We start from the raw sequence: 144,179 nt of genomic DNA on the forward strand, positions 1-144,179 counted from the left end.
ATGTGCTCACACCGAACGCGGTGCTGCAGTTCCCGGTCCTGGTTTTAAAACTACTCCCCACACACCTCGTTTTCAAGAGTTAGAATTCAGTTTTGTGTCGGTTTTGCGTCCATTCTCCGCGGCTAACTTTGACTTGTTATTGGGAAATATTTTATCTGGGGTAATAGCTTGTGTAATAAGATCACTGGAGAGACTTGGACATTTTAAAATCGGCACTAAATAATCTCGAAGTTAACTGCAATCATCTTGGTTTCACCGCTCGGTGTTTTCAATGTTTTAGGCTCACTCTGAGCAAAGTTTCAGAAAACTTGTTCTTGCACCGACATTCTTGTAAGGACATTTCTCACCACCGCATCTTTGTAAAACAGAAATTTTTTGTTTTACCTTTTCGGCCAGAATGCCTTCCTCTGACAGGGGAAGCAGGGCCTCGCTTTTCCAGAACATGGGAGCGTCGAGTCTGCGAGGAACTGGTTCCGCAACACCCAGACAAGTCGGGGGAATTTGGACACAAGTCTTCGCTTCTGCCTCCCTTTGCAGTTCAAGGGATAGAGATCCACTTCGTGCACGACTGCTGTTACCAACTCCTGGGGTTGGGAGCTCTGCTCTGTCAGAGAACAACCGCATTCACCAGAGGAGCCTGACAAGGGTGAGGGGGGCCTCGGAATGATTTGACATGAACGCAGCGCCTGTGATCACTTGGTGGTGGAGGGGGTGGGAGAGAAAGAAGAGAGAGACAAAGAGAGGGAAGAAAGAAAGGGGGGGGGACAGTGAGAGGGAGACAGAGAGGGGACCGAGAGAGAGAAGGGGAGAGAAAAGAAATGAGGGAGAGCGAGCGAGAGAGAGAGAGGCTACAGGTTTCAGATCTCGACTCGTCGAATTGATCGCTTTCTGCGTGCTTTTCTCAAAGACGGAATGTTTACCGGACTTTGGTTTTTTTAAAAAAACCTTTCTTCCAACTCTTCCGCTTGGAGGTGAACTTGCTGGAAGCGAGGACGTGCAGTGAGTGCCTGGTGCAGGGCTGGTCTGTTCTGTCACCTTCTGGAGACCGTCCATGCCAGCGGTTTGGGGTCTGCTTAATTTAACCGTGTAATCGACATTGACTACAAGGGATCGGGAGAAAGTCGCTCCCTTTGACCGCGCCAGCAACAGGCCCAAAGCCCGCTCAGGCTCGGAACAGACGGGGAAGGGTTCTTCCCAATAGTTTCTTACAGGCGCTTATAACTATAGAGAAACCGTTGCAAACATGCCACGGGGTACTTGAAGCAGTGATATCCAATGCCTCGCCAAAATCGAGTTGTTGATCGGGTTATTTGTTTTTTTTTTCAAAACTGATCTGGAATTTGGCACACGCGAGGCAATTTAGGCAGGAGGGTGGGCGATTGCTCGCCGTGTACGTGAACCTAGGTGAGAACCGGGGCCCGCTGGCTGAGAAGTGTCCCCGCCTGCCGCTGCTCTCGGTCCCGCTGGGCCGGAGCGCACTGACCGCTCGCACTCCGGGGACGGAATGAAGTCAACGCCAAGGCTCCGCGCAAATTGGTATCGTTACTCAGAACCCGTATAATTTCTTAATCCGTCCTTAGCACATAACTCTCATGCTCCTAGACTATTCCTCGCGTTGATAAGAGAGAAGGAAGTTATCACCTGTGTCTGTGAGCAATCCTGTATGTTATGAGTGTGTGTGTGAGTAGAGTTTAACTCTGCGCAGCGTGTCAATGCGAGAGAGAGAGAGAGGGAGAGAGGGAGAGAGGGTGGGGGGGGGGGGGGCTCTGCATCTGTCGGCAGGTGAGCTCGAATCTGCAGCCACTGATGGTTCCAACCCCACCAACTGTTCAGTTCCAATGCTCGCCTCTCGTTGGGCTGGGGCTCGGGCAGAAAGGGTGCCTCGGGTCAGCTCCATGTCCTGCCTCCCTGCCCTCCAACACTTGGAGAAATAAAAAAGGCCTCATTTGGGAGCGAGGAGGAATCAGGCCGAAGAAAACCTCAGCTGCTGCTGAGCGGGTGAAGAGGGGAGGAGGAACCCCGACGACGAATGGGCCTCCAGCCGCATAGTTAGCCGCATGGCCAGCGGAGCATTTCCTGCACTTCTTGCTTTACTTCAGATTTCCGTCATCCTCAGGATTTTGAATCATGAAGCCCGGAACTCTGCCTCCCGCCCCCCACAAAGGACTGCGGGAGGCTGATCAATTAAATCCCAAAGTTGGCATGGTAGAACTTGGAAATGATCAGGAAATGGGCCAAGCCATGGTTTCATTCAGGAGACAGGAACGAGGGGCTGAACGGCCTACTTCTGTTCCCGTTCTGAAGAGAGGACGTGGCTATTTTGGACACAAAATTCAGCCCTTCGAGGGAACACTAGTCCTTACGGGGGAACAAGGAGACTATTGAGCCCATCCGGAGGTTGTTCCGATGGTGGGGTGGGGGAAGAGTGGCTGAAGCCACCGGGGTAACAATTTAGAAAATGGACCAAAAGCTGCAAAAGATAATGTGAAGGAAATATCTTTAGGCACAGAGGGGCTTGGTTGGGACTCAAAGGGCCGTCATTTCAGGAAAGAAGACAGAAAAAAACCTATCCTGAACTATGGGAAAGGAGAAAAGAATGGGTCTGACTGGAACCGGTATTAAGCCGACGGGCCGAATATCGCTGTGGCGCAACCGTTCTCTTAATCCCGTGACGCCCACCTTTCCCCACACAACTCGGGCAGATTTCTGAAACGGCCAACTTATTTCCGCCCCCGATAATTTCTCCCACACCTTCGGCATTTTACACGCCGACCCCAAGGTCATTGCCCCCTTGGTAAACTGTCCCTGCCGCTGTTTGACCTTCGCTGGGCGGCGACTCTGTTTAACCCAACCCTTCCTCACACCGAACTCCCACTGTGAGGTTGAATTTTTACCGCCAATGTATCTTAGATTCTGAACTTTAAATGGGTGGGTGGGAGGGAGGGGAGGGGAGGTAGGGAGGGGAGGGGAGGTAGGGAGGGGAGGGGAGGTAGGGAGGGGAGGGGAGGTAGGGAGGGTGGGATGGGAAGTGGGAGGGGAGGTAGGAAGGGTGGGAGGGGAAGTGGGAGGGGAGGTAGGAAGGGTGGGAGGGTGGGAGGGGAAGTGGGAGGGTGGGAGGGGAGAAAACGACACTATATATTTGAAAAGGAAAATGCATGTATCTTGATCAATGTGGTTTATAGTGTGAAAAATAAAAAAAACCAGGATGGACTTTTCCCCAATCATTCAAATCAATGGCTCGTGGAGACCAACCACCGTGTTCATGAAATTCCCATTGCTTTGGTGGACAGAGTATCCCTCGGCCGGGGAGATGGGGCTGACAGCAGAGAAAAATAGGACAGGTCCTTCCGCCCGCAAAGTCTGTGCCGACCATGTTGCCAATTTAAACTAACTCTAAATTCCTCCTTAAAATCCTGCCTATTCATGCGGCAGCATGTTCCAGGCACCTACCAACTCTGTAATTTAAACTTGTCCCTCGCACCTTAAATCTGTGCCTCTGGTATCTCCATATTTCCACCCTGGGGAAAAGAAATGGAATATCTATCCTATCTATATGGCTCTCATAATTTATGAACGTCTATGAGGTTTCCCATCAGCCGACAAAACACTAGTGAAAGCAATCCAAGTTGGTTTAGCCTCTCCTTATAGTTAATACTCTCTAATCATGGCAACATCCGAGTGAACCTTGTGTCCACCTTCTCTCTCCAAAGTATGCTTGTCCTTCCTGCTGTGATCACAACTGCACACATAGGTGTGACATGACTCCACAACCTTTACATTGAAAAACCCCACCCTACTAAGACAATACTGCTGTAGACCTTTCACCCTGCCCTAGAGAAGTTTGCCAACACTACTGCAAGAATGGAATACACAGACCCAGATTCGTGAACTCACTGTGGAGGTAGTGTCTATACGAACTGTGACTCTGCAGAATCAGATTGACCTTAACCTGCTGTAGGCAGGAAAAGATGGTACATGTACAGGAATGCTGCACCTACATCCCTGATGCTTCTGAAAATATCATTCATTTGGCGAACCGTATAAAGGAACAAATTCGCAATATGCAATGTCCAGAAAATTGGGGAACAGTTGCATAATTACAACCCCCCCCGACCATCTTGGTGACCTTTCAAAGGATGATGTTTATGGCTATTATATTAGTTGGTTTGATCCTGTGAATCTTTTGTATGATTCGAATATGTTTAAAGACCAAACTATTCTAATGATCAAATAAGTTATCATGGGATGATAAAAGAAGGGAAGTATAGATTATAGCAGAGATTGTATAGATTTGCTTTATTTGCTTCTTTTCTTTCTGCAAATTGCAGCAGCAAGAAGAGGCTTAAAAAGAATACTTTTAATAGAAAAACACTAGTCTGTTAAAGAAATTATTTTCATTTAGAAGTTCAGCTGCAAGGCCATGCTGTTCTTGAAACTCATGGTAGATGTTTCGCAGAAGTCTGTAGATGACAGGTCTTGTGAATAGTCAGAAACAGGCTGTAGAAAGGGAAGCAAAACCATAAAAAAAGGCTTGTGCCCATCTGTGTATGGGCTTTCTTCCAGAAAGACCCTGTTGTAGGTTACAACAGGCCTTCTCATATAACAGCGCACCCGCTTTGCAAAGCTAATGAAGTTGTGTTGTACTTGCATTATTTGTCATACACTTCTTTATATTTGATTAAAGTTAACATGCTATTTAAATCTGATCCTATGAACTGAGACAGATAAAATAATGTATGTAACATTCCAATGCTTATATCAGTACTTTGATTTATGGAAGTCAATATTCCAAAACCACTCATTACAATCCTATCCACCTCTGACACCACTTTCAGGGAATTATATATCTCTATTCCCAGAGCCTTCTGTTCTATCACACTCCTCGGTACTCTACCATTTTCTGTTTATTTCCTTTCTTGGTTTGTTGTTCCAAAATGCAACACCTCACATTTGTCTGCATAAAACTCCATCTGCCATTTTTCCAGCTGGTCCAGATCCCTCTGAAGCTTTGAAAGCCTTGCTCACTGTCAACACCTCCAATCTTAGTGTCATCTGCAAACTTGCTGATCCAATTTAACATGTTTCATCCAAATCATTAATATAGATGACAAACAGCAATGATCCCAGCACTGATCCCTGAAGCACACCACTAGTTGAAGGCCTCTAGTCTGAGAAGCAATCATTCACTACTACTCTCAGGTTTATCCTGTATAGCCAATGTCAAATCCAGTTTACTACCTCACCTAGAATACTGAGTGACTGAACCTTCCGAGCGACGCTCTCATATGGCCTTACTAAAGTCCATGTAGACAACATCCACAGCCTTTCCTTTATCAACTTTCCTGGTAATCTCCTTCAAAAACTCTATAAGATTGGTTTAACATGACTTACCATGCAAAAAGACACGTTGACTATCCCTGGCTATCCAAATACTTGTATATCTGATCTCTTAGAACATTTTCCAATACTTCACTTATTACTGATGTCAGATTCACTGATCTATAATTTCCAGGGTTACTTTTGGAGCTTTTTTTAAACAACGGAACAATGTGAGCAATCCACTGGCACCACACCCATGGCTAAGGAGATTTTAAATATACCTGCCAGAGCCCCTGCAATTTCTACACTAACCTCCCTCAAGGCCCAAGAGAATATCTTGTCAGGCTCTGGGGCCGTTTCCAGCCTTATTTGCTTTAAGACAGCAAGCACCTCCTTCTCTTTAATCTGTATAGAGTTCATGACCTCATAGCTTGTTTGCTTTAATACTCTAGACTCTGTGCCAGTTTCTTGAGTAAATACTGATGCAAAAAAACATTAAGATCCCTCTCTTCTGGCTCCATACATAGCTGACCATTCTGATCTTCAAGGGGACCAATTTTGTCCCTCATTATCCTTTTGTTTTTAATATACCCTTAGGATTTTCTTTCACATTGTCTTCCAAAACAACCTCATGTCTTATTTTAGCCTTCCAGATTTTTTCTTGAGATTTTTCTTGCATTTTTATACTCCTTAAGTACATCATTTGCACCATGTTGCCTATACCTAATAAATACCTCTTTCTTCTACTGAACCAGATCCTCAATATCCCTTGAAATCCAAGGTTCCCTATGCCTGTTAACTTTGCCTTTAATCCTGACAGGAAAATGCAGACTCTGTACTCTTAAAACGTCACCTTCGAAGATTCTTCACTTACCTCACATATCCTTGCCAGAAAACAACATCCTAATCCACGCTTTCTACGCAAGGTCCAGGCCTATCTTTATCCAAAATTAACTTGAAACTAATGGCATTATGATCACTGGACCTAAAACATTCCCTACACTACTTCTGTCACCTGCCCTGTCTTGTTCCCTAATAGGAGATCCAGTATTGCATTCTCTCGAGTTGGTACCTTTATATATTGATTTAGAAAACTTTCCTGAACATATTTGACAAACTCCAAGCTACCCAACCCATTTAGATTATGGGAGTCCAAGTCAATGTGTGGTAAATTAAAATCTCTTACTATCACAGTTCTATGTTTCCTGCAGCTGCCTGCTATCTCTCTATAGATAGGCTCCTCCAAATCTTGCTGAGTATTGGGCAGTCTGTAATACAACCTTTCCCATTCTTCAGCTCCACCTATATAGCCTCAGTCGACAAGCCATCTGGCCTGTCCTGCCTGAACACAGCTGTGATATTTTCCCTGATGAGCAATGCCACTCCTCCCCCTTTCATTCCCCCCACTCTATTGCATCTGAAACAACAGAAACCTGGAACATTGAGGAGTCAGTCCTGCCCCTCCTGCAACCAAGTTTCACTAATAGCCACATTGTCATAATTTCACGTGCCAATCCACACTCTAAGCTCGTCTGCCTTTCCTGTAATATTTTTTGCATTGAAGTAGATGTACCTGAGAAAATTTCCACCACGTACAACCCTTTGACCACTGACATTAAATGCAATCTTCACTTTATCTTTTTCCCCTCCACTCCCCTATCTACTCTAGCACTCTGGTTCCCATCCCCCTGGAAATCTAGTAATCTAATTTAAATGCTCCAGAGGAGCATTAACAAGCCTCTCTGCAAGGATTAAGTCAAGTTTATTGTCATCTGATAGTACAAGAACAACCTGACGAAACAGCATTCTCCGGTCCTCAGTGTACAACATTGAGACGCACAACTAGACATAACACACATACAGACAAACAATACATAAGCAGGACAAGTACAGTATTTCATCTGTACAAGTAAGTAAATAAATATATTATTTTACGTATGAGAGTCTCATATCGTTAGTGTGAGCTGTTCCTTTGATCATTCACCATTCTCACTGCCTGTGGGAAGAAGCTGTTCCTCAGCCTGGTGGCGCTGACTCTGATACTCCTGTATCTCTTCCCCAATGGGTGCAGCTGAAAGATGCTGTGTGTAGGGTGGGAAGGGGTCCTCAATGATTTTCGTGTGCCCTCTTCGGACAACGATCCTGATAGATCACATCGATGTGGGGGGTGGTCCTGTGGATTGACCTCTGATCCATTTCTCTGGAGCAACCATACCACACTATAATGCTGCTGGCCAGGACACTCTCGATAGAGGTCCTATAGGTTGACATAATGGTGGCTGGTAGCCCTTTCCACTTCAGTCTTCTCAAAAAGCACAGCCACTGTTGTGCCTTCCTGACAAGTGAGGAGATGTTGAGTGTCCATGATAGGTCACTAGTTAAGTGAACTCCAAGAAACATTCTGCTCTCCACTCTCCCACTTGAGAGTTGTTGATGTGTAGTGGAGGGTGGTCATTCCTGGTCCTCCTGAAATCCATGATCGCCTCCTTTTTCTCCTCCACATTGAGACTCAGGTTGTTACTCTCATACCATTTCACGAGATTTTTCACCCTTCCTCTGTAGTGCAACTCATGGTTGCTGATGAGGTCAACCACTGTTGTGTCTTCTGCAAACTTGATGGCACTATTGGAGCTGGATCTGGCAATGCAGTCATGCATCAGTAGTGCAAACAGGAGTGAGCTGAACATACAGTCTTGAGGCATGCCAGTGCTCAGTGTGACAGTGCTTGACGTTCTGTTACTGATCTGGACAAATTGTGGTCTTTCTGTTAGGAAGTCCAGGACCCAGTTACATGGAGGAGTGTTGAGTCCCAGTAAGGACAGCTTCTCCACCCGTCTCTGGGGAATGATCATATTAAATGCTGAGCTGAAGTTAACCAGCTTGGTGTATGAGACATCGTTTACCAGGTGGGTCAGGACAGAGCATTGTCTGTGGACTGGTTTCTTCTATAAGTGAATTGAAATTGGATCCTGTGTCTCTGGGGGGGTGTGCTTTGATACGTTCCATCACCAGACGTTCAAAACATTCCATAATGGTGGAGGTCAGTGCCACAGGGCAGTAGTCATTGTGGCCTGTTACTGTCACCCTCTTGAGTACCCTCTTGAATGTGGCTGTTTTGAACCCCATGGGAACTTTGAACTGCTGCAGTGATGGGTTGAAGATGTCTGTGAAGACCTCCATTAATTGGTCTGTGTTGGTCACTATCCTGGAGGTCTTGTCCTTCAACTTATCACCAAACTCCCTCAACTCTATTTGCAGGACTTCATCAACCTTCCTACCCACATCATTGGACTCTACATGGATGACATCTGGCTGCTCACCCTCCCTCCTGAGAATGCTGTGAACTCCATCTGCAATATCTCAGATCCTGGCATCAGGGAGGTGACATACCATTCAGGAATCTCGATCCCTTTCACGGAACCTTTTATCTGTTCCCCTATCTATGGAATTCCCTATCACTGCAGCTCACCTCTTTTCCTTCCTTCCCTTCTTAGCCACTAGACCATACTCCATGCCAGATACTTGATTGCCATGGCTTGTCCCTGATAGGTATACAACAGTATACAAAATAGTATACTTGCTATTGAGGGGTATGGCCACAGGGGTTCCCTTCCTCTCTCCTGACTGACACCCAGCTACCCTCCTCCTGCCTAATCAGTGTGATTGCATTCCTGTAACTTCTGTCTTTCACCACCTCAGCCTCCTGAATGATCTGTTCATCCAACTCCAGCTCCAATTCATTAACTCAGTTTGACAGAAGCTGCAGCCACATTCTGTAAGAGGAGTATTCCTGTTTTGACTGCCATTTCCACTATGACTAGATAGTCTAGCTTGTTGAGACTGCTTTGGAATTGGGGTGGGGGGGGGGGGAAAGAGTGTTGGCTAGTGTAGATTGGGAATGCAGGCTATATTTTGGGGCAGGTGAAGAATGGTGGGGCATTTTTAAAAAGATTTTTCATAAAAATGTTCAACAAAAGGATATTCTAGTTCAAAGCAAGGGCAGTGAGGATGAGGGGAACCAGCTTTGGATGCATCCACAAGAGGTGCATTCATCTGCAGCTCCTGGGAGACCAAGTTAGGGAACTGGAACGGAGCTGAATGAACTCAAGATCATTCGGGATGCAGAGGTTGTGATAGATAAGAGCTTCAGGGAGGCACCCCTAAGTGTAGGGAGGAAGACAGCTGGGTGACAGTCAGGAGAGGCAAGGGGAAGAGCCAGAGAAAGAGAAGGGTAGCCCTGTGGCCATTCCCATTAACAATAGGTACATCATTTTGGATTCTGTTGGTGGGGATGACCTACCAGGACCACGTTGTCAGATCTCTGGCACTGGGACTGGACCCCTCAACTCAGAAGAAAAGAGAAGAATGCAGTCATGACAGGGAATTCAATAGTAAGGGAGACAGGAAAGAGGTTCTGTGGGAGAGATTGATTATCCTGGATGGTTTGTTGCCTCCCTGGTGCCAGGGTCCATGATATCTCAGATCATGTGCTCCTGATTCTTGGAAGAGAGAGTGAGCAATTACATCATAGTCCACGTAGGGACTAATGAGATGGGCAGGAAGGGGGAGGAGGTCCTGATAGGAGAGTTCAGGAGTTAGGAGCAAAGTTGAAGAAGACCTCCAGAGTTGCAATCTTAGGATTGATTCGCATGCCATGTGCCACATGCTAATGAGGTGAGAAACACAAAGATAATTCAGCTTAACACGTGGCTGAAGACAAGGTGCAGGAGGGAGGGCTTCAGGTTACTGGATCATTGGGCTCTCTTCCAGGGAAGGTGGGTCCTGTTCTGATGGGGCTGTTTGCACCTGAACTGGAGGGGGACTAATATCCTTGTGGGTAGTTTTGCTAGTGTTGCTTTGGGAGGGGGGGGGGTGGTAAACTAGATTTGCAGGGGGAGGGGAACTGGAGTGCGACAGCAGATAGTAAGGTGGAGGATGATGAATCATGCAAGGACTGCATCTAATGACAGGGTTGTTCAGGAAACAAATGGGCTCACAAGCATCTATTTCAATGTGAAGAGTATTGTTGGTAAGGTGGATGTACTTAGAGTGAGCATTGCCACGTGGGATTATGACATTATTACTATCAATGACACTTGGTTGCAGGAGGAACAGGATTGCAGCTCAATGTTCCAAGGTTCTGTTGTTTCAGACAGGATAGAGGGCAAAGGAGGAAAGGAGGAGGTGTGGCATTGGTAGGGAAAATATCACAGCTGTGCATAGAAAGGACAGCACTGAGGACTCATCTATGGAGGTCATATAGGTGGAGCTGAGAAGGGCATGAGCACGCTAATAGGACTGTATAACAGACAACTCAATAGTTCGAGAGATTTGGAGCAGCAAATCCGTAGAGAGATAGTAGGCCGGTGTGAGAAACAAAGTTGTGATAGTAGGAGATTTTAACTTTCCACACAGACTGGTACTCTCATCTGGTAAAAGGACTGGAATGGGTTGGAGTTTGTGGAATGCATGCAGGATAGTGTTCTACCTCAATACGTAGAGTGACCAACAAGAGAAAAAGCAATATTTGATCTTCTTTCAGGGAACCAGGCAGGTCAGGTGGCAGACCTCTGTGTAGGTGAGCATTTTGGATCCAGTGACCATAATATGGTCAGTTTCAAGTGAATTATGGAGAAAGAACAGGTCTGGTCCTCGAGTTGAGCCTCTGAATTGGAGAAAGGCCAATTTTGAGGAAAAGAGGAAGGATCTCGTTAGAGTCCATTGGAATGTTTTTTTTTCGGGTAAAGGATGCATTCTGCAAGTGGAAGGGCTTCAAGGGTGAAGTTTTGAGAGTGTAGAGATTGTATGTTCCTACCAGGAATAAGGGCAAAGTTAACAGACATAGGGAACCTTGGTTTACAAGGGATATTGGAGGTTGGTTAAGAAAAGGAGGGGGCTATACATACAGTATAGACAACAAGGAGAAAATGAGCTACTTTCAGAATATAGAAAATGTAAGAGAAGGCTTAAGAAGGAAATTAGGAAAGCAAAAAGAATTCATGAAGGTGCTTTGGCAAATAATGTAAATGAAAATCCAAAGGGTTTCTACAAGCATATTAAAAGTAAAAGGATAAAATTGGACCCCTAGAAAATTAGAGTGGTCAACTATGAGTGAAGCCTCATGAATTGGGGGAGATCTTAAACAATTTTTAAAAAAATATCAGTATTTATGTAGGAAGCTGGCATAGTGAATAAGGGTGGAAGGGAAACCAGTGGAAGTATCATGGAGCATATGGAATTTAACAAGAAGGAGGTGCTTGCTGCTTTGCAACAAATAAAGGGAGACAATTCCCTGGACCAGATATATTTCCCCGCACCTTGAGGGAGACAAATGGTGAAATTGCAGCGCCCCTGAAGATTGGAGGCTGGCTCATGTTGTCCCACTGTTTAAGGGCTCCAAGAGTAAACCAGGCAATTATAGGCCAGTGAGCCTGATGTCAGTAGTATATAAATTATTTAAAGGATTTCTGAGAGATAGGATATGTAGTTATTTGGAGCATCATCAGCTGATTAAGGACAGTCAGCATGGATTTGTGCACAGTAGGCTGTGTTTAACAAATCTTGTAGAGTTTTTTGAGGAAGTTTGCCAAGAAGGTTGATGAATGAAAGGCTGTGGATGTTGTTTATATTTACTTTAGTAAGACCTTTGACAAGGTTCCACATGAGATGTTGGTTCAGAAAGTTAGGACATTAGGTATGCACAGTGAGGTTGGAAACTGGATTCGAAATTGGCTTGGTGGAAGAAAGCAGAGAGTGGTGGGGAATGGTTGCTTCTCAGACTGGAGGTCTGGGCCAAGTGGAGTGCCTCAGGGATCTGTGTTAGGACCATTATTGTTATCTATATAAATGACCTAGATGATAACGGATGGATTAAGAAAAGTGGCTACACAAGGGGGTGGCCCAACAGTCTCCATGGACACACAATAAAAGCACCAACAACACACCCAGCCTCTCATTTCTTTCCTTTTTCTCCTAACTTTCTTCATGTCATTTTTACCTTTCCCTTTTTCCCGGGGGGTGGGGGGAAGAAAGGGAGAGGCATCATATATAAGTAAACTACTTGATAAAAAAAAGACCTAGATTATAACATAGTGAATTGGATCAGCAAGTTTGCTGATGACACAAAGATAGGAAGTATTGTGGAGTGTGAGGAAGATTTTCACAATTTGCAGAGGGATTGGGACCAACTGGGAAATTGGGCCAGTAAATGACTGATGGAATTTAAGGCAGATAAGTGTGAGGTGTTGCACTTTGGAAGAGTGAATCAGGGTAGGATGTACACAATAAATGGTGGGCCATTAGGAGTGTGAGGAGCAGAGAGATCTGGGAACACAGAGACATTGTTCCCTGAAGGTGGCATTGCATGTGGACAGGGTTGTAAAGAAAGCATTTAGCCTTTATCAATCAAAGTTCTGAGTATAGAAGTTGGAATGTTATGTTGAAGTTATTCAAGTCATTGGTGAGGCCACACTTAGAATATTGTGTGCAGTTCTGGTCACGCAGCAGCAGGAAAGATATCAATAAAATTGAAAGAGTGCAGAGATGATTTTCTAGGATGTTGCCAGGTCTTCAGTTGAGTTACCAGGAAAGATTAAACAGGCTAGGGCAATACTCCTTGGAATGAAGAAGACTGAGGGGAGACTTGATAGAGGTTTATAAGATTATGAAGGGTACTCAATGGAGCTCAGAAGAGTAGAGTGAGAGGGGATCTTATAGAAATGTATAAAATTATAAAAGGGCTAGATTAGAAAGAAGCAGGAAAGTTGTTTCCACTGGTAGTGAAACTAGAACTAAAGGATAAAGCCTCAAGATTTAGGGAAATAGATTCAGGACCGAAATAAGGATAAACTGCTTTTCCCAGAACACGGTGAATGTTTTGAATTTTCTGCCCAAGGAAGCAGGAGAGGCTGCCTCACTAAATACATTTAGATTTTTGCATAGTCAATTAAAGGTTATGTGGAAAAGGAAGTTCAGTGGAGCTGAGTCCCCCACAGCCAATCAACCACGATGGTATTGAATGGGAGACCAGGCTTGATGGGCCAGATCACCAACTATTGCTCCCATTTCTTTTGTTTTTTTTTCATTTAACTGTTCATTGTTCAAATAGCCCGCCAACACTGTATTACATTTTAGGACTCAACACCTTCTTCATCAGCCCGTGCACTGGAGAAAGTCCTCAAACTTTCAGCTGGAAGGTTTGTTCATCAATCAGGATTCAGTGAGGAACTCCATTTTTTTTCCATTCATCTTTTTATTGTTTTACCATTTCTCTTTTATTAGACAAATTCTCATTTGAAAATTGTGTTAAATGAATTAAATTCCTAATTAGGCTAATTAGCAAATTAAACTCCAAGGTTAAAATCAGAGATGCATTATTGCCAACTGTCACTACAGGACTGGAAATATGCACACACCACTCAGCAGATTGGTTGGAATGTTTTCATTAAATGTCTGCGTGTACATTTTCAATGAAACATAAATAAATAAATAAATGGATTTAAACAATTAGAACAACCTATTAAAGGAATAATAAACTTGATCTAGTATACCAGAGGAAAACATGATTTATGATTTGCAATAACAGAACTAGTAATCTGTTGTAAGTTAACCTTGAAATATTTGGAATAGCAGTTCAATGCACCAACAATTTTTTTTCTGGTCGAGATGGATTCATATGCAGCCACACATGGCCACATTCTGTCAGAGACATCATGAGACACCACAGGTTCCTTGTTTAGTCATTTGCAATATTCATTAAAAGTGTTTTATGGAGAGAGGCATGCACCTCAGCATCACGCTGTGCCAGCAGTTAGGATATTGCAGGAAATCTCTAATTACAAGATGGTTGGAGCAGAATATTCACTCTGTCTTGACCAGCAAGAAGTCATGTCCTTTAAACACATTTGATCAGGTTGGAAAAGGTCAAATCCTTTAATCTTAAAATAATTGTTTGTTTATTTTGCACTTTGGTTATTCAATCCAAATGATATATTTAACATTTATGTCACTGTATTTGAATTTTACACTGCATTTCAGGTCTGTACTGTTCAGATTGGGAGGGGGTAGTGCAGTTTGTATTTATATTGTGATCATGAACTTCAGATGATTTATCTTCAGCTTGGGTCAGGAATTTGTTTTATTCAGGAAGCCCAGTTTTGTTGAAAGCATTGTGAACGATTTTTCTTTTCATTTGCCTCAGGCTCTGAGTCTGGTTGGAAAGGCTAACATTTATTATCCATCCTTAATCATGCTCCAGTGTTACTGCTGTACCACAAGCTTGGACCACTATCAGCCCACCCAAGCCCTGCATCTGCCATCACAAATCCACCCATGCCTCCTACATCCACCCATCTCTCTGCTTCTATCACCACAATCCCACTGCCCCACCTCCGCAAGTTGCTGCTTCTATCAGCACAAACCCACTCCCTCCACAAGCTCATTGCTTCATGCGCCCCCACTACTTAAAGCCTACTGCCTCTTTCCCCCCCACTACTCAAAGCTTAGTGCCCTCTGCTCCCACCTCCACAAGGACACCAGCCCTGCAGCCACCACAGCAAATCCACTGTCCCTTGCATCACAAGCCCCATCACCTCCTGCTCCTACAGCATCCTCCACCTCCAACCACAGCAAACCCACCAATGAAAGCCAACATTCAACTTATCTTCTAAATTGTGTGCTGTACCTCTGGATTTCTTTGTTCCTTGTTTGATGCCATGAGGGGCTTACAGCAACCTAACCCTTTGGTCCTACCCATCCATGCCAACAGGGCCATTCTGGGCTAGTCCCATTTGCCTGCATTTGGTCAATTTCTAAGCCCATATCTACAAATTTGTCCAAATGCTTAAACATCACAATTGCACCTGCTTCTATAGCTTCCTCAAGCAGCTCGTTCCAGATACGAGCCATCCTCTGGATGAATAACTTACCCCTTCTTAAATCCATCCCGTCACCTTAAATCTATGTTCGAGTCCTAGAATCATCTAGCCTGGGACAAGGAATGCAAGGCCATCCAGCTTTCTATGAGCACCAACATTCCAGTCTCAAGTGAAGAGAACAATTCATATTATATTTCCATCTGCCCACTCACTGGGTCCTTTGTGTTTTCAAAGATATTGTTAAAACCTTCTTAGGTTGTCAACCTAATTCTAAGTGTCGAGAACGTGAGGTTAAAAGCTGAAATCAAGAGCAATTCTTAATAGTTTCTAATCCACCTAACATTTTAATACTATCTGCTATAAAGAATTGTCTAGAAATATAATACATGCATGTGAAGCCCTAAGAATCATACTTGCGTTATAACCAGTCTGTAGGAAGCTCGGCAAGATGACAAACCAGGCTTTGATACACCATGTTTGCATCTTGAATAACAATCTCAGATCCTGTCACATTATTTCAGGGAGCAGGTCTGTGGAAAGTTTAGTTCTCTAGATTTCTCCACAGACTAAAAGGGTAATATCTTTCTCTATGGCTCAGATTTCAAGGTTGTATTTAGCTCCTCTGATACAATTCCCCCCAATTTCCTATTCCACACCCATTTTTATAGTCTTACTTAAATTATAATTCACTAAAAATTTAGGATCTGTGGGGAATGCAAATCTTACTTTATTAACAGAAATGTCAATAAATAGTTTTACTCTCCTTGCAGATTTTGCAGCCTTACAAACAAACCCATCCAATCTGGATTTACCTGCATCACCTCTCATGTAGTTGTCACCTAATTAGTCAGGTAATAGCCAGGAATATTAATCCATCTGGAAAGGACAGAACATAGTGTACAATTAAGCAGACCAATGGATTTGTATAACCTTATTCACCAACCCATCTATTTCCATATTCTAAAAGAATGATTTATCAATCCAGGTCATTACCATTGTTCTGTGGAGGTGATCAACTACTAAGGCTTTGAAATCAAAATCAAAAGGATAATTTGCAACTCAACTCTGAAAATAAGCATGCCTTTGCGGCTAATGCCTGCATTTAATACTTGCTAATTTTTTGGCAGACTGACCTTTTTATTCATGGCAGCTTAAAATCTGAATGAAATACACTGCTGTGCAATACAGGGAGATTTTCCGCTCCTGTTTTTGCTCACCTTGTTCATCAGCAATTCTAATTCTAATGGATCCTTTGATAGATAAAATACCTTGCAACATTTTGTTCAAGTCTAAAAACAGGATTAGACTGATGAAAAAGCTTTAACGTTTCAGGATGTATAGATTCGTGTTTAAATAACATTCACTTGTATTTCAGATTAATTCCTGGCTACATCACAAGTAGTGAAAATAAGTATACAATCTTTAAACAGCCTAAACTTGGGAGCTTCCAAATAAAGAGAAATCATCAACTTGACCCTGTTGGTGTTATACTGGTTTGACCAATCATTAATCTACATTTCAAAAGGCCTTTATTGGGTGAGGAGCTTTGACCCAGAGGATGTGATTTTCTTTTGTACAAATGCATTTTATTCTGAGAATGAAACTAAATATACATTTATCGATGTCAAAGAGGCAAGGCAGTAATACAACCGTTGGAAGCTAAATGGATAGATGGAGTTTGATCATCAACAAGTATACTTTGTTCAGGAGAATTTCTTTTTCACTGTATCTTGGTACCTGACAATAATAAATCTATAAAACCTAATTCAGAAAGAAATGTGGAAATTTAACTGCATTCTCTCTTTTTAAAAAAGTGGCAACCTGACTTATGAACAAGGATACTCTGACATCATAGTTTAATAACTACACAATTACAGCTGTAATTTGCTTCATAAAATAATTCCGACTGAATTGGAAAGAACTCTTGCTGCAATTGTTATGAATCAGATTTACACATTTGCTCAGGTATTTAAATACATTTTTAAAAGTTTCAAAAAGATTAAATGGGAAGTACAGAAAAAGGAAATTTGTTTTACTGGTCACAGTGGGGGAAAAAAAAAACAACCAAAACATTTTGTTTATTATCTGATTTTCACATTCTGGTGAAAGATATAAATAACAAATATTTCACAAGAAGTGACATTCATATTTTACAATTTTTATGATGAACTAAGTCCTAAAAAAAGGATTTACTCATAAAATATTCACAAAAAAATGTTTCCAATTGAAATCTTGATTTTTTTTTCCCAGGGATGAAACCATAACATATATACAAGTAGAAACCTAGAATTAGGCATGTACCCTTCTCCAGGTTTCACCACCAGTGACTGAAAATTATAGTTACTTTGGACCTGATTTGAGTTCCAAGTATTGGAAGGGGGGGGAAGGAAGCAATCTTGCCTCTCTGGGTGGTTTGTACTTTAAAAAGAAAGGATTAGTCAGTTCCTGAGACTGAATTAGTGGCTTGGCCAACATATGAAAGGCTGAGTCTTCAATAAGCTGTTCATCGAGCCCAAGACATCTGGCTGAGGCTACATTATAAAATCAGTACTTCAGCCCTGTAACATGAAACAAGTCAACTCTGAGGCTGTTTAGAGTGACAGTATCAATTTTTGTAAATATTTACAAATTTGTGTTCACACATTACAATATATGAGTGGTCTATGCTCATGTTACTGTATGCTAAATATTTTGTTACCAGCAGTTTAAACTGCTTTGCATCCTCTTTGCATGCAAGGAGGAAACCACATCAGATTAGTGGTGAGATTCATCTTTAACGTGCTGCAAGCAATGCAGTGTCCCACCATCCCTAATGAACAAGCTCCAGATATTAGTGAAGTTTTCATAGCAAGGGCACCAGCAGGGGACTTAACAAAATCATGGGCTCCAGAAGTAATAACTTTTAAAATATGTTCTCATCTTGATGAGTTTTTTTAAAAATATACCTGCCAATCTCAATGCAGGGGAAAAAAGGCTGACCCAGGATCAAGGAAACAAACCAATTCATTACCAATCACACAAGATCATGGACCCCGACTTTCCCAGAGAAACAGCCCACCTGATAATACAATGATAGAAGCTTTGCCATTTTTCACACCAACCTGGATTATCACTGACTTTGTGAAAAGCAAGTTATACATGAACTACATTGAAGTGGTGAAAGTCATCCCAGCACTCTGTGAATGGCGCAAGCCAAGAAGCATTTCCACATGCATATTATTTGCTGTATTGTGGAAAGAAACATACAACTCGAGCTCCATCTATTTCACTACACATCATTTTATGATTATTTCAAACAATCAAAATAAAAATTTTAAATTTACCATATTCTTTACTGCCAGATCAAGATCTGCCTTGTGATTCTAAATTCAAAACAATATAGAACAGTGAGGATACCTTCATATAATTCAAGGACATCTGTGTCAAACTTGCAACTTAAATAATAAGTGGCAAGATTCCAGATGCATCATAAATGATAAACTTCATAAAATCTCCACACCACAAACTGCCGGAGGCTGTTAAATGGTATCAGCAAAAATAATAGACACGGAGTTATAAAAAGCAAAAACAGACAAGGATCAGAGAACCAGCTCTCCAGAATGGAGACTTGATGTTAAATTGAATTCTTAATAAACACGCTGGAATAGTACCAACAATATGCTATAGAAACAAACAGATACATTTGTTTTCTTAGAAAAATAAATTATATATCAAGTCACTGTCCAGGAATTGGTATCTTTAATGGTGCCAGCAAAGCCTTTAAAAAGTCTGATGAGGAAGATTTGACAGATGACGCTGTCCATCTCAGTCACCGCTTGGATTTACGAGCAAATTTAGAATAGGGAGCAGTTCGTGATCGGTTACCCAACAGCTTTTCTGTTGGCTTATTATACGAGTAAGTTGGGGCTCCTTTATATTCCACATCTGGGTTTTCAGCCATCATTTTAAGCTTGGTTTCAATTGCTTTTATTTTTGCGCTAATGCTGCAAATGAAAGAGGAGGCTATTAGAACAAGATTAAAGCAATGCTTTGAAAGGTCGGTAGCAAAGTGACTTTCTAAATCAACAAGCAGTCTGTTAACCTAGTGGAGTATTATATTGACTGGCAGATTCAATAAAATGCACACGACTCATGTAAAAATTATCAAAATGAAAGCTTTTTAAAAATGTTTGAAGTTTTCATTCAATACAAAACAATAGAATTAACATTCTGTCAGGTAGTGATATATATTGGCAGAATATCTAGAATTTGCTTCAAGCATCTGTCCGGTAAGATCTTTTCGCAATTGTTTCACATCCTGAAATACAATGCATTAGAAATTATTATCAAACAACCAAACTTTAGCCAATAAATGTCACCCATGCTTTCTCTTGTGAAACACTCTTACATTGACCATTACTGCAGAAATAATTTTTTAAATATAATGTTTAAATTATATTGTGGTATGCACATTCAAACCACAAGAATATGCTTGCTGTATGCTCCCCACCTCATGGATCCCGGAATGCCGACTAACAAGGCAAGTACACGCATTTTGGCTCTTATGTGCCCTGTATCCCTGTTATAGCATGTCAAATACAACATAAACCACGCAAATTTTATATTTTTCTTATAAAAAAAACCCAGTCATACATGTGGTTGGATGCAAGTCAAGTTGGTCGTAAGTAGGAGAATCATGTCCTTCCTATAATTGGTGACTACAACTAACAAAAAAACAATAACAAAATAACACCATTATTCCCTCAGTGCTGATCAAGAAGCTCCAAATCCTGGGCCTCTGAACCTCCCTCTGCAAATGAATCCTTGACTTCCTCAGTGGAAGTCCACAGTAAATTCAAATTGGTAAAAACATCTCCTCCTTACTGACCATCCACACAGGTGCACCTCAAGGATGCGTACTTGCCCCACTGCTCTACTCACTCTACACCCATGACTGTGTGACCAGACACAACTCCAATGCTATCTACAAGTTTGCCAATGAGTCCATAGTTATCAGGAAAATTACAAATGGCAAGGAGGAAGAGTACAGGAGGGAGATAGATCAGCTTATTGAGTGGTTTAAACCAAAAACCTTGTGCTCCACATTAGCAAAACCAAGGAGATGGTTGTGGACTTCAGGAGGAAATCAGCGGAACACGACCCAGTCCTCATCGAGGGGTCAGTAGTGGAGAGGGACAAGAACTCCAAATTCCTGGCTGTCAACATCCCCATGGATCGGTCCTGGAGCTTCCATGCTGATGCAATCACAAAGAAAGCTACACATAAGCATGTATGATGTTGTGGCCATTACAGAGTTATGGCTCAAGGATCGATGTCATTGAGAGCTGAATGTCCAAGGATACACAGTGGACATTAAGGATAGGCAGGTAAGCAGACGGGGTGATGTGGTTCTGTTGGTAAGGAACAACATTAAATCACTAGAAAGAGGTGACATAGCATCATAAGATATAGAATCATTGTGGATTAAGAAATGGCAAGGGTAAAAAGACATTTTTGGCTGTTATATACAAAGAGTAGCCGCAATATAGAAAACAGATTGCAAAAGCAGATAGAAAAGGCATGCCAGAAGGGCAATGTTATGGTTGTTACGAGGGACTTTAACATGCAAGTAGATTGGGAAAACCAGTTGGGACTGGATCTAGAGAAATTTTGTAGAAAGCCTATGAGATAGTCTTTTAGAGCAGCTTGTGGATGAGCACACGAGAAGATTGAGTGTTGTGGAATCCACCCAATGTGATTAGAGAGTTTAAAGTAAATGAACATATGGGGCAGTGATCACAATACGACTATCACAATACGACTGAGTTCAATTTGAGATTTAACAAGGAGAAAGAAAAAAATTCAACGTGTTGGTATTTCAGTGGAGTACAAGGAATTACAGTGGCACAAGAGGGAAGCTGGCCAAAGTCGATTGGAAGGAGGCACTAGTCGAGAAGATGGCAGAGTAGAAATGGATGGAGTTTTTGCAAGAAATAGTGAAGGTGCAAGATAAACACATGCCAAAGAATAGGAAATCGTTGAATGGAAAAATATCACAACTGCGGCATACAAGGAAGCACAAATTAGTGGGAAGATAGAGGATTAGAAAGTTAATAAAAATTACAGAAGGTAATTTAAAAACTCACAAGGAGGAAAAGAAGTAGGCTGGCAAATAATATCAAAGAGCATACTAAAAGCTTCTTCAAATATATAAAGAATAAAAGAGGGGAGAGAATAGATATAGCACCACTAGAAAATGCTAGAAATTATGGAGACAAGGAGATGGCAGAGGAAATAAATGAGCATTTTGCAACATTCTTCACTGTAGAAGACACTAGCAGCGTGCCATATGTCGAAGGGTATCGGGAAAGGAAAGTGAGACCAGTTACTTTTTAAAAGGAGAAGATGCTCAGAAAGCTGAATGGTCTAAGGGTGGATAAGACTTCCAGACCAGATGGATTGGACCCTCGGGTCCTGAAAGAGGTAATGTTAGAGATTGTGGAGGCATTGGTAATGAACTTTCAGGAATCAATAGATTCTAGTATGGTCCTGGATGACTGGAAAAATAGCAAATGTCACCCCACTATTCAAGAAGGGAGGGAGGCAGCAGAAAGGAACAACAGCCCAGTACAGGCCCTTTAGCCCTCGATGTTGTGCTAACCCATATATTCCTTTAAAAAAAAGTACTAAACCCTCCCTACCCCATAACCCTCTATTTTTCTTTCATCCATGTGTCTAAGAGTCTCTTAAATAAAATTACAGGCCACTGTAATTAGCTAACTTAGCTCCCCACCATGACTACCAGCCCCCCCACATCTCCATCGGGCACACAAAACTCAAAACGGTCAACCAGTTTACCTATCTCGGCTGCACCATTTCATCAGATGCAAGGATCGACAATGAGATAGACAACAGACTCGCCAAGGCAAATAGCGCCTTTGGAAGACTACACAAAAGAGTCTGGAAAAACAACCAACTGAAAAACCTCACAAAGATAAGCGTATACAGAGCCGTTGTCATACCCACACTCCTGTTCGGCTCCGAATCAAGGGTCCTCTACCGGCACCACCTACGGCTCCTAGAACGCTTCCACCAGCGTTGTCTCCGCTCCATCCTCAACATCCATTGGAGCGCTCACACCCCTAACGTCGAGGTACTCGAGATGGCAGAGGTCGACAGCATCGAGTCCACGCTGCTGAAGATCCAGCTGCGCTGGATGGGTCACGTCTCCAGAATGGAGGACCATCGCCTTCCCAAGATCGTATTATATGGCGAGCTCTCCACTGGCCACCGTGACAGAGGTGCACCAAAGAAAAGGTACAAGGACTGCCTAAAGAAATCTCTTGGTGCCTGCCACATTGACCACCGCCAGTGGGCTGATAACGCCTCAAACCGTGCATCTTGGCGCCTCACAGTTTGGCGGGCAGCAGCCTCCTTTGAAGAAGACCGCAGAGCCCACCTCAATGACAATAGGCAAAGGAGGAAAAACCCAACACCCAACCCCAACCAACCAATTTTCCCTTGCAACCGCTGCAATCGTGTCTGCCTGTCCCGCATCGGACTGGCCAGCCACAAACGAGCCTGCAGCTGACGTGGACTTTTTACCCCCTCCATAAATCTTCGTCCGCGAAGTCAAGCCAAAGAAAAGTTAACACTAACTATAGCCTGAAATCAGTGGTTAGGAAGATGTTGGAATCAATTGTAAAGGATGAGGTTTCGGAGTACTCAGAGGGACATGACAGGATGGGCAAAAGCCTTAAGGGAAAATCTTGCTCGACAAACCGATTGGAATTCTTTGAGTAAGTGACAAGCAGGCTGGGTAAGAGAGATGCAGTGGATGTTGTGCAATTGAATTTTCAGAAGGCATTTGACTAAGTGTTGGAAATGAGGCTACTTAACAAGAGCCCATGGTATAATGGGAAACATACTAGTGTGGGTATAGATTGGCTAATTGGTAGGAAGCAGAGAGTCAGGATACAGGTATCATATTCTGATTGGCTGCCAGTTGCTACTGGTGTTCCACAGGGGTCGGTTTTGGGGCTGCTTCTTTTTATGTTGTATTTTAATGATTTGGATTATGGAATGAATGGATTTGAAGCCAAGTTTGAGGATGATATGAAGGTAGGTGGAGGAGCAGACAGTGTAGTGGAAATATGGAGGGTGCAGAAGGACTAAGACAGATTAGAGACAAATGAAATACACTGTCAGAAAGTGTACGGTCATGCATTTTGGTAGAAAAAAATAAATAGGAAGACTTTTTTTAAATGGGGTGAAAATTAGAAATACCTAGATGCAAATGGATCTGGGAGTCCTCAAGCAGGAGAGCCTGAAGGTAAACTTGAATATTGAGACTGCAGTGAAGAAGATGAATGCAATGCTGGCATTCATTTTGAGAGGAAGAGAATACAAGAGCAGGGATGTGATGTGGAGGCTTTAAAAGGTACAGATGGGACCTCACTTGGAGTATTGTGAGCAGTTCTGGACTCCTCATTTAAGAAAAGATATGCTGAAATTGGAGCGGGTTCAAAGGAGGTTCACTAGGATGATTCTGGGAAAGAAAGGGTTATCATACGAGGAGTGTTTGTCAACGGCCTGTATTCATTGGAATTTAGGAGAATGAGGGGTGATCTCATTGAAAAATTTCAAATGTTGAAAGGCATGGACAGAGTAGATGTAGAAAGGTTGTTTCCCATGGTGGGAGAGTCAAGAACAAGAGGGCAGAACTTCAGGGTTGAAGGCCATCTGCTTAGGACAGAAATGTGTAGGAATTTCTTTAGCCTGAAGGTGGTAAATCTGTGGAATTTGTTACCATAGGTGGTTTCAGAGGCCAGGTCATTAGGTGTATTTAAGACAGTGATTTATAGGTTCTTGATTAGCCAGCATATCACAGGTTATGGTAAAACAACCAGGCAATGGGGCTGTGGGAAAATGGAGCACATTATGATTAAATAGCAGGACAGATCCAATGGGCTGAATAGCCTATTTCTGCTCCTATTTCTTAAGGTCTCAATCACAGTTCATTTACTGATCTCCTAGTTAGTAAAGAAGATTCTTGTAGTGGAGGCTTGACTCATTCTGATTTGAAAGGAAAATGAGCAACTAGAAGTGATGTGTAACAAAAACAATTTAATTTTTGTTCTCATTTTAAATTACACCCTCGCAAATCAACTGACAGCTACAGTGGACATAAGCACCAGGGCTGAGAGGCAGAGCCCGCTTAGGCACAGATCAGCTCCAAGCCAAGGATCTAAATAACAAATGAACATAGAAAATGTATTTTCATAGCATTTTCTGCGTCTTTGGAACCTACCTGAACAATTGTGTATTTCTGAAGTGGTGTCACACATGATATGGGCCACAGCAGTAGCTGGTGAGCTCTGCAAGATCCTCAAACAGCAACGAGACACCTTGTCAGGCACTCTCCGTCAATGGCTTTTGCAGGGGTAAATATTCATGACAGAACTTTCAATGCCTTTAGTTAACTAGATAATTTTACCAACCTGGATCAAACTGAGACTCAGTTTAATATCTTTATCTAGGACCCTTCACCGAGGTGCTCAATGAGGCTTGAACAATCACCTTCCAGAATATCAAAACTCTAAAGTGAACACTAGAACTTTTCCCTCCTGCAGACTTCACCTCTTGTAACCAACTAGTTAACATAATATTTTCTGTTACCTTAAGGTGGATTGGACTGGTTCAGTGCTCGAAGATGGCTCCAGACTTATTGGAAGAATCTTATCATTTTTGTACTGATCGTATCTCTGCATTCAAAAAAAAATTTGAAGAAACAGATAATTATTCTATTGCTTTGCCAAATTTTTCTCCAACTCAGTGGACAAAATAGACCTGTTCTCCCATATTTCAATTTGGAACCAGCAAAGAACGGTTGTACTCCACAGTATTGAAACATATGGAAAGATCTTTGGCCAACTTGAGACTCTCAGAACCCAAGAAACATTGTTTTGTGTTTGTAGAGCTCGTTGAAAGAATCAAAGACTTGTTGATCCAAACCAAGGCTTTTATTAGCAAAAGACAGGAGCTCATCACAGGTGGCCGACCTGTGCGGAATGATCCGACCTGGCTAGGGACACAACCCTTTAAGGCCCAGACAGTAGGCGTGGCTTAGCTTAGCTCTCAGCCAATCGCTGTAAGCACAGTCTAGATACTGTAACTATATACACTATATACATTGGTGATAGATCTGTACAATCACAGTGTTCTTGTAGGAAAGACAAATAATGATGGATTGCAGTATTGGGGCCTCATACTGAACCTATACTGCCATGATTTTCAAAGTTTCTTGACAAAAACTGATCTGGAATGCCTGCACGCACTTAGCCACCTTCAGATGAATTTATGTAGGTGCATAGAATCTACAAGATAACTTTAATATTTTAAAGAATATGGATATATATGATTTACTGGGGGCTTTTTTGAAGTATGTTGCTCTTCAAATGTCAAATTGCTGTCCATTTCATCAGAACATTATTGCTTAATCTTGCCTCCCCTTCATTCCACCCCCCCCCACCCCCCTTCCATTTTGACATTCTTGTTGGAAAGTCAAAAGAACACCGGCTAGCTTTGTGATGCTTTCGGTATGGAGTTACACAAATTCTGTACGTTTCTCGATGGACGTACAATCTGGAGTCATGTATAAATTTTCAATTCTTTCATTATTTTGAATAATAAATAACCTTGCACAGCATAAAGACATTATTTTTACTAGAGGCAAAAGTAGAAGTGATAATCTGTCACTGTATACTGGTATGAGTTGTGCATACAGTTTCTGTGTCGATTCAGCACCAGGGAATCTCTCATGGCACACAATTGAAACATTTACCATTAAAAAATTCAATAAGACAACACTGTGTCTAATTAAAATCATCTCATGAAGATGTTTATTGGAAAGAAATGATTTGCTGGATACCCAATATGGAAGCTGTGATTTTCAATTAATTGTTAGTTTTCCGCTGTCAGTGAAAGTTAGGTCCTTGCTCCTAGCCATGGGCCTCCTACAGCAGCATCCTCACAAGTGTTTTATTTGGCTGTGGTTCAAGCTTATTTCCAGGTGGAACTTTTGAAATGTGCTGCAGCTGTTTGCAGTTCCTCAGCCATACAGTCTGCCTGAAAATAGCCAGGTTCCCCAAAACACATCCCAGGTAAAGGTCAAAATTAAGAGTGCAATACAACATTCCTTATTATTTACAACAGCACTCAAACACAGAAATTAGCATTGTTTGATAAATTAATCAGCCTAAATGACCACCTCAATCAACAATATTCAACGTGACAAAAACAATCTTTGGTTGGAGTACATTGAAAGAGCTGCAGACTTGCTTTCTCCATTTCAACTCAAAGTTAACCTTTTAAGAACCAAACTCATTTAGATCTCCCCCTTTCATCATTACTCCTCCCCACTCAAACATTTTCCTTACCATCTACATTTCACTGTGACACTTGCCTGTGTTGTTATCAGAAGACATTTAATTTGAAAATTGATTGTGATAGGTGTTCCAAGTGAACATACCCAAACACAATCTGCACATTAGTCAATATGATGCTCTGGCATAGCCTATAATGCTATGAAGGCCTTTAGCAATCCAGCACTGCACCACCATTCCATATCAAGGCCCACCTTTACTCTCCATAAGTTATATAGAGAACAAAAATCTATCAAAGTTAACTTCTGACTGAGCAGCATGTTTGTGCAAGGAACACCAACATTGGGACATCCCTCATATAACTACAAAAATTATCTGAGTTGGTTAAAGATACAAGTTGCTGTGTTTAACTGCTAACTATGCAGGGCTTCTGTTCATTCAGCAAGGCAAGGGTTAATATCACAATTGGATGTTATAAAATTATGCCCCAGTTTAAAAAAAAATGACAGGTTTCTAAATCTCAAGTTTGAAAGGATTTTAAACTGAAAAAACTTTGGTATCAGAGTTCACCTTTATTTGTGCATGTGCCCAACGCACTACCAGTTTCTTAGCGAGAGCAAGTTTTCCATTTAAGCACTGAATAGCTCGCTCAGCTTCCTGGAGAGATTTAAAAAGATTGCTGTTAAGTGTTTGAATAGGCAACATTTAGTTTCTTATAAATCATCAATTCAAAGTACAGTCATTTGGAGCAATGGTAAACAATGGTCTTGCATCAGACGGAGGAGGGATTAAAAACCCTATTCAGAATTGAAATCATAATCCATGCTGGTACCTTGGGTCATCATTGAGGGAAATGCTGAATTATCAGCTTCTTCTGCACTCTCAGGTGGATGGAAAAGACCTCTGCAGTTTCTGAACAGTTCTCCAATACCATGACCAATACTCAACTCTGATCAACCTCGAGGTGCCTTGCCATATCTGGACTCTGGTCCACACAAGATGCCTAATGCTCATTCCATATTACTCGTGCTTGCCTCCACAAGTCACAAATGAAATTTTAGGAATGAAAACACTGGCTAATGTTCAAAATGCATTAAAACTTTAGAATTTGAATTAAGCTCCAGTAAATATGCAGAATTTTAAAATCAGTCCCTTATGAGAAGGCATGTCAAATTCTACATGGGAAACATTTTGCAGAGGTGATTTTAGAACAAAAATGCAATAAGAGATAACTAGTTTATTATCATATACACATGGTGTAGATGTACCAAAATTATTACTTGCTGCAGGCAAAATGGTATGCAAGATGATACCAAAACAATACATTAAATTACTCCAATGTGTAAAGAAATAATAAATATAAATATGTAAATAAGTTTTCAGTTAGCAATAGGAAAAATAATATTGTGGTTCTCCAAGCTGAAAATTTACTAAATTTGAAACTGTTAACGTTCAGATAGCCATATAATTGTAATATCAGAAATTATTCCATGACAATTTTAATGATTATGACTTTGTAAAAAATATTCAACTGGAGATCAAACAATACAAACTAGAATAAACATTTAATATTATGCAAGGACAATTATTTAAGCAAACATCCTGTGCCTCTCCAATCATTTTCCATAAGTGGATGGATGGAATTGATCTGCAAACTTCCATTAACACTATTAACCCAATTTGGACAGAAGAAATTTAATAGACAATCACCTGCAGTGTACTTTTCACTGTAGGAATTGCATGTGTAGCAATGGTATGGTCATTCCATTATACAAGTCTCTTCAGTTAGGAGCTGCTCAGACAACACTTACAAGCCACTTGAGATTCAATCACTATTACGATGTCATCTTAACCCCTTAATTGTTACAGGCTGGATCCACTCTAGGCCAGATATGCAACACTCCATCTGAACAGTTGTTTTAAGTATATTACATCTAGATGGTGAACAATATTAAAACTAAGTTTGAAAAGGATCATAAATGCTGACTTCATGTTAAATTAATGGCATAAAAGTTAGATTCAAAGTCACAAAATTATCAGATTTCTTACAGTAAAATAGCAAGTCTTTGCATTGTAATTTTCAGAATGCATTATTTGGGTCATGAGTCCACAAGAAAGACACACAAAGGGTAGATAAAGGCCCAGAATCTAACTGATTCCAGTTTTCCTAACTAATTAGAAATGCCAAATAAGAAAGAGATAATCCGGGAAGCTATGGCCTAGTTAATCTTACTTCAATTGTTGGTAAAATATTCATATATTACTGTTATAAATCCATTGTGGCAGATGGGTTTCCTTGCAATATCCAACTGTCGCAAAGTGGAAATTATCAGTTTTATTGTAAATAACATTAGATTATTTCTGAATGCTGAAACATTTTGAAGTGTAAAGGATCTTAAAGTAATTAAAAAAAAAATTTAAAAAAGTAGGCTGAGCCTGTATGCCCAAAACACATCAGTGCTGCAGTTCATACAGAAAACATAATACATCAGCTAACTGGTTAGAAAATTATATAGAGTATAGATGGTCCCAACAATCACAAAGAACAATGAACCAATTTGTGTAATTCTAACAGAAGGAAATGGTGCTGGGCCCATTGGTGTTTGTCATAGGCATAATAACTTGGGTGAGAATGTAAGTGGACTGATTAACAAGTTTGCGGACGACATAATAATTGGTGCAGTAGTTGATTGCGAAGAAGTTTGTGAAAGGATATCAAGGGACACAGGTCAGTTGGAAAGTTGGGCAGAGTGCAGGCAGATGGAGTTTAATCAAGATAAGGCAACTTAGGATGTCAAATACAAACAGGATTATATTAAGTAAATGGCAGGGACCTCTGAAGTGTTGAGGTACAAAGAGATCTTGTGGTGCAAATTCAGAGCACCCTAAAAATGGTGACTTTGGTGGACAGGATAGTTGTGCTTCCTGCCTTCCTAAACTGAGGCATTGAGCATGAGAGTTGGAACTTCATGTTGCAGATGTACAAACGTCAGTCAAGATCGAGTATCCTCACCATGGAAAGGATGCAATAGCAATGGAGAGAGCAGATAAATTTACCGGGTTGGTGCTTGGAATGGAGTACTTTATTCTGAAGAAATAAAGTATTTTTCCTAGGGTGGAGTCTAAAATTAGAGGGCACAAGTTTAAGGAGAGCAAGTGAAACTTGAAGAGATCTGTGGGATAAGTTCAAGTGAACAAGATAATAAAGGAAGTGGTAAAGGGAGATATGACAGAATTTGGACAGCTATTTCAATAGAAATGGTATTGCTGGATATGAGGCTTGTGTGTGCAAATGGAATTAGCAGATAGGTATCACAGCTCGCATGGACAAAATGAGATCCACAACTCTAAATGGCAAACTCTAAGCTGAAACAGACTATAATTCTTATTTTCACTTAGGAAAATATCTTAAATATTTATAATCACTCATTTTCTACAAGTAGATTTGGGGTACAACAAGAGGAAGTACCCCCCCCATTTTCTTAAATCAAGATTCGTAGGGAACAGAATTCTAATTTTTAGGATTCTAAATGGAACCAAAAAACTGATCCACAGATTTCTTTATTACTGGAGAAACAGGTGGTTGTGAGAGAAGTGAGGTGGTGGGGATGGGATTCATGGAGAATGTTTACATACAAACTTTAGTTGGTTATAAACTAAAAATGTGTACATAAAAAAGTTAATCATAAACTGGCAACAAATCACCAGGGCAGACCAATGAGTCAAAAAAGTTAAGGGGCAAATGAAAGCTGGACAGATTTCTGTATAGGTAGACTGGCCTCAAAAAGTCAGATTTGATCTTGAGTAATGCCAAGAAGAAGAATGGTATTGTCTAGTTGTTGTGTGGGAGTTTGTCCCAGATACTTCATCTCACAGAATGCTGTGATCCACCTTGCAACATTAATAAATCTCTTATTTTTAATCAGGTGATGATTTTAAACACAGCAGGCTTTTGTGCCCAATCTTGCCAAAAAACAGGTTCAGAAAATATGTCAGTACACTTACAGCTAACAAGATCCATTTAAACAATATGGTCACATAAATCAACATTCAAGAGCTAGCTATCCTTCACAGCCAAAGCTGTTTTTGATTTTAAGGGTTCCCTTTCTTTGCAGGAAAATGTTAAGTGCACCTTATTAGCATGTGGGAGGAAGTGAAGTCAATAGAAAGAAAATACCTGAGGGGGAGCACCTCAGGTCATCAATTATTAAGGGTTGTACAGTTGACTGGTAAACAGAGTGGCTCAGGAGTTTTTCCTCATGTTCTTGGCAAAGGTCATCTGATCTTTATTTTCTTTTGGTGCTACTATGCTCTAATATTTGAAACTGCTTCTGGTCAATAGAGTTTTCAAACTTATACATGTTGTTTGTGAAAAAGGGAACAGCTCTCAGTGATTTTTTTAAAAATCCCCAAAGGCACTGAAAAATAAAACAACCTACTCTCTCTTTCAAACATGCGGGCCCTGAATTTTGTGTTACATCTTGTTTAACATTTTACGCAAGACAAAAATTAACATTTTACTACAACCACCTATTCAAAAAAAGTTGCACAAAAATCAGCAGGAAATTTGCTGAGTGTATTTTAAAATTGCATACATTTTGCAGAGACTAATAAATATAAAAGAAAGTCTAATCAATAGGGAATGTTATTTATAGAGGCAAGTTTAAAATACAACTTTACCAATACAAGCCTTTTCAGGAAAGTTGGGTATTTGGGCCACAACACACAACATGGACCTAGTTAATTATGTTTGAAGCTTTTTATATTTTCAAGATGAACTGACAAAGTTGATGCAGGCAAATTCTTGAAATTCTGGGAGATTAATGCAAATTGTAGGGAATGGCCAAGGTAATATAACCTGATAGGTTACACAGGAAGGTTGTCAATGTGAATAATGTGTGTGAAATGACAATTAGATTGATATGGTCATAGAATATCACACCATGGGAATAGCCCATAGGCCCAGCTTGTCCACACCAAACGACATGTCCTCCTGCTTTAGTCCCACTTGCCCACATTAGGCTCAGAACCCTTCAATTCTCTCCCATCTATGTAGTTATCAGTGTTTGTTAAAGGAAGCCAATATACTTGCCTCCATCAGTGTCTGGGAGCTCATTCCATCAGTTTCTGAGTGAAGACCTGTTCCCTCTTGTCCCTTATAAATCTCAGGCTCACCTTAGAGTTATGCCCTTGCAATCTTAGATTCCTCCATTCTAAGAAATAGTCTGTCATGCCCCACATGATTTTATAAGATCCCCTCTCAACCTCCTATACTCGAGGGAAAACCGATGTAATGTTTCCAACTTCTCACGATAACTCAACTTCTCTAATCCTGGTAACAACTTTGTAAATCTCTTTTGTATCCTTTTCAACTTTATATCCTTCCTATAACTCAGCATCCAAAACTGCACATAATGTTCCACGCATGGCCTCACCAATGCCTTGTTCAACTTCAATATGACAATCCAACACTTGTATTCAATGACTGATGAAGGGAAGCATTCCAAACACACACTTCACTATTCTGTCCACCTGTGCTGCCATTTTTAAAGAGCAATGCAGCTGCACCCCCAGGTGCCTCTACTCTTGCACTCCTCAGTATTCCAGTGTTATCAGAGCAAGTTCTTCCCTGGTTCAATTTACTCTAAATTGAACTGCATCTGCCATTCCTTAGCCCAGCTCCTCATCGGTCCAGATCCTGTTGCAAACTCAGGTAACATACACTGTCCACCATAGCACACATTTTATGTGATCAGCAGATGTAGTCACCTTGCCACATCATCCAAAAGACAGGATAAAGAAAAAATCCTGGAGAACTGTCATTAAAATCACACTGTAAAAAGTATGGATCAACAATTATTCCATAAGCCTTTGGTATTCACTTAAAGCAGGCACATGAGAGCACTGTTGATCCCTCATTATATTTAAGAGAAGCAATGCTTGGAGTCTTGGAAGGTGGGGTAGTTTCACAAAACATTAGTACAGCCAAGTTCTACATCCAGTTAAAATAGCATTATCAACAAGAAGTTAATTCTAAATACAAACAATTTGGGCAATGAATTTAAAACCATTCTCCAAAGTTTTAGCACTTCTAAACAATACCTCTGAAGACACCCACCTCCTTAGTCTCAAAATTGACGAAACAGTAGCCTCTAGGCTGTCCTTCAAGCGGACCCGATTTGTGAAATAGAAAGTCAAACTGCTTCACTTTTCCAAACTTCTGAAGCAGCTTTAGAAGATTATACCTGTAAAGATAGAGCTGTTCATTAATATACTGCTGGCTTGGAAAAAAATATTACCACAGCAGAGAAAAAAAAATATGTGCCTTCACATAATTTCTCTAAACTCGCATATTATTTCATCCAAACAGACAACTCTTGTGGCTTGACAATGTCGATGCAGGGATGATGTTTACCCCAGCTGGAGAACCATGATTTCAAAATAGGAACTCAAGCCATTTAGGAATGAGATGGGAGATTATTTTTCACCTGGAAGGCAACGCATTTTGAAATTTTCTACCAAGAGGGCTGTGGAAGCACAGTTACTGATGATATTCAAAATTGATCTTTGGACAATAATGCAATCAAGAGATAGTGAGGAAAATGACACAGAAGCAAGAGATTTGCCATGATCTTATGAATGAAAGATCAGGCAAAGGTGCTAAATTGCCCAGCCCTGCTTCAGTTCATTGCATTGTTTTCATACATTTTGGTCTGATTTGCAAATTAAAGGAGGCGATTTTATTTGTTTTTGGCCAAAGGATTTATTCAGGCTGGGTGAAGTTTTTTTAATCCCAACTGGATAGGAATGTGCACAGATGATAGCGAAGTAGGGAAGTAGATACATTTTGGACTTTGAAATTAATTTCCTGTTAGTGGATTGGGAGTAAAGTGATCAACAGATACTCTTACAGAACACCTTTCTGGATTTTGCCTCATTCTGAACCTAAATAGTGGGTTTTTCAATGAAAACACTCCATACTTTTTAGTAGAAGTTTAGAGTTCAGGATATTTCAATTTAAGACTAATCTGTTCATTTTTGTTGCTTCAACTATTTCTCAACTACCAGGGAAACATACCACTGTTTACAGAATTATGAAGATTTATAAAAGGATATATATTTATATATAGGAAGTCTCTCTATGCAAACTATCTGCATGGACCTGTCAAGTCTAAATCCACTTCTCAATCAGTGACTGATAAATTACAACATAAAACAAGATAATAAATTGGTAATAAATGGTGAAAAAGGTGTAATATTTGACCTTGGGAAATAGTATGGCAACCCCAGTTCCTAAAGACTGATGTTATCCTTTCCATTAATAGTTTGACAAAAAGAAACAAGACAATTATAATGTATGAACCAACCTAAGGCAGACTCTTACCAATATCTTTTAGAAAGAATGTTCAAAATATTTTTGATGCAGCTACTCACTTCAGGTCCATTCTTGTGTTTCCTGGACACAGTCAACAACAACAATGTATTCAACAGCTGCAAGGGCAGCCTGTCAATCACACAAGCCACTTCCATCTGATTCTCTGCCAGGTTTTAAAAGCATTTCTCAGCTTTGAACTGTAAAAAGCTATTGTGGTAAATGTTTGTTCAGCCTTAACATGGTAACTTTCTATCACTTTTATTGTCACAATGCAAAAACTTTAACTAGATACTGACTGTAGGTCAAAGAAGCCTTTCATTTAATTCACCCCTGATTTTATTCTGGCTGATGTGACTTTATTGATAGACCAATTACAAATAAAAATTTCAACCAAAATAATTTTACCCAAGTTTTCTCCTTCTGACACTCAAATAATATTCTTTTGATTAGAACTGATCCATGCTAACTAACCCAAATTAAAGAGTCTAATGTATCTGTTGCATGACATTGCTTTGGTGAATAGATTAACAGCTTCCCCCATTTTCCTCCTAGCAGTGACCTTCAAGAACAGAGGTCCTCACCTTTACAAACATCACCCACTGAGCCTGCAGTTTTCAGAGGGAGTCTGAGGCTTAAAAGGCTGCAAAATGCAGGCAAGGAGGTCAAGAATTCAACAGCAGACAATGATTAAGATCCACTGACTTATGATACATTTGAAATCTATAGAACAATTCTACCCATGAAATGGGAGATCAGAAAACAGAGGGAAAAATTAAAAAAGGATTGGGAAACTAACAGTAAGAGAGGAGGCAAAACAAACGTTTAACAATTAAATCAAAAGTTAGTTATCTATTTATATAGATATAGCTATTTTAACTAGATAATTATATAACACATATATATTACAAAATAATTATCAAAAATTGTTACTGTGAAGTATCCAAGACAAATGGAATTGGTAATATTGCAGTTCGTTCAAGTTATTACTGTTTCACAAACAAGGCAACCATTGAGTCATGCCCATTCAAAAAAATCTATTTAAATTCACACCTCAGCTACCCTGAATCACAGGTATAGCTCTCCATCAACTACAATCACAGGTTTTATACCCATTTTCTGATTATAGTTCTCAAACATCAGATTGTTTTCTATTAAAATATTCCACCTTGAAAAAGCTGGTGCTTGGAAACTCTTGGAATCATTTAAAAGAACTGAGCACAACATTGAAGGGCCTTCAGAAAATATTTAAATTAAGAATGATGTTTGTCATTGGTAACTCTCCCACGTTTAGAGAACATTCTTGCATTGCCCTGACTGAGGGTACCCACTGAACCACAACCAGCACCCTGAAACACATCGAAGTAAGCTTTGTAAAGCTCAGGACAGCAGTTGGCCATCTCGTCATAATGAATGCCCCCACCTCCTCTGGCTGCTCATCCCAGACACCAACTACTCCTTGTGTATAAACTTTACCCCTCAGATCCCCTTTAAATTTCAGAGCATCTAGTTTATGTAAAATGCTCCTTGGTTTGAAATGTTTTAGAACAACCGAAAGACATAAAAAGTATATTAGGATGTTAGAAGTTCTCTGGATTACAGATTATTTTGCAGAAATTTTCAATTAATCTAGTGTAAGAAATATTGTCATGTGCATGGATTCTTTGGCAAAAAAATGTCATTGGCATGCATAAAATGTAAAAAGGAAAGCAAATACAAAGATACCAAAGAATGGTATTCACTTGAATCAGGTTTAAAATCTGGATCTATTTACTTTGAAAGTTGATGAGAATGAGGTACAGTAAAATTCCAGTTATCCAGAATTCAAGCAACTGGCAATAAAAAAAATGGAAATAAATATTAAACATTTGTAAATAAATAAAAAATAAAAGTTTAAAATTGTAAAAGAAAATGTTCTCAGAAGCAACACACAAAGATGGGAGCAAACATTCAGCTAGCGGAGCGCCCCAGTTGTGGCCTCCTCGCAGCAGCTGTGTGAATAAAGTTGTATTTGAATAAAGTGGCATCGCCCAGGATGAAGAGCCAGCTGATGCTGCTCGCCGCTGGGCCAACTCAAAATGTCTCCCTATTCCTGCTTAGTAAGTGTTTATCTTTATTTGTATATTATTAAGCATATTAGCAAGGCTTTATCTGTAAACTTGGGGGTGGGAGCTAATTATGACAGCAGTATGTTTAGTGTAGTGGTAAGTGCAATGCTGTTACAGCACCAACAACTGGGGTTGTAATTTATATTTAAATTTTGTAAGGTACGGGAATTACCTGATTAAAGTAATTAGATTTAGATTTCAGATTTATTTTGAGTACATAAATGACATCACAAATAACTGTGATTTTTTTTCTTGTGGAAAAAGCTGATTTACCACATATTGGTAATGCAAAAAAAAACCTGTACACACATAAACAAATAAAGAATTGGAACAGGTAACAAAATGTAAACAATCTGACTGTGCAACACGGAGGGTATAAAATCATCAATAAAGTGCATAATTAAGAGTCCTTAAATGAGTCCCTGATTGAGTTGTTGAGGAGTCTGATGATGGAGGGGTAGCAGCTGTTCCTGAATCTGGTGGTGCGAGTCGTGTGGCACCTATATCTCTTGTAGCAGCGAGAACAGAGCGTGTGCTGGGAGGTGTGGATCCTCGATGATTGCTGCTGCTCTCCAACACCAAGAATTCCCTGTAGACATTCTCGATGTTGAGGAGGTTTTTGCTTGTGATGCCCTGGGCTGTATCCACTACCTTTTGGAGGGCTTTACACTCAGGGGTATTGGTGTCCCCACACCAGAATTTGATGCAGCCGGTTAGCACAGTTTCCACTGCACATCTGTAGAAATTTGTCAGGGTTTCTAATGTCATACCAAACTGCCGCAAACTCCTGAGGACTCCAATACTGATTTTTTTTTCAAATTACATTTTGCATTGTCTTTTAAACTGTTTATTCTTAATGCGGGTGTGTTAATTAGGCATTGTAAGAGTGATTCTCAGGCAACTGGAAAATTTGCGTATATGGCATCTGCAATCCCCATACTTGCAAGAGACTGGAGTTTTTACTGTATATAAATAACAGGTAGACTGATTTAATTATGTAAATACTTCAGTTCCTGACAAAAATTATTCATCTATTTGCTGATCAATGAAGTGCTGTATGAACTTCAGAGGACTCATTTTGACTGTTAATTACTCAAGAAACTACTGACCGATTCAGGCAATAAACTCGGAACTTTGCAAAATTGCAATTCTGGATTGGATGGAACAATAGATTTTGTTCATTGGTAAAGCATGCAGTGTGGATAGCATTCACAATTAATAAATTCTCAGCTACCCACAGAACAGTGGCCATGCACTTTACTGCCAGCCAAGTTTGTCTTCTACTTCCTGACAATTGATGTGAACGTGAGTCACAACAGCAGGCCTCCCCAATTCTCTTCTCTTTCCTCTTCCTCTGGCTTTCCGGCTGGCATTGCTACAACTATTCAAAAATCTTTGCCGTGAGAGTCAAGGCTTCTTTCAAAACAATAATATCCCAAACACCAAAAGCAATAAAACAGCAGTCAACCACATATGCTAAGTCAATCACCACCAGTGATTGTTCCCCAAGGAACAATGTTAGTTTATTCTGACGTCGCCCAGTTACATCTTACTGGAGTTTGATGTACATGATATCCAAAATATTTAACTGTAACTTTATTAGTTTCCATCAGTATTAATATTGATACAATTAAAAAAAAACAATTTATTTTGAAAATTACAATTCTGTTAAAAGTAAAGCAAGCACTTGCATTACTGGTTCATTAAGAGGGTAGATGGAGATACAAAATGTATAAAAATTAATTGCTCCTAGTTGGCTTTAACGAGATGTTTAACGTATTGATATCTCCACTCAATACATTACCAAGATCATAGCGGTATCAACATTTTAGGAACACACCTCAGATTTCCCAGACTGAGGAGTGCAGCACCAGTGGTGAAGACTGCAAGTATGGTCGAAGGAGGTGGAAGGACTGCTTTGAATGGGTGAACTGGAGCACATTCAAGGACTCCTCCTCAGACCTGAATGAACGTGAGGCTGTCACCGACTTCATCAAGACCTGCGTTGTTGAGTGTGTGCCCACGTACATATAATCGGGAGTTCCCTAACCTGAAGCTGTGGATGAATCAAGATTCGCAACCTACTGAGGGCGAGATCGAAGGCATTTAAGGCCAGTGATACAGATATCTAAAGGAAGTCCAGGTACGACCTATGGAAGGCTGCCCAGCAGCAGAGGCAAGTTTTTTTATTTTTTTTTTAATTTGAGTATTTTATTTCTGGTTTTCAAAGACTCATTCAGACAATACACATTCTTTCAACACTTATGTAAAGCAGAGTCTGCTTTCCCCCTCCCCTTCATGCTCCAATACAACCAAGAATCTTTGGCTTGGCTTCGCGGACGAAGATTTATGGAGGGGGTAAAAGTCCACATCAGCTGCAGGCTCGTTTGTGGCTGACAAGTCCGATGCGGGACAGGCAGACACGGTTGCAGCGGCTGCAGGGGAAAATTGGTTGGTTGGGGTTGGGTGTTGGGTTTTTCCTCCTTTGCCTTTTGTCAGTGAGGTGGGCTCTGCAGTCTTCTTCAAAGGAGGTTGCTGCCCGCCAAACTGTGAAGCGCCAAGATGCACGGTTTGAGGCGATATCAGCCCACTGGCGGTGGTCAATGTGGCAGGCACCAAGAGATTTCTTTAGGCAGTCCTTGTACCTTTTCTTTGGTGCACCTCTGTCACGGTGGCCAGTGGAGAGCTCGCCATATAACACGATCTTGGGAAGGCGATGGTCCTCCATTCTGGAGACGTGACCCATCCAGCGCAGCTGGATCTTCAGCAGCGTGGACTCGATGCTGTCGACCTCTGCCATCTCGAGTACTTCGACGTTAGGGATGAAAGCGCTCCAATGGATGTTGAGGATGGAGCGGAGACAACGCTGGTGGAAGCGTTCTAGGAGCCGTAGGTGATGCCGGTAGAGGACCCATGATTCGGAGCCGAACAGGAGTGTGGGTATGACAACGGCTCTGTATACGCTTATCTTTGTGAGGTTTTTCAGTTGGTTGTTTTTCCAGACTCTTTTGTGTAGTCTTCCAAAGGCGCTATTTGCCTTGGCGAGTCTGTTGTCTATCTCATTGTCGATCCTTGCATCTGATGAAATGGTGCAGCCGAGATAGATAAACTGGTTGACCGTTTTGAGTTTTGTGTGCCCGATGGAGATGTGGGGGGGCTGGTAGTCATGGTGGGGAGCTGGCTGATGGAGGACCTCAGTTTTCTTCAGGCTGACTTCCAGGCCAAACATTTTGGCAGTTTCCGCAAAGCAGGATGTCAAGCGCTGAAGAATAAAGTTATATAAATTGTACAAATACAAAACAAATACTGTTGAGGTTAACGACCTTTGCGAAAAACTGAAAAACCCCAGGTACTTAAATAAAAAAGGGATAAGGGACAAAAAAAACAAGAGCACGTCGTCTGCACCATGCCCCACTTCTTTGATCCCAATTGTTTCTCTATTGGGACGGATTGTTTCATTTCCTTTATTCCAAAGGTGTGAAATTATATCTGTGCTTCAGTTAAGGTTGCCGCACTCTAATGAATGGGTCACATTTCCTCCTTAAATTGTACATGATTTTCTTTAGGGGAATGCAACTCTGCATTCCATCATGTAATAAAGAACAACTCCGATTATCTGAAATCAAATTCTACAAAATCTTTATTTATTCAAAATTTAAATTTTTTTAAAGATAAACGAGGATATCCAAACTAAACCATAAATCATCATTTATCCAAACTGACCAGGGACTTCAGGCTGCTGGTGGCAGTGTGGCCTCGATGGGGAGGCGTTTGTGATCAGCAGTGGCCAGCATTTTTTTTTGTGAGATTTAAACATTATTTTTAATGTTTAAAAAGCCTTCCCTTGTTGTTTGTTGTATTTTAAACACTGTTACAAGTGATTTGCTTTTGGTACTGGGCTGTTTTTAAAAAACGACCAGTTCTCCAAAAAACATGTTTATCTGACATAGGCCTGGTCCCAACCATTTTAGATAATCAGAGTTGTTCTGTGCTTAGTTGGGAGTCAAGAGTTCCACGCAATACACTTCCTGGCTACTGACAAGGTGACCTTCACGGACTGAATTTGGTATTTGGACAGTCTAAAACCCATGTCCCCAATGTCTCCTAGAAGGTACACTTCTGGATCCTGTGGAAAATCCACCTTTGTAATTTTTACAGAATGTCCCCCTGGTCCTCCCAGAAGGATTTCACCTTTGTACATAGCCAGGTTGAGTGGATAAAGGTTCCAATCTTCACACCACACTTAAAGCACATTTCCGAGATGTCTGATTTAGATTTATGTAGTTTTTGTGGTGTGAGGTACCATTGATGCAGGAAATTGTATTGCACCACCCTTACCTGGCATTAATAACTGCTGTCATGTTGTCCAGACGCAGATCTGACCAGCACCACTCGTGGATTATTGTGCCCAAGTCCGAATGCAAAGAGGCAATACTGAGGGAAGCTAGAGACAGAGTCAGATACTCACCATCTATGACAGGGATTACAACCCAAAAGAAGAGGTTGGAACCAATAAATGGCTGTGTTGTTTCACTACACTTTTTGCTCACTTTGAGAAGGAGAACTCAACGGCATCTACAAAAATCCCCCTAGAGGCTGATGACCCTGTGATATCTTTTTATAATTGATGTCATACTATCCATACACTAATCTGAACAGTTTCTTTGAGATTATTACCTGTATCAACTGTATCTATGTTTTAGTTGTTTGAAGGACAGAGTTCCTTCTGTGTAACAGTCTTTAATATACAATATCTTATTCTTTTGTCATACTATGAATCCAATATTCTATTGCCTAAGTTCATAGGCAATAACACACTTTTACACAATGGAGTTTTTATTGAAATCCCTACTTTTCTTTCGTCTACATTCATTAATTTCCTGCCATGTTCTGATCATATGTATTAAAATATTGGATTATGTCATTTTTTAGCGATTTGACACTCCATTTATAGTTAAAAATCCTTTGCTTCCCCCTCCTTGAGTACATTTTCATTTGAATATTTGAATCCAAGGTTTGGGGGGTGGGGGGGGGGGTGCTGTCTTGAACAAAGAAGGCTGCAAGAAATCTAGCATGTGCAGCTGGGTAGTGTTTTTTAAGTTCCAGAAGTCTAAGTCCTCCAGCCCATTGTTCCATATTAGTTTTTCCAATGCAATACTTGGTACCTTGTTATTCCATAGGAACTCCCCAATGTGATTATTTAATAATTTAAATAAATTTTTAGGTAAGGGAATAGGCAGTGGTTGAAAAATATATTATAGTCTTGGCATTACTTTTATTTTGATGCAATTAACCCTTCCCACTAAAGTAATCAGTAAATCTCTCCATTTCTACAGGTCTTTTTCTATCTTCCTCAAAAGAAGAACATAATTTTGTTGATACAGATTCTGTAGATTATTGTCATTTGCTATTCCAAGATATTTTATTTCATCTGGCTTCCATTTAAATTTATTTCCTTTTTGATATCTTTTGCAATCTAAATCTGTCAATGGCATTATCTCGCTTTTGTCCATATTTTTTTTCTAGCCAGATACTCTTACATATTTTTCGAATGTTCCATGTAATTTTTCCAAAGATTTAACCAGGTCTGATAAGTACATGTCATCAACAAATAGACTAATTTTGTGTTCTTCTTGTCCAAGTTCAAAGCCCTTTATATCTGGATCCCCTCTTATTATCTCTGCTAGTGGTTCAATCGCTAGTATAAAAAGCGCGGGGACAGGGGGCATCCCTGTCTACTTGATCTACTCAAGGGAAATGCCACTGAAATCTGGCTATTGGTTATAATTTTAGCTTGTGGTTGATGATATAAAGTTTTTTTTTTAAATATACAGTTTACAAATGTTCTGCCTATGCCAAATTTTTCCATTGTTTTAAATAGAAAGTACCATTCCAAATGGTCAAATGCTTTTTCTGCATCCAGAGAGAGTGTAATACTTATATTCCATTCAAATATTGACAATATATATTAAATAACCTTCCTAGACAATTTGAGGAATGTCTTCCTTTAACAAATCCTACCTGGTCTGTATGTATCAGTTTTGATATTGTCCTAATCTATCAGCATTTAACAGCAAAATTGGACTATATGACAAAGTTTTTAATGGATCCCTATTTTTTTGGTAGTACTATAATAATAGCATTTGAGAATGATTTCAGGAGAATCTATGTCTCTACTGTTTGATCCCGAACATTCATTACTAGCGGCATTAGAAATTCTTTGAATTGTCTTTAAAACTCAGGAGGGAATCCATCCTTCCCAGGTGATTTATTACCCAGGGCTTTTTCAATTTCTTCTCTTGTAAAGGGGGTGTCTAGTTCTATCTTTTCTCTCCTAGTTTTGGAAGTTCAATATTTGACAGAAATTCTTCCATTTCATTTTCTTCTCCTAGTAATTGTGATTTGTATAATTTTGTGTAATATTGTCTAAAGATATCATTAATTTCATTTTGTTAATATGTTAAGATATCTGTCTCTGTTTTTTTGGGTTTATTATTCTTAATGACTCCTCTGTTTTAACTTACCAAGACTTTATATGGAATTTGCCTAACTCATAATATTTTTTGTTTAGTTTTTAATATAGCCTTTTCTGTTCTATATGTTTGTAATGTATTGCATCTTAGTTTTTATATTCTCTAGTAGTCTGTATTCTTCTGGTAGTCCTGTCCTTGGGATATTTTTTTCTAATTCTGTTATATCTTTCTCCAAACTGTTTACTTCTGCCATATATTCTCTCAAGGTTTTTTGGTATAGGATATAATTTGTCCCTTCTGGCATGCTTTTTATTTTTAGTGGATGGCTGGTTTGTTTTACAAAATATTTCTATGTCTCTTAATAAACTCACAGAAGTCTGTTCTTTTGAGTAATGTGGCACTGAGATGCCATCTGTATACATTTTCTTGCTTTTTCCATTATTACAATAGTTAATGTTTGTGGTGAGTGGTCTGATAAAAGCCTTGCTAGGTTTTCTGTTTTTAATCATTCTACTTTATAGCTGGACAGACATTATAAATAAATCAATTCTTGTTTATGAATTACATACCCTTGAGTAAAAGGAATAGTCTCTCTCTCTCTGTGGGATTTAATTGCCTTCATAAGTTGATAAGAATGAGATCCTTCACATATGAAATTGTGGATTTTGCTGCTTTCAACTTCACTACTGTTCTTGCAGATTTATCTAATATTGGGTCCAAGCAAAAGTTAAAATGTCCTCCATTTGTCTTCCCTCTGCTATTTTTAAGAAGATTTCCTTCAAAGACTTCATCATCATTATTTGGGGCATATATATTCATAAATGTACATGCTTCTCCATATATTTTTACACTGTGTCATTACATACCTTCCGGCCCAGTCAACTGATGTGCCTTCTATTAATACTGGTGTATTTTTATTAATTAGAATTGCTACTCCTCTTGCCTTTGAACCAAAAGAAGACAATATTATTTGTCCATCTTCTTTTCAATTTATCATGTTCCAATTTAGTAAGATGCATTTCCTGCAGAAAGATTATATCTACTTATAATTTCTTTAAGTATGCCAAGACCCTTTTCCATTTCATCATCCTGTTAACATTAAGACTAATAAACTTTAGTGTTTTATCCATGTCATTTTTCAAACAAATATTGTATGACAATAAAATCTTTCCGACTTTTTAAATAATACTGCAGCATTTCCCTTGGGAGCAACATTTCCATTTCCCTTGGGAGCAACATTTCCATTTCTCCTTTAAAAAACACACACAGCACTCGGATGGTGATTAAAGCAGTAAAATGCAGAAGCTGGTGGAAAAAGACCCATGGAATTTTCCAAAATAGAAGAACCCCTCCCTTTAGTGCCACTTTTTTTAAAAAACACTCCTCTCCTGGCTCCATTCCCCACCCCCTTAGATCAGAGACCCCATCCCACCACTTTTCTTTCCTCTTTTTTTTTCTCTCCAGAGCTCTCCATGTATATTAGTGATGTTTTTCCTCTTAGGAGTAAAAATAAGACAGCTCAATTCTACAAGATAGAAAAAAAGACATTTTTCAGTTAGTCCAGCTTTAAAATTGGTCTTTTCAATCTTATCTGGCAGCTTTATTCTTTTCACAGGTTTCACTTCTTCCATATTTTTGAAAGTTCTACAATGACCTTCTGAGACATTGACCCTCAGAGTTGCTGGATAAGTCATTGAGTATTTTAAGTTTTTGGATCACAGTTGTCCCTCACTTCAAATTTTTTTCTTTGTTTGACCAAGGCAGGGGTAAAGTCCTGGACTTTTCCATTGTCCACCATTACTGGGCCATTGTTATTTTTTGAATATTTGTATGCTGCTCCCAAGATCGCGTCGTGGTCGTTGATCTCTGGTTCTTCTGGGTCAGGGGGTCTGGTGTGCCCTTTCAATTTGCAGTTCTGTATTTAGCTTGTTTTGCCCCAGCATTTGAGATCCATGTTTCAAAAAAAAAAACTCACCAGGTCTTTCTCCTCGATTCCTTTCTCAGTCCAATAATTTTTTCATTATTATGTCTGCTGAAATTTTCCATCAGGTTGATCTTGTCCATCATTCCTTTTCTGTCTGTATTCTATGTTTTTGCTTTTTCTTCCAGTCTTTAGCCGGTCTTTTGTTCTGTCCAGCTCAGCCTCCACTTGCGTCATTCGTTCCACTAAGTCATCCACGCTTTCTTTAATTTCCAATATCATTACTGATGTCTCTTATCGCTGATTCAATGATCATGATGCCCAGGCATAAAATTTCTATCTTGTTCAAGATATTAACTATTGGCTATATCTTGGGCTGACCCCCCACCCCCCCATCCTGACCCCCCACCCCCCCATCCTGACCCCCCACCCCCCCATCCTGACCCCCCACCCCCCCCATCCTGACCCCCCACCCCCCCATCCTGAACCCCCACCCCCCCATCCTGAACCCCCACCCCCCCATCCTGAACCCCCACCCCCCCATCCTGAACCCCCACCCCCCCATCCTGTCCCAAGGCCCCTTCTATGCCACTCCTCATCAAGCTTTCTCTCAATGTTCCTGGCTGAGCTGCTGTTCCTTCAGTTTTTGTTTTTGGGTGCCTTGGTCATTTAGTACTAGGTTTATCCATTTTTGATGATGAAATTCTGATTTTTGAACTTTCAAATTGTTTTTTTAATACTTTTCCTGGAGAGCTATTTCAGAACATGTCTGCTCAGATTCTCCCCCACCCCTCCATGATATCTTTCTAAGGCTGACGTTAGAACATGATGCAAGAGGGTCCTTGCAAAGTGTCAGGACCCGATGGCATACCTGGCAGAGTACTAAACATCGATGCTAACAGACGCTAAGGAGGCAATGAGTTATGTTAAAAACTTGCCATCCTCTTGGGATTAAATGTAAATATAAATGGGGAAGAAATTAATGGAATGATGGGCTGTTTATATTGTAGATGAATTATATTGATGAATATAGAGGGATATGTTTTTAAAAACATGAATGTTAAAATTAATATGGGAAGGGGGGGGGAAACAGTAGGAGGTAGATGGGTGCAATGGGCACACTCCATAATAGTGGGGGTGTTGGTGCTAGTTTAGTGGAAATGGGTGCCAGGAAGGGAAGGGGGAGCTTAAGAGAAAGAAGAAGGGTATCTGGGGGAAATTCCTTGTTTTTTTTTCTTTGTCTGATTTGTTGGTTTTAGTTCTTTTTAGTATGTTTAGATTTTATTTGGAGTGTGGCCATCTGTGTCTGAGACCCATGGATGATAGGATGGACAGAAGTATTATGGGAGATGGAAGAGGAGGAAAATAATGAAGACACAGGAGACCCAACTCACAAATTAAGAACACAAAAAGTTAAAAAGGGGGTGGGGTTGGCCAAGTGGTGATGTCCTCATTCAATTCCAGAGCCAGGGGAGTGGCTATCCTCATAGGTAAAAATGTTCTGCTGGTGGTCCAGAGTGTGGTTGCTGACCCGGCTGGGAGATTTGTGATGATCTATTGTCATATATTCTCCAAATCATGGATATGTATGAATAGATATGCCCCTAATTTTGATAATGAACAATTCATACAAGATATACTTCTGAAGGTAACAGAGGGGTGTGAAAATATTTTAATTGGAGCGAATTTTAACTTTTTTCTGGATCCGGTCATGGACAAGTCAGCAAGGAAAGTAACAAGCGCCAGAGCAGATACATCTATTCTGGTCTTTATAAAAGAGCTAAATTTAATACATGTCTGGAGAAGGCAGAATATGAGAGAGGGATTACTCCTTTTACTTGAGACAACACTATTCCTACACCAGAATTGGTTTATTTTTGGCATCAGCCCAATTGGAGGGTAGGATAATGGAGATTCAGTACATGGCTCATTTACTGTCTGACCATTCACCCTCGACTCTATCCATCATGATGCCAGATAAGCAGGCCACAGCATAAAGATGGCACCTTAACTTGTTGCCGTTGAGAAAACGGAATTTTGTAGCTTCATTAGAGCTCAGATAGATTTGTTCTGTGAGACGAACTGTCCCTCTGTTACCAAGTTTCCTACTATGGGACACACTAAAGGCTTATTTAAGGGGCCAGAAAATTGAAAATACCAAGGGTATCAAAAAGGGATACCCTTTGATAGAGATAAACAACCTGGAACAGGAAATAACCCAATTGTAAAAAGAATGATCTGGTTCTGAGGAAAAATACAGGAATTTGATGAACAAAAAGCTCAAATGCAATACAATGCAAATGTACAAGATAGAAAAGATGATTTTAAAATCTAGACAACATTATTACAAGCTGGGGGAAAGGGCCCATAAAATCTGGTCTTGGCAGGTGAGGCAGAAGAGGTCTCAAGAACAAACAGGGGGAGGCAAGAGTTCACATAAACCAAAGGAGATAAATGAAACATTTAGAAAGTTTTATAAAGAACTGTATAAATCAAAATCAGTGGGGGATTCAGTTAAAATAGATTATTTCTTGCTTACATTGGAATTACCAAATTCGGACTAGGATGAACAAGAGGGACTGAGTGCTCCCTTCTCTGGAGAGGAGATGGAGAAAGCTTTGGGATCATTGCAGACCAACAAATCACCGGGGGAGGATGGGTTCACTGCTGAATTTTATAAAGAGTTCAATGACCTCTTAATCCCCTTCTTTTGAAGGTGGTAGTAGATCAGGCAGCAGAAACATGTATTTTCCTGGATTCTCAACAGCAATTATTATGATGATCCCAAAAAGAATAGGGATCCACTGAATACGTCCTCCTAAAGGCACATTTCATTATTGAATGCAGTTTATAAAATTACAGCAGAAGCATTGGTCATTAGATTGGTGCAATATTTGCCGAAGTTGACATATCCAGGCCAAGCTACATTTGTACAAAAAAGTCAATCAGCAGAAAACACATGTAGATTGCTCAATATATTGCATCTGGCAATCGGGGATGGATCCAGGCGTGAACGTGACTTTGGATGCAAAGAAGGCCTTCGACAGACTGGTGTGGGACTTCCTATTCAAAGTACTGGAAACATTTGGATTGGGACAACCATTTATTAATTGGGTAAAAACGCTTTACCATAAATTCCAAGATTAAATTATTAAGAATAAACAGATGTCTCAATTGTTCCTGTTGGGTAGATGCTGCACACTGTCCCCATCATTGTTTATATTAGTTATTGAATCACTGTCAGAAGCCATCTGAAGGGATCCAGAAGTTAAGGGGTTCAAAATGGGCTAGGAGGAGAACAAAAATCAATTTATTTGCAGATGATGTGCTAGTATATTTGACTGACCCGGAAGGATCATCAGCCAGGCTGCAGACCACACTAGCAGATTATGGCAAGATCTCTAGGTACAATATAAATTTGAATAAAAGTTAAATCATGGCCTTGACAAAGGGGGATTACAGACAGTACCAACAGTTGAAATGGCAACAAGAGGGCATTAAATATTTGGAGATAAAATTAGATAAGGATTTGAGTAAGTTATATAAAATCAATTATCCTCCCAGAAGATTGGGGAGGATTTGTATAGTTGGAAAACCCTGCCTATAACCTTGGTGGGCAAGGTTATTTGCATTAAAATGAAGGTGATGCCAAGATTACAATATCTATTTCAGTCCTTGCCCATTCCATTGCCCCAGGGCTTCTTTAAGATGCTCAACAGATATGTCAGGAAGTTCTTATAGAATGGTAAAGTGGTTAGAATCTCCATGGAAATATTGATTTGGGATTATAAATTGAGAAGTCTGAAATTGCCGGGATATAAAAAATATTATTGGGCGGCCATCCTAGGTACAAATTGGATTATCTTCTCCTTTGGCTTGGCTTCGCGGACGACGATTTATGGAGGGGGTAAATGTCCACGTCAGCTGCAGGCTCGTTTGTGGCTGACAAGTCCGATGCGGGACAGGCAGACACGGTTGCAGCGGTTGCAGGGGAAAATTGGTTGGTTGGGGTTGGGTGTTGGGTTTTTCCTCCTTTGCCTTTTGTCAGTGAGGTGGGCTCTGCGGTCTTCTTCAAAGGAGGTTGCTGCCCGCCAAACTGTGAGGCGCCAAGATGCACGGTTTGAAGCAATATCAGCCCACTGGCGGTGGTCAATGTGGCAGGCACCAAAGATTTCTTTAGGCAGTCCTTGTACCTTTTCTTTGGTGCACCTCTGTCACGGTGGCCAGTGGAGAGCTCGCCATATAATACGATCTTGGGAAGGCGATGGTCCTCCATTCTGGAGACGTGACCCACCCAGCGCAGCTGGATCTTCAGCAGCGTGGACTCGATGCTGTCGACCTCTGCCATCTCGAGTACTTCGACGTTAGGGATGAAAGCGCTCCAATCAATGTTGAGGATGGAGCAGAGACAACGCTGGTGGAAGCGTTCTAGGAGCCGTAGGTGATGCCGGTAGAGGACCCATGATTCGGAGCCGAACAGGAGTGTGGGTATGACAACGGCTCTGTATACGCTTATCTTTGTGAGGTTTTTCAGTTGGTTGTTTTTCCAGACTCTTTTGTGTAGTCTTCCAAAGGCGCTATTTGCCTTGGCAAGTCTGTTGTCTATCTCGTTGTCGATCCTTGCATCTGATGAAATGGTGCAGCCGAGATAGGTAAACTGGTTGACCATTTTGAGTTTTGTGTGCCCGTAAAAATGATAGCAGGAGAGTTCATATATAAAGTATATGCCCATTGGGACACAAAATTGATATCAAAGAAAACAGATAACCCCATATTAAAACATGTAATTCAAACATGGCAAAAAATAAATCAATGTATTGGAATAAATCAATATCAGAAGAGTTATGATTCGAGAACTGCTCTACGCAGATGATGCTGCCTTCATGTCTCACTCACAGCCAGAGCTGCAAGCGTTGTGCGACGCATTTGCATTCACTGAATTTGGTCTGAAAATCAGCCTGGGCAAGACAGTCGTCTTTAGCCAACAAACCCACGACACTCCATCAATTACCATCAAAGGGTCAGTGTTCGCCAACATATAGAAATTCTGCTACTTGGGCTCCACCATGACAACCAACTCACTCGACGCAGAACTGAACACACACCTGGGAAAAGCATCCACTACCTTTGGACGCCTCTGTGCCTGCGTGTGGGATAACTGCCACCTCTCCACCAACTTGAAGATCCGAGTCTACGGGGCCTGTGTGCTGAGTACTCTTCTCTACGGCTGTAAATCCTGGGTCATGTACAGATAGCAAAAACACCACCTTAACGCATTCCATTTTTGTGGCCTCAGATCCCCCTAGACTACTCATGGCACGACAGAGTCACAAACATCCAAGTTCTGGAGAAGAGAAAGTATGAACCTCTACTCAATCATTTGTGCTCTCCGCCTGCAGTGGACTGGCCACATTATCCGTATAGAACACGACTAATTGCCCAAAGATGTCCTCTATGGTGGGCTACCAGGTGCTCCCTGCCCTGTTGGCCACCCACATCTTTGCTACAAAGATGTAATCAAGCATGATCTCCAGTCATTCCATATCAACCATACTGACTGGGAGGACCTCGGAAATAAATTGCACTGCATGGTGTTACGCGATTCGCAGTGGCACATCACAATGTGCCAACAACTACAAAATGTTCTGTAAGGGCAGAAGAGCTACAAGGCACCGTGTTCATCTTCGCACGCGAAGGGATGGGCCATGATGATGATTGGAATAAAGGTGGGGATATCTCCTAAAGCACCCTTGACCCAGAATAAATTAATACCCATGACTGTGGATAATAAAATCCTGGACACCTAGAGCCGGAAGGGGATCAGGTGTATTGAGGATTGTTATGAGCAGCTTATATTATTCAAACAACTAAGAAATAAATATGATTTGTCCAATAAAACTTTCTTTTGCTATCTTCAGCTAAGATCTTTCTTAAGGGATAATTTGGGACTGACTATGGCCCTGCCTGTGTGTAGTGACATGGAGATTCTAATTCAAAAGGGAATACATGCAAATTCATCTCTTATGATGTATTTCCTGTTCCAAAGTGAGGTCCCAGTGCCGGACTTACACAAGTCAAGGGAAAGGTGGGAGATGGGCTTGGGAACGATTCATGAATGGTGCTGGTCAGACTGGTATCTGGACAGCATGATAGGAATTATTAATGCCAGGTACAGATTGGTACAATACAATTTTCTGCATCAACTGTACCTTATACCACATAAATCTAAACCAGAAATTTTGGAAATGTGCTTCAGAAGTGGTGTGGAGATTGAAACCTTTATCCACTCAACCTGGTTGTGTACAATGGTGAGATCCTTCTGGGAGGACTTGGGAGAACATTCTAAAAAAAATTACAAATTGGATTTAACACAGGATCTGGAATTGTACCTTCTGGGAAACATTATGGACAAAAATTTTAAACTGTCTAGATACCAAATTCACTTGGTGACGGTCACCTTGTCAATAGACAGGAAATGTACAGCGGTCACGTGGAAGTCCGACTCCCAATTAAACATTACACCATGGAATACGGAAATGCAAAGTTGTATTCCCCTGGAGAAAATCTCGTACAATTTAAGGAAAAAATATGATACATTCATTCGGGTATGGCAGCTTTATCTGCAACATATAGATACGCAGATATAGCTACACCCCTTCTAAATAGAAGGCAAAACCCATACTAATAGTGGAACGATTGTGAAAAATGAAGTGGGTTGTGGCGCAGATGACATGGCCTTGTTTTGCACCTCTTTCATTTTATTTTCTATTACTTTGAGTTTATATTCCTTTAAGGGTCTTGACTCTATAGATTTTTGGTTCTTTATGTTTAATTTACATTATTTCCTTGTGGTATTAGGGTATGGGAGGGAAGTGAGATGGGTGGGTGGGGAGAAAATGGACTCAATATAATATAATTGTTGAGAGAGATTGTATTGTTATTTTGGATTTGTGTGAGTCTTGGAAAATCAAAAATAAAATATATTTTTTTTTAAATCTGTGTTAATGAACCAGCTGGAGTGTTCACAGACATTTCCTATTTCTCATTGGTGCTAGTTGGTGGTCCCTACCTGCTTTTTTTTTTAAACTTTATTTATTCGTTCAAAATACAGAGAATACAAGAAAAAAAGTAAAGAGAAAAAAAGAGGACCCCCCCCCTTTCAGCCAACTCTCCTAAGGAGAGCCATACGAGAAAAAAAATAAAGAAAAATTAAGCATACATATTAAGATCTAATCAATGTAAATCAAAATATAAATATTCTGAATATAACAACCACTTATTAATAAAAAAACTATAGTTATCACGTGAAGCATGCAATTTTTTCCCATTATTAAACAATATTTCATCTCATTATGCCATCTATTAATATCAATCATATTCATATCTTTCTACGTACTAACAATACATTTTTTCGCTACAGATAATGCTAAATATACAAAAGCAAGTTGAAATTTATCTAATCCCAGACCTTTCAGAGTTTGCAAACTACCCAATAAAAATACTGTCGGATCTAAAGGTATTTTAATCTTATACAGGTATTCCAGAAACAATTGTACTTTCTTCCAAAACACACACATGACCAAACCGCATGAAAAAAAGTTCCAACAGCATTACCACATCTAAAACACAAATCTGATTCATGAAAACCATATTTTATTAGCTTTTCAGATGTAAGTATAATTAATGTAAAAAATTATAATTAATCATTGCATAACGTGCATTTATCAGTCTAGTTACACTATCATTACAAATATCTGACCAATCATCCTCGGAAAAAATAAAACCAATTTCCGCTTCCCATTTACCTTTAGATTTATCCCAACCCTTTTTATCCATACCATCCTGTAATATTTGATACATAACTGAAATATAACCCTTCTCTGGTATCTTAATAAGAAAAGTCTCAAATTTAGTCATTTCAGGTAAAATCATATCTCTACCAAACACATGCTTTATCAAGGATCGAATTTGATAATAAAGAAACAAAGAATTCTTATCAATACCATAACTGTCCCTCATCTGATCAAAAGATAAAAATTTACCTTCTTTAAAACAATCTCCCAAATTTTCCACACCGTTAAATCTCCAATATAATAAATTTCGATTATGTATTGAGAAAGAAATAAGTTGATTATTATACAGCGGAGTCAAGGCCGACAATTCACTACTAGAAACTATCATTTTCTTTTCTTTGTCCATAACTTCATTAAATGTTTTAATATAGGCACATTATGTTGCTGTAACAAATTTACATTCCATCTAAACAAAAATTGATGCATTTCAAATTCAAAAATATTTGCCATCTCAATTTTGGCCTAACTAGGGGGCCATTCCAAATCGATCAATGAACTAATAAATTTAAGTTGGGCTGCTTCATAATAATTTCGAAAATGTGGTAAACGTAGTCCCCTAGGTCATATTTCCAAGTTAATTTATTCAAGGCTACTCTTGAAAATTTACCACTCCATAAAAACTCCCTAACCATTTTATTCAAATCTCGAAAAAAAATATTATCAAGTAAATATGGAATAGATTGAAATAAATATTGTATACGTGGAAAAATATTCATCTTAATTTTATTTATTCTACCAAATAAATTAATAGGTAAATCTTTCCATTTAATCAAATCAGTTTTAATTTTTTAAATTAATGGAACATAATTTAATTCATATAAAGATTGATAATTAACATCCATGATTATACCCAAATATTTAATTCGATCCATTCATTTCAAATTAAGAATGTTTTTATAAGCTGAATAATCTCCTTCACTCACCGGTAATATTTTGCTTTTTTCCCCAATTAACTTTATATCCAGAAAGACGTCCATATTGCATCAAACACTCCTTCAAATGCAAAAGTGATTGAGCTGGATTTGTTAGATACACCAACACATCATCAGTAAATAAATTAATTTTATACTCCTCATCTAAAACTTTCGTACCCTGTATCTGTGTATTCTGTCTTATCAATTGTGCCAAGTCCCTACCTGCTTCAAAGGGCCATGAATCATCCCAGTGCCCAAGAGCAGCAAGTTGCCTCAATGACTATTGCCCAATAGCACTCACACCTACTGTGATTAACTGCTTTGAGAGGTTGGTTATGGCCAGAATAAACCCATACTTTGATCTGGATCCACTGCAATTTGCCTACCATCACAATTATTCCACAGCAGATGCAATATCACTGGTTCTCTACTCAGTTCTGGTTCATCTAAACAGCAACACATACATCTAGTTGCTCTTCATCAACTTCAGCTTAGCCTTCAACACCATCATTCCCTCACTGCTGGTCAACAAGCTTTAAAACTTGGGCCTATGCAACCCCACCCCACCCCCACCCTGCAACTGGATCCTTGACTTCCTCATTGGAAGACGACAGTCAGTACGAATTGGAAACGTCTCCGCCTTACTGACAATCAACATAGGTGCACCTCAAGGATGCATGCTTAGCCCACTGCTCTATTCAGGTTACACCAATGACTGTGTGGCTAAGCACAATTCAAATGCCAACTACAAATTTGCCGATGACACGTCAGTTATCTGCAGAAACATAGACAACAATGAGGAACCATCTAGGAAGGAGATAGATCAGCTGGTTGACAAAAACAACAACATCCTTGAACTCAACCAGCTGATCTACCTGGCATCCTTGCAAAACCAAGGAGCTGATTGTTGACTAGGAAGGAAAAATCAGAGGGGTATGATCCAGTGATCACTGGGGAAATCGGATAGATTGGGTGAGCAAATTTAAATTCTTGGGAATCACCATCTCAGAGGATCTTTCCTGGACCCTACACATTAATGGGATAATGAAGAAAGCATGTCGGCACCTCTCGTTCCTCAGGCATTTGTAGAGGTTTGGTATGACACTGGATACCCAGGCAAATTTTTATAGATGTGTGATAGAAAGTGGGTTGACCGGCGACATCAACATCAATACCCCTGAGTGTAAAGCCCTGCAAAAGGTAGTGGATACAGCCCAGGACATTACAGGCAAAACCCTCTCCACTGCTGAGGACATCTACAGGAAATGCTGCCAGTGGAGAGCAGCAGCATTCATGAGGAATCCAATCACCCAGCACATACTATGTTCTCCCTGATACAATCAGTAAATAGGTTAAGGTGCCACAAGACTCACACTACCAGGTTCTGGAACAGGTGATACCCCTCCACCATCAATCAGGGACTCGTTTAAGGACTCTTATTGATTTTTTTTCCTCTCTGTATTGTTCAGTTTATTTACATTACTTTATTTGTTTACATGTGTATGTTCAGTACATTTATTTTTTGCACTACCAATAAGGGTTCTGTGTGATGTCATGTATGTACTCTTGACAAGAAATCTCTAATTTCAGATTGGTTTATTTCTCTTTGGCACTTGTAGACACAAATAGAACAAAATATGAACATTTTAAAATCTAGTACATAATAGGCTCAAATAGGACTACTGAATGCAAGTTCAAAGAACACCCACAAGATGACTGCATTTGAATTGAATTATCCTGCACACCTTCAAATAACTTGAAACACATTTCCTCTTTTGTCATTGAAGTGGAACCATGACAGCCTTGTGCTGGAGCTTCAATGAAACATGGATAGGAGTGGACACGACACCCTTTTCCTGATAGAACACTTTACTGTTATGAAAAATTCCTAATTTCATCTAGTTTCAATCTGAACTATGAGTAACCAGAGCCTCCATGTCACTCCCACCTCTGTCTTTCGTCTCCCACAGTGCTCTAAGTTCAATATCAAATGGAAGAACAATATCAAATATTACAGAAATCAGCACTCAGTAACAAATTCAGTTAGCCTGCTCACTTTTCTAGCATTAGGATTACTCTTTTCTCCAGCCCATTTATGTTATTTAAATTTTGTCAGTCTTTTGCAAACTGTACCTCATCCAGATGCAACTTCACCACCCCCGTTCATCACCACCCCCGTTCATCACCACCCCCGTTCATCACCACCCCCGTTCATCACCACCCCCGTTCATCACCACCCCCGTTCATCACCACCCCCGTTCATCACCACCCCCGTTCATCACCACCCCCGTTCATCACCACCCCCGTTCATCACCACCCCCGTTCATCACCACCCCCGTTCATCACCACCCCCGTTCATCACCACCCCCGTTCATCACCACCCCCGTTCATCACCACCCCCGTTCATCACCACCCCCGTTCATCACCACCCCCGTTCATCACCACCCCCGTTCATCACCACCCCCGTTCATCACCACCCCCGTTCATCACCACCCCCGTTCATCACCACCCCCGTTCATCACCACCCCCGTTCATCACCACCCCCGTTCATCACCACCCCCGTTCATCACCACCCCCGTTCATCACCACCCCCGTTCATCACCACCCCCGTTCATCACCACCCCCGTTCATCACCACCCCCGTTCATCACCACCCCCGTTCATCACCACCCCCGTTCATCACCACCCCCGTTCATCACCACCCCCGTTCATCACCACCCCCGTTCATCACCACCCCCGTTCATCACCACCCCCGTTCATCACCACCCCCGTTCATCACCACCCCCGTTCATCACCACCCCCGTTCATCACCACCCCCGTTCATCACCACCCCCGTTCATCACCACCCCCGTTCATCACCACCCCCGTTCATCACCACCCCCGTTCATCACCACCCCCGTTCATCACCACCCCCGTTCATCACCACCCCCGTTCATCACCACCCCCGTTCATCACCACCCCCGTTCATCACCACCCCCGTTCATCACCACCCCCGTTCATCACCACCCCCGTTCATCACCACCCCCGTTCATCACCACCCCCGTTCATCACCACCCCCGTTCATCACCACCCCCGTTCATCACCACCCCCGTTCATCACCACCCCCGTTCATCACCACCCCCGTTCATCACCACCCCCGTTCATCACCACCCCCGTTCATCACCACCCCCGTTCATCACCACCCCCGTTCATCACCACCCCCGTTCATCACCACCCCCGTTCATCACCACCCCCGTTCATCACCACCCCCGTTCATCACCACCCCCGTTCATCACCACCCCCGTTCATCACCACCCCCGTTCATCACCACCCCCGTTCATCACCACCCCCGTTCATCACCACCCCCGTTCATCACCACCCCCGTTCATCACCACCCCCGTTCATCACCACCCCCGTTCATCACCACCCCCGTTCATCACCACCCCCGTTCATCACCACCCCCGTTCATCACCACCCCCGTTCATCACCACCCCCGTTCATCACCACCCCCGTTCATCACCACCCCCGTTCATCACCACCCCCGTTCATCACCACCCCCGTTCATCACCACCCCCGTTCATCACCACCCCCGTTCATCACCACCCCCGTTCATCACCACCCCCGTTCATCACCACCCCCGTTCATCACCACCCCCGTTCATCACCACCCCCGTTCATCACCACCCCCGTTCATCACCACCCCCGTTCATCACCACCCCCGTTCATCACCACCCCCGTTCATCACCACCCCCGTTCATCACCACCCCCGTTCATCACCACCCCCGTTCATCACCACCCCCGTTCATCACCACCCCCGTTCATCACCACCCCCGTTCATCACCACCCCCGTTCATCACCACCCCCGTTCATCACCACCCCCGTTCATCACCACCCCCGTTCATCACCACCCCCGTTCATCACCACCCCCGTTCATCACCACCCCCGTTCATCACCACCCCCGTTCATCACCACCCCCGTTCATCACCACCCCCGTTCATCACCACCCCCGTTCATCACCACCCCCGTTCATCACCACCCCCGTTCATCACCACCCCCGTTCATCACCACCCCCGTTCATCACCACCCCCGTTCATCACCACCCCCGTTCATCACCACCCCCGTTCATCACCACCCCCGTTCATCACCACCCCCGTTCATCACCACCCCCGTTCATCACCACCCCCGTTCATCACCACCCCCGTTCATCACCACCCCCGTTCATCACCACCCCCGTTCATCACCACCCCCGTTCATCACCACCCCCGTTCATCACCACCCCCGTTCATCACCACCCCCGTTCATCACCACCCCCGTTCATCACCACCCCCGTTCATCACCACCCCCGTTCATCACCACCCCCGTTCATCACCACCCCCGTTCATCACCACCCCCGTTCATCACCACCCCCGTTCATCACCACCCCCGTTCATCACCACCCCCGTTCATCACCACCCCCGTTCATCACCACCCCCGTTCATCACCACCCCCGTTCATCACCACAGTTTGGGGCAATCTCTCTTGTGGACTCCACCCTTCATAGACCAACCCTCACTTTCCCGCCACCCTTTCTGCCACATGGACTCCACCCATCACAGACCAACCCTCACTTTCCCACCACCCCCTTTCTCCCACGTGGACTCCACCCATCACAGATCAACCCTCACTAGTTGGTACCTCTATACATTGATTTAGAAAACTTTCCTGAACACATTTGACAAACTCCAAGCCATCAAGCCCTTTTACAGTATGGGATTCCCAGTCACTATGAGGAAAATGAAAATCTCCTAACACAACCTTATGTTTCCTGCAGCTGTCTTCTATTTCTCTACAGATTTGTTCCTTCAATTCTCATTGACTATTGTGTGGTCAATAATACAACCCCATGAGTGTGGTCATACCTTTCCCATTCCTCAACTCCACCCATATAGCCTCAGGAGATGAGCACTCTTGTCTGTCCTGCTTGAGCACAGCTGTTCTATTTTCCCTGATGAGCAATGTCACTCCTCCCCATTTCATTCCCCCACCCCCCATTCTAGCTCTGGAAGCCCGAAATATTGAGCTGTGGATCTTCTCACACAGGTGTGTGGAATAGTGCCTGTCCCTAACCTTCAACCTCTACCACCAAGGATAAGGGCAGCAGGTGCAGTGGAACACCACAACCTGCATGCGCCCTCCCAGTTGCATACCATCCCAATCTTGAGAAAAATTGCCAATGTTTCACCATCACTGGGCCTAAATTCCAGAATGCCCTTCACAACAGGTGCATCTTCACCGGAAGGACTTTAACAATTCAAGATGGCAGCTCCCCACAGTTTTCACAAAGGCTATCAAGATGGACAATCAATTTTGGCCTGTCCAGATATCTTGATCTAGGTAAATGAATACATGGACAATGTAAGAAACAGGAGTTATCCATTTAGCCCTTTGAATTTGCTCCATTTTTCCACCATGCATGATTTTCTACCCCAAACCATTTTCCTGGGAAATTTCTATATTCCTTGATTCCTCAAACATAGTTACATTTTTCATTTGGAATGCAAGATAGATAAGAAAAAAATAATTAACAAAAGTGGAGAGTGGGAGAGAGAAAACTAGTGCTGACACTAGGTCAAACTTTTCAATGCAATTATATCAATCATGTGTAGGCATTCATAGGTCAGGAATTCATATCCCAGGGATACAGGAGAAAGTAAAATAATGGGTCTATGTACGATTATTACTTCGTACGAAGACACACAAAGATTGAGGTAAAAATTGTCACCGCTCTTAAAAGAACAGGTAATAAGCAAATAATAGAAAATAGATTTAAAGAAATGTTAAAACTTCATGTTGAGATGCACTGAATGGAAGAAGTCTCATGGAGTATAAATGATCAGAAAGTTTAAAACTATTTTAAATTCTATATGCCAGGTACAGGCACCAAAAAGTTTATTTCTGTACATTTTTCAAAATTATGAGTCATGTAATCTTGTATTTAAATAATATATTCATAACTTAGAAAACAGGCTTTCTAATTAGATGCATCTTTTAAAAGAATTCTTTAATCTCTTCAGGCTTCATTAATTTGCTGAACTTATCTAATTGCCACTAATCAAGGTGTAAACATTAGATTAATCATGTTCATGCTGCTTCAAGGAAAACAAATAGTTTAATACAGAAATAAATAGGGATATATTTGATATCAATTTGGTAAGGACATACATTAATAGTTGTTATTCACAGCACAACAGTTAGTGAGACAAAATTGTGAACCTGAACTGTTGGAAACCAAAGCAATATTTACTGTACTCACTCAGTTAACCTGGAATCAAGATTACCAATCCAGAGTCGATGTCCCTCCTGTGAGGTGCTTTCAGACAAAATGGAAGCATTCTCCAATGGAAGAGATTCATTTTCAGAACCCATACGTCACGACAACAAACAGCGTCTCACCACTCCAGCATGTCCTAAAGTGCTTTGCGCACAGACAGGAAAAGGCAGAGGTAAAAGTTTTCACTGCTTCAAAAGGAGAGGTAACAAGCACATGATAGAAAAGGGATTCTAAGCTATGCTGGAAACATCATGTTGAGGTGCATTGAATGGAAGGAGTTTCACAGAACATAAATAATGCAACAACCAGGGTTCTAAGGTTAAAGTTATTTAAGATTCTATATCCCAAAAATATCAAATCCCAATATGTTGGGAAAGGTGCAAACATACTAAAGCATCCATCCTACCCTGGTTACACACTCTTCTCCCCTATCCATAGCCAGAAGATACACAGGCTTGAAAACACAAACCTTCAGATTCAAGGACAGTTTCTTTCCTGCTATTACCAGACTCTTAAATGGATCTCACACTCGCAAAGAATTTGCACCTGCACTGTTTTTAAAGTGTACTTTTTTCTATCCCCTGCACAATAGTTTTGTAACACTATGCCACACACTATTTATTATTGCACTACTGGATCTATGACTTGACTTGCCTGGATAGCATGCAAAACAAAGCTTTTTAGTGTATCTCAGTACACAATAAATCAATACAAAATCCTTTTGAAATTATGCAGGAAACATAGCAGCCAACTTGCACAAAGCAGAATTCTACACACATCAATGCAGGAAAATAAATATTTCATCAGTTCATAAGAGTTCAAATACACATAGCAAATTTAGAACTGATGTCCAGCAATGCATCTGCTCAGACAAATTAAAAATCTCATTTACAGAAATCTTTTAGGCCATTAAATTTCAAGGTATTGTAATGAATATACAGATAGCAAGCTATTCCACATTAGTAATATACAAATATTTCTACTGCAATTATGTGTGCATACTTTGCAGGTTGGTGGATGCATAAAAAAAATTCTGCAAGACAAGGATATGAATTATTTTACTCTAGAATCTACAGTTCGATATCTCAAAGTAATAATTGAGCAAAATGTATATTTTTCCTAATGCTTTCAAAGCCGAGGGGAAGACAACCAGGTAGAGATATTGAAGGACTTCTAAAGGACAGGAGAAAGCAGTCAAGCAGTGAATAAGGCAATACAAATGGAGCTTGGAAACAAGATTAAACAATGATGGAGTTAATAATGAGTGCAAATTGGCTTTAGAAGGAGAAACTGAACTAAATCTGCTGCAGCCATGGGGTGGAATCAGAACTTGGTGAGAATGTACATCAAATTGTGAACCAGAAGGCTAAAAGAAAGAAGGCTTGATCTCAGGTTGAGAAAATGTCCTAGAAAGATTTTAACTTAGATTAAAAACTGGACATATTCTTCAAAGAGTGAATTAGAAAACACTTCGAATAGTTTATGAATTAGAAAACACTTTGAATAGTTTATGAATTAGAAAACACTTTGAATAGTTTATGAATTAGAAAACACTTTGAATAGTTTATGAATTAGAAAACACTTTGAATAGTTTATGAATTAGAAAACACTTCCAATAGTTTACCTAATTCATTCCCTGCAGGCGGGTTGAAAATTACCCTCTTTTCCACCAGTTTTAAAATTCTATTTAACGGAGTCATATGTTCAGGGCAAGATCAGCTTGTAGCACACAGGCTCAAAGGACAACAGAATCAGTTGTCAGAGAAGAGGGTGGCAAGGGCAGATGATATATTTGGCCACTAGGGCTCTGTTTGACAAGCAGCCTGCTATGGAGGTAGATTGGGGTGGGCATCATTAGTACAAACATATTTTTACAGAATATGGATTTGAATGGCAGTTTAATCAAACACCGCTTGCACCAAACTGGAAACAAAAAATTGACACAGCACATGACCAGAGTCAAACAAGGTGAGGGCAAGCATTGGAGGAAATAAAAGAGCCTGATGTGTTCAGCTGGTCAAAGGCTACATACTCAACCAAGTTGATGCACAATGCAGTGAACAATCACAGAACAGTTGTTTTTGCTGAATCAGAGAAAACAAAAGTTATTGTACATCAATGCTCTAGCAAAACAGATGATTTCCAACACTTACATTGAACAGTACAGAACAAAAACAGGCTCTTTAGCCAATGTGTTTACACTGAGCATAATGCTTAAGCTGAATGCTGTTTGCAAATGATACATATTCCTCCATTTCCATCTTATTCATGGGCCTTTCGAGAAGCCTTTAAAATGCCACTGTTGCACCTCCTTCCACTTCTACTCTCTGTGCAAATAAAAATTGCCCTGCACAATTCCTTTAAAATCAGTGGTTCCCAACCTTTTACTTTCCACTCACTTACCACTTTAAGTATTCACTATGCCATGTGTTCTGTGATTAGTAAGGGATTGCTTAAGGTGGTATGTGGGTGGAAAGAAAAAGTTTGAAAGCCACTGTTTTAATCATTCCAAATTGATTTGTTATGTGCAGTTTCATAACTTCAAAGGAAATGGACCAATGACAATTTTTCTCAACCAAACATTTCAGTAACTTACATTTCAGTAAGTGTTTTGAGCAGTGATTCTCAACCTTCCCTTCCTACTCACATACCACCTTAAGCAATCACTTACTAATCACAGAACACTTATACTTATATGTGAGTGTAAAGTAAAAGATTGGGAACCACTGCTTTAAACCAACCCCCCCTTACCATCTTAAATGTATGTCCTCTTTTATATACTTCTGTAATGGATAGCAAAATAACACATTTCAACAGATGGTGCAAGTGAAAAGTGTAGATAAGCACTTAAATTACTTTTGGCAGCAAAGGACACAGGCCAAAATGGGATGAATACAGATGAATGCCTACGAGTTAGCATGGATAGAGTGGGCAGAATGGCCTGCTTCCACAGTATGACTCTCACTCAAAAATAAAGAGTAGTAATGAAGTAAGAACAATGATGCACAAACTCAGCAAGTCAAACAGTGTATTCTAAATAGAAAAGATACAATTACATAACCAACATTTCAGACATGAGGACTTCATCAAGGTGCAAGTAGGAATGAAAACATTTCAAACTGGAGAAGAGTATTTACCAGGGAGGGTCAATACTAGGACCATTATTATTATTAATGTAGATAATGATTTAGACAAAAAGGTCCCAACCCAAAGTACTGGCTTTCTATTTCACTTCATGACCCAGAGTCCTTCCAGCTTCTCATTCTTTGCTGGTCAATCATTTAGACTTGGGTATACAGGGCTCGATTTCCAGAAAGGCATTAAGACAAGGAGAATGGCAAGTTGGATATTAATAGACCAAGGATAATACAGGGAACCTAATGCAATGATCAGATAGATCAGCTCAGCTGCACAAACTACTCCAGAGACTCGGATGTTGTTGTTGTACGTGGGGCATTTGCATTCTTCCAGTAATTATGTAGATTATGCTAGGTTTACTGTCAAACGTAAACTAACCGTCGGCAGACAAATGCTGAGAAGAGAATCAGTGGAGAGCTGATGGGCTTGTGTGAAAGAAAACTAAATAGAAAGAAAATAAAAGAGTGTGAGGGTAGAAATAAACGGCCCGGCGGAGGCTCCCTCCCCGCATCGCGCCGACCGCCTGTCTGTCTGAAGCAGGGTTTGAGTGCGGGATACGGAAGCCTTAAACCTCACAAAAGCACAGGCCCATTCTCAACCGTGCGGCTTTCCTGAAGCCTCGGGCATGGAAGCGGGAGCCGCCTTTTCCCACACAAGCACGAAAAAGACTCCAGCCCGGGTCACTCTCCCCCAATGCTCACCTTTTGACTCAGTGGCCGAGAGGAGCATTCCTCTCACCTTCCCACCACATCTGGTCGCGACAACTGCTGACCTTTCACCTGCCCCTCCACTTCCCGCCTGGCCTCGGGAGAGTGAACTACACGTCCCAAGATGCCGTCTGGCCCCCCCCACCACACGCTGCCTGTCGCGCGTGGGCTTGACAACGGCCACTCGAACTGTAGTCCAGAGTTACGCATGCGCGAGATTCTCCGTTGGCCCGGATGTACAAAGGACGTGGTTGGCAGGAGAGCTGGGGTAGGTGTGTGGGCCTAGGTTTTGACGCTGACAGGCACGATAACAATCGTGATCGTAGGATGGTGCTGGGGGGAGTACCGTACCGTACTACGGGAGAGCAATATTGAGGGAATACCGCACTGTGAGGGTGGGCTTGAGGGAGCGTTGCGGGTAAGATCGCAATGAGTTAGAACAGGGTTGAGGGAACGACTTTCAGATGAGTGCTTTCAATTAAATACTTCAATCCCCAGAGGGGGTGAATTCGTATTTGCGTCAAATCTTTGGAGTCTAGGGATTGAGCAAGAAAGTGGATCTGAAGATGCAGAGTCATCTGCGATTTTAATTGATGGGATAGATTCGGAAAACTAAACAGCAGGGTTTGGGGGGGGGGGGTCAACGGATTGGAAAAGTATGGATAAAGATAAAGGGAAAGAGAGTGTAGGAGAGGTGATTGAAGTCTCCAGAATAAAAGATGGGGCAGAAAGTTTAGAAACGGATTGGTGTTGGGTCCGCTACTTTTCACACTGGAACTGGGGTCCTGGTGTGCTAGAGAGAACTCAGGAACCAGGGTCTGAGACTGTGGGAGGGAGTGCAGGAACTTGGCCCCAGTATGCCAGAGGGATGCAGGATCCAGGGCCCCGGTGTGCCAGAGGGATGCAGGAACCAGGGCCCCGGTGTGCCAGAGGGATGCAGGAACCAGGGCCCCGGTGTGCCAGAGGGATGCAGGAACCAGGGCCCCGGTGTGCCAGAGGGATGCAGGAACCAGGGCCCCGGTGTGCCAGAGGGATGCAGGAACCAGGGCCCCGGTGTGCCAGAGGGATGCAGGAACCAGGGCCCCGGTGTGCCAGAGGGATGCAGGAACCAGGGCCCCGGTGTGCCACAGGGATGCAGGAACCAGGGCCCCGGTGTGCAGAGGGAAGTACAGGAACCAGGGCTGCAGTCTGCTAGCAGAATTGCAGGAACCACAGCTCTAATGTGCAGAGGGAGTGCAGGCACCAGGGCCCCAGTGTGCCAGAGGGAGTGCAGGCACCAGAGCCTCAGTGTGCCAGAGGGAGTGCAGGCACCAGGGCCCCAGTGTGCCAGAGGGAGTGCAGGAACCAGGGCCCCGGTGTGCCACAGGGATGCAGGAACCAGGGCCCCGGTGTGCCAGAGGGATGCAGGAACCAGGGCCCCGGTGTGCCAGAGGGATGCAGGAACCAGGGCCCCGGTGTGCAGAGGGAAGTACAGGAACCAGGGCTGCAGTCTGCTAGCAGAATTGCAGGAACCACAGCTCTAATGTGCAGAGGGAGTGCAGGCACCAGGGCCCCAGTGTGCCAGAGGGAGTGCAGGCACCAGAGCCTCAGTGTGCCAGAGGGAGTGCAGGCACCAGGGCCCCAGTGTGCCAGAGGGAGTGCAGGCACCAGGGCCCCAATGTGCCAGAGGGAGTGCAGGCACCAGGGCCCCAGTGTGCCAGAGGGAGTGCAGGCACCAGGGCCCCAGTGTGCCAGAGGGAGTGCAGGCACCAGGGCCCCGGTGTGCCAGAGGGAGTGCAGACACCAGGGCCCCGGTGTGCCAGAGGGAGTGCAGGCACCAGGGCCCCGGTGTGCCAGAGGGAGTGCAGGCACCAGGGCCCAGGTGTGCCAGGGGGAGTGCAGGCACCAGGGCCCCGGTGTGCCAGGGGGAGTGCAGGCACCAGGGCCATGGTGTGCCGGGGGAGTGCAGGCACCAGGGCCCCGGTGTGCCAGAGGGAGTGCAGGCACCAGGGCCCCGGTGTGCAAGAGGGAGTGCAGGCACCAGGGCCCCGGTGTGCCAGAGGGAGTGCAGGCACCAGGGCCCCGGTGTGCCAGAGGGAGTGTAGGCACCAGGGCCCCGGTGTGCCAGAGGGAGTGCAGGCAACAGGGCCCCCGTGTGCCAGAGGGAGTGCAGGCACCAGGGCCCCGGTGTGCCAGAGGGCGTGCAGGCACCAGGGCCCCGGTGTGCCAGAGGGAGTGCAGGCACCAGGGCCCCGGTGTGCCAGAGGGAGTGCAGGCACCAGGGCCCCGGTGTGCCAGAGGGAGTGCTGGATCCAGGGCCCCGGTGTGCCAGAGGGAGTGCAGGCACCAGGGCCCCGGTGTGCCAGAGGGAGTGCAGGCACCAGGGCCCCGGTGTGCCAGAGGGAGTGCAGGCACCAGGGCCCCGGTGTGCCAGAGGGAGTGCAGGCACCAGGGCCCCGGTGTGCCAGAGGGAGTGCAGGCACCAGGGCCCCGGTGTGCCAGAGGGAGTGCAGGCACCAGGGCCCCGGTGTGCCAGAGGGAGTGCAGGCACCAGGGCCCCGGTGTGCCAGAGGGCGTGCAGGCACCAGGGCCCCGGTGTGCCAGAGGGAGTGCAGGCACCAGGGCCCCGGTGTGCCAGAGGGAGTGCTGGATCCAGGCCCTGGTGTGCTAGAGAGAGTGCTAGAACCGTGATCATGGTGTTCTTGAGGGAGACAGTTCTTGAATTAAAAGTATTTTTGAACAAGTCAATTGTGGATTTTAATGTTTTACTGTATACATGAACACTGAATAAGCATGTCCTGTGTAAATAAGGAATAATTTCAGTCTTCAGATAAAGAATAACCTGTGTAAAGGAACCATTGAGTCCATCAAATCCACAATGTTTGTAGCAGTTCTATTCCCCAAACCTGGCTGCTTATGCTCTCTCGTGTCTCCTTCAACTCCTCTTTTCAATTATTTTGTTTTATCTACATTAAGGTGCAATTTATAGTAGCTAATTAATCATGCAGCGTGTATTTGGGATATGGATCAAAACTGAGTATCTGGAGGAAATCTGCATGGTCAAAGAGAATGTGCAAGCTTCACACAGACAACATCTGAGGCTGGGATCGAACCCAAATCTCTGGTGCTGAGGTACAGCAGTGGAAACAACTGCACTATCGTGCCACGCATTTATAACTCAATTGATTTCCAGTGAAGAGGAGGATTAATTTGTGAAGAAAGTAGCCTCTACATAACTCAAAACCCAAATCATAAGTGCATTGGAAAGCATTGATTATTAACTCATTTTTAAAAAACACACACATTGGAAAATGTATCAATTCCAGATTAGCAATTTGCAGTAGTGGTTAAAAATAGCCAGTTATGGGTGTAAAAAGAGACCTCTTGTTTTAAATAATGCAATTGTATTTTTTTTCCAGGTTTTATGAACTCAGCTTTGTTCTATTAATGCAACTGGAGGAGTAAGGGATCTGTTTTTGTTGTCCATCAATAACTTCATTCATAGGTGTAATGCAGTATTGTCAATGTTCCTTGGAGAAAATGCAATCTGAATTTGGCAGATGTATAAAAGACCAACTCCTTTTCATGTTTCTAATTCTGTATGGTTGGTGTTGATCATCCAAAACCAGCCTTCAAAACTCTTTGTAACGAGTTTCTTGCCAAAGACAGAAAGCCCTGATATAAGTTTATAAGGAAAGACTAACGTGCATTTTACATCTCTTGCGAGACTTTTCTTTCAAGAATATTCTTTAGCATCCTAAGACCCTTTGATGTTTTAAAGAGTAGCCAATCGAAGATAAGTATGTAATAAATGACTCACTTGATTGAGATTCATTAATGCATTTTTATAACAATGTCATGGTATTGCATGGATTATGTTGCAGCAAAACAAGAGCAGCATTTGTGCAGCATCTTTAACTTGGTATCCACAAGTGTTAAGACTGTGGTAGTAATCAGTCAAATGCCTAGGATAAGATTTTGCAAGGTCCTTGTGCCTCCGTCTTAGAATGGTTAAAAAAATGAAGCACTCCACATGTTCTTGATCAGAGCTACAGCTTTGGCAGGTGGTGACTGCAGCTCTATCTTTCTTACAGGAATAATGAGAGAACATGTCACCTCAGACTGTTCTTCTGGCCAGAGTCTCGAGCATAAAAGCAGGCTGCCTTTTGGCGACCTTGAGTTGGAAAGAGTAGAGAGATGATATCTTAGACAAGAAAGAAACTGAATTAGCAGGCAAGACCTGAGAAGAGTCTTTGTTTAAAGGAAATCGGCTAGCAAAAATTGCCCAGTGTTTTCTGAGACATCGTATTTTTCCAACTGTACTTAATTGTACAGTTGGAAAATCTGATTACATATTTGGGAGCTAAATTGTAACCTTATTTATCATAAACCACCTATCACGCTAACCTACAGAAGGAAATTGCACAGTAACATTAGAAGTTGAGATGTAAGAGTTGCTTCCAGAAAAGGGTTATGGCACAAATTTTAATTAAACTAATGAATAAGTTATAAATAATTGTTGTTGCTGTTTTTGAGCATCCAGTTTCAGGAAGAAAGGGTTAAATATGCAGCTGCACGAATGCAGTAATTACAGATTTCATTGGGAATTAAGATTGTTAATGAGCCTTAAATCCTTAATGCTGATGCCCCACAATTGGGCCATTCATTTGGTGTTTTACTTTAAAAATACTATTACACAGCATATGTGCTCTAAAGTAGCATTAAAAGTCTAACCATACAGTAGGTGAAATTACAAAAATAGTTAGAAAAATACATGAAATGATTTGAATAAACCATTATGAATAAAGGGAAGGAAACATTAAAATGTGCATATCATTTGTCTCTCAAGCACTCTATATGTGATTGCTTCTGTACTTGAAGGTATTTAGAAAGGTTTTCAGTTAAAACTGTGCATATAATTTTCTACAGTATGGTAAGTTAAAATCAGGTTTCTGAGGTTACAATGAATCTGCTTTTGATTGGAAGTGATCTGTATGAGATGATGCTTTTATTCAAATAAGTTAATATCAAATCTAAAATAGTTTTTTTTTAAAGTTGATTTTTTTTTATCGTACTGCTTAGGCAATCTGTCATCCTATTAACCACAATGACTGGGATGTGTCTTCCACCTGCTGAGCTCCTGACCTCTGATTGCCTATAATTGTAAGGGTACGAGAAGAAATAAATTTCTTTTTCACAAAAGAGGTGGCTCAGTTCACTCTTATCAGCCTCCTGGTAGCTGGATTCAGAGCAGCGCAGACCTGGTCATGGATTACTAGTATCAAGATCTGAGTTATTAAATTGTAACCCGAGTCAGACACAGACAATCCAGACTCGTATCCGATCCAACCCTGGAAGCATTTGTAGAATATCCCACCTAAACTATGAAACTAAGCCAGACTTATCATTCCTACCTGTAAAAGACACTCCCAAGCCCAAGAGAAATCCCCCATTTAGCACCCAGAGAAGAATAACTCAATGTGGGATACTACCTCCTGATCACGTGATGAGACCAACTTGAAGCTCCATGCCCGGCAGCATTGTCAGTCCATTCCTTTGCAGACTATCAGATCCTGACATCTAAACATAGTGTAATTTGAAATTGACATCTGAAGACCATCTTTCTGTGGTGGGTCAAATCCACTTCTTGGTCAAATGCCACCTGCAGGCCCCAAGCTATGCAGACCAGGATGCAGAAGTGAGCCAGTTAGACAAGGCAGGATTCAACCCTAGATGTTTCAGTGAAGTATACATATAATCTATCATTGGGCTCATCTCAGACAGGAAAACACCAAAAAACAGAAGCAGGTATAGGTCACTTGGCCCCTCAAACCAGCTCATTTTCTCTGCCTCTTCCACATAGTCTCTACTTTCATAATCTTTCAAAAATGTATCTTACCTCATTTTTAAACACAACCTATGATTCAGTCTCCATAACTCCCTGGAGTGAGTATTTTGGAGATCCAGCAGTCTCCCAGAAGAAAGTCCCGAGCATTTTATGACGAAGTCCCCTCATTGGAGACTCTCCTACTGGTGGAAGCATCTCCACATTCATCCTGCAATGCCTCTGTTTCATTGCATGTTTCAGTAAGATCTCTCTTCATTCTATAGAAGACAGGTCTAGCTTTTTAGTTGTTTATGATTGACAAACCTCTCTCATTCCAGGAATGATACTAGTGATTCTCTTCTGGACCCTCCAAAGCATGCATATCAATTTTTAAACAGGAGGACCAAACCATGCACAGTACTAAATGTTTAATTGGAATAATGTTTTTCTTATTTTAAACTTCAATCCAGAGCAATAATGGCAGGATGCCATTGCCATCTTAATCCTTGCTGCACCTAGATGTCTACTCTCAAAACAAGTGGAAGAGCATAAAACCAATGATGCTGCAGCAGGACATGTTCATCAGATTCTCAATCTGATAAATATATATTGTCATGACAGTGTCTAGCTGGTAATAGTAAAAATATGTATTTCCAAGGAGCATATAGCATATAGTGTGAGTACTATTGGAACATGACAAAAATCAGCAATCAATTTTGTGTGCAGCAAGCTCCCACAGAAAGAATGTGATCATCTTTTTCTTGTGTTACCACTTGAGAGATAAATTTTGTCCAAGACATCATAAGGGTCCCAATCCGAAATGTTGACTGACTGTTTCTGCCCATGTATACTGCCTTACCTGATCTCCAGTTTCTCATTGTTTGCTCACAATTCCAGCATCCACAGTTCTGTGTTTATCATGGACAATTCCCCTGTGTTCCTCCTCAAAATAGAAATTGGGATCTTTTATAGCAGTTGGCCTCAATTTAATATCTCATTTGAAAGATAATGTTACAAGAAGAGAGTTTGACACATTTTCCTATATTGGTTAGGATACTGAGTGCAGGTGCTAAGATCTCATTGGCGAGACCACATATGCAGTATTGTGTGCAGTTCTGGTCATCAAGCGATAGGAAGGAGGTCCTAAAGCTGGAAAGGGTGCAGTAAGTATTTTTGCAGATGTTGCCTGAACTGGATGGCTTGAATTGAAAGGAGAGACTAGTCAAACTGGAGCTTTTCACCCTGGAGGTGGGAGGCTGAAGGATAACCTACAGAGGGCGTGTGGGGTGAATGGATATAGACTTTTTTTTCAAGAAAGGGAAGTATAAAACTAGAGGACTTGGATTTAAAGTTGGATGAGAAAGATTTAAAAAGGACCCGAGTAAATCCTTGCTACCTTTTCACATAATAGGTGGTGGGTATATTGAATGAGCTGCTGAAGGTGGGCTCAGTTACGATGTTTAAAAGACATCTAAATCGGAAAGATTTTCCGATATGGAACAAATGTGAGCAAATGGGGCTAGTTGAAGTAGACATCTTGATCAGCTGAAGCACCTGTTTCCATGCTGTATGGCTCTATTATCATATTAAGCACCAAATGGCATTTGGCATGCTTGGATCCTTTGGTCAGGGCATTGAACAGAAGTTCTGATTTCATGTTACAATAGCCCAAGTCATTAGTGGAAACAACACTCATAGAGTTTTGTATGTAGATAGATCCAAACCAAGGAGCTCATTAGTGACTTCAGGAAGGAAAAAGCAGGTGTATGATCCAGCGATCATTGGGGTATCAGAAGTGGAGAAGGTGAATACATTTTGTGTTCTTGGGAGTTACTATCTCAGAGGATATTTCCTGGAGCCAACACACTAATGGCACATCAGCGTCTCTACTTCCTCAGGAGTTTGCGGAAGTTTGTATTACATTGGAAACCCTGGCAAATTTCTACAGAGGTGTGGTGGGAACTATGCTGACCAGCTGCATCACGGTCTGGTATGGGAACATAATCCCCCCCTGTGCATTAAGACCTGCAAAAGGTAGTGGACCCGACCCAGGACGTCACAGGCAAACCCCTTCCCACCATATAAAGAACATCTACAGGGAACACTGCCGTCAGAGAGCAGCAGCAATCATCAAGGATCCATGCCATCCAGCACACACTCCGTTCTCGCTGTTACCATCAGGAAAGAAGTGTAGTGCCATTAGACTGGCACCACCATGTTCAGGAACAGCTGCTACCCGTCCACCATCAGACTCCTCCACAACAAACTCAATCAGACTTATTTAAGGAATATTACTTTTGCACTTCATCAATTTTTTTTCCTCCCTGTTTTGCACAGTCAGTTTGTTTACAATTCTTTATTTGCTTACATGTGTATGTATGTGATGTGTGTATTCTGACAATAAATCTGAACTTTTAACTTTGAGTGGCCAAGCTATAGGAAGGATGCCTCAGTTCTGGAAGGACATTTTTTCCTCAGCCTTTTGGTTACCCACTGAGTCACAGTGACTAGAATAGCAATTCGACAGAGTATAGAAATGATCAGTTAGAAAGTACTTTTCCGTTGCTTTCATTGCTGGAAAGGAGTCCACTGATAGATGAGCCTCTATGTGATTTAAGGAGTTAGCTTGAAGCTGATTCTTGATCAGCAGGGATCATTGTTTGACTGCGCGTCTCTGTGCATCCTGCCTGTACTCTACTGCCTCCTGACCTGTCATTCTTGCTAATAGAGGTCTATTCCCATTTTCTACTTATAGAGCTATTAGTAATCATCACTGCTCTTTGAACCTCACTACTGACATCACATGAACAGGGTCTAAAACCAGCCAAGATTTGGAAGAGCTGTAGGAATTCGTAATGCTCTTTGGAGTTAGTTCAGGTTTGCAATATAAAAAATCCTGGTTGTTGCACTGGTAATCAGGAGAGCTGTATTTAAATATTGGATAACAGCGTCATTACCAGATATTAATTTGTTTGCTAAGCAAGGATTTGTATGGTTTCATCACGATATGTGAACTCATTCTCTGCATTCTGTGGTTTTATGCAGTTTACCATAGAGGATCAATAATTCTGTTTTATTATGAATGAACTTTTGACTAAAATTGGCATTTTGGATAGGAAAGGGCTAAGTGCAGGATAGCCCAATTGAAGTAGAAGATCTGCTGTAATGTTACTGAATGTTGAAGGAGGCTTGACGGGTTAAATGACCAACTAATGCTCAGTATGTGATGTGTGCTGAACTAGATTATAACTTAATTTTATTTCATTTTAATATATTAGGACCATTCCTAGCTGCTAAGTATTTATTCAGAAAAAAAAAGATTGGAACCTCTGTGGCATCTTTTGCATCTCCTCGGACACCTTGAAGCACTCCACCACAGAGGCTGCACCTCAAAATCTCTTTATTGTCTGTAATTTTGGATACATAGTGGCTAATTTGTATAAAGGATGCTCCTCAATCAGCTGTGCGATAATAACCAGAGTGCTTTACTGAATTAAATCAGGGTTCCTTTATATTATTAACAACTTTAGAATACATATGAGGGAATAAGAACTTTAAGATATTAACTGAGATTCATTGACAGATCTTTAGGTTAATAGAGGGTACAAGTAATTTGTGATGTTGGGATTATATTTCAAACTCTGATCTTGATAGAGAAAAAAATGCTCCTCTGCACCAGAATATTTATGGGCCAGATAAATAACAAATGAAATCTTAATAACATTGATGTATGAAGAGAATCAGTGTTAGACATCATCCTTTCATCCTTTAATATGACCTTAAACATTGCTGAAGTTCAAATAGGCTATTTTGTGAGGTTGGCTAGCACCTTCATCTAAAACTGTCCTCTGACCTGTCAGATGCATTAAAATCCAGTCCAACTGATGGGATAAATGCTTTATAGATCCCACTTAAAATAAGTTTTGGCAGTTTAACCCCAGTTCATAGTTGATATAGATTTACAGTGCAAAATTACTGTAAATACGGTACCAATTATTCATCTCAGAGGCTACTGGCATGGATTGTGTGAAAATTTGAACCATTGAACCTTGAAGCAGGGCAGACAGTTGTGAAAATTAGTTTTAAGCTGCATTGGAGAGATAGGAATGAATTTCCTTCTGAACGTGGTATACGTTACACCTGGAAAGAGTTTCACTGGGTGGCTAAAAAGTAAAACCATGGCATTGGCAGTCAATCCATTAGACTGGAAATTTACATGGCCAGACTAATTATCCTATGAATGCAAGTTGCTCAAATCTGCAGGATGCTTTTTTCAGTATATTCTCCCTCTCTCTGTTTTAACATTTAGATACAAGATTGCAACATAGTCAAATTATGTTCAGTTTAACAATTTGCAGTATTTTCAAGGGACCTGCTCGTGCTGACTGTTTCATTATGTCAGAAATACAGAGATAATGGATTTGAGGTGGTTTAATAAATACAACTTGCATAAAATCAGTTTTTTTTAAATCTTGAAAGAAAAGTTGCTTTCATTTGCCTTGCAATAGTCAAAATTCTTATTGACAGAAGCCTGTGAAAAAGCATGATAAAGATCAAATTGTAACTCATGGCAGCAAGCTACTGAAAGATATTGCATCTTGTCTTTCTGCTGTACTTCAGGTAACTAAAAGTGCTTTCTTGCACAATGTCAATTACACTGAGATGGATGCATCAGCTAGGACCGAGGGTCTACAAAATGTGTGCATCCCCCATACAATCAGCAGTCCAGCACCAGGCAGGACATCCAGCTCTGTTCCTGGATAACTGCAGGCAATGTGAGGCCCATTGCAGAACACCAAGCCGTCTGTTTGCCACTAAGAAGACCAAAGGTAATTCTGCCATAATTCTCCCTTTATCATGTAATTTGTTGGAGTGATAAAAATATTTGCCTAATTCTTGAAAGCATTTGTCTTCATAAATATATTTATCATATGTATAACACCAATAAAAAAAGTTACTTGGTTGAGTTCAATGTTGTAAATCAGTGCTTGGAGTGAAGTTTTGATACACCATATTTATATGTTAATCCTCTGTATTATGTTTAAAATATTAACTTTTTTTGAACTTGAAATTCTCTCCCTGAAAATCTATTTTAATTAAAGAGAAATATAAACCAATTCATTTTTGTTACCCACTGCTGAACTTTATATGTGTGTGGATTCATGTGCAAGGTCTAGCTGACAGATTAAAAAATCAGTTGTATACCTGGTGAGCATCAAATGAGAGTATTTGTACCTGTGAGTTTATAGAAGATTTTGACTTCATAAATGAAATGCATATTTCAAGGAGTTCTCTGAGAATCAGCCCATAAGTGTATGTCAATTTTATTGATGTGAGAATAGGTATTTTTTCTGCTCTCCTCCATCTGTGTTACAAAGCAGACAAAAAAATGACCCAGGTGCAATTTTTAATTTAACCAACTTCATTTATTTATGGATAAGCTCTGAGATGCTCAACGACGAGTTGACTTACATTAGCTTGTAGTCAGTCTCCTTTCTAATTATTGAGCAGTGCACCTGAACAGTTACTGATTGTAAATTGCAGTGAAAACCAAAGGACAAGCAGGACCTCGAATGAACATCAACGCTGCTTTAGTGGAGGACATTATCAATCTTAATGAATTAAAGCAAAATATGTTGGAAATCGTACAGAATCTCAAAGATGATTATGGGAAGAATCTAAATATAAGAACCTCTCCAGGTAAGCTCTCGCAACACAGTCTCGTAGAGCACCTGGTTTTCAGAAAAAAAAATGTAAAAAGACCCAGAGTTTTGGAAATAGTAGATTTAATTATGGTCTTGTTTGTGTTAGTTTATTTCTCAGCTGCAACTGATTTTTTTTAAAATTCAGCATGATGTCATCCATAGATCATCCAAAATTTTGCTTTTGCCAATCACTTTCTTTCATCACATTAACCAGAAATGTTCTTCACATGCCATACAAATATTCATCAAAGTACATTTAACAGAGGAAACGTAGCAGCTTTTTGCTGCTGTGGTGAAAGTACCCATTACAATGTGTTCAGAATGTCCTCATCAAAATCATGCAATCATAAAATGCTGCAATAAGTTGACCTCAATTTTACTTATTTTTATTCATTATCCAACAAGCTGATTAGACTCCCCACTATGTACCCAATACCTAAATCACTGCTTGAGTAATCACTCATTTTGTTGGGCAAAATTGACCTTCGTTTCCACTACTGAGCATTTGTAAGGCTGGTCTTTTGCTGATGCAACACTATTTTTCTAGTCGAGTGCCTGAATTAAGTGCTGCTAGGTTTCCTGAAATCTGCCCCTGGTTAAATTTCATTACCTCCTTTCACTGAATAGCAGAAACTTAAATGTCAAGATGCTTAATTGTCCAAACTTTATCTTAAAAAGATATGTGGTGTGAAACCCTAATCATTTTCTGAAACAGTCAAGGCTCATAGTTCTGTCTCTCTAATATAGGTGTTCATTTTTATTCGCTTTTAAACAATGGTGGCATCATAATGATTAACTTTTTACAAAGCTGTAACAGAATGGTTTCACATAACCTGCTTCTGCCTCGTATAAAAATTGGCAAATCTCTTCCCTCTCTCCTGAAAATCACAAAATCCTGTTTTTCAATTATTTTTATTCCTAATTGTGTATTAATAGAACTCTGAATTTGAAACTGACAAAAAGTCTTGAGAAAAGTTACATTTGAAATTTATTTGGGAGGTTTAATTAATCTTCAACATGTTTTAGCACCGTATATAAATATAAGAAGAAATTCAAACATTTGCTTTGATAAGTGTTCATCTCTCCCACATGAACGTTACCATCACTCAAAGTTCACATTTTCTTTGAGTGCCTCACCATGCTTTGGCTGCGCTACATTTGACTTCTGTTGCCCTGTTCGACCTTGTGCAGCCCCTCTTCACCGTGGTCTTGACCAGGAAGAATCCATTTTTGCTAATAGCTTCCTGTAAATGGCTTTTGTACGAGTCACATGTCAAAACCGTCTAGCTGAAGTGTTTGCAGATGTGATGGATTTGTTTTCCATGAAGGTTGACAGGTAACAGCATCTGAGGTTAAAAAAAAATCCAGTTGTCATGAAACCAGTTGCAAGGAAAAAGTTTAATTCTCTTCTAAATATCAAGAAAATTATCCAGTCCTTCTTCCTAGTATTTAAAGATTGTTTTTCATTGTCATTGTTTAAGAGTTCAGGTATACCCGGCTTTATGAATACTCGCTTTATGCAAATTCACTTTTTCGAAGAAACTTGTGTTTGCCCTCCAAAAGAAATGTGAATGGGTTTTCGCTTTTACGAAAATAGCCTTCAATAGTAGTGAATGGGTCTTTGCTTTACACTCTTTCGGCTTATGAAAGGCTTCATAGGAACACTCTACTTTTGTAAAACAGGGTACACCTCTATTAACATAAAAAATACTGGGCAGAAATTGTGAGCTGCTCATATTCATGTTACTTTTCCTTTAAATGTTCGTGCCCTTGAGTTAAATGTGCAGTTGTGCACAGCTTTTGGAATTGTGGCAGCAAAATAGTGACCACTTTGTAAACTGCTAAAGTACATGCTTTGCTTATTTGTAACAGCCCAGTTTTATCACTTTAATACCTTTTATAGCAATAAATAATTCCATTTATTAACTGTTTTGAGCCAGGTGATGTATGCAGCAAATACCCCTGTTGCTTTTGTTTTAGCTCTACGTGAGATCACTAGGAAAAGATATTATTAAGATAGAATGGCTGCAGGACTGATTATAATGGGAAAGGACATATTTTTGGAGAGATATGTCATCAGTATATTTGTCTCCATTTGCTATAAATATAAAGGATTGTTTAAACCATTATTATTTGAATGTCGAAGGACTTGTGTTAGTCATGCACACCAATGGGATTTCGCAAACCTTTGTCTTCTGCATCCAGTAAGAAGCACAGAACACAAGAAAACACCCTCCCTGCAGGTTCCCCTCCAGGTCTTCCATTATCATTACCTTGAAATATAACAAAATTCCTTTATCATCTTTGTAGCTCAAATCTTCACTCCACACTCTGAGACTACCTTCATCAGAAGGTCCACCATGGTTCAATAACCATCACCTATCCAAGGGAAGTTGGGAGTAGTACCAAAAATTCCCACATCCTGAAAAATGAACAGAGTTAGACTATGTTTTATTCCACAATTAATTTTCCAAGAACTATTCTCAAACAGAATTAAACAGAAATATATTTCAATTGTGTTATGTATAAAGACTCTGCTCATTCAGGTAGATTTGAGAAAATATGCCACTCCTATTGCCTGTTTAAAATTAAATGTATGTAGGGAAATCTTTCACTTAGATTTACTGGATAATATCCAACTATCCAACTTGAAGCAAAAACTTCAGAAGCAATGCCATTAATATTTCAGTTGCTGTGTGATGTAGGATAATGTGGTGTGACATCAGTTATCCAACAGCTTGAGATTGTTGTACTTTAAAGGAAACCTTGCTGAGTTGATCACGTGAAAGGAACTAGCAAAATCATAACATCAGTAGTGTTGGCTTTCTGGTCTTCTGCCTCTTGAAACAAAGGTGGTTTTTGTAGCTTCAGTGCACAAACTTCATCACATGCAGTCCCTGACTTGCAGCATGTCATCCCATCACTAATTGCATTCGACACAGGATTATTTGGGTATTAATACAAGGTCACAAGTGCTAAGAGGGTATGAAGTCTGCCTCTGGTTGTACTCTTGATACTCAGTTTCATTGTAGTCAGCAGAGCTGATTATCAAAAATCAACTACAATGGGTGGTTAATATCGTAGCACTGGTAACCAAATTTCAGGACCTATGATGAGATAAAAGTGTGGAAATTTTACAGAAAATATTCCAATCTGAGCACAGTGAAACATTCTTTAGGATTAATGGGTAATCTCATTCTCAAAATGCTCCACTTCCATCTACTTGGACTCATTTGTTAAATACTTCCATGTTTTCTTCCATTTTATTTCAGGTGCTTTAGATCATATAACAGTTACAACTAGCAATGGAAAATTTCCTCTAAACCATTTGGGACAAGTTTCCATGAAATCACCTCAACTCATCTTAGTAAATATGACTAGCTTCCCTGAGGTGAGTTAATGTGTGGAATATGCACAGTATTTAAACACAAGCAGCTAAAATGCAGTTAACATTTTTATTTAATATTTTGATACATGGTTAAATATTGGCAGATTCAAAACAATATACAGGTATAACCTCCTTTATAAAGGTTAGAGTGTTCATGAGAAACCATTCGTAAGCCAAAAATTTGTAAAGCGAAAACCTATTGTCTACTATTGGAGGCAATTTTCATAAAAGCGTTAACCCATTATAATTTATTCATAAAAGCAAACAGGTTTCTTCGTATAAGTGAATTTTCGTAAAGTGGGGTTTACCTATAATTGAATACATAGAGCGTTGTTAGTTAAGTTAAAGTACACAATGATAAAATGTAGCAGTGCTTTTTATGTCTCTAAACTCTTAAGAACTTTTAAAAGTATTTTGTTGACTCATGAGCTCTTTAAGTACAACCCTAAAGTAATTAAAAGTCCCCAAATTATTAACTATAATAACCTTGATTTTTAGTAGTTGTGCAATCATGGAAATTTAAGGTATTAAAAGTAGCTCTTATATAATGAACTCAAGACAAAACTAGAGACATGAGAGACTGAAGATGCTGGAAGCTGGAGCAAAAAAAACCAATTTGCTGGAGGAACTGAGCAGATCAAACAGTATCAGTGGGAGCAAAAGAATTGTCAACATATTGGGTCGAAGCCCTTCACCCAAACCAATCTCGATGAAGACAGACCCAAACATCAACCTTTCTTTTTCTCCCTTTGATGCCATGCCGCTCGACCCGTTGAGTTCCTCAAGAAGAATTTTTTTGCTAAAAACAAATCCAATTCGGGTTTGTCCCATTTGTCAGCTGTGAGGACTTGTGGCTCCACCACCTTTTCAGGTTCTGAGTTCCAGTCTCTCTTAGGGAACTTTTCCTTAACTACTCTATAACCTTTGTGTCAATAAACAGGTCTATGTATCCTGTCTATTGAACTCTACTAACTCAGAGAAATTAATTTTTTCTCTAACCCAGTTAAGATTTCTTACAATTTTGTATCCCTCCACTCAATCTCACCTCCTTCACTTTTATTCAACAGAAAACAATCCAGCTAACTGACATCCTCCTCATAACCAATATTTTTTGGCCTTCTCCAGTCTTTTAAAATAGATCTCACGAAACCAGTGGTCATAAAGCTAAGTAGAGGCATCCTGCTTTCCCTTTTGATACACAATGAAGTTGGTGAGAGATTTTCTCTGCCATTACAGACCTCTGTGAATTGTGCTTTTCTCACTGGGAAGTGCACTATTTCTTAGAGCCTCCTGAAAATTCAGATTTGCAATGCAGGGAATCATTAGTATCCCATTCCTGTGGTTCAGTGCCTTTGTACATCAGCATGCTACTATGCATCAGCATTGCCAGTAATGCAATATGTAATACAATCTAGGCAGTAAAAGCACAGAACCTCTGAAATACATTTCATCATTTTGAAACATTAATATAGTCTTGAGTATCAAACAGTGAAAAGAGCTGTCTTTAGTTGCCAGGGGTCCAAAACTTGAGATTCTAACTAAAAGAATACAAGGGAAGTTAACTTTAATGTATAGAATTATGAAATTATTGAGTAATAATTATTAGCTGTTAAGGCAGAAACCTCATTAGTTAAATGGGGAATGGAAAACATATTGGAATAGGGAGAATATAAAAGGATAATGGGGAAAGTTGAAAGAAATGTAATTGCAGTGTTTAGCTGCAGTTAAAGAGCAAGTACTGATTCTGGTGAATTAAGTTGTGTCGTTTCTTCTGTTTCAATTGGAATGATTATGTGACTTGTTTTGAAGAACACATTCTACTCAATATTATAATTGTACCATATTCCAAAAACTGCTGCAATAAAGAGAGCAGAGGGTCACTCCGTTAAATCCTCATTTATATTGAAGTCCGTTGTTTAATGTATGACAAGATGATGGATTGTTCGAAACCTACTTTAACTTTTAAGCACTCTGTTCCCGAACATCTTTCATGAGAAGGAAATGAGCCACACTTCCACCTTACATTGTTGTCTTTGGGAACATATTTGTTTGATAAACACAGCTTTCACTGCAATTGTGGAGAATTGCTCTGCATATTCTGATAATGTCTTTGTCTGTTATGAATGAGGTTGCAAAAACAAGGGTGTTGTGAAAAGGACTGTCGTTACATTAGTGAAGGTTTGTACCATTTTCTTTGTGTACTGTAATCTATGCCAACATGCTGGCACGCTAATACTAAGGTGGTACCCTCTGTTTCTGCCCTTACTCATTGGGAAGAATAGTAATTTATGTAAGAAACCATTTGTAATGTGCAAGTCTGATTTAGCAAGCTATTTGATTGTGAAAGGCAGTATTGCCTTGCCTAATTTGGTCCTTCCCACAAAAAAAGATTCTGGAATAGCACACATGATTGCTCTAGAAAAAAAATAGTACTCCGTAGTTTGGAATAAGCTAGCATTTGAATCCCAGTCTTTGCTGGTTTGTTAAATTCAGTATCAAACCATGTGGCGCATTTACCCACCAAGTCCTGCATGGAGCAAGCTATATTTAGTCTGAAATCAAATGCTTTCTTTTGTTACACATCTGTCGTGTGTGCATTACTGTTTCCAAGTTATCAGATGAAAGATAAAATCTCACCATCAATATTTGAACATCAACCATGTCAGAAAATGCATATTTTGGACCATGGGTTATGTTTTTCCAGTGCCTCTAACTCTCAATTCCCATAGTTTTCCATATGTGATGTATGTGGAAATATCTTAGATTTTGAAACATTTCAATTTGATTGGAAAGTGTTTTTGAATCACTCTTTGTTGGTCCAACAAGAATGTTGTAACATTTAGAGCATCTTGCAACAGGCAGCAAATGCGTTTGCTTAAGTTGGAAGAATAACCCTTTGAGTACTGAACAAAAGATGTTTTTGAGTAACCTCATAGCTGTTTTCTAATAATAATCCATATCTGGTCTCTTACATTGCATAAGTAGCCTTTGAGTACCAGAAAGACCAAATTTTCCGTTGATCAAGTACATACATCAATTTCTTGACAAATGCCTACATTATGGAACCGTTTTGTACTTAACAGCTGAATAGGAATTTTTGCAGACTAATGACACTTCTTCAATTGAAAAAATGAATACTGAAAATGAATAGAAATCGTCTTTTTAACAAAGTTTTCTATTCAATTACACTGGTCAATGAAGATTTTGCTTCCTGAACACTTTTGTGTGTATTTTTTGGATATTGATCACAGAAATCACCTTAAAATTTTCTTATCACATACTGTTTTTTTAGATTTAAAATATTTTTGTGATTTCCTATCATATTTTAAGTCTACTTGAAGCCTACAAAACCATGAAATGCAACATGTCATTGCAAGTTCATTTTCTACATTCGCACTTAGACTTCTTCCCTGCTGACAAACATGGTGAAAGGTTTACCAAGACTCTGCGACCATGGAGAAAAGGTATCATGGCAACTGGAATCCATCAATACTAGCTGTCTATTGTTGGACACTGTCACAAGAGGCATGAGATGCTGAATACAAACGAAAATGAGCGGCAAAGTAGTTTTAGTCAGTTGAATTAACGCAATGTGTCGGCATCATTATGTGATTAAACGTGCTAAATTCAACAAAAAATAATTTTATATTTCTCCATCATCCTACATGATACAGCCAATCAGAAAGTATCTTTGTGTTCAGCTTGAAGTTGTCTATCATAATCCACAATTTTTTTTAGGAAGCAAACCTTTTGAAAAAATTTGTTGTCTAGTGTTATTGGTGTAACAGAATTAAATTTCACAACTGTAGAAAATCTATCATTATATATTAATTCAGGGCAAAGGAGTAAAGTGGCTTGTCTTTCTTTTCTCTTCTATCCCCACTCCACTGTCTGCTGTAACCACTGATATATAAAGACACTGGCATTTCTCCTTTCACCACCAAAATGGCAAACTGAGCTTACTTATTACACTCTGATTTCTCTTTGTGTTTGAATAAAAGGAAACTGCTCTGTCAAAACAAGCTAGATCAAGATGTGCAGTGTCAGAAAATGTGATGATAATAATAAAATATTTTGTCTCTGAATAACTTGTATGTTTTATTCAATGTTTAAAGCATTGATTGTAAAAGAGTTACTGTGGTAGTTACTTGAATTCATAGCAAAATTCTGAAGGCAGTTAGTGGTCTCCCTCCATTTCCTTTCTATCAGACGAAGAAAAAAAAATATAAAACAGTGAAAATTTCATTGTAAGTTTTTTTTATTATAGTCGAGTCTCTTCAGTTTTTCCTAACTGTAATGCTTCTGGAAAATTTCTTGAATTATCAGACTGTGCATTATTTCCCACCCTGTTCTATAGCTTGGGGCCAAGGAATAACATGTGTTAAATGGGAATGATTGGTGCATCAGAGTTTCCCTTTATTCACACCAGATAAAGGCAGCTGGCTGTGTTGTCATACAAGAGCCCTGATATCCATTTCTCAGCCATTTGCCCTCCACTTGGCCCACCAATATTGTAAATTTCCTCAGATTTTTGTGGTAATTAAAGGAGCTGTGTAGATATATACTTGTATCTAACTTACTAATGAGTGGCTCTGAAATGTTTCCTGTTTGCTTGCCACCATTGTTTTTCAAAAGAGCATGCCACTGTTTGCAGTTTGAAAGCTGAGAAGTGGTCATTTAAGTATTGCATCTTTTCATTTCCATCATTATTGGTGCAGTATCAGGCAATACTGAGATTTGCCGACTGCTTCAGTTTTATTTTTGGCATTTGGTTGATGAGCCTCTTGTATAGAACGGTCAAAAATTCCTTCAGGACATCAATGTTTTTATTTGTACTAAATGCCCACATAATTAATATTATTTATTTCTAGTATTTTTTTCTGATTCTGAACTTATAATAATTGATATTTATTGAAATACTGTTTCACAGAAACAACAGCCTCTTATTCACCGCTGATGTAATATTATTGAGTTATAGAGCATTGTAGCCGGCCTTTCATCCCAATTAGACTATGCCAACCGAGGAGCCTTCCTGAACCAGTCCCATTTGCTTGAATTTATCCATGTACCTGTTCACAAATATAAATGTTGTCATAGTACCCACTTCTACCTCTCCCTCTGACTGCTTGTTCCATATACCCATCACCCTCTGACTGGAAAAAACTTGCTCCTCAGGTCCCATTTTAAAAATTTCTCCTCTCCCCTTGTCTTCAACCTATGCCCTATAGAATTAGACGCCCCTACCTATTGACCTTTCACCTTTTATACAGTATGTCTCTCATGTTTTTATAAGCCTCTATGTCACCTCTCAGCCTCCTTCACTCCAGGGAAAACAGTCCCAGCCAATCCAGTTTCTCCATGTAACTCAAACCATCAATCCCAGCAACATATTTGTGAATCTTTTCTGCACTCTCTCCAGGTTATTCAAATCCTTCCTATAGAATGTTGACCAGAACTGCACACAATATTCCAGACTAGTGCTTTGCAGATGTTCCAAACCTTGTATTCACTGCCATGTCTGATGAAAGCCAGCATGCCATTTCGTTTTTCCCCCACCTTGTCTCCCTCTGTGGCCACTTTCAGAGAACTATCTACCAGTATACCTAAACCTTTCTGCTCTGAAATACTTTGCAGATCCTGCCATTCACTGTGTATGCCTACATCAGTTCAGATCTGTATGATCCTCGACACGAATTTTAGTGAATGCCTTGTTCATGAGTATTGTGCCACAAGGATTGAGGCTTTGGAGAGGGTGCAGAAGAGGTTCACCAGGATGTTGCCCTTGGGAGAGTGTTCGCTATAAGGAGAGGTTGGGAAAAACTTGGAGACTGAAGGGAGACCTAATAGAAGTTTACAGAATTATAAGAGGCAAAGACAGGTTTCCTTGCAGGACTGAAATGACAGATACTAGAGGCCACAGCTTGAAAGTGTAAGGGGGAAAGTGTAGGGCAAAGTTTTGAAACAGCGGGTGTTAGGTGTCTCAAATGTGCTACTGGGGAGGGACTGGATGAACCGTAATGCTGGAAGCAAATCTGATGGTGATATCTAAGAGGCATTTGACAGGAACATGAACAATGTCAGAGTAGGGGAGGCCATTCGGCCCCTCAGGACTGTCCCACCATTCAATATAACCATGGTTGATCTAGTCTTGCCTTAACCTCCACTTCTGTGCTAGTTCTTCATCACCCTCAATTCTCTGCTCTTTCAAAAGCCTCCTCATTTAATGCCCCAATGATCCAGCTTCTGCAATCTCCCTGATAGAGAATTTGTAGAGATTCACCATCTTCTGCAAGAGGTTGTTTCTATAAACCTCCATTCTAATTGTCCAGGCCTTAATTTTGTTAGGTCGTTCCATAGCTGGCAAGGTGTGGCATTCTCACAATGCCCACATTATTGAAACCATGGAGATGTGTCCCATGTGAAAGACTGGAGCACCTGAACTGGAGATGTGACAAAGTCGTCTTCAGATGGACTACTCTCCTGAAGTAAAGAATGGTGTACATTGCCTTCAATTGTCCCTCTTGTTATTTTAGCTGTGTGTTAAAAGGACTTCTAGCAACTTGCTGCTAATGCATGGTATTTGCTGTCTACCCTAGGCGATTAATTTACAACATTTTCCACCAACCAATTGTAAGAAGATGCTGATCATGTTTCACACTTGGGAAGAGGCAGAAGGAAAAATTAGATGTGGCCCCAAGAATTCTTTTGCACATCTGTCAGCATGTGGATTTTGAGCAGTATTGCTAGAGGGTTGGGAAGCTAAGAAATCCATACTTGATGAAGAGTAAAGTACTCAGAAAAGATAGTGAATGCAATGCTGAATCCATGCTAGCTGAAAATCTGGCAAGATGTGCTCTCTATGCTGTTGGGGTATTTCTGTGGAGGATTTGAGTTCATAGAACTTTGGCAAAAGAGGCAACATGGACACCAACTTTCAATACTTGATACATATTGTTATTGCTACTTGATCATGAAATAATTTGCAGTTGATTGATGAGCAATTCTGTGCCTAGTACATAAATAAAACACAATTAGTAAGAAATCTGGGTTTGATTATGAAGTCCTTTTTGTTCATTGGGCTTTAGATCAGCTTAAACATTTTTCTTATAACTTTTTACCTGTGTTATTGTTGACTGATTAGTATCTTTGATAATAATTACTTTAATTTTATTTGTCCTATTTTGAACTGATCAGGCTGATATTTTTAAAAACATATTTACTTAACAATCATAAAAAATATCTCTGTAGATACCTGTCTCAAACTTTTAAAAACCTTAGATTTTTTTTCTTAAAAAGCTTAATTTTTTTTCTTGAAAACTTGGTTTTGCGACTATTCCCCAGAGCAATAATTTGAGATTTCTGAAATAGATTGCCTCAAACCATTGATTTTTTTTTGTTTTCAAAGAGGCAGAACTTTTGTTCTTTTAATTTTGTTCCTTTCTCCTCTGCAACGCCATGGTTTATCCTTGTGTATGCAAAGGGACTGAGCTGGCAATTCGCAGTGGGATCAAAGCTGCTTGGACTGAATCTAACTTCCTGATATTCTTGGTGAAAGAGGTAAACGTTTCCATGTTCTGGGCAAATAGATTAGCCGGACGGAGACGGAACAGTCAGCTGCAAGTAATTATTCTACTAATGCCCTTTACCTTTTGATCTGGTTCACAGGCAACGGTGGCTGTCACCGAGGCCATAAGGGAAAGTGGAATGAACCTGAACCCTGAAGTGGATGGGATTCTGATCAGGGTGCCAATTCCTAAGTAAGTAATTTAAAGGTTATGCTGAAGGTTTTGTTTTTTGTCTGCTGATTGTCATTACAAGGCAATTGCTGGCAAAATTACTTAAGGCTAAAAAAAATTGTTCTTGAAATATGATGTGAACTTTCTTAATACTGATAATTATGTATAAATTTCATAAATAACGTGAATTAAATGTATTACCTTCCTCTCTAATGTAGAATGCTTTGCACAATCAATAAAAAACAATGACTTGTGAAAAAGTGGACATGTTAAATTTATAGAGTTAATCTAAATCGTTGAATTTAATTCATCTTATTGAAAAGCACATCAAAAAATGCCAGTTAAATTGCCAGGGGATGATCATCCAAGTGAAAGATGAAAGCCTGCAGATGCTGCTACTGTAGCTAAAAATGCACAGAAATGGTGGACGAACTCAGCGGGTCTTGCAGAGGTGATGATCCTTTCACATTAGTTTTAAACAGTTTATCAGCTTTTCTAAATTGTATGTTTTTTTTTAAATTTTGAAATATTTTAGAATATGTGTAATTCAAGCAGAAAATACCAAACCTGATCTCCAATAAAATCTGTGTAGAAGATTACCTCGTATCTGAGGGTGTTGCTGAGAGGCAGAATGTGAATGAGGAGAATGATAGCAAGAGTTGTTTCTTGGGGAGCTGAGTTGACAGTGTGGGAAAATGTAGATCGAGAAGTTATGGTTGCGCTCACTAGATGCTGGGATTATTGGCAATTCGGAAGGATATGGAGTGATAAAGCACAGTAGTTAGAGCCCCCTTCTCTGATTGCGACTGTTGATGATATGTGAGAGAGATTGAGAAATAATGGAGAGAAGAACCAAAAATTAGGTGGCTAACTTAGGCCTAAAAAGGAATTTGGATGGGATTTTTGAGAAAATTAGTGATGTGACGGCTGAAAATTCCATTTTATAAAGTAATCTTCAGGGGCTTTCTGAAAGCCCAATAGGCTCAGTCATCAACCTCTCAGACCTCTGAAGAAAATCTCCATCAAATGTATTAGTTTAAGATTAATTTTCACAAAGCTGAATTATGAAATTCTCATGGCTTGTTCCTTGTGAAAGGTGTCTTATCATCTCCTCTTGGATCTTTCCAAAAATAGGGCAAACTTTTTGTAGCCTATAATTCCCCAGCTCAGTTTGTGAAAATCTTCTTCTTTCTTCTTCTTTCTTCTTCTTCTTCTTTGGCTTGGCTTCGCGGACGAAAATTTATGGAGGGGTATGTCCACGTCTGCTGCAGGCTCGTTGGTGACTGACAAGTCCGATGCGGGACAGGCAGGCACGGTTGCAGCAGTTGCAAGGGAAAATTGGTGGGTTGGGGTTGGGTGTTGGGTTTTTCCTCCTTTGTCTTTTGTCAGTGAGGTGGGCTCTGCGGTCTTCTTCAAAGGAGGTTGCAGCCCGCCGAACTGTGAGGCGCCAAGATGCACGGTTGGAGGCGATATCAGCCTACTGGTGGTGGAAAATAAGAACTATGCAAATAACTGCTTTTCTAGTGGGCATTATTAAAGTGTAGACAAGACAAGAATGGATTCCATCATAATCATCATCTTGGATTGCTCAATTGATGGAAAGTATTCAATGAACAATTTAAGAATGGCCTAGAGCATCTTGGTTGATTCCACTGAATTTTTTAAAATTCTGTGCCATCAAATATCATATCAAAAGACAGTATATTGCTCAATTAAGCCAGTTGTCTCTTTAAGGGCACACAGATAATCAATCTAATAATCTAATGAAATGAAAAATGTCAACAAAACATTGGCTTTATGTAACATTTATATGTGATGACGCATCTTCAAGTACTTCATGAGAATGTTTGCAACAAACTTTGACACTGAGTCTCATGAGGTATTAAGCTAGGGTCACAAAAGAAGTTTTAGGGAGATATTTTAGTTCAGAGTTGTACAGAGAGATGGAAGGGTTTAGGGAGGCATTCCCAGAGTTCGGGCCCATGGCAGTTGAAGTTCATAATTCAACTGTGCAAATCGAGAATCGGCATTGGGTAGAATTAGAGAAGCACAGGAACCTTAAATGATTGTAGAGTTGGAAGAAGTTATAGAGATGGGGAGGGAGAGGAATTTTAAATGGAGGATGTGAACTCCAAAGTTGATTTGTTATTAGACTGGGAGTGGAGGTAAGTCAACAACCAGGAGGGTGATGGGGAGCAGAACTTGGTGCAACCTTGAAGCTTGGTGGTAGAGTTTTGAGTAAATATTTTGTGGAGGGTGAAGTTGGAAAGTCAACCAGGAGAGCAAAGGATTAATCAGATCTCGAGCTAACGGAGACAATGCTGAGATTTACAAAACATGCTTCAACATGTTTTAATGATGTGTTTATTCTTTTTAAAATATTTTTATTGATTTTTACATTATAAACAATTAAATAATATAGTTATATATTGTACTATAAGATTCAAGAGAAAAAAAGAATTATTACAAAAAACTTTTCTCGTGATTTAAAAAAAATCCAGAGCAAAATCATTTTAAAGAAATAGAATTTAACCAAAAAACTAAGCAAGGTTAAAAGTTGACATGTAGAAATCAAGTGAAAATAACTTGGAAATGCAGAGCACAGCACCAATGTTGCAGAACAATCCTAATTCTTTAAGATTATGATAATAGTCTATAAATGGGCCCCATGTCTTTTAGATGTTACTTTTTGAATCTTTAATAGCATATCTCATTTTTTCTAAGCTTAAACAAGACATAATATTGCTTAACCATTGTGTAGGTGGGAATATTGTCTTTCTATTTAATCAAAATTGCACGACTGGCAAACAATGAAGTAAAAGATGAAATTCGGTTTTGAAGTCAGTAATACATCATCTTCTTGAAATGATCCAATAGAGCAATTAAAGGGCAAGGTTCCAATTTGAACTTGAGAATCACCGATAATGTTTGAAGAACATCTTTCCAAAATTTTTCTAAGATAGGGCAAGCCTACAACATGTGAACTAAAAAGGCAGCACTGATTTTACATTATGTATTTATTGAATTGTGAAATATCTGCAGCATGGGGTCTCAAGTCATTACATTATTTTGCAGGAGAACGATACAGTGTTCCAACATCCTGGAACTGCTCGTAGTAGGTTAACACCCACAGATGCACATTCAGCTGTTTCCTGCTTTCACTGTCCCCAGTTCCAGGCTGGGGACAGTGAAATCTTGGTATTGGTGCATGTCACCAGTCAGCTGAAAGTATTGTTAACTGTCTCCTTACTGTCTTGTCTGTAGCTTGCTACATTTTCCAGCAAAGCCAAACATAGGGAGTAAAATTAAAATTTCCTAGAATTTCTAAATACCTAATGCTTCCATCACACTCTCCTTGTATTGAAATGTCTTCACATGGATCACTCAATTAATTATTTTCAATCTGAAATTATTTATGTCAGCAAATACATCCTGGATATTCCACATATTCTTAATATTTTGATTTTAAAAAGATTAAAATACATGTACTGAATATGGAATATTACATTAAGTTGAATTGAACATTAATACTTCAATACAGAATGCTCTGACAACTAATTAAAATGAGGGTTCACAGACTGATTTATTGAAAAATAATTACTTTATGCTCTTTTAATTTTGGTGATCAATTCTAAATACAATGAATCTTGTAATTTTATCTTGTAGAATAACTAAACGAAATATAAGAAGAACATAAATAATTATTTGGTAACATTTTTTAACAGAAATTAAAATTCTTACTCCAGTTATAAAATGCCAAGTTGGTGTTAAATATAGAAATCCATTATTTCAGCATTGATATGGAAAAAGAAAAGAAATTTACAATCAGTAATTATTTAATCCATGCCTATTGTTAGCAGAATCAAAGCTTGTTATTCAGGTAAATAGAAAGGTAATGTGTTTTCACAAACTATAAAACCATGGGAATGTAGATAGTATCTAATCATAGTTATTAAGGAAAATTTGTATTTAAAATTCAAATTATTACTTCATAATTTCAGTTGGCTCTTGGTAATTATACAAGATAAAGTTCAGAGTCAATTCTAACCACATACATTTGAGGGCTCCTGTTACAATGTGAGGTCGTTTTTATAATGACACACTGTGCAAGCGCTGTAATGAAGGACAATGAATTGTCAAGGTGCAACTGTTACGATCTAGACCAGCAGCAACAGAAATTCACCAAGACAATAGTATCTTCAAAACAATAATTTTTATTAATAACATAATACTTCTTGCTTAACTCTAAACTTAACTCTAACTTAACCACACTATGCACAATGTGTGTATACAACTCTGAAGAGATGATTTTAAAATTCAGTCTCAGAAAGATTTTGTTTTGAAACTTAGTCTTTACTGCTGTTCAAAAGTTCTCAAACTCACAAATTCTTGTAGGTTTATTTTCAGAGAATTGTTTCTTCATAGGAATGATTCCCCTCACTGCATGGAGGTTTCAGAACTTGTGTTTTCTTCTGCGGTGATTTCACAAACCCTGGCAGGGGTTACATGAAGTGGCCATGTAAAAATGGTCATGGTGAAATTGTCCTCTTTTCAAAGAGACCGCTGAAGTGGCTATTCCTTGCCACTGATTTGTGGATCTCCTGTGGTAAAGAGAATACAACAAGAACAATACATCTTGTACCAGAGGCTACTGCATTTCTGACTTCAGATGCTTCTTGGTGCAATATTCAGGTCTTTCTAAAATGTCTTTTTCACATGAAATCACCGCTGTCTTTTAAGTTTCTTCAAATCACATCAGGAGTATAATTTTTATTGGTGTTTTCCAGACTCTGTGTCTCCGAAAGATCTGTCATCTGAAAAAATTATGTGTGTATCCGTGTCTTTGTCCAGCCCATAGAATCCCTTTACTAAAAAATATATATAATTTTTAACCAAAGATTAATAATAGCAATTCCATCACAGTAACCCAGCAGAACAACCGACAAACTACATTTATAGTGTGCGTAGTCACTAGACTTATAGGAACAAAGGCAAATTTTTACATTTTCGAAATCATTTAATGAGATTCAGGCCATAAGTCACCCAAATCAATTTAAGCAAAATGTGAATTGGATTTTTGAACATTTTCACAACAAGCTTCAGATGAAGTTTGCAAAAGCATAAACAGAGATATTGACCTGATGCTCTAATGATCCATTTTAGTTAAAAATTTTGAAGGATTAATTAATGAAATATTGTACAACACATGCGTAATTACGCATTAGAAAGGATGCGCTTTTGATGCATCGTAATAGTGTGAGAATGAGGAACCAGAATAGGCCATTTGACACTTTGAATCATTTCCACCATTCAAAAAAGATCATGGCTGATTGACCTCACACCACTTTCATGCATCATCCACATTTTCTTGATGCCCTTAATGTCCAAAAATCTATTCATCTGTTTTGAATGAACTCGGTGACTCTGCGTGAAGAAATCGCTCCTTATTTCTCTCTTAAATGGCTGGCCCTTACTCTGGGACTACAACTCCAGAACTGGACTCTTCAACTGGCAGAAATGCCTGCTGAGCCTGTCAGAAATTAGTTTCTCCAGCACTTTTGTGAATAGCACTCGATCCCAGCGACTGCAGATTTAAAAAAAAACTCCAACAGGAAATTTATTTCAATGAGATCTCATCTTCTCAATTCTAAAGAATACAGGCCTGATCCACTTAATCTTTTCTTATGTGGCTGGATTACTATCTCTGGAATTCTCACTGCATTCCGTTCATGGTACTTCCATCTCAAGCAATGCTCAAGGGATGATTCCATAATAGCAGCAACGTGCTAAGGTACTGTGGTGCAGCATGGCCAATAGGGTGTGTGGAATAGTGTGCTCTGTTCTGTGTGGGCACCTTGCCTGTATCCTGCAGCTCTTGCTAATCATATCTCAGCTGCTGAAGGCAGGTAAGGTACCCCACAGAAAATCTGAGCATGAGGTATCTCATACTATTCTCACTCGGCTCCAGCTAAGTGGGGTTCTGTTAACATGCTACATCTCTCCTTCTACCTGTTCACACGTCGTTATTCCCTGTGTTTAAAAAAAAAAAATAGTTAAAAGTCCGAAGGAGTGACCCTATCAATAATGCGGAAACACTTGGAACATTCAGTTGTAGAATTTTCAGATTGGTTGAATCTGCCATGTTCATTTAGCGGGTCTCTCACTGAGTACTTTATTTTAACTCATGATTTATCTTTCTGGAACTTGATAACTGCAATTGTCTCTGCAGGGTGACCAGAGAGCATAGGGAAAACCTGGCCAAACTTGCGAAACAGATAACGAATAAAAGAAAAGAATCACTACGAAAATTGCGCACTAATGCCATTGCACAAGTAAGGAAATCAAAAGACTCTGTCTCTGAAGATACAATCAGACTGCTGGAAAAACAGGTCAGTGGAGTGTCTTTTAATACAAGGGGTTTGGAATTTTAACAAATTCCCCCTTTTAATGATTTCAACAGACCATAAGGATTTCTTAAAAGCATTATAATAATCTTCTAATTGAAGACATTTCATGTTCCCAGTTGCACCATGAAATTGCAGATAAGAAATTTGTCTTTGGATGCTGGCACTAGTTCTGCTGGCCTCTTGCACACTTGTCTCCATGGATAGTTCAGCTCCCACTTCTGTTCTGTGTACTCCAAACAAAGAGCAATTTCTGCCCTACAAACCTGGCTTTATTCGGGTAAAGTACCTACATGCTTTGTACAGATTGAATAAAGAACAGATAGGATGCATTACAATATATATGGTCAGAAGAGGGACACTATTTTCCCCCAGGGTTCCAGAACCAAGGGTTACAGATTCAAAGCATAGCCATTTCGGACTGAGATGAGACAGTTCTTCATGGAAAGTAGTGTGAATGTTTGAAATTCTTTGCTCAAGTGGGCAGTGGAGCCTTAATCGCTGAGAGTATAAAGATATAGTTTTCCAGCTATTATAAGGGATTAGTGCAGGAGAATGTTATGGTAATAAATCAGTAATGATCTTATTGAATGGTGGAGCAGGTACAAGAGGATGAATGACCTATTCCTGCTTCTAGCTCTTTGTTCTTGTTTATAAATTTAGGGGTGGGTGCTAAAACCAATAAACCAGAGAAAACAAATTGTATTTGGATTCAAATCAAAACAGTTGTTGGAGTTTGTGATTGATGCATTGGTTCACTCCAGCCTTTGGCCATCAGAGAGAGGCAACATTCCCTCAAAATATTCTTTGATGCTTGAATACTAGCAAGCTTTCAACTTCAGTCCACTAGTTAAGTTTCAAACCCTTGTCACTAGCAACCCAACCTTACTAAAAGCAAATCATTAAGGTTAATCCGTAATACCAATGTCAATATCAAAGTCACAAGAACATGTTAATAGGTGCAAAATGGGGTTGTTCTGGCAAAACAAAACCAATGCCTCCACACCCACCACCAATGTTTTCTCCCTGTGAAATCAGATTGGGCTTTCATTTGATTGATTAGGTTGCGCACAGACTTTTTCAGCCATTTGGGAAAATGTCATTCCAGAGGTTTTGCTGCTGTTTATGGAGCAACTCTTAAAAGAAGCAGCAAATTAGCCCATCCGTCTACAACTTGAACCCAAAAGGAATAGATACGCCACTAAAAAAAGTAATAGAAGTACTGTAATCAAAACCTCTTCAACAAATTTAGGCGGTGATTGAGGATTACCTCACTGGATATTGAAAAAAATGCAAATGTTTTGTTACCTGCAGACCTAGTGATTTTTTTGTTTGATGCTGGAAGTTATTGTTATTGTGAATTAAAGATGTGATTCGCAGAAGAATGTCCTACTTGTTAATTGCTGAAAGATGAAAATAATTTATTTGGCTATTTCCTTGTGTTGAGTTGAACTGGGGGAGTGGGGGTCAAGAGATCTGACCAGAAGCTTGAATGTTCTGGTCAATTATTTAGGACAACTTGGGCTTCCCACACTTGGTGTTTGTATCAGGTAATCCACTTCAAGACGTGTACCAGTGTGGTCACTAGACCCGCAAGGTTTCTTACCCCCATTATTTATTTGTGCTTCCTGTGGGGAAGCACCTGGTCTTACTGGCTGCAGAAAGCTTTATAGTGAAGGCCAATTAATGTTAGCATAGATATCGTATATATCAAAGATTAAATAGATGCTAAACAAAGCAAGATGTAATTATACAGCATAGCTACATTAATTTTCTGGTAAATGATATTGCAGCCTAAAACCCTCTGCAGATCACTGTACCCTTTTGCATGAATTCCAGTAATTACTTCCTTCTGACTCTTGTTTGGGTTTGTTCCATTTTATAGTTCTTTAAACTTTAATGGCTTTAATCGAGGCACAGCTTGCGCAAGTTTGCAATGTTGTCCTGAAGCTAACAAATAGACTTGCTTGGAAAAAGGATTTCTCGACAAGGGCATTATTTGGCTTTCTGTGAATTTATTTAAAGATTGGTGAATATTTTTTAAATATTTTAAATCATGTGAAAGGCAATGTAGTGATTTTAACACCCAGGGAATTCCCCTTTTAAATAAATCTTTTAAACATGGGCTCTGAAATTACATAATCATTATAAGTGGCTTGACACCTCAAATAAAATATCGCTGAGAGTAATTTCTTCCGAATGGGTTAAGTGTTCAAACATGGTATTATTATACAGAGCAAATTCAGGGTTTGGTGTAAGATTGTTGGAAAGGTTGAACTGAATTACAGGAGCTAAAGGTGCTAATTTTGCTTGTTGCAGGTAGGGAATAACTTCCAGTATACATGAAATGTCAACTGTACATCGTATAATTTTCAAGTTGATGTTCAGTTATTTTTGTACCTGTACCACAATACATGAGACATTGGTGTGACGCATTCCAACAATCAGGATGGATCATGGAATAATTGAGCAAAAAAAATAATGTGGGACCATTTTTTTGAGCAAAATGATTCTGAATTAATTGATTCATATTAAGCCATTAATGACCTATATGTCCCTATTCTCAGCATGGATTGTACACTCGCACATTTGATGAATCCTCCCTCTCCTGACTCTTTGAAAGAGCTCTCCAATTAGTCTGAAAGCCCTGCAGTTTCTCCGGCATGTTTCCATTGACACTTCAACTTTTATTTCACTGATTACCACACCCAACAATACAGTGCCCTCAAAAGGTCAACTCACTCAATTCATCAATTGTCAGTGTTAAGTTATCTTGTGTGAATTGACTGCTCACAAACGAATAGGGTGAGGGGCAGAAGCAAAGCAAACCATTTGGACAAAGCTGCTGTGAGCTACTTCTATGGCGTTTGCAGAGATTTTAGGAACCACTGTTCCTTACTATCAGTGAGTTAGAATGATTACTGCATTTAAATTAGACTGCATAAATTAAAGAAAGCAAAGCTTTTTGGAAATCTAGTGCTTTATTTAGGCCTCTATTTAGAGCAGCATGGGCAGCGTAGCGGTTAGTACAATGCTATTACAGTGCCAGCGACCAGTGTTTGAATCCAGTGCTGTCTGTGTCAGTGTGGGGTCCCTCTGGGTGATCCAGTTTCTCCCACATTCCAAAGATGTACAGGGTTGGTAGGACAATTGGTCACGTGGCTATATTTGGGCATTGTAGGCTCGTGAGCCAGAAGAGCCTATTACTGTACTGTATCTCGAAATTCAAAAAAATGAAAATTTATGAAAAGCCAAAATAAAATCAGAAAAGGCTGGAATTTCTCAGAAGGTCATACAACATCTATGGAAACAAACAATCAATGTTAAAGTGGAGGATCTTTGTCTGGACAATAATAAAGTCTTTGTGTTTGGCACAAGTTCCTTCATCTTTTCATTACTAAAATTACTCATTTTTACATTAATAGGGAATTTTAAAATTAAAGCTTAGTAAAATATATTTTAATCTTAAACTGACATCCAGAGCATGATGACAGGAAGTTAATTCAGATTAATATTTATGATTAGTTAATTTTATTTCAACTTGACTTTAAAGGGCAGGTACAATTACAATGTTCACAGACGTTTAGACAGATAAATGGGTAGGAAGGACTTAAAGGGATATGGACCAAATGCTGGCAAATGGGAATACCTCAGTATGCCACCTTGGTCGGCATGCAGGAGTTGGATCGAGGGGCCTGTTCCATGCTGTGTGACCCTGTAACTTTGGATCTAATGTTCCTGTAGCAAAGGTTGTCAATACATGTAGTTGGTAATTTGCTGCGTTACTCTTTGTAGATTCAACAGATGATGGAGGACATTACTGCTGACATGGACAAACACCTGCTGTCTAAAACCAAAGAGCTGCTGGGATGACCAGGATGGGGGAAGTATGTGAAAAGAGCCATTCCCCCACTTCCTTCCCCACCTATTTTCCCAAACCTCAGCATTCTTGTTTGGAGGTATTGCCAGTTAGAGAGATTATTCCTGAGACCACCATTTTCTTTGTGGCACTAAAGTAAAATTTGCATTCAGTTAGTTTTTTTCACTCTTCTAAAGCTCTTAATAACTGATGAATTACTCTGAAGTGGAAGCATTGTTAAAATGCAGAATCCAGCTTCCAGCTGTGAGTTGAGGAATCCACACTGGATTTCGGATCACTGAATTGTCCTTCAATCCATTGTCTCGGAAAGACTCATCTCACCTGAATGAAGGCATCTCTGACAGAGTAATGCTCCTTCAGCATTTCAGCCATCCAGGGTGGTTCTGGGACCCTCTTCCAAGTGTCTCAGAAGTCAGCCAAGTTGACACACATTAGTGACTGAATTGAAACAAAAGTACTGAAGCAATGGTTGAAGAAACCTTGTCCCATGCTTCTCTTTCCTTCCATTGGGTTTGACTTGAATGTTCCTAATCTGTTTGCTTCCTGATTCCACATAATCCACTGCTGGTGCTTTGCTTTATCTCCTGTGGAGGTGAATAATTATGTATATATGCAAACTTATCTTTTCATCATTCTTGCCTGTTGTTTGCTCAAGGTACATTATACATTGCTGAGGCTGAATAAATTTTCATCCTGCGTGTTTTCCACTTGGAGCTGGTGAAAATTCTATCCAATTTGTATCAGTTACTTCAATCCATGAAGCAGAATAATTCCGTTCAACTGCCACGAGTAAAAGCCCACATCGCTTTATCACTTGAATTATGTTTTTTTTATCAGAGATTGAGACTGTGAAATTAAAAAGTTGCTCTTCACAAAATTCTCTTCCTGTCATCCATAAAATGTGAGCTGATGTATTTTTTATATTTCTTAAATTATAAAAAGAATTGGGTTGCACACACATGCTTATTCAATATTGATTTGGAACAGGTGGCTTAGGAAATAAACAGGATCAACATTTATCTGACTATAATTTAATATTTTACATCAATTAATATCCTTTTGGAATAAATATTCAATGCTGCATATATTTCTCTGGTTTTAATTTCAAGGTATAGAAATAATTTCATTTTGAAATGCAACTTCTCCAAGTATATATCCCTTTTCTGATGGAAGTTACCTACCTGGACAAGTATCTGAACTCACTAAACGATTGAGTATTTGCTTTTGTCCTATTAATCCAGAATTATTTACAATTACCATTGAGTGAAACTATATACTGTATGATATATTTAAGAAAACTAGTGCCTATATTGCCTCTAGACTCAGTGAAGCAACAAAACAAAACATGTTAAACAAGGTTTCGGGAATTCTCAACAATGTGCATGCTAGAACTGGGATTTGTGAGAGCGCCGATGGTGGGCAGGGTTCCCGAATCACAGCGGAGGTTTGGAACCAGGGGATGAGAAGGGTGACTTGGATGCCTGGAGTTCGGATTCACTGCTGGGACAGACAGAAGGCCATGTGACTGCAGAGGTTATGGGAGGACTGGAGGAAGTGGCGTGATCCACAGACACTCGATGTCTCTGAAGGGGCTCTCTTTTGCTTGGTAGGGGGTGGAGATTGGACGTGTGGTAACTCTTTGTGTGCCCTTAAGGGTAAACAAGAATAGGCGCATTTCCTATATTTACATATGTGCCTGACAATTAAGGAATGTTGACCTTTGTCTTTAATCGGAGTTGAGATTGAAAGAAAAGATGAAATGTAATGTTCCTTGGCCAATCCCCTTTCCGAGATGAGGCTGGCCTGGAGTGAAAGGGGCAATCAATCTGCCCATCTCCTCACCTCACAGAGAACCTGTCCTCACACTGACCATACATGGATCGGTGCATGGTACACATCCAGCAAGACAGAACTCTCTATTTTGTCCCTCACTAATTAAGATCACGTCTGATGCAAATATGATTGCAGAGTTGAGGGTACCACAGTTTTAAAAATATTTTAATTTCTGAAATTCTGAAATCTGCAGCAAGGTCAGGAAGGGTCTCCAAGAAGAGAAAAATATCAGCAGAAATAATGGGACTGAAGACACCGTCTATTTTCACTGAACCAGATGGCTTTGAGAATTCACATTGAGCTTACGGTCACTTACTAAACGAAATAAAACTATGGATAATATCAGGAGTAAGGTGCATGATTACTTGGATCATCTCAGCCACATTCCTACTCTGCCTTAAGGATTTGTACGGTCAAGATTTTCATGCTTGGAGAATAGATTGATGGAGGCTGTGGCCCTCCTGGGGATTCTGACTCAGGATTCCAAGTGGGTGTGCAAGATTGTAAAGTCATTTCTTGCAAAGTGAATGGAATAATATCTTGTGTAGGTGATTTTTAAAATCACATCTTGCAATGTCATTTTTTTTAAATTTTGGGTTCAGCCCAAAATGAGGATAAATAAAATGCAAATTTGCAATAATTTTAATGGATTCTCACCATTGAGAAATTTTCACCCACTTTCACATTCGACTTTTATGCAATTGTTTTGAAAAATAAGTATAAAAACACGTTTTGCTTGTGAGAATTGTATTCAGAGTGAAAGAATAAAGGGATTCAAATTTTATACCAAAACAAACTGCATTTAAGGAAGATATTAGCCAGCCTTTGTGGGACCATCTACAGCCCCGACATCTACAGCCGACAGTTCCTCAACAGCGCCAAGATGCTTTGTAAATGGCGAAATATGCAATGCTCCACTTAGAATGTCCAACCTAATGAACTGTTTTGCTTCGAAATACGACATCAGTCGGCATTAGTTCTAAATCCCAGTGCCATCATTACAGAGCTCAAAAACTCCGGGGAACCACAGTAAGGTAACGATTTTTATAGCGTGTATTTTAAGTGTGATCCCATGATGTAAAGGAACACAAGCCAAAGGGAGCCACAATTAAATCTCAGCGATCGACTGATGTTTCAATGACATCACCATAATCCCTTGGTCAAATTAGATTTATTGCGCCTTCCAGCCCTGTATCTACTGTAAATATCAGCTAAACTCTGCCCCAAACTGAAACTGGATGTGATTCCTGAAGAATATTTACACAGTGGGACACGCGCTGTTTATCCAGCTGCTGGGATACCGGCTTCTCTTTCTTTCCCCAGCACAACCCTATCTGACACCAGGTAACAGGAGTTTTTCTTCCTTCGAGCCCTGCTCAACACAGGCGTCTTATTCACCTAACACAGTCCTGCCTCTCTGAATAGCAGACGTCCGCAAGTCGCTATTCAACTTCACTGCAGTAGATTTGGAAATCTGCACACAATAACCAACCTTCGATTATTGGAAACAGATTTGAAGGATGGATGTTCACGAATGAACCCGAACAGGGAGACCTACGATCCATGACAGCAGATGCTGTCCCTCGCCTCTGCCCCTCTGGTCGCTCCCAATCTCCCTCAATCAGGCGACTGCTTTTGAAAGAATAATTCGGGCGAAATCTCACATTCTCCTCTCAAATTTGCCGGAGTTTCTACAAAGCTTTTAGCGTTGACAACCCACGAAAGGCAGCCACGATCTAACTGTGAACCTACCGAAGAAATCACACATTGAGAACGGGATTAAAACCTTGCGACTGGCGAGAAAATGTTCAACAGTCTTCAAATAAACAATCGTTTATTTTGCCGGGCACAGGAGAAACGAGATTTTTTTGCAGTTGGACTACACATGTCAGCAATTTCTCTGCTTTGTGTATTTTGGCTAACGACAGCATTTCACGATAGATGTATGAAGGGAAATCATAATGCCTCTGGCAGTCCCAGGGCGAAAGAAATTGCTTTCAGCTGATCAGTTCAATTCATTTAACATTTATCAAATAGTTTTCGATGGATACACCGTGCCACTACTGTGGAGAACTCGGGGAAAATAAGACATCGACGCCCCCTTGGTTAATAAATGCAAACCGGGAGACTCGCGAACTCCACAAAACATGTTGAGCCCAAGTTCACCCCCACTCGTTGCTCCCGCATTGAACAGGCATTCGGAGGCGCCCAATAAATCATCTTCATTTCAAGACGCTTTGGAACATTGCTGCAATGGTGCAGTCCCTGGTTTTAATTCTCCACCAGTTGACTCAGACGAGGAAACACATCCCCCCTGGGCAGGGTGGGGAACCGAAGCGTCAACTTCCATCAAGGCTTCGCTTTGATGGTGGGAGATGCCCTTGCCGAGGTTGGGGCGAAGAAGGGGTTCGGTTTCCTACAGACATTTGAAGGGAGGAGTTCATCTTTTTCACAGGAACAATGTTTCTACTCGCTCCGTGCGTGGCTACATATTCTCGGTTGAGAATACGTTCCAATGGCTTCTCTAGATTCGGTCTTTTACAGTTTTCTCACGCCTGTCAGCTCAGCTTCAGTCCTTCGCCTCGGCCTCAGGTCCCCTCCAGAGGCGAGTACAAGCCATTAGGCTGATGTTGAGGGAGCGCAGCACTGTGAGAGGGGCAGTACTGAGGGAGCTTCACACTGTGGGGAGGGGCTGTACTGAGGGAGCTTCACACTGTGAGGAGGGACAGTACTGAGGGAGCTTCACACTGTGGGGAGGAGCTGTACTGAGGGAGCTTCACACTGTAGGGAGGGGCTGTACTGAGGGAGCTTCACACTGTGGGAGGGGCTGTACTGAGGGAGCTTCACTCTGCAGGGATTGATAGTACTGAGGGAGCACCCACTGTAGGAGGGGTAGTACTGAGGGAGCATCACATGGTGGGAGGAGCAGTACTGAGGGAGCTTCACACTGTGGGGAGGGGCTGTACTGAGGGTGCTTCACACTGTGGGGAGTGGTAGTACTGAGGGAGCATCACACTGTGGGAGGGGCTATACTGAGGGAGTATCACACTGTGGGAGGGGCAGTACTGAGGGAGCTTCACACTGTGGGAGGGGCAGTACTGAGGGAGCATCACACTGTGGGAGGGGCTGTACTGAGGAAGCATCACTGTGGGGGGCAGTACTGAGGGAGCTTCACACTGTGGGGAGTGGTAGTACTGAGGGAGCTTCGCACTGTGGGAGGGGCAGTACTGAGGGAGCTTCACACTGGGGAGGGGCACTACTGAGGGAGCTTCACACTGTGGGAGGGGCTGTACTGAGGGAGCATCACACTGGGAGGGCTGTACTGAGGGAGCATCACACTGTGGGAAGGGGCTGTACTGAGGGAGCATCACACCTGGGAGGGGCTGTACTGAGGGAGTATCACACTGTGGGAGGGGCAGTACTGAGGGAGCTTCACACTGTGGGAGGGGCAGTACTGAGGGAGCATCACACTGTGGGAGGGGCTGTACTGAGGAAGCATCACACTGTGGGGAGGGGCAGTACTGAGGGAGCTTCACACTGTGGGGAGTGGTAGTACTGAGGGAGCTTCGCACTGTGGGAGGGGCAGTACTGAGGGAGCTTCACACTGGGGAGGGGCACTACTGAGGGAGCTTCACACTGTAGGAGGGGCTGTACTGAGGGAGCATCACACCTGGGAGGGGCTGTATTGAGGGAGTATCACACTGTGGGAGGGGCAGTACTGAGGGAGCATCACACTGTGGGGAGGGGCAGTACTGAGGGAGCTTCACACTGTGGGGAGGGGCAGTACTGAGGGAGCTTCACTCTGCAGGGATTGATAGTACTGAGGGAGCACCCACTGTAGGAGGGGTTGTACTGAGGGAGCTCTATCATTGACCAGTGATTTATGGTTTAAAAATTGAGTAGTGCAAGTCCAGAAGTCACTGAAATGTGTGGGAGCACATTCTCATTGCAGCAGTGGTTGTTTTTGGAGGAGGAGAGAAGATTTTGCCCTGCAGGGTCTTTGACTGTGCCTGAGTGCTGTGGGAGCAGCAGTGGCTGGCAGGTTGCCGAAGGCTTTTCTGGACTTCAGTTGGAGTTGGGTCAGTATCATCAGGAGGGCCACTCCCAACCGAGGACTTTCACTCAGGATGACTGGGGGCCGAAGATTATTGATAGCTCTTGGGACTTGTGAGGTCAAAGAGGATCGGGCTGAGGAGGACATATTCCCTGCACTCAAGAGGAGCAGTAGTTTGCTGTCGTCAGTGCACAGACATTCCTGTGGAAACTCCCACCACACTCCCTTCCTTGCACTGCCCTTTGGAGACGGATCTATTACTGATTTCGTAGGACTTTCGTCATGGAGAGCTGCAGCTCTACAATGGCAGCCACTCAGACCTACGCAGCAGTTGCAGCTCCTGGAGTCGGGGCACTTGCAGAGGCGTCGGCCTTCAGCTTTATGATTTTAGAAAATGCCATTCAGTGCACTGTACCTCCATTGGTCTGGAAGGCATTTTAAAAGCTATGACTCAGACTCTGGGTGGAAAGGAGGGTATTATGGCGGTAGACTGGAGAAAGGTTCAGAGAGCTCATTGCTGTATCTGACCCGACCTTGTTGGTTTTCGTGCAGTTGGATAACCATGTTGAGGAACTTTGGGGGGCATCCGAGGCGCTATTAATGGCGTGAAGCAAGGCTGCGTTCTCGCACCAACCCTCTTTTCAATCTTCTTCAGCATGATGCTGAAACAAGCCATGAAAGACCTCAACAATGAAGAAGCTGTTTACATTCGGTACCGCACGGATGGCAGTCTCTTCCATCTGAGGCGCCTGCCAGTTCACACCAAAACACAAGAGCAACTTGTCCGTGAACTACTCTTTGCAGACGATGCCGCTTTAGTTGCCCATTCAGAGCCAGCTCTTCAGCGTTTGACGTCCTGTTTTGCAGAAACTGCCAAAATGTTTGGCCTGGAAGTCAGCCTGAAGAAAACTGAGGTCCTCCATCAGCCAGCTCCCCACCATGACTACCAGCCCCCCCCCACATCTCCATCGGGCACTCAAAACTCAAAACGGTCAACCAGTTTACCTATCTCGGCTGCACCATTTCATCGGATGCAAGGATCGACAACGAGATAGACAACAGACTCGCCAAGGCAAATAGCGCCTTTGGAAGACTACACAAAAGAGTCTGGAAAAACAATCAACTGAAAAACCTCACAAAGATAAGCGTATACAGAGCCGTTGTCATACCCACACACCTGTTTGGCTCCGAATCATGGGTCCTTTACCGACATCACCTACGGCTCCTAGAACGCTTCCACCAGCGTTGTCTCCGCTCCATCCTCAACATTCATTGGAGTGACTTCATCCCTAACATCGAAGTATTCGAGATGGCAGAGGCCAACAGCATCGAATGCATGCTGCTGAAGATCCAACTGCGCTGAGCAGGTCACGTCTCCAGAATGGAGGTCCATCGCCTTCCCAAGATCGTGTTATATGGCGAGCTCTCCACTGGCCATCGTGACAGAGCTGCACCAAAGAAGAGGTACAAGGACTGCCTAAAGAAATCTCTTGGTGCCTGCCACATTGACCACCGCCAGTGGGCTGATATCGCCTCAAACCGTGCATCTTGGCGCCTCACAGTTCAGCGGGCAGCAACCTCCTTTGAAGAAGACTGCAGAGCCCACCTCACTGACAAAAGACAAAGGAGGAAAAACCCAACACCCAACCCCAACCAACCAATTTTCCCCTGCAACCGCTGCAACCGTGTCTGCCTGTCCCGCATCGGATTTGTCAGCCACAAACGAGCCTGCAGCTGAAGTGGACATTACCCCTCCATAAATCTTCGTCCGCGAAGCCAAGCCAAAGAAGAAAATGGCAGTAGCTAAAATTCGTGGCAAGACTGTTTTTCTTCTGGTTTGCATGCCTGGCCCTTAATAAGGGGCTGACGGTGGGAGGGCATTCATTCCAGTGGAGCCGGTGGCGGCCCCCACGCAGAAGGTGGTCCTGTCTGCCGTTCACCCCCTTATCCCTGATGCAGCAATTCTCCCTCACCTGCGAACTCTGGGGAAGGTTAAATCAGACATCACCCTGATGCTGGGTAACCCTGCTGCACCTGGCTACATCATTGTATGCCTTTAGAAGGCTTCTTTTCATGCAGTTGGCATGGGATGGGGATGCTGAGGGGCATTTCCTGGTGAATGTAGAGGGGTATGGGCGCATTCGGAAGGATTGCCCTCACCGTCAAGCTGCTGTCTCCACCTTGTCGGTGTTGGGAGGCAAAGCTGGCCCTTCTTCTCGGGGAGGTAAAGCTGGCCCTTACTCTGCTATCCCCCCTCCTCCAGCTCTTTCTCCCCATAGGGTAGATCTTCCTTCTGAGGCAGAGGCAAAGGGCGCTGGGGGGAGAGCATAGAGCAGATAAAAGCATGCAGGAAAACAAAACACCACCAGGCTCCTCCTTTGAAGGAGTTGGCCGTTTCCTCCAGGCCTGATTCAGTGGACCTTATACTCCCTGGGTATCCCTGGGGGCCTGAAGGAATTGGGGAGAATGATGGAGGGCAGAGGCTGACGATTCCTTAGGGATGGAAGTCTCTCTGCATCAGAAAATAAGTGGGATGAAGTGCAGGAGACACGTATCTGCGGGAGGGGAAACGGGGAAACCTAAGGAAGGGAATTTACCCCCCCAGTAAAGGCTGCATGTGTGGAGAGTGCCTTTCTGGAGCTAGAGGGTGGTGATCTGCCCTCCATCAGAGCTGCACTTCCAGAGGAAACACATTTGGAGTTGGTGGGAGATTCATCTGTGCAGGAGAGAGGAGTCCTACCCCCTTGTGTGGCTACGCACCTAGAGTGTGCACCGCCCGGTGAAGTGGATAGCGCCAGAATCCAGGCGTTATCTGTGGAAGGAGGGTCACCCGGTGGGGTGGTTTCCCAGATAGTGGCCTCTATTGGTACAAGGGGTCCTGTCGAGGGACAGACGGCCCCCAGATCACTAGTCCCCGCAGTTCATAAGTCACCAGTCTATTCTGTGGTGGGTGACCAGGGTGTGGAGGAGGGCATGTCTCAGACAATGTGTGTCCTCAGTTCAGATTCCAGAGGGGTCTATGAGCCGCCTATACTGGGAGGTGGTGGTGAAGGGGGCACAAACCTTGCCACTCCTGTGATCCTAGCTCAAGGTGTGTCGGGGTCTCCCTCGGTCCCTGCCGAGAGGACGGGGTGGGCACGTTGGTCAATGGGGGTGCCTGTCCAGAGGGAGAAAAGGATGTGGGATATGGTGAGGAGGACTCTTTTGATACAGAGCTGTCAGACCTCGCTGTTCCCAGTTCTGGGTTTACGGTCGTCACAGTGGAGGATGTGAGGGAATTCCTGAAGGACACTTGGGGGAGAATGAACAGAGTCCAGTTGACTGCCGCCCATTGGATGGATCTACCCATTGTTAATTCCTCTATAGCATCATTAAAAAGTCAAGGAAAGAGTCAGTATTGATTAAGAGTGAGCGGTGCAATTTCAAGTCATTCCTACAGATATTGCTGCTGGCAGACATGGAGAGTGGAGGCTCTGCAAGAAGCTCTACTTCCTCTTCTCAGGGCTATGGTGATAGAGTCTTCAGTGACTTGTCATGAAGATTACTGTTGCCAGCCTGAACATCAACGGAGGTAGGGGGCCTCTCTGAAGGTTCCAGCATCTGTCCTTAGGAATGGAAGATATGTGGTGAGTTTCCTGCAGGAGACCCACACCACTCCAGGAGATTAATCTACCTGGCTCTTGGAGTGGCACGGTGGGGTGGTTACATGAATCACCTAAGCTCCACTTCGAGCGGGATGGCAATTTTGTTGGCCTCGACTTTCCAACCCAAAATTCTAAAGGTTCAGGAGTTGGTGCCTGGCCGTCTACTCCATCTGGCCATGAGCCAGGATGGCGTATCATTGCATCTTGTCAATGTTTCTGCCCCTGAGCCTGGCCCAATACAGGTACGCCTATTTCGAGATGTGTCTGCCCGCTGGCACCTATTAGCCAGGGAGAATGTGTTATCCTCGGGGGTGATTTTAACTGCACCCTCAAGGACAAAGATCGTTCTGGGCCTCGGATTTTCCGAGCCTCAGTGAGGCTGCTGAGGGAGCTTATGGGTTCTTTTGACTTGGTTGATATTTGGTGGAACCTCCAAATGGATGGAGAAGGGGGAGGCTCATGGATCGACCGACTGTCTGTCTCCAGAACACATGTCTCCCGGGTGTCGGCTGCCTCCATGCAGCCGATGGCATTCTCGGACCACTATCTGGTCTGGGCGGTGTTCATTCCATCCTGCCCGCAGGTGAGGTCTGCATATTGGCACTTTAACAACCAGTTGCTGGAGGAAGACCGATTCTGGGATTCGTTTCAGGAGTTCTGGATGACCTGAGGGGGCAGCGGGAGGATTTCTGCTCCCTGCGGCTGTGGAGGGATGTGGGCAAGGTTCACATTCATTTGCTCTGTTAGGAGTATGTCAGGGGCTTGACCAAGGGATGGAACTCAGAGATTGGCCAGCTTGAGATAGAGGTGCTCGACTTGGAGTCTCGTCTTGGTTTGACCCCTGAGGACCCATTCCTGTGGCAGGAGCAGTAAAGGAAGAAGGACGCGTTGATGGACCTGCAGCTTACGCTGTCCCGAGGAGCTACGTGAGGTCATGGATCCAATTACTCCATGATTTGGACCCTACCTTCCCTTTCTTCTTTTTTGTTGGAGAAGAGCCGGGGAATACGCTCTGTCACAACTATGGCAGGAATCCTCCTGGCTGTTCGATCTTTTAACGGAGACTTGTTCTCACAAGACCCATCAGATGTGGATGTGTGCAGCGTCCTGTGGGATGGTCTACAAAAGGTTATGCCAGAGACAATTGGGCAGTTGGATGCTCCCTTAACACTGGGTGAGCTGTCCCTGGCCCTGCACCAGCTTAAGAACGGAAAGTCCCCTGGCTTGGATGGCCTGACTATAGAGTTCCTCCAGGCTTTTTGGGAGGTCCTGGGTGGGGACTACGCACGTGTCCTGGTGAGATCCTGGCCACTGGAGAATGGCCCCTTTCGTGGCAGAGACCCATTGTGGTCCTGCTGCTGAAGAAGGGAAACCTCCACCTATTGAAGAACTGGTGGCTGGTCTCTCTCTTTGCTCGGACTACAACATTTTTGCCTGGGCATTGGCCAACCGTCTGGGCTCTGTGCTGGGGCAGGTTGTCCATCCTGACCAATCGTACACCGTCCCGAACTGGTCCATCCAGGACAATATCAATCTGGTCTGGGACCTGATCCATCTGTACCAGGAGACTGATATACCAACAGCCTTTCTCTCCCTGGATCAGGAGAAGGCATTTGACCGGATGGACCACAGCTACTTAGTGGGTACTCTACAGGCTTTTGAGTTTAGGCCGCACTTTGTAAACCGGATTTGGCTCTTGTACTCTGCCACAGAGTGCCTCATCAAAGTGAATGGGTCCATTACTTCCCCCATTCCATTTGATAGGGGAGTACGTCAGGGATGCCCCATGTCTGGCCAGTTGTACACCATCTGCATGGAGCCATTCCTGAGACTTCTTCGTAGGAGGTTGACAGGGATGGTTCTACGTGAGCCGGACATGAAGAACGTCCTCTCGGCCTATGTTGACAACGTGCTCCTGACGGTGACTGACCCCGTTGACCTGCAGAGGGCACAGGAATGCCAGCAGGTCTTCTCTGCTGCATCCTCTGCCAGGATCAATTGAACTAAATGTTCTGGTCTTTTAGTGGGTCAGTGATAGGTTGAGACCCTTCCAGATGAGATGCAGGCCTTCACGTGGAGCACCACGGATCTCCTCTACTTGGGAGTCCAACTGAGTCCAGCTGGGAAGACCAAACTGGCGAACTGGCAGGATCTGCAAGCGAAAATCGCTGCCCAGCTGGGACGCTGGTCTGGCCTGCTTGGGTTGCTTTCCTACCAAGGCAGGGTGGTGGTCATCAATCAGCTGGTGGCCTCCATGTTATGGTACCAGTTGGCCACCTTGGTTCCACCAGCTGCCTTTGCCACGAGCATTCAGCAGAAGTTGGTGGACTTCTTCTGGGGCAACAGGAAACACTGGGTCTCTGCGGTGGTTCTGAGTCTGCCCATTGCAGAGGGTGGACAGTCGCTTTTGTGTGTGAGTATACAGCTGGCAGCCCTCCACCTTAGGACACTGCAGAGATTCCTGTATGCTGAGCAGCCTCCCAGCTGGCACATGCTGGCCACGTACTTTCTCCGACGGAGCTGCTGCCTTCATGAGGACACATGGTTACCTCCGGCAAGAGTCAGCCGTATTGCCCTGCAGAGGTTGCCCAGTTATTACTGGGCCTTACTGAAAAGCTGGAACATGGTTGCCTCTGGCCTAAACGAACTCCCCCCCCCCCCCACCATCACTAGCGGGGAGTGGTGACCCAGCTGTGAGCCTGGAGTTGATTGTTGGACCCAGACCCCGGCATCTCACCCAGGATCCTTCCCCGTACAACCTGAGCCATCTCTCCTCGACACCCACTGTGCCATCCCAGGAGGTGGGGAGGAAGTTCTTGTACAGGTTGCTGCTCCACACCTTCCACTTCCTTGCCCTGGTCCACCACTCAGACATGCCATGGCGTTACCACCTGCCAGTCAGCAGTGTCCTCAGTGGTGGTCGCTCTATGCAGGGATTCATTCACCCCTTGTACATCGGAGACCTGGCGTGGAGGCTATTACATCAGGCGGTGCCCTGCAACAAAGTTATGAGTCGGTACATGGCTCTCCCAGCTATGTGCTACTTTTGCAGGCAGGAGGAGACCACATGTACATTGGGTTGCAGCCCCTCTTTGCCTTTCTGAAGGGGCTGCTCCTCGCATTCTGGTTGCATTTTAGCCCCACTCTCTTTACCCTTGGCCACCCAGTGAGGAAGGGGGCAGGAAGGAAGGGAGACGCCCTGATCGCCTTGCTCCTGGGCCTGGCCAAACTGTCCATCCGTGGCTCATGTAAGCCAGCGGCTCAGGGCTCCCCCAGCCATGAAGCGCTGGATATCTTCCGTGGGTACGTTTGCGCCCGGGTGTCTTCGGAAAAAGAGCGTGCCCTGTCCATGGGACCCATGGAGGAGTTTTGGGAGCGCTGGGCATCATGGGATGTGTACATCATCCTTGACAGGGATGGCAGTATTTTAATATAACTAGATAATTGTCTTGTGGTTTGTGTATAGTAATTGTTTGGTGACTCCAGTATATTTGTGCAATCATGTACATGTGTAAATAAAGTATATTTTTACAAACAAAAAGGGGGGAGTACTGAAGGAATGCTGCAGGTGTTCCTGTGACTGAGATCAGAAACTGAAGGCCAACCTACCTCTCTAATAGCTGTAAAAGTAATTTTTCGAAATTAAATCTCAGCTTTCCCCAAGGCCAACCTCTACTCAGTGTCCCTGAGGCCATTACTTATCCATCAACCAACATTACCCAAACAGATGATCTGATCTGGTCATTATCACCATGGTGTCTGTGCAACCCTCTGTGCAAAGTATCTGCCTTGATTACACTGGTGACTACACTTCCACTTGGATTTCATTGAATGTGAAGTGTTCCTGAATGATCTGAGATAATCAACATGCATCAATGTTAGTCCTACTTGACTAATGTGAGCTTGAACCAGATTCTCCCAGTACACATTAGTGGAAGGAGCAGAATTTAATTGTGACTGCAAATGTTAAGCATTCTGGAGAAGTGAGTTAAGCAGTAAGCTCAATCTTTCTAACAAAATCCTTCAACGTGTAGAATCCTTGAGTTAGAAAGTTTAAAACTTTAAATGCTTTCACAAAAAAAAACCTTCCAATTAAACCGCAGAGCAGAACCACTCTCCTCTGGTAGATTTGTAAGAAGAATTCAACCTTCAAGGACAAATGACTGCTGTATCCAACTTAAACTAACTGTTCTTCAGATTGGCAAGGTCATGGTTACCCCTTATCCTGTTCTATCCTCTCACAGGACCATTATCCCTTTGCCTTTGAGATGTAGGTGTGAGCTACGTCACTGAACTTCTGTCGTCCTTCTGCTGAAAGTTTCCTGCAATGCAGTTAGCTTGGGGATCACTGCTGTTTGATATAACTCCACTTTGGTAACATACCAAAACAATACTTTGCACCAGTATTCACCAAAGAGAAGGACACAGGGGATATCAATAGCGAGCCTAGTATTGAAATTATAAACATGATGGTGCTGAGTCTTTTGAAGAGCATCCAGGGCCTGATGAAAGGTTATTGAAGGGAAGAGATTGCTATGGCCTTGTGGATCTTATGTCCACACTAGCAACAGGTGAGATCCTGAAAGAGTAGCTAATGTTATACCTATGTTCAAGAAGGGAAATAGGGAAAACCCAGGATATTATAGGCCGGTGAACCTCACATCAATGGTGGGTAAACTAACAAAGAGGATGTTTCGGGATAGGAATTGGAAAGTCATGGTCCGATTAGGGAAAGGGGGCATGGCTTTGTGTGCAATTATTTTACCGATTTGACTGATTTTGTTGACAGAACCAGTTGATGAGGGCAGGGCAGTGGATGTTGTTTACATGGGCTTTCTTTAGGTATTTGACAAGGCCCTGTATGGTCGGCTGGTCCAGAAGGAACAGATGCATAGGATCCATGGTGAATTGATAGTTTGGATTCAGAATTCAGAATTGGCTGACACATAAAAGTCAGAGAGTAGTGGTGAAGGGTGCTATCCCTACTGGAGGCCTGTAACCAGTGTCCTGCAGAGATTGATGTCGGGAGCTTTGTAGAAGGTTATCAAAGAATTCAACAGGATATAGATCGGATACAGATATGGGTAGAGAAATGGCAGATGGAGTTTAATCTGGACAGGTGTGAGGTGTTGCACTTTGGGACGTCAAGTGACAGGGGAAAGTATACAGTTAATAGCAAGGTGTTAAAAGCATTGATGTGCAAATGAATATAGGAATTCGGGTCAATAGCTCATTGAAAGTGGCATGCAGGTAGATAGGGTGGTAAAGAAGGTACATGGTATTCTTGGCTTCATTGGCTGAGGCATTGAGATTAAAAATAAGGTCATGTTGCTGCTGTAAAAAAAAATTGATTAGGCTGCTCTTGGAGTATTATGTGCAATTCCAGTCACCCCATTACAGGAAGGATGTGGAAAGGTTGTAGAAGAATTTTATCAAGAAGTTGCCTTGATTAGAGTGTGTGAGCTGTGGTGCAAGGTTGGACAAACTTGGATTGTTTTCTCTGCAGTGTCAAAGGCAAAGGGAGACCTTACAGAGGGTTATAAAACCATAAATGGCCCATTTGGCCCTTTTAGTCTGTGCCGAACATTTTTTTGCCTTGCCCCACTGACCTGCACCCAGCCCATAGGCCTCCATACCTCTCCCATCCATGTACCTGCCCAAATTCTTCTTAAATGTTGAAATCGAGCCCACATTCATCACTTCAGCTGGCAGTTCGTTCCACCACTCTCTGTGTGAAGAAGTTCCCCCTAAACTTTTCCCATTTCACTGTTAACCCATGTCCTCTGGTTTGTATCGCACCTACCCTCAGGGGGAAAAGCTTCTTTACATTTACTCTGTCTATCCCCCCAAATCTCCCCTCATTCTTCAACGCTCGAGGGAATAATGTCCCTTTAACCTTTCCCTTTAACTCAGTTCCTGAAATCCAGACAACATCCTAGTAAATCTCTGCACTCTTTCTATCTTATTTATATCTTTCCTGTAGTTAGGTGTGGATGGGACTCGCTTGATTACTGTGCTATTGAGCCTGGACTCCCAAGTTCTCCTCCAGCAGTCATCAAGCCATTAATTGGAAACCTCCCCAACTTGTTGAAGGTTCCCCCAAAGGAACACCTGATCATGCATCCCTCAGTGAAGGTGCATCCCATGCCACTGGGATGGCTTATATCACTCGAAGATGACAAAAATATGCTGAGTAAATGCACAGCTGAGTCCCATGCGAAGAACTGGCAGGTCTTCATTAAACACCATCTGCTACAAGTAACAAGCTGCCACTCACATTGAATATCAGCGGGTGAAATAAGGATTGTTATTTGAAGTCATTTGTGCTTTACGACTGAAGACGTCACTGATGGCAGACCAATGTGGACATATTAAAGAGCTCCACAAATAAACCTAACTAATTGGTAACCACAACAGCCAGGGAGAAACAAAGTGAGAAAGTAGCACTGAGAGCCTGTGCTAATGCTGAATGTATGGATCAGTTTATTGAGGAGTGACAGAGCCCTGCTCCATCCAAACTTTTAATCACTCTTCCACAGAGACCTGGACTCAGGGCAGAGTCTCAGGATGAAGGACTGCCACTGCAGGAAACACGAACACTGTAGATGCTGGAGTCTTCGGCAAACAATGAGGAGCTGGAGGGATTTTAGTGGGTCAGCAGCGTCTGTGGAGAGAAATAGTCAGTTGGTGTTTCTGTGTTTTATTCAGATAAAAAGTTGAAATGCATATATAAAGGGAGAAGGACCAGAGATGGCAGAAGGAGTGGGAGGTGAAGAGGCAGGTCGAGGGAGAGACTATTAGGAAGAGGGGAGAGATATGTTAGAGGGAGGGAAGGAAGTACAGATGTGGGTAAAGAAGAAATGGGGAAAAAAGGAATCAGATGGGGATGGATTACTTAAAATTAGAAAAAATATGTTCATGCCATTAGATTTAAGGTTGTCATCTACCTATCAGACCTCAGCCCCGCTGCCTTTGAATTCCAGTCACCTGCTCCATTCAGTGTGACTCATCCTCTTCCACCTGACCCCTTGGGTTTTCTTGCCCCTCTCCCCATGTCTGGCATCAGCCAATCCTCTGCCTCCGCCTGTCATGTTTCCCCTGATTCACCAATCTGTGGAACCCCTGTTTCGCCCTTCCCACCATATCCTCTTTACATTCTCTACATCCCAGTCTTGATGAAAGATTTCGGTTGAAACATCAACCAATCTTTTCTTCCCTCTCATGCTGCTTGACCTGCTTCTCACTCTCCTCCAGCAGTGTGTGCTTAACTGCAAGCAAGTCCCACAGCGGAGATCACAGGACAATGGTCACACTACCAGGGCACAAGAGAATAGGATGGTACCAGTGACAAGCTAATGTGAATGAGAATGAAGGAGAGTTATTCTCAGACACAATACTGCTTGCTGCAGTCACACAGGAATGAATCAGTAGAGTGCAGGATAAAAGTTCAACTACCTTACCAGATCTAGCAAGATAAGAATAGCCAGAGTTTGAATCCAAGATTGAGGTAGCTTCTAGAACCTTCTCCCTCTGTGATAAATTTTGAGCATTTTTCCAACAGTAGAGCAGCTCAAGCTGTCACCCTCTCTAAGGTCCAAACACACGACCTACATTTGAAAGCCTCAGATACTTGCTTGGCGCACCTTTCACCACCCCAGTGCAGGTGGTAGTCTGGGCCCTCCACCTGGGCTCTAGTTCTTGTAATGAATGGCTAGCCTCATGGGGTACCAAATCTTGGACTGCTATTGGCTGAAGCACAGAGGCTGTTTGGTGAAGCTCCAAGAAATGGGGCTGCTGGTGGTATGGACCTCGTGCATGACATTGCCAGGAAAAGGAGCAGGTTCAGGTTTTTCCAGTGGGAGAGGAATGTGTGCTGTAGTGACCAGAATCCTGGGTGGATGCACTTTGTTAAGTGCATTGATATTCACTTTGGAACTTCTGGCAATGTCAGGCAAATGTGCTGATGGTACTGAGGGTGTTCAGTGCTGTTGGATGTACCTCAGCAAATTTAGTAGAGGTTCTTTAATCTCTCGGACAGATATTAACAATCCTGTGGCAATACCACAGGGTCTTACCAATGTATTCATCATAAGGCTTTGGAAGATTTTGATTCCTATCTCACTTCAGAAGAACTGATGTTGGTGAAGTTCTTGGGGACACCAGACTGTGACAAGAGTTGTGGGCTTGTTGGTCCTGTGGGAGATGGATATCTGCTCAATGCCTTAGCCCCATCAATATTGGCCCACACCTCTCCTTACCCCCCCCCCCCACCCCAATCCCAGACCTGGGGAGATCAGCTACAGATAAAAGCAGAACCCTGGTTCCTTGGTCTGAGTTCTGAAGGGAGGCTTTTGAGTGAAAACTTCAACCCTGTTTATCTCTCTCTCAAGTTGCTGAGGATACTCAGAACTCAGATTTCCGACAGTACACAAAAATCCTGGAGAAACTCAGCAGGTCACGGAACATCCATGGAAAGATGAATGCAGTTGATGCTTCTTTCACCTGCTATTGTATAATGAAGATTTTGTCTTTGTGTGTGGGGAAGTGTATCAGGTTCAGTGGGTTCACAGAGAGATGAGTCTGGAGACAGGTGTTACAATCACACGTAACTTTTATTAACACACAGGAAACAGAATGGGAGAATGTTAAATTGTACTTGATCACCATTTCTCTTAAGCGATGATATAGACATTAACCTCGGACTTTGATTGGACTCCGACAATGGTAAACCTATACTCAACCCACTCACATACTACAAACAGGGACTCTCGCACACACACCTGGTTCCCTGACCAACAGGGTTGTGGCTCCATGCAAGTACCAACCTATCACAGTGGGACATGGCTCAGCTTCAGTGTAGTGCACACCCTACACTTCCAGCGATGTTCACAGTAGTGACCTGGCATGGAGTGATGTCTGGGGCTTGGAACACAAGGCAGAGGTAAAGGATGTGCTGTGAGATGGTGTTACATATCAGGGGTGGCCAAACCATGGCTCGCGAGCCACATGCGCTCTTTGACCTTTAATATGTGGCTCGCTGCCGGTCTCCCCCCTCTCCCGCCCAAATTGCGCTGCCAGTCTCTCCCCTTCTCCTGTCCAACTTGCGCTGTTGGTCTCTCTCCCGCACCCACTTGACTTGTGCTGCTGGTCTCTCCACCTCACCCGCCCGACTCGTGCTGTCGGTCTCCCGCCCACCCACCTCGTGCTGTCGGTCTCTACCCCTCACCCTCCCGACTTGCGCTGGCAGTCTCCCTCACTCGCCTGACTCACACTGCTGGTCTCTCCCCCTTGCCCGCCTGACTCACGCTGCCAGTCTCTCCCCTTCGCCCACCCAACTCGCATCTTTAATAGCCTGATATTTGTAGCATTGTATTTTAGTCATTAAAAATATGATTATAATAAGACTAATTTTATAAGTTGTAAATTTGATTAAAATATATCTCATTTTTTTGGTTTACTTTTTTTACATATTTGTGTCTTTGTATATACAAATGAACAGCTTAAAAACTGCATGCATGAATAAATATTACTGCATTTAATATGCATTTAAAATTTTTGTTACAAAATGTGTATGTAACAATAAAAACGTACGTGTGAATTTAATTCTTGTCCTGCAGCTCTCAAGCATCTGAACTTTATCATTTGTGGCTCTTACATTAAGCAAGTTTGGCCACCCCTGTTTTATATAATGATAATCTGCACTTCTAGCCAATAATGACCCAAAGTCATTGAAAATAGCCAATGTCAAGGTGTGCACTAATGGGTGGCCAGAGTCCAACCTTGATTTACAAGTGATGTGACTTCTGAATAAGTTTCAGATGGGGAGGACATATGACCACCCACAATACACACATTCCAGACAGGCAGGGAGGCTACGTTTCCTCCACACACAACATTCCACACCTCAGATGTCACATTGCTCTTCAATCACTATGAAGACAATCAATAACTCTATGTATATGTTATAGCTATTTAAAAAAAAGGAAAGAAAAAAAAGAACAAAAAGATGTATTAAAAAAAACCCATACCAATCAAGTGGATCAATATATACATAAGTGCCTTCCGTTATGTTGGACAAGACACATAAGCAAATTCAATGACAACGCCTCACCTGCTCCTCCCTGACCAAACAGGGTCACTGTGTTACTGATGGAGCAGTGTGCTGTGAGAGCTGCTCACCAGTGTCAGAGGGAAGTGTAGAGAAATAAATTTATCTGGTCACCGACTCACATACTTGGTTTCTTCGGCTTGGCTGGCAAATGTGAGCACCCTTACCATCAATGTCTGTGAGCAGATGCCAGAGCCCCCTCTTGGCTTGCACATCCCACACCTTGGCTTCACGCTTAGGAGATCCCTAAACACAGAGCCCATATGCCCATCATCGTGCTATTCCGTGGCGAGGTAGGGGGATGGTCAGCAGATGTATATCCAGAGTCTACCCGGGATTCCCCATTTTCCTGGGCTGTCATCCGACACCAGGATGCCATTTGTGCTCGAGTTCTCTTTAAATGGGTGCCATAAGTGCCTGTGTTGAATCCCTGTAACGATAGCCAGGAAGAGTCAGGACTGAAAGATAGCCGATTTATGATTTTAAATAAAAGCTCCTGAAGCCCACACCCCATGAGGTGTTTGTTTTTATTTTGTTTTACTTAATGATAGCAGCATCACCCTAGCCTTCCCATTAACAGAAACAACATTTCGTACTACTATTTGATCAATGACAGCCTACGTATAAACTGTATGTGCAAAGCTCTCTCCAGAGAACACACGTCTCTGTGAGACCCCAGCAGGGTGATGTCACCGAACTTACCCTCAGTCCTGAAAACTCGAGCTGGAGTTCTCTGCTCTGTGTACTCTGATCCCTCCAGCAGGTAATAGCTTCCTGGACCACCATCCTGGTTGCCAGACCCATGAGGGGCAAAACCACCCCTCTAAGATCGGGTTATGTGGCAATGACTAAATAGCCCACCAAAGCACCAGCCACCTTCATGTTCCCTGGGAAGTGATGCTCGTGGGCGCCCCCGTAGATACCCATGATCAGTGCCCACTCCCGAACAACCCATGTCCCCTTGCCAGCAGTGTGCCACTGCAGCCAGCCATGTCAGCCCCATTCTAGGAGGGCAGGAAAACTGGCCTGGATCAAAGTCAGCACCTGTTCCCATAGGGTGGTGCCATCATCGACTCCTTCTCGTGGCACCCACAAGGCACTGACAATCGTCTGTTGGTCAGATAGACCACCCAGTGGACTCACTTCCCAATGAGAGAGAAGAAAATTCGGGGTCCCCTTGTCTCAACTTAAGCAATGGCATGGCTAGGCCTGGCTGCTGGTGGTATCAGTCCTGTTGCCCGGATAGCTCCTTAGCAGAATAATCCCAGGACTCCATTATCTCACCGTGACCACATATGTGCCCATCCGAGATCCCCCCCATTTTTGGCTACCTTCCCATTTTGGAGGGTTGATGGGGTGCCCTCATGGCAGATCTGGGACTGTGTGGTCACTGGTTGGCTTATAAAGACACAGGCACACAGGGAGGAGGAAGTGTGTTGTGGAACTCAGCTTCCTCATGGTTATCACCATCCATCCACACATACTCATGCCCCAAACATGTGTTTGTAGTTCATCATAGATATAAAAAACAGAGGTAGCTGGAGCCAAGCCATCTCCACTCTTCAAATAGATCTTGGTTGACCTTTCACTTACTGCTCTGACCCCATACCCATGTCCCTTAATTCCTCTAATATCTAGGTACCTATCTTCTCCATTTTGAATGTGATCAGTGACTGAGTCTCCACATGTCCCTGGGATGGAGAATTCCAAACATTCCCTCTGAATGAAAACCAAAGTTCTCCTCATTTCACTCTTCCAACCTACCTCTTGTACTGGGCCTGGAACCCTGGCTCTCGACTCTTCAGCAAGGGAAGACATCCTCCCCACATCTTGCCTGCTGATTTAAGATTTCTCTTAAACTCTGAAGCCTACCCTGCATTGACTACTGACTTAACTATTTCTCAGAGCCATAGAGCCCCTTTGAGAGAAATAGAGGTAACAAATGTTTGGGGAGAAGATGGATAGATTTCCAAGATGACAAACTGCCTATGGAAAGATTAGAGCTTCAAGTTCTTAAGAATGAACATTTCCAATGAATTGACATGGACCAATCCCATTGATGCAATGGTCAAAAAAATGCAATAGGGCTCATGTGTCCAAAGTCAAACTATCACGTTTGTATGTGGATGTATCTCTTCATTGTGACAAATGGAACAATGGAGATGCTTCATTAATTTATATGTTCTGGACATGCCAGAGTCTTGAGAAATATTTCAAACTTTCTCTGCACTTTTTGAAGTTAATTCAAAACCAAATCCCTTAACTGCTTTATTTGGTATTGTTGGAGAGAATGGCATAATGTTAATGACATCTTATCTGTATGTATTAGCTTTTATTTCTCTTTTACGTGATGTCACATCACATCATGTTTAAAATTAGAGATTAGATACTTAATTTCCGATTTTAATTTTAATTTTCAAACACTGTGGGGGTCTTTTTGGAGTAACTTTTCTAATCTTTGATTTGTTAGGAAGGTAGAACTGTTGATTAATGAGGTAATTTATCACTCTGTCAAGAATTCTGTCTTTTCTTTTGGCCAAATAGTTTCTTTCTTGGTAGTGGGTTTAGATTTTCCTTTTTTTTCTAATAAAATAAAATAATATCAATACAATATAATCTGTTTGATTAAAATGTGGAGTACCTTGGATGAAATTATATGATTTAAGTGTAATGTATCTTTTTGAATTTTAACATATTTTTGGATGTGAAATTTCAATGTTAATAAAAATATTGAAAAAGAAAAGAAAATGCATCAGCACCTCTATTTTCTTTGAAGACTAAAGAAGGTGGGCATATCCATCTTGTCCTCAACAACTTTGACAGGAGCCCAATTCAAAGAATACTGGCTGGATGCATCACAATATGGGATGGGAGCTGCGCTGCTCACAACTGAAAGAAGTTACAGGAAATAGATGCAAACGTCTCTCCTGTCCATGGACTTCTACTCAATATTCCACTGCCTAGGAAAGGCAGCCAAGATCCTGAAGGACCCATTGCATCAGATGCCCTTCCTCCTCCAATCAGGCAAAAGGCTCAAAAGTAGGCTTAAACAGAGTTTCTTCCCCACAGTCATCAGGCTTGTGAACAAGCCCCACAGCACTGCTCTCATGCTGCCCTTGATTTGCACAAATTGATCGTTAAATTCATTGTAACTCGATGTTCTGTAATTTTGCTCTTGTTCTTCTACTTTATACAGCTGTGTGAATGTTAGAGAAAACCTACTAGGTTGCTTTCAGAAGAACCCTTCTCAGTGTATCAGGGTATAATTTGACAAATAAATGCAAACAAAGCATTGAAAGTAATTTAATGCAGGTTTGATGATGTCTTTGCAATGGATTGGGAGGTGCAGGGGATGAAGTTATTGGAATCCTGCTCTATTACATTAACGACTTTCAATTGTGCAGGTAACCCATCTGTTCCATCTGGTTAAAATGGTTAAGTGTTAAAAGTGATGTTTTAAAATGAACACCAAGCAAAGATTGGCCATGCTCCATTGCTTCGTTTCCAAGCTTCCAGAGAAGGCTCTTGGAGGAACCTCACTGGATATATGCCTCAGCTACACACAACTTCAGCGAGACATGCTAAAGAACCCAAGGATGTTCCGTGAATAATCTGAATAGGATTCAAACCCCACTGGGGAATTACAGGTAGTCAATGTGGCAGGGTTAAAGAGCACAGATGCAACTCAAAGGATGTCAAGAATCAAATATAAAATGGCAGCAAAATGAAATCAGAAAATAAGTGACAAATAATGGCCACCTGCTCATGTATTTGTACTGAGCCTGACTGATAAAGAGCTGGGGAAAATGTCTAATACTTAGGATAGATATAGATAAATGCAAGTAGGCTTTTTCCACTGAGGGTAGGCAATATACAAACCAGAGGACATGGGTTAAGGGTGAAAGGGGAGAAGTTTAGGGGGAATATTGGGGGTGGGGGGGAGGAATTTCTTCACACAGAGAGTGGTGGAAGTGTGGAAGAAGCCACCAGTTGAAGTGGTGAATGCAGGCTCAATTTTTACATTTAAGAGGAATTTAGACAGCTACATGGATGGGAGAGGTATGGAGGGCTATGGGCTAGGTACAGGTCAGTGGCACTCAGCAACAAAAAGGTTCCGCACAGTCTAGAAGGGCCAAGGAGGTCTGTTTCTGAGCTGTCATATTCTAGGTTCTATGGTATGGGTGAATGCACGTCAGTGGGACGAGGCAGAATAATAGTCGGGCACAGACTGAAAGGGCCGAAGGATGTGTTTTCTGTGCTGTAGTGTTCCATGTTTCTATAGTTCAATTGTCCTCCTGATCTTTCCCACAGGATCTCAAACTTCTTTAGTGAAGGTGGGAAGAGAAGCGAATAGGTTGGTTGAACTGAGCTCCGCACGACCGACCCAAACTCTTGAAGGAAGCTCCTGGCGGCTGTGCCTCATGTTTCCTCTCAAGCTCTCACTTTGCCCTCTGTCCCTCCCAGAGATTTCCTTTTGAATCTATTCCAGGCCCGCGAGCTGCTGAACACTTTCCAGGAGAATACAATCTTTGCACCAAATTGAATGGTATTAGCATACTCGTGTTCTTGTAAGGCTGCATGCTTTGAGTGACAGTGAGTTCAAAATGAATCAGTCTGTTATTAACTTCCTTCTGCACGCACCTGATGAGATACAATTTGCAGCGCAATGCAGGAGTAGTTATACACGGCTGAAGAGGCTTTATTAATCACTTCAGTCGCCTGTAATTGGCTGTCGATGACTCTTATCTCCATCTGCTCTGTACATTACATTGTAATCTTCGCCCAGATGAATATAAAAAGTGATTTCAGCTCAAACTGATGCAATCAGTGGCTATGTTTTGCATGGGCTCCATCTTCTTTAAGCCTCTAAAACTTAATCTGACCCGAGATTCTGCTCCTTTCGCCACCGCAGTCATCAAAAAGCAAATGCAATTTAGGAAGAATTCGTGTCAAATATCCAATGCATTGCAACCGTTTAAAAGTGGGGATCCAAGCTGCCAATTAATGGGCAAAAGCTGAGGCCTGCCATTTGACAATTAACCCATAGTTTTACTACCAAAGTTTCATGGCTCAGAGAAAGTCCATGCTATTGTTAAAGTGGACAACCAGCTTCCTCTGCCTTGAGTGTTCTGGATCCTGGTCCCACGGACCTTGTCCAGGTTCATGCCCACACTGTCCTCTACAGGCAGCCAGTCGGAGGCTCTCACTACACTTTGGTCAAACAAAATTGCCCAGCTCTCTCTCATCTCAGTTAATCATTTTAATTCACCACTGCTGTGGGAGGTAGTCTTCCTATTCACCATCCAGATATTTTTTTATCATATCTGTGGTATCTCCCCTCAAGCCCAGCCTTGTCCATCTCTCCTCTGTGTCCAGAGAAAGACCCTACATGGTCTCACTCTTCAATGCTGAAGATTCTGTTTCTTAATATGTACACAAAAATACACAAAAAAAGTGATTTCCTTTGTTTAGCCAGAAGACTCACACAAACAGGCCTCCAGTCCAATCTAGTGGTGGACTGGAACTCAATGCATCTGTGATGCCTCCCTGACCCTTGCTTGCTATGGTGACCAGAGCACTGCCCAGTGTTCTGTATGGCTGGGCTATTGACTTACACGAACCAAGAAGGAGACCACTGCCTCCGCTGATGGAAATTAGGATCTGGTGTGGATCCTTACCCACCTGATCAGCCTATTCTACTGCCCTTGTACCATATTTACTGATGTGCTCCTCAGTAGATCATAGTGAGAGGAAATTTTGAGGCTTGTGATGCTGGTGTTCATTGTGCAATGATAGAGTGTGCATAGGCAGAAGAAACTTTTAACCTCTGCCCAGCTTCCTGGTCTGTGTGCCACATGTAGCTGTCACTGGGCTAAATGAAGGATCTCTCTGCTGCTTCCATATCAGACACTCCAGAGACTTGAGTACAGGCATCCAGTCAACACTGAAGCAGGATGTTCTGGTTTCTGTAATGCAATGGGATCGTAGATCAGCAATCATCTCACTGAACACTGGATGAGTCAAAAAAGGGCCAAGTTGCCTTCTCCAGTCCCAATATAAATCACTGATGCTTGTATGAGCTGCATGCAAAGCGATTCCCAACAAACTGTTTGTCCAAGTAACTCATTCTGTATAAAAGGCATTGAGGTGTGTCAGAGTGCAACCAAGAGCTGACTTCGCTGTTTACAACCCATTCTGGCTTGTGCCCAACTCTCTCCATTTTGTTAACACATTTCACACAAACATGTTCCGCCAATTTGAAAGCCAAGTTGCTTCCAGTCATGATCCTCTCCAACTGGTGTATTTTATATTTAATCTCCAGACACTTTCTCAAGTACTAACAGTGACCATAATAGTTTGTTGCTGCAGTTCATTAACCTTAGATCAGAAAACGATAACAGGGGTTATAGTAGTGAATAAAGCAAGTTGTTGTAAACTATCCCAGCAGGGAACAGGCCCTTCAGTTCAGCAATCCATGTTGGCCACTATCATTCATTAATCTCATTTGATTCTCCCACCATTCCCATAACAGGAGGTGAGCAATAATGCTGGAGGCCACACACTTGGTACAGCATCACAGCATTCAGCATGTGTTTGCATCTACAACCCATCGGTGGATATTTAAGATGAGCCCATAACACTATTCTCTGTAATTCACCACAAGGATTAACCAAGTCGTACTGCACTGTACCATGCCAGTAATACGAAACAGTTTTGCCCAAACAAAGCTACTGTTGACAGCAAATCACCTGATGGAGATTGCCATGAACAAAGAGAAGCTGGGGGACTCCGCAGGTCAGGTGGCAATTATGGAGACAAAGGATAGAAGTGGTGTCTTCAAATAGATCATGGGGGGAAAAGAGGGGAAGAAACTGGGGAGGGGCTAAGAGGTGAGAGGATATTGAGCAGTAGGGAGAGGTGGAGAGACAGGGAGAGGAAGAGACCACTGGGAGGAGGAGGTTTACAGAGAAAAGATAAATGGGAGTAAATGAAGAAGAAATGGAAGTGGTGGAACTAGAAAATGAGAAGAAAAGTTGATTCACACCATTGGGTTTAAGGCTGTCCAGCAAGAATATGATGTGTTGTTCCTCAGGTTTACATTAGGCCCCACCCTGACAATGGATCTGGCAGATGGCGGGCATGCCTGTGTGGGAATGGTGGGGGAATTGAAATGGTGGGCCACTGGGAGTTCCAGCTTGGACTCACACACAGAGGGCAGATGCTCTGAGAAGGGGTTTCCCAGTTCGTGTTCGGACTCATTGGTTTAGAGGAGACTTCACCGAGTATGCAGAATACAGCAGATCAGGTCAGACGATATACAGGTAAAGCTTTGCCTCACCTGGAAGGTGTGTTTGTAGTCAAGGGGAGGGGGGAGATGTAGGAATATGTTTTGTACTTTCTGTACCTGAGGGGCTGGAAGGATGGGTGGGGAGGGAGGATTGGATAAGGAGTCTTGGAGAGACTGGTTCCTGTGAAAAGTGGGTAGAGGTGGGCTGGAGGTGGGATCACGCTGAAGTGAACTGTTATAGTTTTGGGTACTTTAAGATTAAAGTTTGGAAAATGTCAACCATGGTTTTAATGATACCTTTCCTTGTTCTACTGTGACTTACCGTCATTTGTTCAGAAATCTTGTTGGCTCACACACCAGAATGTGACCCAGAATCCACTAGTGAGAGCACGATATGTGGCTAGGGTGCAGGATCACGAGAGTGAGTGGGGGGTCCTAACTGTGGGTGGGTGTCTGGGGTCTGAATTGTAGGTGCTCATCCGTGGTCTGGGGTTTGGGGTCCAACTGCGGGTGGGACATCTGAGGTCCGAGATCCAGGGTCTGAGATTTTGACTGCAGGTGAGGTCTGGGGTCTGGGGTCTGAGGTACAGACTGTCAGTGGGGTCCGGGATCTAGGATCCGAGTCTGGGGTCTGTGGTGTGTCGTCTGTTGTCTGGAGTCTGGGATCCAGGGTCTGGAGTCAAGGGTGTAGACTGTGGGTGGGGTCCAGGGTCTGGAGTCAAGGATTCAGACTGTGGGTGGGGTCCAGGGTCTGGGGTCCAGACTATGGGTAGGTTCCCTTCCAGGGTCCAGACTGTGGGTGGGATCCAGGGTCTAGGGTCTGGGGTCTGAGATCCATAGTCTGTAGTCAGGAGTCTAGGGTCTGGGTCCAAAGTCTGGAGTCCTGAGTCTGGACTGTGGATGGGATCCAGGGTCTGGACTGTGATGGGATCTGGAGTGAGCTGAGGTTGGGGTCTGGAACTCCAGGGGTGGGGAAGGTGGGTGGCCTGACAGTTGGACTGAGTGTTCAGAGTGCTTGGATATTTCCCAATCCCTTTAAACTCTGGAGCATTTCTGACACCATTGTGATGTGAAAACTGTATTTTGGGGCAGTGGTAGGAATAACATCCAATGATAGAGAAAATCCTCTAGCCCGGCCCAGCCAAAGCCGCAGGGGCCAGGTTATCGGTGTCACTCTGTAACGTAGGGTTGGAAACATTCAGGGTCAACGCCAAAGGTGGGCATTCACGGGCATTTCCACCCTCCCCCCAAATGAGGTATTGTGACCCCCACCCCACCCGCAGCACGGCGTCACTAGTCTCCACGTGATATAAGCAGCGTGTTTGTCTGTTATGTCGGAGGGAGGGGGAAGTGTGACGGCAGTAGCACACGGAAGAGATTCATGGTAGGTAGGCAGGCACCATCACCCCCTCCACTGAGTGAGTTTTCAAACATCAGATTGTGCCCCCCGCGGTTACCCTAATGCCCCCCAATAGACTTACTCTGATGCCGACCCTGGAAATGTGAAAAGTGGTTACAATCTGAGTATCTGTACTAGTGATGGGCCAGAAAGGAAGCAGCTGTTGAGATGTTGAGGAAACCCTTAGCAGCATGAGTTCTCAGCTACCTCTCTGAACTGAACCACCTCTGCAGGGAGCCTCGTCTGACTCTGTGTGTGGTAGTAATCAACTCAGACCCTTGGCTGGGGACAGAACCAGGGCATGTGGATGCAACTAGTGCTTCAATTGGTCTCATTAATTTAAATAAAATAGGCCGGTTGCCACCGCTGTTTGTGTGCTTGATTGGCAGTCTGCTTAATGAGTGCTGAGATGCCACTGACACCATTAAAGGCAGGCAGCATCTCTTAAAGGGAAGGTTTGGACTGCAGGTAATAACAATGGAGAGTGCACACAAGGCCAGGCTGGGAAGTTGCAAGGTCTCCAGCTTTGTAAAGACTCCTGTGGGTGCGGGACAGCTGGATATTCAGACATCTGCTGACCGGGATGAGCAGTTTTGGTTTGAGTCAGTCTCATCCATGCTGACCATCTGAGCAAGACACATATCCCTCTACACCTTTCCTATCCAGGCACCCATCTGTCTGTCTTTTAAACATTGTCCCTGCCTCTGCCATTTTCTCTGGCAGCTTGTTCCTCGGCCCCACCAATAAAATCCTCCTCCTCAGGTTCCCTTTAAAACTTTCACCTCTCACCTTAAATCTATGCCCTTTAGCTTTAGAATCCCTGACCTTGAGAATAATAAGCTGACCATCTGCCTTCTTCATGCCCCTCATGGTTTATAAACCCCCCATGAGTTCACTCCTCAGTCTCCTTTACTTCAAGGAACAAAGTCCCAGTCTCTCCTTATAACTCAAACCCTCCAGTCCTGGTAACGTGCTTGTGATACCCAGCTGTGATGTTTATTTTACTGTAATAAAGAAACTTGAGTTATTTTTAAGCAACTTTCCTTGAAGGGTTTAATCTAACAACAGGACACAGTAATACAGTATTCATTTCAATTTACAGTTCAACACAAACATAAACCCAAACATCAGCAGCACAAATGTTTTAAGTGTGCAGTTCCTTTTCTTTTAGAGATTCAGTCCATCAGGAGCTTTTGCGCTCTCCCCAAACTTTTTCACGTGCTGCAGAGCTAATTCACTGGCATGGCATATCTTCACAGCTCTATCTCTCACAATAACCTCCCTCTCACTTTCTTATCAATAATCCCGAGCACAATTGCATGTTCTTGCTTTTAATTTCAAGTCCTTTAAAAAGTATCAAAGCTCTTTCCCTGCAACTGTGAGCATGAGTGAAACACGTATCTCTCAAATGTTTCATTTTTCTTTCATGAACAGTGTTCATCAAACATCTTGATAACCTTGTTGAACTTGCCCTGGTCAGCTGCCTTTGAACAACCTCCACTCATGATCGACATTTCCAGTCCAATTTACAGCATCAGGAACTTTACACTTTCCATTTCTCTGCTGATATCAATTGATATACACGCTGCACACTCCTGGTGTTTCTTCCACTCCTGGTACCATGTGATGTTTCTTTTATTGTAATAAAGAAACTTGGGTCTCCACTGGCCACCGAGACAGAGGTGCACCAAAGAAGAGGTACAAGGACTGCTTAAAGAAATCTCTTCGTGCCTGCCACATTGACCACCGGCAGTGGGCTGATATCGCCTCGAACTGTGCTTCTTGGCGCCTCACAGTTCAGCGGGCTGCAACCTCCTTTGAAGAAGACCGCAGAGCCCACCTCACTGACAAAAGACAAAGAAGGAAAAACCCAACACCCAATCCCAACCAACCAATTTTCCCTTGCAACCGCTGCAACTGTGCCTGCCTGTCCCATATCGGACTTGTCAGTCACAAACGAGCCTGCAGCTGACGTGGACATTTACCCCCTCCATAAATCTTCATCTGCAAAGCCAAGCCAAAGAAAGAAGAACTAAAGAAATTGAAGCCGTGTGGAGGCATCCAACTTGAATCCAACCCAAGCTGCAACCAACTTATCTCCAACTCCCTCTAGTGGTCAGGGTTGTCACTAGCACTCTATCACTACCAATGTTCACAAAAGTCAAATGATCTCACCAGGGTAACGAACGTAAACTTCCAATATTTCTTTCCCTATCTTCTACTGCCCCTTGCTTTCTGTGAGCACTGCCTCCCTCCATGTATCAGCCCTCTCCTTCATTCACCACAGCATCTTCCTTTCCTCCCAGATCATTCCCTGGCTCTGCTTCCCTTGGCATCACCTTCCTCAACTCCACCCACACACACCAGCAGCAATATCCCACCCAGACCCTATGAAACGGGCAGTGAGCTGGAGCTGGTAACAACATGAACCTTCTGAAGGTTATACTCACGTCCAGATGCCAATGCTTGTTGTGGAAGTGAAGAATTGCAGCATCTCCCACAATAGTCAGCTCAGTTGAGATGGCTTAATTTGTACACTGGCAGGTGGCAGCACTTAATGTCCATCCCTAAATGCCCCTGAACAGAGGAGTCAATCACCTTGGAGTTACTGGAACCAACATGCATGGCAGACTACAGACCCTGAAATCTGGAGCAAAACACCCTCTGCTGGAGGAATGTAAAGGGTTGAGCAGCATCCATGGCAGTGAAGGAATGCTCGCCGTTTTGGGCCAGGACCCTTCACCAAGACTAACTGGACATCTGCAGGCCAGAGCAGGCGAGGATGGCAGATTTCCTCCCCTGGAGGGCCTTTGTGAGCCAGAAGGGTGATGACAATCCAGTGGTATTGGTTCCAGTTATTGTGATTAATTTTAATTCAAGATGTATTTAATACTTGAAGAAGCTAAATTCTGCAGCTGGCATGATTGGATTTGAACTCACTTCTCCACATCAATGGTCCAGCACTCTGACTGTTTATTCAGTAACAACCACCTCCTCCAGGGGCACCACAGGGTCCTAATTCAGGCCCAGGACTTGTGACATGCTGTCATCACTCTATCAGCGATATTCCCTTAATCTTCATCCTGACTTCCCAAGCCTCCCTGTCTTTTTGTTTTCTCCCTTTCTAGATCCTTGACTTGAAATGTGAAAATGTTTCATACCTTGACGAAGGGCTCAAGCCCGAAACGTTGGGTATGTATCTTTACCTTCGCTAAATAAAATACTCCGTGACCTGTTGAGGTTCTCCAGCATTCTGTTTTTACTTGAAATGTTGGATCTGGCCTGAGTGTTTCCAGCATTTTGTTTTTCAATTTCAAGTTTCCAGTACCTGTAGGATACATGCAAATTTTCATTTGCATGTATTGTCGTGTGTCAATCACCCTCACGTTGGGGGCTACTGGGCTTTTGAATCGAAGCAGCTCACCACTTCACTGTGGCAGGGAAGGGGAACACTTCCTCGGAAACGTGACCCTGAGACTGAATTCAGAGTATGGACGAGCCGCTTGCCCTACCATGATGCAAAATGTATTTCAGGTCATGAGCCTTAAAGTAAAAAGCTAACCTGCAATACTGGGTGGCAGTGAAATTACAGAGATTTAGCAAAAATAATTAAAAACGGCTTTACATTGGGAATGATAAAAATGTCCCAGAAATGTAGCCTTTGGAGTTACGATGAATTCACGTGTTGCTTTCGAGGAGTGAGGTTCTATTGGAGCCACTGTCTCAGGCTGCTGCCCTCCACTGCACTCAGACCCAACCATTGTTGTGAAACACGGGCTGTTTTAGCTGGAAGCAAGGGTCAGTGATAATGAAAGGAGGCACAGTAATTGATGATTTAACTCCTGCAGGCAACCGTAGGCTGTCAAAGTGATTTGAAGGTTGGCTAACAGATCTGTTAGCATCCAGCACTGGATTTTAACCACCAGCATTTGGTACTTTGGCATGAAGAAGTATAATTACACTTCTATTTACATCTCCCATGGCTTTAGGAAAGGCAGCCAACCTACTGAAGAACTCACCATAACCCAGACATACTCTCTTTACCCTCCTCCCATCGGGGAGAAGGCTCAGGAATGTGGAAGTGTGCCCCAAAGACTGTTTCTTTCCCGCAACTATCAGGATCCCGAATGAATCCCACAACGGTGCTCTCGCGTTGGCTTTGCTGGGTGCTAATTGATCTCTCTTTTCATTGCGACCTGCGCTCTTCATGAATTGTTCCCTTTACACAGCTGTGGGAATATAAAAGATAGCTCACAGAATAACTCTTCCCATTGTACGAGATATTTTGTGCAAATGCACTTAAACATAAACTTAGTTACGGTCCTTAGGTTCACATTATGTGTGACAATTTATAACCAGCAATCAATGGGAGATAAATGTAAAACTGTTTATGTAGCAAGTTCCCCAAAACCTAGCATGCTTTGGATTTCAGCAATGTCAGTGTGCAAGTTTCTGCGCTATTGGATGTGACTTTCTGTGAGTACTGAAGCATCCTTTTAGTTCACTTTGCTGAACATGTTACACAGTAGTACAATAATGATGGTGGCGGTGAGTTTTAAAGAAGCAGGTATGAGAGCAGCATTCTGGACCCCAGCTCCAGGGAAAACCACCCACCTCCTCAACGCTTCAGTCCCACAACTGGCTTTTTCCCTGGACGCCCAGCACACAGTGTGGACTCATGAGGGAGCAGGCCATAGTTTCTTCCGAAAAGATTGTAACAACTCTCCATAAAAATTAGAACTTTAACTCCCTATGCACAATCAAAAATTTAATGGGCCATTAAATAGAAATAAATAATTTGAAAAATAGGAACAGTAATTAGCGTAACGAGTATCTGATAGTGAGTACAAACTGTTTTATTCTGTTAAAAAATCTGAAAGTGGAAAGAAAGTGTTTAATTACCCAAGCACCACTCTGACACACTGTACACATCGTCTCTTCAGACAACAGACACATGGTTTAGTTTTGGAAACCAGATTAGTTGTGTAGCAGCTGTGAGATCAGCGGACCATTCCGAAGCAATTTTTTATAAAATAAACTCCTAAATCAGGTAACTGATCCCATAAGGTAAATTATTTCCTTCCATCAGTTTGTCTCTACAAACAACTGACCTAAAGAATTCACTGTAGTTAGTCAAACATGCAGTCAATTACGGGGGAAGTCAGCTCAATGAGAAGGAAGGCAGGAATTCTTCGATGGCACACATTGCGTCCCTGAGACAGAGCTTCTTTCAATTAAAGTGGTTAAAATGTCATTTCAAATCCACTGGATATCATGATTGGCTGATGCAGGGAGATTGTATATTTAGTTTTGTGTCTGTGGCAATTTCCTGACCTCGAGCCTTGATCCTTTGCGACATGATGTTTAATATTGATCCTTCTGTAGTACAGTTCCCATAACATGTTGATGTCTGTCTGCAAAACCTTAAACTAAGCATTTATTTGGCATTTTGATTTGCATCTGCAATTAGACTGGATTTAAAAGGCAGAAGTATACAGTATTTAATTCCAAGTTTACTACGAAAACTCAAGAGGCTCCAGGTGTTTCATTTGTATCTTGGAGACATTCATGGTTCAAAACAGATTTCACATATATTTATTGTATTCAGTTCATTCCTATTTGGATCTTTCCAGTGTTCTGACATTGGTTCCATAGGATCATTCAGTTGGAGAATCACTGCTCCATCAGGACAGAAGCAGCATATTGTCATAAATTCAGGACTGGGACCTGCTACTCACCACAAACTGAGAAGATAGTGAACTGGACACTTAGTCACCAAGATCTAAATCAAAGTTCAGATTTATTGTTGGAGTGCATACATGACATCACATAAAACCCTGAGATTCTTTTTCCTGTGGGCGCGGCAGGAATTATTAGTAATGCAGCAAACTGTACTCAAGAAGATACGTATATATGTAAACAAATAAAGAAATGCTAACAAACTGTGAAATACACAGAGAAAATTAATTTATAAAGAGAAAAAGTAAGAGCCCTTAAATGAGTCTCTGATTGAGTTTATTGTTGAGGAGTCTGATGGTGGAGGGGGAGCAGCTGTTCCTGAACCTGGTGGGTCGAGTCTTATGGCACCTAGACCTCTTTCCTAATTGTAGTGTGTGCTGGGTGGTGTGGGTCTTTGATGATTGCTGCTGCTCTCCATCAATGGTGGGGAGGGTTTTGCCTGTGATGTCTTGGGCTGTGTCCACTACCTTTTAGAATGACAGTGCAGAGCTTAAAACATCAGAAATCAGAGCAGTAGTTGCACATCAGACTCATTGAGCCATGCAGTGAGATCACAGCTGATCTGGCTGTGTATTCAGCTCCACCTATCTGTCTATTCCTCAATATCCTGAGTTCCCCAATTCTTCAAATATCTGACTGTGACTTAAATACATTTAATGAGACAGCCTCTACTGTTTCCATGGGCAGAGAATTCCACAGATTCACCGTCAGCTCCATTTTAAATCTACTCTTCCGATTCTTGAGGCTGTGTTCCTTCAAGAAGAACGACTTTATGTGGGTTTAACACTTAACCGACTTTAATTTCGTTGAGCTGCTTTAACTGACTTCCAATGACAATGCCTGCGACTCCCGTCATACACCACTTCCAGTTTCTGGCCAACAGTGCACATAGCATGCTGGAAAATGTAGTTCTTATTTCCATGCATAATAACACATCTTTCCCCTTTAAAAAAGACAAAAGCAGAAACACAATCACAACATTATGTCTACTTAATAAGGGTATCTACATTCCATGGCCAGACTCTTTCCATTCAACTGCTTTCAATCAGTCTCGAGGTGGTTTAACAGTCCTTTTTGGTCTGCTATGTTTTTTCCACTGGTGTGCTGCTTGCATTTGCTGTGTTAGTTTCCTTCCATGGACTCTGAACCATATGTCCCTTTTCTTCCTTTTGTGTACTGACAGGTGATGGGTCACGATTATGAGTTGGAGTTTGTGGTCATAGATCCACACCGTTCCTTCTCCGAGGTGTCCCTCCCTCTGTCTGGATCTGGTACGAATGTGGATCTATTTCCTCTTGTGTAGCAACACTGGAATCATATCTTTCACAACTGATGTTCATATCTGCATGCCTAATAATCCCAAATACCCATTGGACAGTCATTCTTAGCTGCCAGCCATCCTTTCTGTATTGTATCTTTGAGCTCTTTCATTGCTTCATCTGTCTCTCGGCACTTTCAAGCAGGGAAAACACCCATCTGTAAAGGTAGAGGTTCTTTGCCCTTCTACCTAAAGACGTACCTTTCTGAATGTGCTGTGGCTGGCACCGAGGCGCCATTTCCAACCCTTCTCGGGGAAGGATAATCAGTGGAGCGCTGCACTCCACCTCCTGATCTGAATGTATAGCTGCTGCAAACGGCTGGTTAGGGGTGGGCTGATGATGCTGACAGTCCGTGACCCATCTCCTCACTCACCCTTCTCCCTCCATGACCCCCTCAAGACAGCGGTGGGCAGGAGCTGTCGGGGCAGCGGGGGCCGTCAGGGGGCAACGGGGGCTGTGACTGCCCTCCGGGCCACTTCAGCCTTCGGGGCTGCTCTCTGTGGCTCGAACCACAGCAGAACAATGGCCATCTTCCCTACCCATAATCCCCCACACAGCTGGAACTGTTCTAGGAGCCACAAAGCAGTTCCTAGAATGGTTCCAGCGGCGTGGGGGATTATGGGTAGGGAAGACAGCCATTGCTCTGCCACATATTTATTTATGATGGGTGGCGCTACGGTACCAGTCACCATGCCTCCATCGGATCTGGAGGGCGCTACCAATGCAATGCTGGAGCGGCCTTTTAGGCTGACATGAAATGGCTTTCTATTGCTTTCCTGATCTGCTCTGTACGATCCTAGGATAATGGAAATGTGGTGATAATCATTTCAACATAGGCCTGTATCTCTGCATTAACCTCTTGGTCATTCTTTTCTTTCTTGTCAGCTGCTCAAGACAATGCATCAGCTGCAAACATGTATTTTACTGGCGGGTAGATCACTTTCACATCGTATTTCTGTACTCTCATGGGCCAGTCATTCAGTGGTTTGGACATAATTGAGACCAAATTATAAAAAGTATGGAATGTTGTGTTGGACATAATTGAGACCAAATTATAAAAAGTATGGAATGTTGTGTGCTGGGAGCCAAAAACGGAAGCATAGACAGATAGAAAGTCAACCAGACGTATGGCCAGAGCATCCAACTTCATTGACCCAACCGCCATCCGGACGTTCCCATCAGCAAGGAGGGTATCCAATTCCCTATTAGAAGTGATTCGGTCTGTCTCCACTTCGAGTTTGTCCATAAATGTATTGATGGAACCTTTCGCATGAATAAGTGCTGGCAAGAAGCTCTTTCTCTCGCTGTGCATAGTTGGCTTCTGCACTTGTTAAAGCCCTTGATACATAAGCCACAGGTTGCCATGTGTCCTCATGATGCTGCAGTAATACTGCTCCAAGGCTATGTTGGGTTGCATCAGCTGAGATCCCTAGTGTGCCTATTGGATCATCAAAACTTTAGTACAGGCTCTTCTGTTAGGACTTTTTTGAGAACCTGGAAGCACTCTTCTTGCTCATGCAACTAGATCCATTCATTTTTCTGCTCAAGGAGTGATCTAAGTGGTGCTGACACAGTCGACAGATGAGGGATGAACTTAACCAGGTAAGTCACCATTCCCAAGAAACGTCTCACCTCCTCTGTTTTGGGGCCTCACAAAATTCTCAATGGCTGATGTTTTTCTTGGATCAGGATTCACATCCTGTTCAGATATGACATCTCCTATGAAGGTCAGTGTCTTTATGCCAAACTCATATTTCTCTTTATTTAATTTCAAATTGACATTCCATGCCATGTCAAGCACTAAACATCCAAGCCCCTCAGACATCTTGTGTACTCTTCCATGAGTGCCCATCTTCGGTCCGTGAAATCACTATGAAAATGCTTTTCACCAGGTTGAGCTCTTCACATGCACTCACACCTAATATTGGCTGTTCTCTCCTTTCTACAATCAGTAGCTGCTATCCTTTGTGTTTGAAGATCACCATACAGCCCCCTTTTATTGGAACATTCTCTCCAGTGTAGCCTGTCAGTTTTAATTTCACAGGATAAATCTTGCTCTTTGTGGTGAAGGTCTTGTAATTATCCATAGATAACAGATTCACCTGGGCTCCAGTGAGCTTAAATCGAGTTATTGTCTCATTGACAGTCACTGGAATGGTCCATTCTGCTTTGCCAGCATCAGTCTGAAGTGAATCCATGAAGAATCCCTCCACTTCTTCATCCACTGTATGTACTTTCTCTTGGTATACCCTGCTTTGGAGCACTTTGCAAAATGATTCTTCCTCCCACATTTATAGCAGGACTTTCTAGAGGCAGGACACATCTTTGGAATATGTTTACCTTCGCACCTGCTGCATTTGCTGTTTGAGCCTACCACTTTGCCTTGTTGTTGCTTTGGGAAATTCCTTCTCATTGAGGGTTCAGTTGAGGAGAGGGTCAAAAAGTTCAAATTCCTGGGTGTCAACATCTCCAAGGATCTGTCCTGGAGCCTCCGCATTGATGCAATCACAAAGAAGACTCACCTGTGGCTATATTTTGTGAGGTGTCTGAGGAAGTTCGGTATGTTACCGAAGACTCTTGAATCTTCTACAGATGTACCGTGGAGAGCATTCCAGCCAGTTGCATCACTGTCTTGTGCCGAGTTGCCAACGCCCATGCCAAGTAAAAACTTCAGAAGGTTGTTAACTCGGCCTGTGTCACCATGGGCACCAGACTTCACTCCATCGAGGACATCTCCATGAGGCGGTGTATTAAGACAGCAGCCTCTATCCTCAAAGACCCCCACCACCCTGGCCATGACCTCTTCACTCTGCTACCATTGGGAAAAGGTACAAGAGCCTGAAGATGAGCTCTCAATGGGACAAGGACTGCTTTCTCCCCACTACCATCAGATTCCTGAATAACCAGTGAACCAAAGACACTGCCTTACTTTTTGTGAACTAATATTTTATTTTTTTTATATTATTGTTGTAAGATGGTTTTAATATGAATGTTTGCACTGTGAGATGACTGCAAAATATCAAATTTCATGACTTGTTCATGACAAAAAATTCTGATTCTGATTCTCTGCTTCTCGGCTTTCACTGCATGCACTGTTGTGTCTTTCCTGTGCAGCTCCTTAGCTTGTGCTTATGTGGACTTTAATTAGTGAATTTTTAAAATCTCCAAGACTAACTCAGTGTGTGAAGCTCGGCTAAGAATTGGTCAAAGCTCATACTTTGTTTCTGGTCACAGGAAAATCTCTCGAATGTGACGTTTTTACTTGGAACAAAATACTCCTCAAATTTTGTCATCAGATTGAATGCTGTCTCATCAATTTGAAAATTGCTATAGATGTCTAAGGCATCTTCACCCATCAAGTGCAGAAACATCCATTTTCTATCGGTCTCTCCCATTCCACCAGCTCCCAAATAAATGTTGAATTGCTGTTTGAAGCATTTCCAATTATCGGCTAGTTTGCCGGTGAACTGATCAGTGTGGGAGAATTAAACATATCCATGCTTAAGAACTATTTTCTTCTCAGTCAGACAGTTCTGAAACCATGTTATGCTTGTTCCTTCAAGAAGAATAACTTTACATGGGTTTTAACACTTAACCAACTTTATTTTCCTTGAGCTATTTCAACCGACTTCTAGCGACAATGTCTGCGACTCCCGTCATATACCACTTCCTGCTTCTGGCCAATCAAGCACACAGCATACTGGGAAATGTAGTTCTTATTTACATGCATAATAACACAGTGACTGCACTTGGAGAGGGTGCAGAGAAGATTCACCGGGATGTTGGCTGGAGAGGAGCAGTTAATTTACAAGGGGAGACTGGATTAGGTGGATTTGATTTCTTTGGAGCAGTGGAGGCTGAGAGAGGGGCTGATCGGGTAATGAAGGACTGCACAGACCAATTGATGGACTGACATCTTCAACACCTCATTGCAGCAGTCCGTCATTCCTGCAGGGTTCAAGAAAGCCACCATCATCCTGGTACCCAAGAGGGTGACAATAACAGGCCTCAATGACTATCGCCCTGCAGCACTGACCTCCACCATTATGAAGTACTTCGAGGGTCTGGTGATTGAACACGTCAAAGCACACGTCCCAGTGACACTGGATCCATTTCAATTTGCTTATAGAAGAAACTGTTCCACAGATGATGCTATAGCCTGGGTCGCTTCACTCCATCCTGGCCCACCTGGAGAATGATGCCTCATCTATCAAGCTTCTGTTCATTGACCAACTCAGCATTTAAGGCTGGTGGAGAAGCTGTCTTCTCTGTGACTCAACATCTCTCTCTGCAATTGGATTGTGGACTAAATGGAAAGACCAGTCTGTCCAGGTTGGTAACAGAATATAGAGCACCATCACACTGAGCACTGGCGCACCTCAGGACTGTGTGCTCAGCTTGCTCCTGTTCACACTAATGACCCACGACTGCATCGCCAGATCCAGTTCCAAGTGTCATCAAGTTTGCAGATGATTTAACAGTAGATGGCCTCATTAACAATAATGAGTCTCTCTACAGAGAAGAGGTGGAAAATCTCATGAAATAGTGCAAGAATTTCAAACTGAGTCTCAATGTGGACAGGATGAAGGAGATGATTATGGAGTTCAGAAGAATCAGGAGTGACCACCCTCCTCTACACATCAACATCTCTGTAGTAGAGAGAGAGGAGAGCACCAGATTCTTTGGAGTTCACTTAACGTAACTCATCGACGCATAACATCCCCTCAATTGTCAGGCAGGCACAACAAAAATTACGTAAATCTAAATCAGAAATTTTGGACACGTGCTTTAGGTGTGGTGTGGAGATTGGAAACTTTAACCACTCCACCTGGCTGTGTACAAGGGTGAGATCCTTCTAGGAGGGCCTGGGGGACATTCTGGAAAAATTACAAAGGTGGATTTTCCACAGGATCCAGGTGTACCTTCTGGGAGACATTGGGCACGTGGGTTTTAGACTGTCCAAATACCAAATTCAGCTCGTGAAGGACACCTTGTCGGTAGCCAGGAAGTGTATAGCTGTTACATGGAAGTCCGACTCCCATCTAAACATTACACAATAGAATACAGAAATGCAGAGTTGCATTCCCCTGGAGAAAATCATGTACAATTTAAGGAGGAAATGTGACACATTGGTTAGAGTGTGGCAACCTTATCTGAAACACATAGGTACACCGATATAATTTCACCCCTTTGGAATTAAAGAAATGAAACAATCCATCCCAGCAGGGAAACGATTAGGATTAAAGAAATTGGGCGTGGCACAGACAATGTGGTGGAGACGATGTGATGCAGACGATGTGGCGCAGATGACGTACTCTTGTATTTTTGTCCCTTATCCTTTTTTATTTAAGTACCTGGGGTTTTCTTCAGTTTTTCGCAAGGGTCATTGACATAGCTGTGATTTTTGTATTCGTACAATTTATATAACTTTATTCTTGGTTGCATTGGGGCATGGGGAGGGGGTAGGGAGGTGAAAAAAAGACTCTGTATGTTATACATAAGTGTTGAAAGAAAGTGCATTGCTGTCTGAATCTATATGAGTCTTTGAAAATCAAAAATAAAATATTTTTAAAAAGACTGGAGTGGTAAGGCTACTGGGCACCATTACATCAACCTTCTACAGGAGCTCTATCAAGAGCACCATGGCCGGCTGCACCCCAAGGTGGTACAGTTGCTGCAGAGAAATAGATTGGAGATCAATCCACTGGGCCACAAGAGAGACAGAGAGGATCAGTGGAGTCTCCCTCCGCTCCCATCGACGTGATCTACCAGGACTCTTGTCAGAAGAGGCCACAGAAAATCATTGAGGACCCCTTTCACCCTACACACAGCATCTTTCATCTGCTCCCGTCAGTGAAGAGATAGAGGAGTACCAGAGCCAGCACCACCAGGCTGAGGAACAGCTTCTTACCACGGGCAGTGAGATGCTGAACAACTAAAGGAACTGCTCACACTAACCATCCGAGACTCTCATTTGTACAAAACAGTATCTATTTATCTATTTATTTATTTATATAGCTATTATAATAATGGCTACAGACCATGGTTAGTGAGACTGGTGTAGGCGGTGTCTTGGTGAAGGTGGACATTCTGTGCTGGATGAATCTAGGACACCATGACCATGAAAGCTCAGCAACGTTTAATGAAAGTATACTTAGGCAGCTATGATGACAATTATAAAGCATAGTTGGAGGAAACATCTCCTGGGTTTGAGAGGAATACTAATCAAGGTTGAAAGCTACCTTCCTGGCTGGCAACATCCAGGTATATCCCAGTCTGAAGCTTCTGTTTTAATTTATTGGTTCGGTAAATTGCTTCTGCTTCAGCCATGTTCTTCTGCTGTGACACTTTTTTCAGACCAGAATTGTCAAGCATGAGGTATGAAAGATTTGCTTCAATTTAGTAGATGGAGAGTCACTCCTAATTCCCCGAGTGCAACACAGATCATGGAAAGAGAATCCGAGATTATGGTGAGATTCACAGACAGTATTTTGTATGCATCATGTTAATACGATCAGACAGCATTATTCCTGGTGTGCGTGGATCTTCCTTTCTTACAGCTGTAACTTGTAAAATTGTGCAACTCAGGGAAGGTTTTTTTAAAATGTTTGCGTGGACCTTGAACGGATAAATTAAAAATGTGATGATTAGGACACACATGGTCCTAATGCTGCAGGGATTGGAGAAGTGATGGATCGGCTTACAATTAGCACAGTCCATCCCGGCTGTTCTGGGGAAATAATTTCATTGTCCTTCTGTCATCCTTGAGAATGATTCACAGAACATAAAAAAATAGAAACAGGAGCACCCCTGGGTGTAATTCTGGTTGCCCAGCAGAAGGAAGGATGTCATTAAAGAGTCACAAGATGTTACTGGGACTGCCGCTAAAAGGAGAGCCTAGATAGGATATTTTCTGGAGTGTAGGAGGCTCACTTTATGGGGGGGTTTATAAAATAATGAGGGGCACAGATAAGGTAGACAGTCACAGACTTTTCCCAAGGCAAGGGAATCTAAAACTAGAAGGAACAGGGTGAAGGTGAAAGGGGAAGCATTTAAAAGTGGGACAAGTTTTTCACACAGTTTGCCGGAAGGTATGGAGGGACCAGACCCAAGAAAATTTTTTACTGAATGGATTCCACAGGTGCTGGGTCAAGAACATTTCCCGGAAGGTATAATACTGGAACGTGCTCATAGAGCCTTGCGTAGAAGACCTATTTCAGGTCAAAGTCCAAGACCTGTTTTGGTTCGTTGCTTGAATTATTACGACAGAGAAATAATTTTACGAGTGGCTATTAGAAATGCTCAACAGAGAAAATCACCCTTGATGATTCAAAATAATCGAGTTTTCTTATATGCAGATTTGAGTCAAGAAGTTATGTTCCAACGACGGGAATTCAATCCTGCTAAAGAGTTGTTGTGGAAGAAAGGTTACAAGGCAACCTTTAGATATCCAGCTGTTTTGAAGGTTTTCCAAGATGGTTGCCAACCAAAGTTCTTTGATTCTTCAAAGGAAGCTATAGCATTTGCTCAAGAGCTGCCAATTACTCAGTTTCAACAGAGACATAGTCCGCCGCGATCTCTAAGGAGACAAGAGATGGAAGAAAAGAGCCGTGCTCCAAGAAGGAATGGTTGTAATGGTGACTCGGTAGTTGGAGTTGATTAAAAAAAAGAGTTGTCCTTTTTTTTTTCTAATGTTTTTTTTTAAAAAAATGAATATTAAATAATGATGATGTTAGTTTAAGATGAAGTGAGAGTTGGGGGAGGGAACTGGATAGGCACTATTTCCTGAAAGTCATCTGCTACGTGTGAGTTATCTCACATCCATTTTTTTTTGGGAGTTACCGCACTGCGGGGTTTAGACGGGAGGGGGTATTTTTAACCTCCTACCCGTTTTCTTTTTTTCTTTTTTTTGTATTATTAGATTAAAGAGTGAAGGGGTTTTTTTTGTTTAAATATTTAAAAAAAGCATAAGAAAGTATTTGATTGTTTAAAAAACTAAAAATTGATGTGGTTTTTTTGTAAAGTTTATTCAGTAGATAAGGAATATTTGAAATTTAAATGTGAATGGGATGGATAAGTTTTTTAAAATATTTTTTCTTTAACTTTAAGGTGAAAGGAGTGGTAATTCTGGTGTATATTATTTTGCTATTTTAGTTATAGAACGAAGGGAATAATGGTGAAAGTTATAAATTGAATTGTACAATTCTTAATGAGGCTTGAATTTTGTTTGTGGTTTATGCTCCATTTGTTGAAGATATAGATTTTGTTGTAGATGTGTTTTTATTATTTGGATATCTGAATTTTAACGTAATGATTGGGGATATTTAAATGTGGTATTGGAGCTTTTATTGGATAACTATTCAAGAGTAAAAGGGAAAAATGGTGGAAGAGTACTAAAATTGAATTGTACAATGCTTAATGAGGTTTGAATTTTGTTTTAAGATGGTGGTTTATGTGACTAATATGATGATAGATGTGAAGTTAGTTGATATTTGGTGAATGTTTATCTCTATAGAGAAAGTTTTTTTTCATTTTTTTTATGCTACAATTTTTTTTAAGAATTGATTATTGTTTAAGAATTTTTGATAGATAATGTTACTAACTTTACTAATTTTTTATATTAATTAACCCTGTTTGTGAAATATATGCATTTAAGTTTGATTTAAATATGTTTTTTTAAAGTCTGATATTTTAGTATTAATTACTTTTCTTTTTGTTAGTATTTTAATCGGTTATGTTTTTGTTGTTTTTTTTTGTAAGTGGGTTTTTTTCTCACATATATTATTAACTTTATTAATTCTTCATTCTTTATTTTGGGGGGGAAAGGGGGGGTTGGACTAATTTGAGTTGGGTTATTAATATGTAATAATTATTGGGGAGGGTATAGTTTATTTAGATTACGGATACTGTATTGTAATTTTTATTATTTTATTCTTAATTTTTTTAAATGTAATCCTATATGTTATTCATGCTATAAAATTTTAAATAAAGTTTAAAAAAAAAAGTTTTTCACACAGAGGGTAATGGGTATTTGGAATGAGATGTAAGTGAAAGTGGGAGTGGTGGGGACAATTTTAACTTTAAAAGACATTTAGAGAGGTGCACGGACAGGGAAGGTTCAGAGAGATAAGGCCAAATGCAGGCAAACGGGACTGGCTTAGGTAAGCATGAAGGAGGTAGCTGAAGGGCCTGTCTATGATGTGAATAGGCCACTCTGCTCCTCAAACTTTCCGTCTTCTGTGCCAGTTCCCCGACACCCTCAGTCTAGAGTGTACCTACATCCATTAAAATCCCACCAATAAAAGGACAGATTGATGAATGAGTGAATTCTGGCCATCGAAGTACAAGCTGTATGGTCCTCAAAGGTCAAATCACTCAACTTCACACAAACTCCACACTGCTAGAATTCACATGACCCTCCAGAGTGAGTTTGCACTCCAAATCTCTGAGGCTACATCAGATAAACACACATCTACACAATGTCAACCAGCTGCCCTTTCACCACCATAAAAATGGAAGGAGAGGAGGCTATTTGGTCCCTTGTGCCTGTTCCACCATTGAAGGGGATCTTGGTGGGTCTTTGACCTCAAATCCACTTGCCTGCACTAAGTCCATATCCTTGGTTCCTTTGAATGTCCAAGGATTTATCACTTGCTGCTTTGAATATCCTCAGTGAATGAGGCATCACATCTCTGCAAAATTTCATCAGCCTCTGGGGGATGGCATTTCATCTCAACCCCGTCCCTTACTCTAAGAATGCCTTGGAAATGTTTTCCCTGCAACTACTCCATCAAGCTCCATAAAAAATTTTGTTGATTCAACGAGATCACATCTCATTCTTCTGAGCTCCAGAGAGTTTAATATTAATTTTACTATTAATAACTCTTCAGTAACATCATATTCAAGCTGCAGCTAACACTGCTTCAAGTCTGTAACATGAATCTCAGTTAAACAGAGAAATGCATTGCCAGATGATCAATAATCCATGGCATTTTTGCAGAGCGGGCTTGAAGGGAGATGATGATGTTTCCAGTACACAACTGTTAACGTATTTTCTGCATCATGTTAGCCTCCGTGTCTCTCACTTATTTAAATATACCTTTCTATAAACTTTTATTTTAATCTCCTCCAGCAAAATTACTATATATTAAATTGTCTCGGCATCCATTCTGACATAACCTGAATTTTAGAAGCAAAGTAGTGGGAGCCTGTCAGAGGCAGGAACCTGAAACCAATGTCTTATACCCCCAGAGCACATCCAGAGTAATTTGTAGAAGCCAAGGATAATAAATATTTACCTCTGACATTTATCTGTTATTTAACCCATTTTGCCAGAATGTTACTTTCACTCAAGCTTGAATTACAGGAACAAGCTAAACTTCTGAGATTGTGAACATTATTCAAATTTTCAATCTCTTTAGTCATCCATATAACATGGCAGATAATTACATATGACAATCCCAATAGATTTTTCTCTAGCATTTGGTTGGAATCAAGGAATTCTGTGGACTTGGATGCAGTGTTTCTGTGGGTGGTTGTTCCAATGGCGGGGAATTTCCCATCTCCTCTTGGCCATCTGTGAGGGTGTCTCCTGTAATTGGTATCTCTGGGAGGAAAATCCAAGTTTAATACAGATGAACACAGTGTCAAAGTCAGTAACCAGGGCCATGGTGTTAAGGTAATGGATTAGAGCAGAAACCTGGGTCTGTAGTGTGTGGAGACACTTTAAAAGGTTCAGGATGATGCCATGATTCAGAGGGTGAGAACTGAGAGCTGTTGAGTGGGGAACTAGGGTGGCTTGGACTCACTCCCTATGCCTTACCCTGTGCTGTGACTTGGATAAGGTTTCCCTGGTGACTAACAGGGTACGATCTCAGTGTCAGGTGCCCTCCTCGTCTTTTGCCCTGAGTTTCCACAAGTGCATAAGAAATAGAAACAAGGTCCCAGCAGCTGTTTACCAGAACCCTTTGAACAGCAGATGTCTCAGGGTTGAAATTGGCAATTGGGAGAACACAGGAAAAAGGAGCAGGAGGTTTGGGCCCTCAAGTCTGCTCTACCATTCAATGATCATTGCTGAGCTGCTACTCTCCTGCTCCATCCTTTGATATCTAAACATCCATTGATCTGTCTGGACAACATTCAGTGATTGAGCCCTGACTGGTAAACAATTCGACAGACTCACCACCATCTGGGTGAACTTAATTCCTTTCAGCTCAATTTTGAATGCCTGACAAGTTACTTTGTGATGTGATCCCTGGTTATAGACACACCAGCCAAGGCAAACATCAATTCCACATCCACCCCTGTGGGAATTTTTACATTTCAATTGAATCACCTTGCTTTCTTCTGAACGTGAGACAGAATGGGACCAGTCTTTCCAATCCCTTCTCTGGAAACCAACTTACCATCGCAGGAATCAACCTAGTGAACCTTCACTGTACTTCCTCCTTCACAACTACATCTTGTGGTGGGGAGTTAAGACCTGTATACGATATTCCGAGAGTGATTTCACCAGCTCCTTCTATAACTGTAGGAAAATATCTCAATTCCTCTTGCAACAAAGGCCACATATCAGTTTCCTTCCAAATTTCTTGGTGCATGTTAACTTGCAATGATTTATGGACAAGGTCTCCTAGGTCCCTCTGAACACCTTTCAATCACCATTTAAAACATACCTCACCTTTCCACCGTTCCTATCAATGCAGATGTCCTCAAATAGTTCCACACTATACTCCACCTGGCATGTCTTTGCCCATAAATTTAACCTGTCCATACCCCCCTGAAGCTTTTCAGTATCCCTCTCACACCCCACACCACCACCCATCTTCATCCAAAGGACTAGTTGCAGATCCTGCCAGAGTTTATCTCTGAAGCGCAGAACACGTGACCATTTCAGCTCCACAACCTCTGAAACAGCAGGTGAAAGGTCCATCCCATAAATGAGTATGAGTGTGCGAGATTATTGACATATACGTAAGTACAAGGTTCAGAGGCAGCAAAATTCTTACTTGCTGCAACCACACAGGTACATAAGATACTTCAACTACAAAAATATAAATTGAAATTACCACAAAGCACCATGAGACAGAAAACAAGATAATAAATCTAATAAATGAATATTCACAAGTGCAGTTAAATTTTAAAAAAGTTTCAAAAGTGTAGACAGATATTTTGATGGTCCCAGAGTAGTTTATAGTTTGGGTTGGGATAGTACAGAGAGGTTCAAGAGCCCGTTACCTGTTGGAAGAAAACTGTTCCTGTTCCTGAACCTAGAGATGCCAGAGTTCATGTTTCTGTACCTTCTGCCTGAAGGGAGCAATGAGAAGACATTCTGAAAAGGGCCATTGGGGTCTTTTATGATACTGACTGCCTCAGGTATCCTAGAGATGTCTTCTATGGACAGAAGATTGATTCCTGTGATGGGTAGCTTTGCCTCTAGCCTTCTACGTTCCTGTGTTATGGGCCCAGAGGACCCCAAAACCCAGCAGCAATAGAAATTCACCAAGACAAATGGTTACTTAAACAAAAGTTGCTTTTAATTATCTT

At 42.0% G+C, this 144,179-nt stretch overlaps 3 protein-coding genes across 7 annotated transcripts in view; 1 reads left to right on the forward strand and 2 right to left on the reverse strand.

Annotated features, from left to right (window-relative positions):
• Positions 1-884, reverse strand: part of lhx6a (LIM homeobox 6a) — a 48,727-nt gene extending 47,843 nt beyond the window's left edge. Inside the window, exon 1 of the mRNA XM_069906898.1 lies at positions 385-884. Within this exon, the coding sequence (XP_069762999.1) occupies positions 385-624 (240 nt within the window). The 5' untranslated portion in view covers positions 625-884. The remainder of the gene's footprint in view (positions 1-384) is intronic.
• A 15,874-nt stretch (positions 885-16,758) lies between these two features.
• rbm18 (RNA binding motif protein 18) lies at positions 16,759-63,523 on the reverse strand. 3 transcript variants are annotated; one of them, XM_069889189.1, is made up of 6 exons: positions 63,325-63,523; positions 59,468-59,621; positions 32,676-32,802; positions 27,128-27,214; positions 24,852-24,937; positions 16,759-19,177 (listed from the first exon to the last, which is right to left on the reverse strand). In XM_069889189.1, the coding sequence occupies exons 2-6, from the start codon at positions 59,578-59,580 to the stop codon at positions 19,003-19,005; spliced, it is 588 nt and encodes a 195-aa protein (XP_069745290.1). In that variant the 5' UTR covers positions 59,581-59,621; positions 63,325-63,523; the 3' UTR covers positions 16,759-19,002. The 3 variants fall into 3 exon arrangements, with proteins under 3 accessions (XP_069745290.1, XP_069745281.1, XP_069745300.1); XM_069889180.1 differs by having other exon boundaries at positions 59,468-59,629; positions 63,325-63,522; XM_069889199.1 differs by lacking the exons at positions 59,468-59,621; positions 63,325-63,523 and adding an exon at positions 33,992-34,074.
• A 19-nt stretch (positions 63,524-63,542) lies between these two features.
• Positions 63,543-97,126, forward strand: mrrf (mitochondrial ribosome recycling factor). Of its 3 annotated transcripts, XM_069889165.1 has the most exons (8): positions 63,543-63,598; positions 73,757-73,965; positions 74,681-74,836; positions 78,114-78,232; positions 85,895-85,986; positions 92,195-92,354; positions 96,165-96,256; positions 96,905-97,126. In XM_069889165.1, the coding sequence occupies exons 2-7, from the start codon at positions 73,782-73,784 to the stop codon at positions 96,240-96,242; spliced, it is 789 nt and encodes a 262-aa protein (XP_069745266.1). In that variant the 5' UTR covers positions 63,543-63,598; positions 73,757-73,781; the 3' UTR covers positions 96,243-96,256; positions 96,905-97,126. The 3 variants fall into 3 exon arrangements, with proteins under 3 accessions (XP_069745266.1, XP_069745258.1, XP_069745269.1); XM_069889157.1 differs by having other exon boundaries at positions 96,165-97,126; XM_069889168.1 differs by lacking the exon at positions 74,681-74,836 and having other exon boundaries at positions 96,165-97,126.
• The last annotated feature ends 47,053 nt before the right edge of the window (positions 97,127-144,179 follow it).

The sequence above is a fragment of the Narcine bancroftii genome, chromosome 1 (assembly GCF_036971445.1).
Source record: "Narcine bancroftii isolate sNarBan1 chromosome 1, sNarBan1.hap1, whole genome shotgun sequence".
NCBI lineage: Eukaryota > Metazoa > Chordata > Chondrichthyes > Torpediniformes > Narcinidae > Narcine > Narcine bancroftii.

Excerpts from the sequence above, each read along its gene's own strand:
- rbm18 (XM_069889189.1), bottom strand. The coding sequence starts at position 59,580 with ATGGGTTCTGAAAATGAATCTCTTCCATTGGAGAATGCTTCCATTTTG. Across the intron at positions 27,215-32,675 it reads TCAATTTTGAGACTAAGGAG|GAAGCTGAGCGAGCTATTCA; the intron begins GTGGGTGTCTTC and ends AAATCTCTCCAG. Across the intron at positions 19,178-24,851 it reads CCAGTCCAATCCACCTTAAG|CATTAGCGCAAAAATAAAAG; the intron begins GTAACAGAAAAT and ends TTTCATTTGCAG.
- mrrf (XM_069889157.1), top strand. The coding sequence starts at position 73,782 with ATGTCAATTACACTGAGATGGATGCATCAGCTAGGACCGAGGGTCTAC. Across the intron at positions 73,966-74,680 it reads TGCCACTAAGAAGACCAAAG|TGAAAACCAAAGGACAAGCA; the intron begins GTAATTCTGCCA and ends TGTAAATTGCAG. Across the intron at positions 92,355-96,164 it reads TCAGACTGCTGGAAAAACAG|ATTCAACAGATGATGGAGGA; the intron begins GTCAGTGGAGTG and ends TACTCTTTGTAG.